This window comes from Panicum virgatum, chromosome 5N, assembly GCF_016808335.1.
Source record: "Panicum virgatum strain AP13 chromosome 5N, P.virgatum_v5, whole genome shotgun sequence".
Lineage (NCBI taxonomy): Eukaryota > Viridiplantae > Streptophyta > Magnoliopsida > Poales > Poaceae > Panicum > Panicum virgatum.
In genome coordinates this window covers 4,072,823-4,209,807 of record NC_053149.1, presented here as the reverse complement: position 1 = coordinate 4,209,807, position 136,985 = coordinate 4,072,823, and the positions used below count along the sequence as shown (strand labels likewise).

Below are 136,985 nucleotides of genomic sequence, written 5' to 3'. Positions count from 1 at the left end.
GTACAAATTATGTTGTTATATAGATATATTGTAAATATAAGTTTGTATATAATGTTTGTTGAATAACTTTTTATAATAATTTCTACTCACATATTGTATATTATAAGTTGTGTCATATATAATTTTTTATTTGAATGATGAAAGAGAACGAGGACTGCAATATCCATATAGTGCTCTGAGTGGACTGTGCGTGGGAGGACTTGTCTGCGCTGCTGCGCGAGGGGGGAACAGCTAATTTACAGTCAACCGCACGGAGGGGTTCCGTGCGGTCTATCTCCCGGTCGTTTTCCGATTTTGGAAAAAAAATTATAAGAGAAATTTTGGAGAGAGAAATTTTTTTGACGAAAAATTTTGGAGACCAAAAAAAATTTCAAGCAAAAAAAATGAGAGCAGAAAAAAAATTCAAGAAAAAAAATTGGAGAGCAGAAAAAATTCAAGAAATTTTTTTTGTATCATTAAAAAAAATTCATCCGAAAAAATCAAAGAAATTCAAAAAAAAATGTTGAAAAATTTTTTAAACAAAAAAAACTGAATCTGCGCCTCCCGCCGACCCACCGACGGCGCCGGGGGCGAGCGCCGGCCCTACCGCGCCTCCGGCCGCCGGACCCGCCGCGCCTCCCGCTTCCGGCCGCCAGCCCCGCCGTCGGTCCCGCCGCGCCTCCGGCTGCCGGCCCCGCCGCTCCTACAGCCTCCCGCCGCCCCGCCCAGGGGCGCCGCTCCGCCGCAGATCCGGCGCCGCCGCACCGCCTCCCCGCCGGCTTGCGGAGCCGCCGCACCACTCCGCCGCCGCAGCCCCGCCCGGGCGTGCCGCACCGCCGCGGATCCAGCGCAGATCTGCCGGTCGTCGACCGCCGGAGGGAGGCAGGAGGTGCAGCTCGCGAGAGGCGGAGGGAGGCCGCGCGCGGGGGCGCGCGGAGGGGGAGGGAGCCCGCGGCCGGGGGAGAAATGAAGAGGAGAAGGAGCGAGTCGACCGAGGAAAAGGGGAAGGAGCCGGGGGGGAAGAACGTGTGGGTCCCACGCACGTGGGTGAAAAAATCGACCGCGAGTTTCCCACCGTCCGGTCACCCGTAGATTCATCATCGCGGTGCGAGGGGCTGAGGGGCGAGGGTGAGGTCGTATGGGCCGGAAAGTAATAAAAAAAGGAAGAAAGGTGGGATTCGGACTTCGGACCACTGAAAGGCTGTCTGATCGATTGCCGGGAGGCGTCCTAGCGAGCGCGCACTAATTAGACCCCCCCTCCGATCTCACCAAACTACAATATTAGTTGTAGTTGGTGCAGTTTCCTTTGAAGGAGGTTGAAAGTGATCAGGTGCTCTAGCCTAAGAGGGGGAGGGGGTGAATTAGGCACTAATAAAAACTTAGACCTATGGCTCCAACTAGTTTGCACAAAGCTTAAACTAAAACACGCTATCTAGATGTGCAACTAGGTTGTTCTAGTGTGAAACCCCTATCCCAAAAGAGTTTAGCAACCTATAGCCTTTCCTATCAAGAAACTATTCTATGAAAGTAAAGACACATAAATTGCTAGTATGAAATGCGGAAGCTTAAAGAGAGGGACAGGAGATAGCAAACTCTTGACGCGGGTGTTTATCCCGTGGTTCGGTTAGCCACAAAGGCACACCTACATCCACGTTGTTGTAGCACTCACTAAGAGTATTGCTACTCGGCCACCAAGTCTCTTCCGTGAACACAATCACGGTCACCTTGGTCCCCGGGTTCCACTAAGGAGGTTCTCCACAAAGGATGGGGGTCTCCACGTCCCCCGCACAAAGTGTCATCGCCGCTCCACACCAAGTCGGAGGGTAGATGACGTTGCCGGCGAGCTTCACGCTCCAAGGTGCCGGCGCACCAAGCTCTTGTTTTGGTTCACTAGAGAACCACAGCACAAAGGCTCAAGGCCTTGCAATCACACTCACTAAGAACTAATCTAGCACTCACACTTTACAAAGCTAGTGCTATAAGCTAAGGATATGATCTATGAGCTCTTGTATGGCTTGGAGATGTTTTTGGATGTGTATGAGGTGTCTTGGGACTCCAGCAAGCTTCAAATGGCCGGGGTGAGGCGTATATAGAGGCCACCAAGTCTTGTAGCCGTTGCTCCAACGGTTAGCTGAAAATCTGCGTACCACCGGAAGAACCGATGCCTCTTGGCGGGGTAGCGTCGGTTCATCCGGTCACTCATAACACGAAGTAGCCGTTGGACTCCTGTCGGCTAACGCAGAGACCACCGGTTGAACCGATACTTTGCACCGATGCCTCACCGGTTCAACCGGTGCTGAAGGAATCTTCTCCTGGACGCTGACGTCATTACACCGGTGGTATGCACCGATGCCCCGTCGGTTGAACCGGTGCTGAAGAAACTTCTCCTGGGCACTTGACATCGTCTCTGGTACAAAGAACGGCCAATGCACCGTTGCCCTTTCTTGGACCATCGGTTCAACCGGTGCCTGTAGGCTGACTTGGCTTCGATTTCCTCCTGCACCAAACATCGTAGCGTCGGTTCTTCCGACAAGCGTCGGATGCACCGGTGCCCTTGGCGTCGGTTCTTCCGGTGCTCCTGATCCGAAGAGCTTTCGGGCCTTGCTACGCCTATTTTCTCTTTCTCTTTGTCATCACTTGAACCTAAAAGCCTGAGAATGATCATCTTAACAATCATATTAGTCCAAGTGTTGTGTTGTCATTCGATCACCAAAATCACTCGAAATGGCATAAATGGTGCCATGTTCGTTACAGAGGTATAGCCAGACCACGGACACATGCACTCTGTTCGGCAGATCCAGCAGCCTCCGGTCCAACAGTATTTTTCTTTCACACCATTTTAGCACTAGTTTTCAGCCAACAATATTTTTCTCTCACACTACTCCAGCCACCAGCTTCAGCTCCAGCCCAGCGAACAGAGTGATGGATGATGAGAAGTTGTCTCTAGCCCATTCACTTTGAGCCTCCAATCGAGCTTAAATTCAAACATTCAAAACTCATTGTTTGAATTACAAGATGTTGACATCAAGATTTTGCAAGTATATTAATTATTTATGGAAAGACCATAAAGGAGAAGGAAGCCTTGTTTGAATATCCGCTTTAAGCAGTTATTAATCTGTCGAGGCCTTCTCCAGTAATTCTTTCAGTGCATGGGCCACGCAATCTTCTCATGTGGTAAGATTCACTTTTGCTAGACCCTAAAAGCAATAAACTATAACTTTATAGCCATAAAATAAATTTCATCAATGATTTTTTTCTCCTCTCTCCTCAAATCGTTTTCCTTCCAGCTCTCTAATTTTAGCTCTTTAATTATATCTTGGTATTTGTAATATCCACCCCATGTTTTTCATGCAGTATATTAAACTTTGTTTAACACGGAGGGAGCTACCCCGCGTCGGTCCGTGTCGCCCCCGCGACGGGCGACCCGGGTGGACAACCCCGCCCCCTCGCCGCCGCCCCCTTCCCCACCTCCCTTCGTCGCGCCGCCGCCGGAGCGAGCCGCCGGAAGACTGCGCAGCCGGCGAGGACGGCGGCGGCGGGGCAGCCCTTCCCCTCCCATTCGCCTAGTGGGTGCGGCCACTGCAGGTGTTGAAGGAGGCCGCCGTCGGGCGAGCGGTGGCGGCGCCGGCGGCTCCAGCGAGGCCAGATCCGGGACCCCCGCAGCCGGATCCGGTGCCCACAGTGCCGGATTCGATGCGTGGGTGGCCGCCAGCGAAGGCGTGGGTGGCGACGGCTCCGGCAAGCCAGCGTGGCCGGTGGGAGCGCGTGGAGTCCGGCCGGGGCTGGGGCTATGCTGGGCGTGGGGGCGACCACTGGGAGGTGCAGCGCAGCTTGGGCGTGAGCGCGTGGCGGCCCTAGGGGGCTCTGCAGCAGTGCGGGCGCGGCGCCGGCCAGACGGTGGAGGAGCAGGTCGTGGCAGTGCTTGACCCTGGTGGTTCTGACCGCGCGCGGCCGTCGCAGGACAGGCACAGGCGAAAGCCATGTCGGCTCTGCCGGCAAGACGACGGCGACGCCCTCGGGCGCCGTTTACCTTCTTGGAGGCATTGTCACGGTGTCTTCCCACTCCGGCCAGCTGCGGGGGTGCGTCGGAAACGCCGTGGCGGCGTGGCCGGCGGCAGTTTGCTTCGGTAATTGCCAGCAATGCCATGGTGGCTTGGCTGGCAGTAACCAAGCAAGGGTGCCAGTGGCGCCATGGTGGCGCGGCTGGAGGCTCATGGCTGCTTGTGCTGCTGGTCGTTGAGCTTGGCTGGAGGCGATGGCCACGAATGGAGAGCTCGTGTCGATGTCCCAATCCGACTGGGCGGTGGTAGCCTAACGCAGCGTTGGGGCATTGGTTGTGGTGGCTCGTGTCGATGTCCCAATCCGACCGGCCAGAGTTTGGCGGAGGCTCGGGTCGATGTCCCAATCCGACCCGGCGGAAGGCTCGTGTCGATGTCCCAATCCGACCGGCCATCTTTGAGTGAGTCCCGGTTGATGTCCCGATCCAACCGGCTGTTGTTTAGTTGTAGTTGTGGTTTATCTCTAAACAGGATCAATTCTCTTCTTCTTATTAATGAACGCCGAACCGTAAGGTTCAGGATCTTTCGAAAAAAAATATTAAACTTTGTTTTCTTTTGTAGTATACATCTCTGCTGGGCTGGCTGTGGTTGATGGCTTGTGCTGACTTGGTGTGAGATAAAAATGTTGCTGGCTGGTTGGCTGACAAGCCAGGCGAATAGAGTCATAAGATCCAGCTTCTTGATATTTCCCCAATCCAATTTCAGAATACATAACAGCTTATCAATTCTGCACAGCCATGTAATCTATATACTACCTACAGGCTACAGAAGGTATCTCTTGAAGAGAAAAATCAAGAAGGAAGACTAAAATTGGGACGGACTAAAATATGCCCCGTCCCCTCCCTCTCTCTCCATCTTGACTGCTTAAGCCACGGATGGGGAGTAAAAGCAGCATGCACTGGCGATAAATATTCGTACAGTCACCGTACACCAATGTAAATCAATTTCCATGCTGCCACTTCTCTGAATAGTCCATATTTGTCGGCGCAGGGGAGAAGACCAATACATGACCTTTTGTGACATGAAAGTTAATTCGTAATTTTTAACAACGTAAAAAGGTTAGAGAATACCAATCTTGCCGGAATGACCGACCGAGCGCGCCTGGCAATCCGGGCCCAAAAGCGAAACCGGTTCCAACGGTCAAATTCTCCTCCACTCCATACAACTAGTACCCCCAGCCAGGCCTGGGCCTCACACGGGCAAAAGAAACCAAAACCCCCAAAGGCCCAAACGGTCATCCCTTCTCCTCTCTGCGCTCTCCCGATTCGAATTCAATGGCCAAAGGCAGCGGCGGCTCGCCGGCGCCCCCTCGGGGCCAGGTCTACCTTCCCGAGTGGCGCCGCCTGTACGACCGCCTGCTGAAGATGCTGCGCGAGGAGCACGCGCTGGCTGAGGAGCTCGCCATCGAGCGCGCGCACCTCGCCGCCGAGCTCGAGCTCCAGCGCATCGGCCGCCGCGGGCGCGAGGAGATCTTCCAGGCCCGCATCCAGCAGGTAGGAGGGGACCGCCCCTGGGGTTCTTCTTCCTCGTCCGCTCTCCGAAGCCGCTGACGCTTGCTAGGGTTTTCGCTTTCTTTCTCTCTTTACAGATCTGGAGGGAGGAGGAGCTCAGGAAGAGGGTCGAGAAGGCCGAGAGGGAGGTGCTCATCGGGGGCAAGGATCTGGAGAGTCGCTGCTACCAGAAGCTCGTAGGTAAGGAGAGGTTCGTTGCTGCATTGTCAAGATTACTTTTTGATGGTACCGGTGGAACATGCCTCGTCGTATCCACTGGCACCGACTTTGGGGGTTCCAGACTTCCAGATCCTGCTTGCTCAAAGTTGACGCCTTTCTGTGTGTGGTTGCACTCCCAAGAATCCATGATACTGCCAACTTCATTCATCTGCTTTCCATGACCATTCGCCATCACCTACCCTTCTTGAACCTGCTTCTGTTGCTATGAGAATGCGAACGCTTGACATTTTTTTTTTCTGTGCATGTATTGTGCCTTAGCACTGCGTTGTTATCACACTTTCATAGGTTATATCTTTGTTCAGTATTACTGGTTTAGTGTTTTTCGAAGATTACCCCTGCATTATGGTGGAAGTGTTGCACCTTGTATGTGAATCACATCTCCATGTTGGAGTCTGAAATTCCACTTGTTGCTGAACATTACGCCTGCTGTATTATCTTACTTGTGGATCTTAAAGCTGCATAGATGACCATAAAACAGCCTATTTATCAAGAACCTTGAACGCTTGTTATTTTGCCCACCTAAATGGGCTTTACAATTGTGCTGATTCAGTTAGATTTGCACGGCATTTTTCACATTGTTTGAAAGGTTTGCAGAACAAGAGTTTATATTTGATGACATCAGACATACTACGTTTTGCTTTCCATCTCAAATAACACTTAGTCCATCTCCTTTTTTTTTTTCAAAACCACTCACTCCTAGTGAAGGTGATGGCATTTGTATTCTGTGTTAAATAAATGCATATAAATTTTGGAAAGGAGTTCATTGTCTACTGCTGATATTGTTCCTTGTGTGCTCAAACCAGAAATCACAGATAGTGACGCAGAGGAATTCAGAAGTGCTATTGCTGCTTTGACAGCTGAAAATTCTGAACTAAAGGTGATTACTGAAACATGAGTTGGCTGTATGCATGAGTTGACTGCACCATTGTGGATGTCATAACTCACATGTAGTATAGTTTGTGCATCTCACTGATCTTTTATCTCTCTGCTCTTCTTTCCTACATCAGGCAAAACTGAAGGAGGTTGAAAGTCAGGCACAGCTTAATGAGAACAGTGCGGATCATCAGCAAAGTGGAAAAGGTCTGCGGCTAGAGATACGGAAACTGAAGCAAGCTTACAAGACTCTGAGCTCAGAGAAGGACAAGCAAATTTCAGCATTAAATGCAGAAAAAGATTTTGTGTGGAACCAGTTGAAGACCATGGAGCGGGATTATATGGTGACCATTAAGATCAAGAACATAGAGGCCAAGCAAGCTACTGATGCAGCACAAAAGCTTCTGAAGAATGTAGATGAACTGCAAGTGGCAGCCCAAAAGAAGGATGATGAAATCGACAGACTCCAAGCAGAGGTGACCAGTGCCAAAGAGAAGATGTTGCTTCTTGAGGATGAGCTAAAACAAATGCATTCCTTGGTCAAGGGCAAAGATGTTGAAATCAGTAAAAATAAAGATCATCAATCTGAGAGCAGTCGAAAGTCGAAGAAGGATATTAACAAGACAAACAGAAAATCTAAGTCAGAAGACCCTGTTTCAAAGGAAAAATTAAGAACTTCACAGGTCACGCCAGACAGGATAGAAGTGAAGACTTCCAGAACTCGTACATCTGAGACTAGTCAAAAGCGCAAGCGTGGCTCTTCCTTATCATGTGTAAGTATTCCATTTAAGCATTTACATGTATACACTAGGCTCATATTTGGTATTGATATATCATAGTAAACGGACAATGTTGGTAACCCAGATCTCTTTTGTTAATGTGCCTCGAGAAATATATTACATTGCTTGTACTGACCTATAATTTATCTAAAAGATTATTAGTATGCTTTATGCATGAGTTGTGTAATGCATGCGTTGTACCTTGCTGTAAATATAAAATAGGGAATAAAATGAGGAATTAGTTTGGTTTCAATGATCCCTAGAACATATATTTCCATCAGAAGTGGGATTTGTGAAAGTGCTAAAATGGAAATTGGAATAGGAGTATGCATTTGCTGACCAATTTATCACCATGTTATAAAATTATAGCCTGCAAATAGTAAATACATACCTCTTGTTGCTCTTAACTTGTAATCTCCTAATTCTTGGCAGGCTAAAGAATAAGGTTGATGGAATTTAGATGATTATTGAGTGAGTTGTAAGTGTTGGATACAGTTAATAAGAACCTAGCAGGATACTTTTCTTCATTCTTGATTATCAGCTTGAACTACTTATTACCTCATACTGCTGGTCCAGTTGTATTTGCAGAAACCAACATATCAGCTGAGTAAAAATATAAACACCCCCCCCCCCCCCCCCCAAAAAATTAGGGTGTCAGGTGTCCCCTATAATCTCTCTACATTTATACTCCTAATGTCCTAATTCTTGGTAGGCCGCATAAGTTGCGTCCTGCTGTAAATATGGACAAACAATAAAGTTGATGATATTTAGGTGAGCACTATATGACTCATAGATGCTCACAAAGGATCATCACACATACACTAAGGGTACTAGAAGTATGGATATGTTAGAACATGTTAATTACATTTCATCACATTTAGTGGCTAGTTTGGTAGTTAATATGCACAGACAGTACCCCATAATAATGGCGAGCGGATATTCCATTTATCCACCAATGCCAATGCCCTAACTATTGGTGCACTGCATGAATCATTCGTTGAACAAACTGATGGAAACTATGTTTATTATTCTTTTAGTTTTGATCATTACTGCAGACCAATTCATTACTGTACTACCGAACCTCTTTTTTTTATTAACTCTTTATTGCTGCTGATATAAATTCGCTGATATTTGTTGGTACCAACAATTAAGAAGAAACTTTTTCTTTGACTTGACAAAAAAAATTGCAAGCTTCTGATAAACAAGGTGCCATTACAATGTCCTAATTCTTGGTAGTCCGCATGAGATAAAAAAAGGTGCCATTCTCGTGATTTGTAATATGCAATGTCCTAATTCTTGGTAGTCCGCATGAGTTGCGTCCTGCTGTAAATATGGACAAACAATATATTTGATGGAATTTAGATGAGCATTATGTGAGTCTTGTATGCTCATAAAGGACCATTACACACACACTTGGGTATTAGAAGCAGGGATATGGAGTTTAGCCATTTAGGTGAGCCTCTTTTTCTTAACATAATGGCCAAGAGCCCTTATTGCTGCTGATACTATTTGCTGCTATTTTTGACCAACAATTAAGAAGGAACATTTTCTGTGATTTGCTATAAAAGAACAAAAGCTTCTGACAAAAAGATGTTTCATTCTCGTGAGATTTGTAATATCCAATGTCCTAAATCTTGGTAGATGCTCATCACACTGTTAGTCGTAGATATATTTGATGGAATTTTAGGTGAGCATTATGTGAGTCGTAGATGCTCATCACGGTGTTAGCACCATCACACATACACTTGGGACTAGAAGTTAGGATATGGTAGAACTTGTGTGATGCGTTTTATCACCTAAAGTTTGGTAGATTGTGTGCATAGGAAATGGGCAAGCAGATATTCATATTCTACTGTTATTTCCTACAAATTTCGGTGACCTGCAGTAGCTGCATATATGGGTAGAAAACATATTGGTCATTACTAGGTGTAGTTTTGTCTTGGTTCTGAATTCTTGTGGAAGGAACTGTCAAATAGTCAGCTGGTAGTTTTCTGATTTATAATGTTGTGAACTGAACCAGTGTTAGTACTCCCTCCATTCTCTTTTGATAGTCCCATTTCCAAAACTGAAATATTCACAAATGATAGTCCTATTTGCTATTGATAAGGACCATGGCAATAAATAGCACCAGTAACGAGGAGTTTCTAGCAAAGACATTGGGGGGCTAGCAAAAAGTCTTGTGACATTAACTAGATGATAAGTAAGGTTGCTTTTCCTTGGTCATTGTGTCAAGGTGAAATAGGACTATCAATAGAGAATGGAGGGAGTATTTGAGATCTGTCATGACATGTGCAATCCCTTGCAAAGAACTATTTTGCATTTTCTTAAATTGTCAATATACTCTTGATGGACCTTGTACTTTGGTCTTTTATATGCTTTTGATTTCCTCTGTTCATGTAGCCCTGATTTCAGGTGCTCAAATTGTGGCACATTTGAGCACTGCCTTTCTCATAAATTCCTTTCTTATAAGGTATTGGTGCTGAGAGTATTTTGTCACCACATGCAGGGTTCCCGGCGATGCTCCACTAGGCCGCCACAAGTTAAAGCTGCCGTGTCCCCTATGCTCCTCCCGCCCAGCTTCACAGTTCCTAGACTGAAGACCCCAACCCCTCCCAAACTTGATGTGTTTACACCCCTGCTGCCATAATCTGATGTGCTGACATTTGCAATTGCTGATACACACCCTGCTCTGATAGTATTTAGGTGAGGCTAAGCTTATCCATTGCTTCTCGTGGGCCTGGCTATGTTGTGAGGCAGCATGATATGGATGATGGACCGTGTTGTAACATATTTCTTCTCTCGTCTCCTTGTTGGGGGTGCTGTGCTAATGGTGGGTTTCATTGTTGTTTATGTAAGCTTATCACTTGCTGTTCGCCTGATGGCTTTAACTTGAAGCCATAATTATTGGATGATCAGCGGTGTTTGTAATGTAGTTCTGATCCATCTTATGATTGTATTTCCAATGAATGGATGATCGATTATGTTATTTGTGCCAATGCATGATGATATGTGTTATAGCCCCTGCTGGTAGGACATAAAAATCAGATTGGTCTTGGTTGGTTCCTGACAGCTTATAGAGCTGCTCCATGTTAGTACCACCATTAGCGTTTTTTTAAAATACCATTAGCCTTTGAGTTAATTCCTTGAATGTCATTGAAATTTTAGTCAATCTCTTGAGTGCCACTGAATGGCATTGAAGGGATTTTTTTGTGTCTATGACATGTGTAGCATTCAAGGGATTGGCTAAAATTTTAATGGCATTGAGGGAATTAGCTCTTAGCCTTTTGTTCTACTGTACTCCGGCTGTGAATGGACGCTGACCAGTGGCTCCTTGAGGTAATAGTGGCACGAGTTTATCATAAGTCTGTTAAAATCGTAGTTTTATCGCTTTTGAACATGGATTGACGCTCCAGCTGCCGTATGTTTCCACCGGCTAAGGTTTGCAAGAGTTGATGCGAGAATCGAAGTGGAATTCACCTTTACCATTTATATTTTTGTATGACACGATATCGTGACATATACATGTGTACTGACTACAAACATATTAACAAACAGCCATCTGCCATTCTGCCCTCCCCTACAATACTACAACCTCCCCGCATCAACAAAATCTGCCTTCAGCCTGTAGAATTTTCTTCGCATACCAGGCGCAAAACTTGTGGTTGCAAAACTCAGCCCAAGCAGTCTTCACTTTCATGAGCTGTGGTTGTTACTTGTCAGGCCATGGCCATCCAAGATCTGCCCATGCTAAACATTTAGTGAGATCCGCGTCTTGATGGGCTTCAGCTTTACCCCCATGCTCTCGGGAGACAGAAGTTCGGGCGATATGCAGAACGGGTTCAGTGTACTCCGGGGGCTAGTGTCCTGCTGTGGAGGTCTGTAAAGCCCGTATCCCATAAGGAAGTATTCCATCGGAATGAGCATCGCATGGGGCTGCTCTTCGGTCACTAGTGAACCACAAGCCTGAACCTGCATAATTTTCACCACAAAAGACTTCTCAGCATCCACTTTACTCCTCTTGTAGAGCACTGAACTTGTAACGTCAAATTGTTGAACTGTATGTTACCTCGACTAGAGCGCAGTATCTCTGGTCTAGTTTTGTGGTCATGTGGACTGCGTCGGCATGGAATTGTGAGTTTTCTCCCACAAAAATTAGCGTCCGGCACTGAAGCTTCATCAGTGATTCTGTTAAGTCATGCCGCCTGATGAACAGGGTAGTTTAATTTAGTTCAGCGAGATCCCATTTCTTTGTCTGCTCAGGTCATGCACAGCAAAAATATATTCCAGTTACCTGTTAATTGCTTGAAGGAACCGCCAGACATTAGCTCCCTGCCTTTCTTCAAGTAACTGCACAAATACATTAAAATGGTTTCAGATTATGTCCAAATATTAGATGTAATGGTCATCTCATTTTAACAAAACTAGAGAAATAAAGGATATAGTAACTAACACTTCTGCAGGCTTGGACAATATCTGATTCAGGATCTTGCCTGTTGCCACGAACTTCCTGCACAAAGCATCAGAAAGCAGCACTGAGTGAATCTGCATAATTACATGTATGGACAGAACGGGGGAAAAGAAAGCTGATGGGGGACCAAAAGTACCATGCTGAAATAACGCTGAAGCAAGCTTTCCTTGACTAAGCCACGTGTTCCATAATAATAAAGCAAGTTTAATAATACCTGGTACATGAGATTCTGGTGTTAATACTCTAAATACTGCACATAGGAATGAATAATTGACAGGACAAGGCATTATAAATAACTGAAACAAAGGTGTCGGTTATAACCTTATTATACAACCACTCGCTCCATGAAGGGGCTTTGCATAGAGGTGAAACCAACATGAGGCCAAGAACCCTCTCCCGATACTTTGTCTGTTATAGTGTACACAAACATTCTTAGCAAGCACTCAGCAGGAAGACAATCCAAAACCTAGTCATCTTATGGTCACACTTACCGCAAAGAGAGTGAGAACATAGGCACCAGCGGTGACACCCAAGCACATTACAGCACCTAAACTGCACGGGCAAACCGAGATTATAACATCAGGAGGCCACCCTCTAGGAAGCACCAACGTAACAAGACACAATTCAGCAAATGCAATGATAAAATACCTAAAAAAATCAAGGACATCGGCAACCTGGTCTGCAAGGTCATCGACAGATGGCACGGGCACATCAGATGAAATCGGAGCGGCTCCTAACTGCAGTACTTAACATGCACCATTAAGAAACAACCATGTAAGAACCTGAGCTAACATGCGAAGAATGGTAAGTGGTTGGCCGTGCAAATCAATCAATGCAGCATAAAACCATCATAACTGACCTCGTGTCCTTGAGGGGTGATGTGGTAGACACAGAAATTGTGAAGCAACAGCGACGCAGCCTCTGGACAGAAAAACAATCCTTGGAAGCAAGACATGTCTACCAAACAGGAACAATTTCCCCAAATGTGAGCTGTTTATCTATGGCAAAGCTTGATATCTTTACCAAGAAATATAAGACGATAAAGGCACTCACGGTTCAAGGCTACATCTGGATAAGTTATGAGCGCGGGCTTGTCTTCGTCTCCATATACAGAAACCGAAAGAGGGCCATGTCTCGTTCTTACTCGATGTTCCTGAGGAGAGCACAAGGCACAGGCACACATTGAGTACCATCAGAATTCAGAACCCCACGGAGAAACAGTATATTCAGACATACTCCGAATTGCCATATTAATAGATTCCATTTCCTGATTGATCAAACAATTCTTCCCTAGCTACTGATTATTCCCATTTCCCAAACTGCACACGGGATCATTGCCGCATATGCAGGGTAGGAGTTGGTTGCATTAGCAATAAACAATTCAAGTCCCTGCCACCTAAGTCCTTGCTGAACCTGCCCTTGAGCAACATTACAACCATACGCGGTTGGGGGGTTCTGTTCTCTCGACGACTGTGGCACCCACATCATAGCACAGATTGCAAGGTGCAAGCAGTAGACATAAGAACAATCTCACACACGTACAGGCATACCCCCCATTCACAAGCATTGCAGCTAATGGAGGACGGGGGGAAAAGGGGAGCGTAAATTTCCAAGAGCAAACAACCCCCTACCAAACCACCCGCAAGAGCTACTAGCCGAGAAGGAGCAAGCACGAACCCCACGGCGACGAATCAAACCCTCCCCACACGAATGCGCGCAGCCCAAACGAGGGGAGGAACCCAGAGAAGCGGAAGGAACCCGAGCACGGACCTTGCCGCCGAAGAAGATCCGCTCGACGTCGATCGACACCGAGCCGCTGGAGTCCCCCATGGCGCGCCCGCCTCCCTTAACCCTCCTCTAGAAGCTCCTCCTCCACCTGCTGCGCCACCAACCTCCCCCGCTTCCGAGCCTCTCCCCCTCCCTCCTGTCTCTCTCTCCCCTCCGCTGGCTTGGCTCGGCTTGGCTGGCTTCCCCCTAAATCCTTCGCGTATATTTCGTGCGCGCATATATACGCGGAGGCGGCCGCCCAGAATAAGCTCCCCCCACCGACGGCGCGGGTCAGCTCACCGCGGCCGGTGACCCAACGGCGCCAGAGACGAAAAAAATAAACTGGAGCGGCTGGAGGGACCCACACGTTTGTTCCCCCGCCCCGTTTTGGGGAGCCCACCTGTCATTGACCCAAACGCGCTGCTCGTTTGACTAGCCTGTGGGCCCTGGCGTTCCGCTTCGTTCGGCGGGGGCTGACAGCTAGGACGGGCGGGCGCGGGGTCGCTTGCTAGGGGCACACCGCGTTGTCCTCGTGAAAGGTATTCTACTGTTACTCCCCGGATAGATAGTTGGGAGGGTGGTTTGTTTTGGGTTAGAGGAGAGCTGTTTGGGCTTGTTTAAAATGTGTATTTGATGGTTCTGAATGCGTTCCAAAATTAGTACCGACACTGGGCTTTCAAAACCACCATTATGAAAAATGTGGGCTCATATCTTTTTCTATTTTAAGGCATTCTTTAGAGTTTAGAAATGGTTGCAATAAACATGATACAACTAATAATTCCATAACATTAGTAGTCTGAACCACATTTGGAAAAAAAACAAAATAACATTTGTTTGTCATGGTGCTAGGCATTTTATTAAAAACTGCAAGAACGGATATGCATCGACATATTTGAGAATCATATAAAAGTATACATAATGCATTCAAAGAATCAAAGTATTCCTTTTTATACAATAATCAAACTATCAAAGCATTATATAGTATTCCCGGCTGTTTCAAAAATTAGAAAGTCATCGAAGACACAGGGTGCGCCTATAGTGCGGACGGCTACGAGTTCCTGGCCGCCAGCTCAGAGACCCGGTGCCACGACCGCCGCTCGGTCCAGCTGTCCCAGGCCCACGTTTCAGCCTGCGAAAGATGAGGGCGGGTAGGTCCCACTCCCGGAGTCGTGGGCGCCCGACGCGCGTCGTGGGCTCCTCTTCATTGGGCGCGCCCTGGTGTGGGTCCCGGCGTCAGCGGCGGCAGTAAATGAGCCCCATGCTTGGCCTCATGACCCGTGACAGAATTGATGCCGTGGTCGCGAGGATCAACTGGTTGTGAACTTGTGATCCGAAGGCTTTTTTTTTTACTTTCACCATCTCACTGAGATGTAGAGTATTCGTAGTACCCAGTGGCGGATCTAGAAGCTAAAGATTGGGGGGGCTCATCTTCTCTTTCTTTCTCCTCTTCTTTCTTTTTCTCTTCTTTTTCCTCCTCCTTTTTTTCTCCTCCCTTTCAACTATGGCTGGAAATTGTAGAGGGGGCTTGGGGGGCTCCCATGGACTTCATGGAGTTTATAGGTGGCCAACCGGGCCGCACGGCACGAGCACGACCCGAGCACGGCCGGCACGGGCACGGGGAGGCACGGCACGCCGGAGCACGGCGGCGCCGCCGTGCCGTGCCGCGTAGTGCCGCCGTGCCGACATCCCGGCCCGGGCACGGCCCTACGAGGGCGCCGGCGTGCCGGGCCGTGCTCCTAGGCACGGCAGCACGGCAGGCCCGAGCGGCGGCGGCCGGGGCGGACCATGGCGGGGAAGACCGGCGCAGCCGCACAGGCGACGGGTGGGGGCGGCGGCGGCCCTTGGCGGCGGCGGCGAGGTGGGCGAGGACGAGCTACGGCTGGCCGGCGACGCGACGCGGCAGAGGCAGGGGACGCCGCCACCGAGGTCGCACGCCGGCTGCGCTCCGGCCCTCGTGGCGGCCGCCGCAGCCAAGGCGAGGAGGCCGAGCAGAGCAGCAGCGCGAAGGCGAGGCTGCGGAGGGGGCGACGGCGGCGTCCGGGGGCGAGGTCCGAGGTCGCGGACGGAGGCGAGATCCGAGCACGCCGGAGGCGAGGTCCGAGCTCGCGGACGGGAGGAAGGGAGCGGCGCTGCGGCGGCCGAGGGGGAGCGACGGGCCGCCCCGTGCTGATGCCTTAGCCGGGCCGGGCCCGTGCTAGTGCCACGGGCCGGGATTCCGGCCCAGGCACGGCCCGGCGCCTGGCACGGGCACGGCACGGGCCCGCGAGGCCGCGAGCCGGGCCGTGTTTGGGCCGTGCTTTTCTCGGGCCGTGCCCGTGCCGGCCCAACGGGCTCGGCCCAGTTGGCCACCTATAATGGAGTTAGGGGGGCTGGAGCCCCCTCAGCCCCCCGTGCATCCGCCACTGGTAGTACCTACAGAGTATTGTATTTTTTCCCTTTTGGTACATGTTGGTGTATTTTGATTTTTTTGTTCAAATAATCCCGGTGTTTTTCCTGGAGCGTAGCCAGGGAACACGGTCGTACTGTGGGATTAAAGTTAAACTGAAACAAAATGTAATTATTGCAGCTAGCGTTGACTTTGATTGTTGGGGGAAATCACAACCATCGAAGCTAAGCGAAGGTGAATAATGGTGGCCCTGGTCGGTCGGGTTGACTATGAAGCTTAGCTTGCAACCCGAAGCAAACGTCTCGCCTACTGCTTGTTGTGTGGCTGCTGGTGCTACCTGACGAGATTAGTGCGATCACACACTGCACACATGCACACATGCATGCTCCAAAGCGACGCTAGATTCCTCAAGCCGTCTACGCAAGACTCTTTGCAGCGAAGGTGAATGGTGACCCTGCATGGAGCCTGCTGCTCAATGTGAACCGTGCATTATGTTTTTTTTTCATTATTGACACGTAGGAGTAGGGGGTGAGAAAGCTAGAGAGAAGATCTCGGCCGTGTTTGGATGTGGAGGGGTAAATTTGCCCCAAGGCAAATGTTTTATTCCAACTATTTCCCCCCAATAATTTTACCCCATAAAGATGTTTGGATTAGGGGCAAATATGGTTGGAGAATAGCATTTAATTGGTCATTTTACCCCCATTTGACACCTAAAGAGGGGTAAAGGAAAAAGAAGGGGTAAAACATTTACCTCAACAAGTTTTACCTCATGTTTGGATGTTTGAGGTAAAAAGTAGATACTTTTACCCCTTTTACCTCTCCATCCAAACAGAGCCCTCATCACCTGGCGTGCCCTACGCATGATCAGGTGTGAAGTGCAATTAATTAGTGGGCGTGTAGGCCATAAATGCGATGCACGTGAAGGCAAGCAAACTCCCTCCCCCGCTCGTGGATCTCACCCCACATGCACTTGCATTGTTGTTATTATACAGTCGTCGTCATGCACGCTCCAGTGACGTATACATACACATGCATGTGAGTCGATCGAGGAATACTATGCTGCAGGGATATGCGAGTGTAACAACGTCTAAGCTCTTGCCTTCAAAATTCCAAAACTTTTAAAATTTCATGTCACATCAAATCTTTGAACACATGCATGAAGTATTAAATGTAGATAAATAAAATAACTAATTACACAATTTGTTTGTAATTTGCGAGACAAATCTTTTAAGCCTAATTAACCCATGATCGGATAATAATTACCAAATACAAACGAAAGTGCTATAGTATGTTGCACCCAAAACTTTATGCATCTAAACAAGGGCTAAGATGGGAACATATGTACATCCTCCCTCTATCTCGAAATATGCTTATTTTCAAAAATTGTTGTACGTCATTGGAATAATAAATCTAGAGGTGCAAATGGGATATCCTTAGATGCACCACCAACCCTTATTAGTTCAATTATTTGTAACTAGCAAGGTGGCCTGCGCTAATAGCGCGGGTAGCTAGTATTTTTTAACAATATTTTTTAGTTTGCCAAAGAGATGTATTCAGCATTTTATTTATCTTTGGTTCACTCTCCTAGAGTAGTACCTGCAGCTTTCCATGTATAGGTATTCATATCAATCATCAATTTTGAAGTTGCTATGTTTATGTATAGGTATTAAATATTTATCTATGTTGATAAATATTTAATTTATCAATTTTAGCTCAGGTAAAAAAATCATTGTTTTCTTCCTTCTGCCTGAGCTCGACCCGACCACCAGACCGGATTAGTCGGCTCGAGCTCAACCCGCACATGGTCAGGTCGGGTCAATCGGGGTACAACCTTATTTTCATGTATAATTTTCAGATTGGGTTAGGTTTGGTCATATTTTTTCGGGAGCTTCGGCTCAAAATATTTGCTCATGCCCAATGTAGCAGGTCGAAAATTTTGACCCGAGCCCAACCTATACATCGGTTAGATTGGGTTAGTCGAGTCGGGTGGCCCATGGTCAGGTCTAGCATGAACATTATGGTCACATATATACCTGTTGGGATAGGATCTGACCTCATCCGAGTACACGCACCCAGCTCACACACATGGACTGTTCATGGGTGTGTTTTTCTCTGGGGCCCGCCAATACAAGGCTCTTTTAATTTTGAATCTAGTTATTTACTAATCATATTCGATATTGTCTTTTTGAGCTATTTGCTGATCGTATTCAACATAAACTCTTTGATCATGTCCCATGTTTCTTAATTTTTAAACCCCAAAATTAGTTACTTAATTCCAAAATTAGCTAGTTATTTGATATAAACTCTTGAGTTATTTAAGACCGTTAGATCTTCATAAAATCCGACGGTGCGAATCCTTTTCTTTTTTAGATTAACGTGGGAATTTCTAGACCCTCTCGGCGAACGTGGTGGCTTCTTTTAGCTTCTTCTAACACTCCCTTATTAATATAATAGATATTTCTCTAAAATAGAAAATTATTTTAGAGAAGTAGTATAAATATATATTTGAACTAAATAGAGTTACAGGTACACTTAAGGGTCTTCTCCTCTTAATGAAAAATGTGCTCGGACACGGTCGCGAAAAAAAGGTACATTTAAGGGTCACACATTTGCACCTCTAAATAAATCTATATGAGAAAAAATCAACCGACAAATCGGTCCCGTGTCTCCGTCCACGTCCGTCGGCAGGTCATTATTATTATGACGGAATCGACCGCTACTGTCTACTACTAGCAGTCATTAGCTTCATTTTTTTTGAAAGAAGCATTAGCTTCATTAAACCCCCAGTGTTCAGCTGGTCTTTGAGAGAAGCGTGCAGGAGCACTACGACTCGATCGCATTGCCCTGACGACAGGCAGTTTAGTTGAGCTTGTTCCTGCGCCTGGACCTGGTCAACCGGGGCCCGGGGGCGTACGTGTCCTTTGCCCAACTTGTTGTAGCTACGCTACGAAACGCCCCTGCGAATGGGCGCGCGCACGGCACGTCGGTGTGGACCGGGCACGCGTGCAGCATCGCCTGACGGTGGTTGACCTGCAGCGCGTAATAACCTGCCGGCAGGCAGCCAGCTTCTTGCCGTCATTATATTAATCTGGAGTAGTGGTTCCTCTTCTTTCTTTACTCCGACCCAAGCAAGAGTAGTGATCGAGCTGGCGTCCGAAGCATCTGATGCTACTGCGTAGCAGGCGCATTATTGAAACAGGTAAGCAGGGTCGCCGTCTTTTTCCATGGATTGTTTTGTTTCGTTTGTGTTGTTGTATACTTGTCACAGGGCTAGTGGCGATAACTGTCTGTATTCGCCCATTTTAAAACTGATGATAATGATAGATGGAGCCGTCACACAGACAATTCAAGACCCAACAAGAGCAAGGCCAGTGGGCCCCATCATTTTCATCACTTTGAGCTAGCACCCTTTGCTTTTTTTTTCTCTGATCACAACAAGGCCATGTTTGGTTAGAGTGCAGAAAATTTTTGATGAGAGAGAAATGAAGTTTTGACCACTAATTAGTGGTATTAAATAAAGTCTAATTATAAAATTACCTCCACAACTGCGGTACTGTAGCAGTTGCTCTAGCTAATGAGGCCTTTGACCATACGATTAGAGGATGATTGAGCGCGGTTACTGTAGCATCACTGTAGCCAATCATGATGAAACTTGGCTCATTAGATTCGTCTCGAAAAATTACACCCATTCCTAAAAAAGTATTGCAAATAAACTTCGTTTAATACTTCATGCATGCATTCGTCTTTTTGTGCAAAAATTTTCGTGGTTTTAACCAAACATGGCCCAAACTACGCGAAGCTAAATAGAATACCACCCAACTTCCTGCTCAGCTGACCAAGACCAATTACTGCACGTGGCAGAACCCACTTTCTTTTAAAAAAAAATCTCCCAGACTGTCGGTGGCGGCAGTTCGATCGGCGTCTCGCTCACCATAACGCACGCATGACGCCGGACCTCGACCGCGACGGGTGGTTGCTGTGCTGGTTGGTAGCCTAGGGTCGGGGAAGTACGTGTCACTTCAAGGCAGTAGTACTAGCTAGCAGTAGCAGGCATGGCCGGCCGATTGGCGTTGGTGCGCATCAATCATCGATCGATCGGCCAGGACCCATGCCGTTGCGGACATGCAGCGCAGCAGCCAGCAGGCGAGGGAAAGTGAATCCCTGTGTGCCTGCAGGGCAGATTGCCTGTCCGTTCTTCGCCACCAGCAGTAGCGCGGTGTGCCCGTCTTCAGATCCGTACCAATCATGCCTGCCTCACTGAACATGCTATGATGACTCGGCACGAACTGGGCAGTACTGTGCTGTGGATGCTGCCGGCGGTGCGCCGTGGCGCTCGCGCCACCTACTCCGGCCTCCGGCGGCCTCGCCGGACACGGCACGCCCCTCTGACGGGGCAGCCATTTATTCAGAGATTGAGCTCCATCGGTCATCGCCGCCTGGTTCCAGCTGTAGGGTTCCAGGGACTTGCTCTTTCAGACCTGACAGCAACAACAAAAAAAAACATTATTCTGATTCTGATTATCGAAAGCAAAAGCGAAGTTCACCCTGCTACTGGTTACAGGACGAAGAAAATGCAGTTATGAACATGTCAACGGGTACAAAAATACCCGGACATGATCTACCTTTTCCGTAATTTTATTTTATTTGCAGAGGTTCATTTAGACACGGTGTGCCAGGAAATAAAGATACGACCGGCCGGCCACCCGGATAGACGAATGAATCGTTACCCGGACATGATTTGAAAACCTGGCGCTGGAGATACACACCGATTAAACCTGCCGGGCGTTGCAACACACAGGCATCCACGTTGCGTTCTCGCCGCCTGGCCCTGGCCACATGATTGCACGGCACATGGAGGACGATCGATCCTGAGATTTCGCAATGGAATCCAGGATCCCTGGCATGATTACCTCCAACACTCAAACAATCCAAGGTAATTAAGGGGTGTTTTAGTAAATTATCTAAGGGGGTAAGTGAACTGAAGTGCTATTATAATTCTAGGTTGGGTCGACAAAAACAGACGAAATCATCTCGCCGAATTGTTAGAAATGGAAGGAGATGATTCAAGGCGTGCTTAGCATAGGCATGTATTGTCGTTTAGGGCGAGCCCAACCTACAGTGTGATCTACAGATGATGTCTATGCTACCACATCAATAAGACATCATCTTTAGAAACTACATTTCTACAACTTATGATGTCTTAGCGTGGGTCTCTAATATCAGTCTCAGTGGGGAGTGTCATGTCATAGTTACCAAGATTGGGAACTTGGTAATTAACTGTATATGCCGTAGGAGTGTCATTGTGATGACAGAAACTCTATCTCCACATAAATAACTCTGCTATATATATCTGCAAAATTGATAATGTGATGACATCACATAACACTCCTATGACACTCCCATTGAGATCGGTCTAATAAATTTATTCTCTCTCCTCTCCACATATCATATTTATTTTCCATCTACCATAAGACACTCCCTTTTACCAATGCAATAGTATCTAGTATTTTGGACTTCATGTTGAAACAGAGCCTTGCATGGTTTTTTTCCCTCTCTCTTTCCTCTCTTATTTATTATAATGTTACGAAAGCTTAAAGTTGTATGTGGTAAGTCATGAACACCATCATAATGGAGGTGTTGGAATGCCCTGATGAGCCAGCTTCCCCGAAAGCAGCCGGTCGGCGCCTCCAGCAGTGGTAGTACTGGGCCTCCCGCGGCATTATTGTTGTTGATTCCGATCGATCTTCGTCAAGATTCAAGAACAAAACAGCACGTTAACTCAGAACCGTACCGGCCCATCAAGTCCATATATAGGTCGATCGGTGACGCATCGAGATCAATCGCGACAGAACAGCTAGGCTACTACGCTCGCTCTACAGCGCGCCTCAGGTCGTCGTTGGCGCCTCTGTTCATATTCATCATCTCGTTTTCAGACGATGACACTGTATGTGCGCGCGCTAGTAGGATCCGCTGCGACGGAGATGCGTGGCAACTTTTTACATGCATCCATCGACCATCATGCACACAATACATTAAGATTGATGGGTATAGGCCGGGTAAGGTAGCTACGTGCGTGGCTACGTCGTCGGCTCGTCCTCGTGAATGGGCCGGATTTAATTTCTGTCTTCTTCCTGTCCGGCCGGCCGGCGATCTGATAACGATGGATCCCTCCACCGACACTCCGGCAGCAGCAGCTTACGCATCAACCATGAATGACCCATGCGACGATCAATGCATGGTCGTCATCAACACACTAGCCCGTCGTCGTAGCCCGCCCCATGCCATGCGCACCTAGCTCCATGCATGCATGCTGCTAGCTAAGCCAGTCCGCTGCCAATGTGCCACGATCCATGGCACCTCTCGACTCTCGTGGTACACGACGGCAGAGCAACAGGTATTGGTAGGTACGACGCTGTTTCCATGTCCTGGTCGATGGATGGTGCATGCGTGCTTCTAACGCTGATGACCGCGCGCGCTGAACACAGGCGCGGCAAGAGCGTACAGCCTGCAGGAACTGGACAGGGACATGCCACCGGCTGATGATTCAGGTTGGTAGGTTGGGTATTTAGCATGTGTGTGTCTCGTTTGTTTCAGAAAAGTAAAAAAAAACTAGTGCATTGAGATTTTGTCTTCTCTCTCTGGGCACTAGTTTGTTGTTCTGGCCATGTGTTCTAGATAGCCCGTCCTGCTCGGTTTGGGAATCGGTTTGGGCTTGGGGCATTTCGACAGGATTATTGGGCTTAGCACAGCTGGGATATACTGCTGATCTGGACCTATTTGCTCCATTCTTTAGACTTTGTTCCGAACATTTGTTCTTAGAAAAAGTCATATTTATCTTCTTGGGCTGTGGGCTGAGTTTACGTTTCGATTCTAAACTCGAAAACCGGGTATTTGGCTCTTAAGACTTGCGATACTAGACAAATGATCTCCTTGACTGATTTTTCTTAGTGGTTTTTCTCTTTTTATTTTATGCTTATCTTGGATAAATATTTGAGAACTTATACTAAATCACAAAAATTATAAAATATAAAGTCCAATTTTGTTGGACTTCATATGGGTAGATCTATGCGGTGAACACATGATATTAGTTTAGTAAAAAAAGTGTTGTATTTTAGATATATACTTTTTTGTAATTAATTCATATGTACATTAATCTCATTAATCACACCACTAAAAAGTTGGTGGCATGCGACAAAAGGGGACCAGGTTAAATAACAATTCATACTCCACGCTGAGAACAACAGAAATTGACAAGCATCCGAAGAGATTTTATTTGAGCATGTATGGAACTCCATGAAGTGTAGTCTTTATTTCAAGCTATAAGGCCAGTCTCAGTGGGAGTGTCATCGACACAGTTATCAAGACTGGAAATTTGAGAACTGTGCCAGTAGAGTGTCATGGTCCTCTCTCCTCATACTATTGGTACATGTTAGCAAATTTAATGTCCATGACACTCCCACTGAAATTAGCCTAACCGCAGTGTTCAACAGCTCTGGCCTATCGTGGTAAGTACCTCCCCCTCCCCCCCCCCCTCTCTCTCTCGTGGTTGGAGAAGGCTTCAGATATAGAGTTCAGCCCCACAATATCCGGCCAATATGAGGAACAGCATCTCCATCTTCGTGCTCTTGTTTACTATGCTTGTGGGGTTTGTAGCATTTCCTACACAATGTAAGTATACAATATTATTATTGTTTCTTTCGTCTTATCAATGCAATGTACGTATCCCTAACAAGGCTAGGGCTATCTCCCATCCAGGTAGGACTGTAGGACGGTAGTCGGTAGGAGTATTCTCTTGAGTCAGATTGAGATGTCTATGACTCATGTTGTTCTTTAAATTTAATTTTAGGAGGAGTTTGTTGTAGTACCATTGATAATTCACTTTGTCCGTATTTCCAGGGAAAAATAGATATATAGTAAATTGGGTTTTTCTACTTATTTAAATTTAATGTGTTATTGATAAAGATAAGTAATACATATCTCAGGCCGCCTTCTAGTAGTGGATGCTGATCAGAGTTCTGTTGCTACGGCTATAAGCCTATAAATTCAACAAAGGTCAACTTGATTTTTTGCACCCAGACGCGGTGCAATTACTTCAATACTGATTACGATGTTTGCTACTGTTGCCCGGCCAATATCCGCAGAGAGAACTGCTACTCAAAGGTAGAAGAATGCAGAGCCCACTGCACCTCTTGCAAACCCCAATGCCCATTGGGGTAGCTACCTAGCTAGCTACCGTGTAACATTTGTGATAATGAAATAAAGGTCCACCATTGGACATGCTGAGGACGAGTGAAATAGTGTTGTGTCCCATGTATATGGTGTGGCCTTTGCCCTTTGCTATACGTTACTCATTTTGCTTTCAGAAAATAACTCATTGATTTGTCCTCTGATCCATCAAAAAAAAATTTCTTTCGCTTGTATTGTTTCTACATCATCTTTTTGCATTGATTTCTTACTCGCGACTGTAGCTAGATTGATCAAAGAAAGTGTTCGACAAAAATCATCCAGCGCCATTGGTGATGCCGCTTTTAGGCAAAGGGGACCATATTTCCTTGATACCTAGCCTGGGGACTTTCTTAGAAGAAAATTTTCTCTCAAGCATGGGTTATTCTATTGTCTAGCTGATGTCACTGCTGCTAATCAAGGGGGGATAATAAGTTGTGACTCATTGAAATTCCTCCCTCTTAATACGACCTATTAGCATAAGCCCCCTCGCTCTGTCGTCTCTCACGACGGAACCGGTTCCGACTATGTTTGTCTCTTTATTATTGTATCTTTCGAAATCAAACACACAATCACCTAAATCATCACCATTTCGATAGCAGTAACATTACACCGGGCATCTCAAACTCACATCAGGCAAACATATTCATTCAGATCTCCTACAAATCGAAATACTTATACGTGGGCACAACCATTTGAAGAAAGCAAATAAATAATTTCTATTGCAGGTCTAGCTGAAACTCATGGGCGTCTTGACCAAACAAAACAAGCTGTTAACCCTCTGAATTTCTGAACTTATTCCAGGATTGCTGAACCTCAATTCTTGTTACCAGTTACTGTATGCAGCACCTAATTCACAAAAAGACTGAGCAAACAGAAGCCATTCAATCACACCGAGATATAACCAAACATATGCCCGGATTTGATATGTCTTGTAGCAAATAAAATAAATGATCACATATCTGCATCGTGTAACATAAATCCAAATGACAATATCCGTCATCAATTCCTCAAGTGCAAGGTCAATCATTCAGGTCACAATCCCATGAGGCCATGACCTACTACTAATTAATTTATGAAATGGTAACTGAACCAAGTCAGTGTGTGCAATGGAGGGAGGAGATGGGAGAAATTTGGTTGGTAGGTTGGGTATTTAGCATGTGTGATGCGTGTGTGTCTCTATTGTTTCATAAAAGTAAAAAAAAAAACTAGTGCATTGAGATTTTGTCTTCACTAGCTAGTTTGTTGTTCTGGCCCGTGTTCTAGATAGCCCCCGATCTGCTCGGTTTGGGCTTGGGGCATTTTGACAGGACTATTGGGCTTAGCACAGCTGGTATAGATTGCTGGTCTGGACCTATTTGCTCCATTCTTTAGGCTTCGTTCCGAATCATTTGTTCTTAGAAAAAGTCATATTTATCTCCTTGGACTATCACTATGGGAAACTCTCAGTTTGCCGTGTGCCTGGCTCTTTGCCGTGAGCAACATCACGGGCACACGGCAAACACAATATATACCGAGTGCGACGAAAAAACACACGGCAAAATATTTTTTTACCGAGTGCCTAACTGTTGGCACACGGCAAAGATCAATTTTGCCGTGACCTCTCTGTGACACACGGCAAATCTGATTTCTTTTTTCCTCCTTTGGCTCCTAAACTTTTCTTCTCTCCTCATACTATATTTGGTACTATGTGTCACAATATCGTACATTTGTAGGTCTTTTTGCTATATTTTGTTAATTTATTTCCCTTACATGAATTTTTTAGAATAAGTCAAATTTGCATTGCAAGTGCTTCGGATACTAGAATTTCATAAAAGGAAAAATGGTATTCTTGTTGTTGAGTCCATTTTGAGGCCGTGGACATAAAATGAAAGGGAATTTCCAACATCTCTAACACGAAACATGAGCACCAACGTGTCGCCGAATTGTAGTTAAATTATATAAAAACCAAACGAAGTCTGAAAACCATGAAATTTGTCATGACATCAAGATATCATATGTAGATGTTGTGGAAAAAAAATGAGAATGTTTCGCACAAGTTATCACATACGCTGCTTACAGAATGAAGAAGTTTCATAGAATTAAAGAAGGATTGTTTCAGATTTCGAGTCAAAGTGACGATCAAACTATTGTTTGACATCAAAACTTTTTATTAATTTTAGTTTGGTTCATGTGAAATTTTAGTAATTTCAAAAAACATTTAAAGTATATTGTAAAAATATATATGCAAATAGTATATTTTCAAATAAGTTATTTAATTTGAAATTATAAATTTTAAAACTTCCAAATGACTTTGGATGTAAATAAGTTCTATACCAAAGTTGTAGAGCTCGACGAGATCTACAACTTTGTAGTTTACAACTTTTTCATCTGAACTCATTTTCCTGTATTAAAATGCATCAAAAGACAGTTAAAGAAACACGCCACATCATCAATCCAAAACTTTAAAATGGAGCTCCCCCATTGGTCCAAAGAATATGAGCCGGATTCCTATCCCAAGTCAAAGCCGCCGGCTCCTCCTCCTCTTTCTGTCATTTCTCTCATTCTCTCTCTCTCTCACTCTCTTGGCCTCCTCGTGACCTCGATGACGGCGGATCGAGCGGCGGCGCCAGGCCCAGGCCGGCCAGAGTTCCTCCTCGGCCCTTTCCCTCCACCTCCCTCTCGCGGTTTCTCTCCTCCCCCCTCCGCTCACCCCTCACCGGAATAGATCGACCGGTGAGGAGGGGCGGCAGGGCGAGGAGCGGCAACCGCGGCCAGTAGCGCCGGCGCCCCGACCTCGGCAACGGGCTCCTCCGCGCGCTGGCGACACGGCCACAGCTCCGCCATCGAGGTCCTACGGCGGCGCGGCACGGTGGCCCTGCCCCTCATCCGGTGGCGCGGCATGGCGCGGGGCCCTGCCCCTCCTCCGGTGACATCGCACGGCGTGGGAGCCCCACCCCTCCGCCATCTCCGGGTGACGGCGCGACGGCAGATCTGGTGCAGGAGCTCCGGCGTGGCGGCGGCGGTCAAGGGGAGGGCTGGCGGCGGTGGCGGCGGCGGTAACGTGGCGGCGGCGGCGGTAAGGAGGGGCTGGTGGCGGCGGCGTGGTGGTGGTGGTGGCGGCGGCGGCGGTAAGCAGGGGCTGGTGGCGGCGGCGGCGGCGGTCAGGATGGGCTGGTGGCGGCGGCGGCGTGGTGGTGGTGCCACGGTGGTGACGTGGTGGTGCCGGCTCGGTGCTTTTTTTTAGTTTTTTGAAAATCTTTGCCGAGTGTCGAGTACTGCACACAGCAAAGTGATTGCCGTGTGCCCCGAAACCTACCTCACGGCAAAGTTGCTCTTTGCCGGCCGATCTATGCCGTGAGCACTTCGCCGTGTGTTACACACGGCAAAAAATTTGGCACACGGCAAATGCCCTGTGTCCCGTAGTGTATGAGCCGAGTTCGTTTCCATCCTGAACTCGAAAACCGGTTATTTTGGCACTTCAGACTTGCAATACTGGACAAATGATCTCCTCGACTGGTTTTCTTAGTGGTTTTCCTCTTTTTTATTTTATGTTTATTTAGGATAAATATTTGAGAAATTATAGTAAGTCACAAAAATTTATAAAATGTAAAGTTCAATTTTGTTGGACTTCACATGAGTAGATCTATACGGTGAACACATGATATTAGTTTAGTAAAAAAATTGTTGTACTTTAGATATATATTTTTCTATAATTAATCCATATCTACATTTTTCTTGGTCCAATTACCATGAAATTTTTATGGTGGTCTAATCATTAAATTATTGATCTGTGATAAAAATTTTATGCTCATTGAATCATGTATACATGTGTTATAGATTCATGACTTTAATTCCAAAATATATCAGACTCTTCGGTTGCTCAAGCATACATGATACAATAAACATGAAATTTTTACTACAAATCAATAATATAACTATTGACCCACCATAAAAATTTCATTATAATTGGACTACGAGAAATGTAGATATGAATTAATTACATAAAAATATATATCTAAAAAATAATTTTTACTAAATTATATCATTTATATGTTTATTGCATAGATCTACTCATATGGAGTCCAATAAAAGTATTTTTCTATATTATGTTTTTTTTGTGGTTTATTGTGATTTTTAAAGATTCATCCAAAATAAACATAAAAGAAAAGAAGGAAAATTATTAAGAGAAACCAGGTAAGTAGGTTATATGTTCAATATCGCGAGTCCGAGGAGTCAAAATATCTGGTTTTTTAGTCCAGGATGGAAATGTAAACTCGGCCTATATTCTAGAGAGATAAATAAGATTTTTGATCTTTGTTCTTCTACCAATCTCAGTTCAATTCTTGGATGCAACTTGTAAGTTCCTTTGAGTTCAGAAGCTACATGCTTCGAACCGTACAAATAGACTGGAGCTCAGCTCGACCGGCGGACCCAGGGCCCGGCGACCCTGGGCATGTGCCTTGATCACATCGCAACGGCAAAAGTCCGTGGATAGGAAGAGAATTGTCGTGCGTTGACCACCACCAGAGAGGCAAGGCAAATAGCCTGTGCGTGGGTGTAGACTTGGCCCGGGCTCCTCTCGATTCCTGGGTCCGCCACAGTGTCCCATCTTATCTTCTTTGGTTTTTCCGGTTTCCATTTAAAGTTTCAGGGAGTTTCGATGTGAAAAGCCCACGAAGGAAGGAAGAAACGGCCAGACAATTTCCAACACGGATGACATATATTTTGTAATGTAAAGATAAAAATATTAAAAATCTAAGGCACACCGGCTTTGTCACGGCCCGGAAGGCCCACAAATCCCTTGATAATTAGGGGGCTGTAAGGCCCAATAATGATCTTTTGAGTTAGCGTGGTCTCTTCCTACATGCTATGTAGTATGTACAGTCCTGGTTGAACCCTAGCATCTTACATATTGTTTGTGGATGATCATGGGTATGAGCATCTCGAGCAGTCCCTTAATTCTCAATCCAACTACTATATTGAAAGAATAAATAAAAAACTAGTGTTCCAGCAGTCTCTGAAAACCTTTCATTTTCTCAATAATTATTGGGACATCCCAACAATTCAACTCACCTCTCCCTAAATAAAAGGAGTTGTGCCTCTCCCAGTAACATAGTTAGATTGGAAGAAGGTTATTGGGAGACTGCAAAAGCAAGTCCCTCAATAATCCTAAAACTGCTATTTGGATTTCTCCCAATACCAGTTATTAGAAAAAAATTATTGGGAAACTGCTAGAGATGTTCTATCCTTTTACACTTCCCATAAAAAAGACAATCTTCCATAAAAAAAGACACTCTTTTTACCAGAACTTCGACCAACTAGACACTTAGGTTATTTGATGTGGTCATACTCTCTCCATCCTGAAATGAAAAAGCATTTTGCTTTCTCTTAAGCCAAACTAATCTAAGTTTGACAAAAATTATAGAGAACAATATTACTATCTAACACATCAAATAAGTAAAATATAAAAATATATTTTATATTAATAGATCTAATTATTTTAATTTGAAATTCAAAATATTTTCATTTTTCTTTAAATTTGATCAAATTTAAAATATTTTAACTTAGAACAAATTAAAATGACTTATATTTCAGGATAACGAGGGAGTACCTCTTTCTTTCCAAGATCCAATTTTAAATTTGCACGGATGTTCATCAGCCAGTACAAGTTTGACTTGCATGGGGAGCCGCCGCCGCCGCCGGCGGTCGTTTGCCAAAAATAAAAATAAAAAGGAAAGGAAAGAGAGAAAAGAAACCTCTCTCATCGGCGGCGGCAAACCAAAACAGGAGGAGAGCGGCGGGCGATTCAGCCCACGGTATCTGTCCACGCCGGATAGCCGGAATACAGGAGATGAGGTCACGGGGTTGATTTCCTCTTCCTTGTGCTGCTGATCGAGCTTGCAGCTCCCCATCCCCAGTCGTCGTCAGAGAGATCGATGTGACCTGGATGACATAAACTTGCAGGGGATTATTGTTTGCGGTCGAGCGTGGAGAGTCAGCGGCGCCAAATGTCAACCCATAAACTTCCAGCCGGAAGGCATACACAGTCGTCGCGCGCCATTCCTATATACAGGCCTAGGTGAAAACGACGGCCCGGTTTTATCTGAGGGTTGACTTGCCAAGATGGCCATCGGGTCTTGCCTGCGTCGTCATCTGCCCCATGTCAACTGTTGCATCTCCTGCCGAGCCATTCGCCGCGGGCATTTTGTAAGCACGCACGGCACGCGCTTGCTTGCTTTGCTTCCATGGAAGTCAAGAGATCCTTCTGGGAGATGCTGCGTGGTTGCGTCGTCGTTCATCAGCTCCTCTGGTCTGGTCTGGTCTGCTCTGACCGGTTCCACCGCGTCGATCACCTAGTATATATGTGGAATGGGCTATTGAGCTTTGGTGAGTTCATTAGGTTTTGGGAAGCTTTCAGATCTTTTCCGGACTCGTTAAATAATCAAGGTCATTCTAGCTCGCCGCTGGTTGAATTCTTCAATGCTCGATCGGCCACTATAGTTGGCCATCCGGCCTGCGGCCCGTGGGCAGGCCCACGACCCGATTTTTTGGCCCGGCATGAGATTAAACGGGTCCGAGCCAGGCTGGCGCGGGTGTCGTGCCGTGTCTGGACCGCTCCATCGGCATGTGGGCCGGTCCGGCCTGGCATGATTAACCGTCGGCTCGATAGAGGCACGCCGGCCGGCTCGAGCACGAAAGGCTTGCTAAGGCCCATGAGCTCGATTAACTTTGTGTATATGTATATTTGAATATGTATGTGTGAATAATAATATTTGAATTTGAGAATGTGTTAAGATTTCAAAAATTCTTTTGTCAAATTTGAAATTTTGAGGTAATTCTATATTAAATAAAGGGTTAAATAGCTACATAGGCTCACGGGCCGGACCGTCCCGCGAAGCCCATATAGGACATCGGGGCGGCCCGACTCAGATAATAACAAGTCTTTGGACCGTGCCTGGACCGAGACCTCGGCACATGGGTTGGTCCGGTCCGGCACGAATAAATATTTGAGTAAACCGGCCGGCCGGGTCTAATCGTGCCAGACTGAGTCGGATCCCGAGGGGAGGTCGGGGGGGCGGGGGGGGGGGGGGGAGGTGGGGGTGCCTGCGGCCCGTATGGCCAACTATATCGGCCACCAATAGGAATCCTTGGGGCTTGAACTACGTGCCGAAACTTTCCATGACAATGCTGGAGACTTGCCAGGCAGTGATTCGTAACCTTTTTTTAAAAAAAACGAGATTCGTAACCTTCTAGACTCTAGAGTTGATTGCAAGTTAGCTTCCTTTGCAAATGCGAGGTCGTAGCTCCCAGCTTAAGAAACTGTGGCGTATATATACATGCATGATGGAGAAGCTCTCACCAATAGGTCAAACTTGCATAGTTGCATTGATTTCTTTAAGGATAACTAGCTTGACAAACACGGGCATGGATGACACAAGAACTGATCAGGTAGTGTTCACCAGTTTTCAAGTGGCAAGTTGCATTGCATTGGCTCCCAGATGCGTCGTCTGTTGCATTGCCTGCCCATACCATACCCCTGGAGCAATGCAAGCTAGCTAGCTGCACCCCAATCAAATAACTGAACAAGACGGATCATAGGATCGATACCCTCCGCAAAAATAAACAAAAATTTGGGTGGCAACTTGCGCGAAAACCACGTGCCGTCACGTCCGAACAGCGTACTGCCACAAACGGAGGAAGTGATTGCGGATCCTTTTCGGCAGACGCCAAGATCCTTTTTTTTTTAAAAAAAGAAAATTAAAAGCCAAGATCCTTTTTCGAAGGTACCCCCGGGCCCTGGCTCGTTCGTACAGAGCCAGAAAAGTACGTAGAGTGCTCCGGTTCTCGCCGCGGAGCGAGCACATATGCCGGCGGCGCTCGTCCACGTCGTTCTCGTCATTGGGCGCGTGCCATGCCGTCGCAGCTTGCAAGTGGCAGGTTCCTACGCAGCGCAGAGTGGCACTTGAAAGCTCAGCCCCCTGCCGCTCCGGAAGAGCCAAGCGTTCGGCCCGCCGGCCGGGCTGGCACCGGCGGCGGCAGCTAGCGGCCGGGGACCAGTCCGTCGATCGGTCCCGGCGGCATCCCCGCGCGCGCGCGAACAGCAGCCGTGCCGAATTTGCTGAGGCGCTAGCGCAATCGCCCCCGGCGTGCTCGGCCGGCTGACGCGGCGCGACCTGCCGGGGGAGCCGCCAACCTGGCGCGCACGCAGGTGCCGGCGCGCGCGGGGGCTCTGGCGATGCGCTGCCAGCCAATCGGCGCCGGCTCCCCGACCCCGGAGGGCGCCGGGGGAATATTTGGTGCCACCGTGTGCCTGGACCGGGGGATCTCACGGTTCCCCTGCCGCTCTCTCGTCCAGCTCGGAGCTTTTCGGAGCGTTTCCTGTCTGTCTCGCTCCTCGGCTGCCTGACAAGCTAGAAGCTACGTGCCCACCGGCACCGCCGCGCGCGCTGCTGCACGGTGCACACACGACATCTCGGGACAATACGCCGGTGAGTTTTATTTATGTTCAATAAAAATATGCCGGTGAATGATAGATCATTTTCAGCGAAGTGCTCTCACAGCTGACTATAAATGGCAAGCGATATGACTATAAAATGTAAAATTATCCGTCAAAGTTTGAGAAAAAAAAAGGAACCAGCTCCTCTGCAGGGCAGTAACTGCAGAGGGACTCGGTCACTGACACATGAAACGGGGCTCACGCATTAGTGTTGAAATCACCTCTACAGCTACTGCAAAGGATCTCAGTTCGAAAAAAAAGAGTAATAACATCATATATTTAATACCAGAGGTAGTTCGACATTTGAGGTGGTTAATTTTTTTTGGGTGAAAGATGGAATTACTAGATTTAATTTGAGAGATGTGAACTCGATTTGGGTTAGGATACCAACATCCCTTACCTACCCTCCTCCCTTCCTCTATCTATGTGTTGAGGAGGCAGGTGTAAGGTGGTGGAACTGCAGCAACAAGGTAGCTAGATGCCGACGGTAGAACCCTTGCTGCTTCACTTTATCGCCGTCACATTTCGGTGTGATTTTATCGACCATGCCATACTCAAATTCCATATCTCCAGATTTCTCGTGGTATATTGCAAGTTTGCAGGTAGCCAGCTGGTGAAAATATCTTCCAGGTGTACCACTCGCCAGGCACAAGAATTGACTGTTGTGCATCGCCACAAGTTACATCAAGGAGATGAGCTCAGCTAAATAAAATTTGTTATCCTGGATATGTGTTGGGAATGCTGAGTTTAAGGTCGACCGTAACATATCCCTTCCAGCGGTCGATTTTTTTTCCATCCATGTGCGCGGGGCCCACAGGGCTTTATCCTCCGCGCTTCTCCTCTCCTTTCCACTGCACACGTTCTTCCCCCCTCCCTCCATCTGGATCTCGTCTGCTCCATGGCGCCCCTTCCTTCCCTTTTTCTTTCTGCTCCATGCTTCCGCCAATCCCGCTCACCGGGAACGAGGAGGACCAGAGGGCGTCACACCGCCCTCGCTCTCCCCGTCGAGCTGCCGGCCGGTCGCGCCCCCTCCCCCGCGCCCGTCCCCTCGGTCTCCGCCGCGCTCGACGACCTCGCCGCAAGGGAAAGCATCCCGGCGCGGACCACGAGAGACGCGGTACGCACGGCCGTCCTCCCGGCACGGATCCAGCACGCGGCGCGAGCGGCGGGTCCGGCGGCGGCGGGGCGCGGCGCGCCGGCAGGGGCGACGGCGCTCGCCACCAGCGCCGCCCCTGGACCAGATCTAGTTTTTTTTGGTTCTTTGCATACAAATTTTTTTTGTTTCTTCCATTTGATAAATTTCTCTCTGTCAAAATTTTTCTCGCAATTTTTTTTATCTCACCAATTTGTTTCTTGAAATTTTTTATACCGCCAATTTTTCACTTGAAAATTTATTTTGACTCATAAAAAAATGTCTGAATTTATTTTTCTCAGAAAACGACAAAAAAATTTCTATAAATGAAAAAAAAGCAACGGTCGGAAAGTCAACCGTACGGGAGCCGTAAACTATCAATACCCATATGTGTTCCCTCATATAGTTGGTTGACGAAGCTTACCGACTTAAGGAAGGGTTGACACTTCCAACTTATTTTCCTTTTTTTAATCATCGCGTCCGTTAGTCAGGACCTGCAATGTTTCTTCTTCTCTCTTTTACTTACTCAATTGTTTTATAAAAAAATATTGCACTACAACTACATCCAATAAAACCATTTATAAATACATGAGTCAAGCGCTAACCTTCCAAAACGAGTGATAAATGAGTAAAGCCGTTATCGAAGATACAAATTGAAGAGCCATCGAAGCAAATGTTTTTTTTCCAGTGGTTAGGTTACCACAATTGAGATATGAGAGAGTAAAAGTCTAAAAGAAGCAAATATGTACCGAAGGTATGTTAAAGATGAGAAGCTTTCCGCGTGAGCTAAGATGAATTCTTACACATCTATATATCCCTTCATTTGAGAGACAATTATTGTTACAAAATTGATGTTACCATCAATCGAAGATTTTGTAAGAAAGAATTGAGACTAACCCGGCCCCTTTGATCATTTACTCTGTGATATTATTACTCAAGTAATTTACCCCTGAAAAATTTACTTGTTGAGTTCTCTAATTGTGTTCTTGCTGCGTTGACATCGTTCTTTCCTTGTTCCGCCTGTCCATGAATCGGCTCATCCTTGCGAGTGCAACATCCAGCGTGTCCAAGCTCATGTTGGCGAAGCACACCCTGAACCACCCGGGCTCCGAGCAGTGGCACGACGAGCCCGGCGAGATGTTGAGCTTCACCTCGCGCAGCATCCGGTCCCACAGCCTCAGCTCGCCGGCGACGGTCGGCTCGGCGAGCAGCCGCCGCATGTCCATCCACACGAACAGCCCGGCATTGCCGCGCAGGCACGGCACGCCGGCGCGGGCCAGCCCGGCGACGATGTGGTCGTGGCGCGCCCGGAGGCGCTCGCGGTTGGTGCGGATGTAGGCGGCGGCGAACGCGCCGTCGGAGAGCATGGCGGCGAGCGTCTTCTGCGTCTGCGACGACACGAGCGTGAAGCTGGACATGCGCCGCGCGGTGGTGACCACGGCGTCGTTGTACGAGTACACCACGCCGACGCGGAACCCCGGGAGGCCCAGGTCCTTGGACAGGCTGTAGACGATGTGCACGCGCCCCGCGACGGCGGCGCCGTCGCCGCGGCGCGCGCGGGCCTCGACGAGCTCCGCCACGCTGACGAGGTCCGGCGCCGCGAAGACGGAGCCCGAGTAGATCTCGTCGGAGATGAGGTGGATGTTCTTGCGGGACACGAAGTCGAGCACGTCCTCGAGGACCGATCGCTTCACGGTGGTGCCGAGCGGGTTGGACGGGTTGGTGAGCAGGACGGCGCGGACGCGCATCCCGGCGGCCTCGGCCTCCTCGTACGCCGCCTGGAGCGCGGCGACGGTGACCTGGAACCCGTTCGCGCTGTCGCAGTGGACCGGCACGATGTTCACCCCCGTCCTCCACCGCAAGTCCCTATCGAAGCTGCAGATCAAGCAGAGCCGCCATGTCAATTCAGTTGTCAGAGCAAGAACACACTCTGCTCGCTCGTAAGTGTAGAGCACTGTGCCAGTGTAACAGTAACACTGTGCATGCATGCAGGCCAGCATGCTAGATGCTTGCTTACCCAGGGTAGTAAGGGGTCGGGATGAGCAGCGCGTCCCCCGGGTTGGCCAGGATGAAGGTGAGCAGCTCGTTGGCCGCCGTCGCGCCGGCGGTGAGCACGATGCGGTCGGGGTCAAAGCTCGCCTTGCCGCCCCTTATCTTCTCCATGAAGCTCGCCATTGCCTGCAAGCAAATGACGCCGTCAGTACGTTGCACTTGCCCACATAGAATCAACGACGCTGACGGGCGAGAAGAGCAGAGCCCATAGGGGGTTCTCGCGCGTGATCACGCCACGCACCTTCCTGAAGGCCTTGAGGCCGTGGTAGTCCTGGAACAGAGCGTTGTCCCTGAAGCTGGCGACACCCGAGCCGGCGGCGGCGCCGCCCCAGCCCGCCGCCTCCTGGTGGTCCCTGAGGTACCCCTCCAGGAGGTCGAACGAGACCTGGTTCTCGGCGAGGCCCATCTGTATGACGCCACCCGGGTTGGAGGCGGCGTCGTAGGGGTTCTCGTCATAGGCTTTCCACCCGGCGAAGTACGGGGAGTCCTCGCCGTGGAGGCCGGAGGTGGCCACCTTCGACAGGATAGGTGACGACGCCTCGTGGCCGGCATCGAGCAACAGCTTGCCACCCATGGCCTTTGCTTGCGAGCACCTGCCTCGCACGGCACAGCAGATTGCAAGTGCAAGAAGACACTAGCTCTTTGGTCGATGTGAATTCTCAGTGTGGTGTCAGTTCAAGAACTGAGCAGACAGGGCAGGAGAGGGCTGGGCAAGCTGTGCTGTACTGATCCGGCCAAGTGTGAGGGGGGTATATATAGAGCTGTACCCAGTTGAATTGAAGTTTACACACTCGTACGAAGCCACCAAAAAAAATGTCAAAAAGATGCAGGGGAGGGAGGCTTCGTTCAGAGCAGAGGCGAGGCGACCAGGCTGTCAGCTAGAAATCAAACGATAAAATAAAGCAGGGAGCTTTAGCCCGAGCTGAACCTACTCGAGCTCGCCAATTCCCGGTCAATGATTGAGCCGTGTCTCCCTACCCTTCCTCCTCCCCGTCCAATGAGTGTGAGCTCGAGCTGCGTTAGGGAAGGGAGTCACACCGATCCTGCTACGGAATATGCACGGCGGAGTCCAGCTGTTCCCCGGCGTGATCCCGCGGCGAGAGGAGCAGCTTCTGCTGTCGCCTTTCGCAGGCGCAGCAGCAGCGGCTAGACGGTCGTGCGGACAGATGGGCGGCGCCTCATCTCGTAGCCAGGCCATTTCTTTAGTCCCGGGCGCGATTCGGAGCTCATGGCCCTGTGCACGCCGCCGCCGTCGTTGCTGGTGGTTCGGCGCCAGCGAGATCCCCAGGGGAATATTTGCCCGGTCTCTCGGGGCATGTCAGCCAAAGGGGGGAGAGCTGAGCAGGCCAGCTGAGCCGAGCTTCACAGCTCGACATGTCCGGGAACTCTCTCACAGGATGGCGTTTTCTTCTCCGCCATTGGCCAGTCCATGCGTTTGAAACGATCTCTCGGCTCTCGCTCTGTCCCTGTTACCAGCTCGAGTTTCATTGACGACCCCGTGTCCGGCCGGCACTCCAGCCCGAATCATGAAAGCTCTGCTGTCTGATAAAGTGGTCCTCAGTCTCGCGTGTCAGTGATGATGTTCGTCAGGGAGCGGTGTGTGCGTGCGAGATACCTGGTGACAGCCAGCGGGTCATGGACTCGCTCGCCGGCATTTGATTAAGACAATGGATCGGAGCAGCTGCTTGACGTGTTTGACCTCGAAAGGCCAGCGATTAAACAAGAGCGATGAGCCCCTCCAACCATGGACGACTTGTCCAGCTCTAGCTGCCCCCACCCCAAATCTGAACGCCGATAAAAGAATGGCGCGTCCCTTTTCAGATGCCAGCCAGCCATCTCGAGGATTAAGAACGTAACGCCACCACCATGACGGCTTACCAGCCATTTGATTACACACCTCATGATCCACGAAGGGACTATGATACCGAGGTCGTCGGATACGCGGCGTCTTATATAGGACGTATTTTTATTTACACCGGCGTGTAGCTATCTTCACCATCAGTATACCATCATGTGTATATCTATATACTCGTTTATCATTTTGAGTATGCTTATATTCTAAGATACTTCAAAGAGATATATACAAAAAATTTCAAATGCATATCTATTTTTTAAATATATTATGTTATCCATTCACGTGCCATTCTACATGCTAGGAGTAGCTACACCCAATTAATTACTAAATATTTTTTTCAGAAATAACTACTGCACGCGATTATTGAACTCCATTTTACTGAATGTGATTCAGTAATGCGACAACTCAGTTTAGTAATTTTTGTCAGTTCGGTCGGTAATTTGACTGCTGGGTGTAGAATAAACGCTACACCTAAGGTATTGCTTTGCTTGATTGATTGTTTCCGAGTGCCATTTAGGATCCTTGCTTAAACTGGAGTTAGCAGTAGCGACAAAACAAGTGAGGCTTTTAAGGTTTGCAAAACTACGTGCACGACGATTGTTTTGGTTTTCGCGAGATTTCCGGTGTGCTACTAAGAGGTACTAAACCTGATTAAAACGATTGTTGGATGACAACTTGGGATCCTGCTTTATTTGTTGGCAATGAATCCGGTTTTGCGACGAGGTGGCGCCGGGAGAAGCTCTGTCGAGGTATGATACCCAGCTTTGCTTACGTTGCGTAGGCGCCAGAGATGCAGGAAACCGTAGCCGCTGGAATTGGCACAGCTCGACCGTGTGTGGTTTTGCCAATCAGCTTTCCGAAAAGCAATGGGAAAACCACGGAGCTCGTTCGACGGTTTTGGGGACGCACGCGATTTTAAATTCCACGTCGCTTGCTTGAAAATTGTCTGGCAGCGAACGATAAGGAATCAGCGCTAATCCCTAGTACATCAGCAACATCAGCGTCACGGCCGTTGAAGCACCAAAAGGGCACATTTTGACCAGGAATGGTTGCTCCTGCATTTGAAACCAACATGATTGATGTGGGCTACTGTATTACGGACGCCATATATCCACCGACAGCTAGAAAGAGCCAAATGGTGTGCCATATCACCGGTTGGACTGGAGTGTTATGGTTTCTAAGGAAGAAATAAATAGAAACAAATTCATGTTGCTGTTCAAAAACTGCATCATGCATGCATCGGTCTTTCATTAAACCAAAAACTAAAGTGCCAATGTAAAATTACCAACCCCAACGAGTGTGATTGTGTGAAAACAAGCTTGGCCTCCTTTTCGAGTCCTTAATTGGGCTAACGTGGTCTTGAATCTTTGTTTTCTTGGAGGAGATCAACGTAACGTCGCGTTAATATTGGGCAGATACTCCGTATTATTATTATTATTATTATTATTATTATTATTATTATTATTATTATTATTATTATTATGTGTGTTTGTCTTGTTTTAGGTTCTCTTTTCTTTTTCAGCTAGCTTGCTAGCTTCTTTGTAATCTCTTCAACACCTGTACATTGTTGTCCACTATGTGCAATAAAGCTCAGGCACACTAAGGGAGGGGTGCCGTAGTTTCTTCAATTTTTTTTTGTGTTTGTTTCGGATCAAACATCAACGTGGATTTGTGAGGATCACACATTAGCTCTTCATGAATTGGTCTTTAATTAGACCAAACTAAACATGTCAGTGCATAATTAGCAACGAAATGAGTCTGAAATCAAGGCAGCCGCTATGCTGAATCTATCAGCTAATTAACTAAACCTAATCATGGTCTCCAACCTTTGTTTATCTGAAGGTAGATCGAGTGCGGCCTTTTGGCAGATATTTTGGCTTTGTGATGAGGACGTGGATTTGCCTGGGATCAGACATCGATTCTCCGGTTATTCCTGCAGAACCCGTCTCCTGCCTCAGAATTGGAATCAAATCAAGCATGCCATACCCGTTAGGTGAGCTACGGTCCGATCGAGTTGTTGAGGCCCGGACCCGGATGATGATGATGATGATCCAACTGTGCGCATGCAGAATCAAATCCTGATCAAAAAGCTCTTGGTGTCATATGCAATCTCATCGGCTTCATATTTTACGGGATTTGAAAGATAGGTTAGGTGCTGGTAAAGTCGCAGACAATGTTTAAGCAGAACATCGCCAATGCGTTGCGCTCCGGTGTCACCAAAGAGATTGGCACGGGGATGTAAAGAGATCTGCTAGCAGCTGCAACAACCGAAGAGGAGCATCAACTTGTTCACGCACTGAGGATTTTTACCAAAAGGTAAGCAGCAGGTATCTGTGGTAGATTGGTAGTAGTTGACTGTTGGTGATAGGAGCCATCCGGGTAGATTGTGCAAACTTCTGACGTACTCTCTCTCTCTCTCGTAAAAACTTGGTCTTTAATTTTCGTTCTGTCCGGTCAAACTTGTATAACTTGTTTGGTGAAAAACTTGTACAATTTTAACCAAATCATTTTGAAAAATGCATCTGTATTACAACTTCATGTCGAATGTCTTGTTACCACTTTTACTTGCTTTTGTAAATATTAATATATTTTTGTACAAATTTGACCAAAGCTAAATAGTTTGGGAGAAAACTTTATTCCTTGGTTGATGCATCCTTGGAGAGAGCGAGAAAAAAGGATCATTTGGTAGGATTTCTTCCTAAAATGGGTTTACTAGTGGAAGAAGAAAACCGAATTTACCCGATTTCAAGTTAATTTTAGTCTATGTTTGCGGAACTGTTTCACATCATATTATCTTGCTTTGCGCGGTGTAAGCCCCCCCCCCCCCCAACATGCCCTACCTCAAAACTTAAATTTCAGATGATGTTTGGATTCATGTGTTAATACTCAAAAAATACTAAAGTTTAGCACTAGTCCATCCAAACAGAACTGCTAGTGAGTAGGGGTGGCAATTGGACCCGTGGATGCGAGTACCCGCGGATTTCAGACCCGGTGGATGCGGGTGCGGGTTTCAAATTCAACCTGCGGGTGCGGGTTTAGAATTTCACCCTCGGATGAACCTGCACCCGCACCATACATAAATTCTGGCACAGATAACCTTTAGGCCCAGCCCATTTATCCAACACATATATAGCTGGTTGTAACCCTAGCTCCCAGTCCAATCTCCCATTCCCCTGACCCCCACCCATCTCAGCCGCCAGGCAGGTAGGCAGCCCGCACGGGCGCACCGCGCACGGCCGCAGCCGCACCCCGCAGCCGCTGGCCTGCTGCTTGCAGCCGCCCGCCGCCCCGCCCCCTCCCCATCCCGGCTCTTGGTCCTGGCGGCCGGCCGCCGGTGGTCCAGGCGGCGCTCTCGGCAGGCGCAGAGGCGCCAAGGCTCCAGGAGGCAAGCGCCCAGGCGGCACCGCGGCACTCTGCACTAGGCCGGCACCCAGGAGGTCAGGCGGCCCTCGGCAGGCGCGCAGGCAGCAGACAGCAAGAAGGTGGTGCCTTCCGCCCTCACCAGAGACCCTCCCCCTCCCTCGCCACTTCGGTCAGGTATAGTCTTAGGTGGTAGTGGTGGTTAACTGATTATTAACTTGATTGATTAATTCAGATAGTCTTATGTACTGATTTAGTTCATCTATTTGATCTAGTATGTCTACTCAAGGAACTAATGGTAGTGGAGTGCAAGGATCTAAACGTCCTCGTCGATCTGGGAGTAGACCACCGACTCCATCTTCAGGTGGCGGAAATGGTGCTGCATCAGAGGAAACAACAACACAAGGTACTAATACTACTGATGTGGTAGAAATAGAAGATGATGGTGATGGAAAAGTTGGGAATAAGAAGAAGAAATCTAAGATTTGGGATGAATTTACTGAAAAAACAGTAGGAGGAAAACCTAAAGCTGAATGCGATTGGTGCCGCAAATTGCTTTCAGCTGAGACAAGGAATGGCACAAGTCACTTGCATGGTCATCTAAAAATTTGTGAATCAAGAAACATTAAGAAAAGCCTAAAACAGTCTACTTTGAGTTATTTGCAAAAACTGATGGTGCCACAAATTGTATGATTTGGTGTTGGAATACCAAGGTTCTATGGAAGGTGTTGGCACAACAGATGGTGTTGGCACTTCTAGCAATAACAGTAGCAGTAGTACTGTGGGAAGTGGGGATAAAACAGTAGTTGACATATTTGATAGATATTTGTCTTCCCAACCAATAGTCTCAACTAATTATGTGTGCACATAATTGGATTTGTACTTGGAGGAGCCATTGTGGCCAAGAACAACAGATCTAGACATTATTCATTGGTGACAGTATGCAGGGATGAAATATCCTACTTTGCGAAAGATTGCTCAAGATATCTTGGCTATTTCTGTAACAACAGTTGCTTCAGAATCAGTTTTTAGCACTAGTGGGAGAATTATAAGCCCGAGTCGCAGCAGACTTGCTCCAAAAATGGTGGAAGCATTAATGTGTATGCAAGCTTGGTCATGTGCTGAAATGCTAGGTATATATGCTGGTCTTTGCTTTACATTTATGGTAGCATTATTTTCTCTCATACATGATAACACTAACTTGTTAATTTTGTTTGATTTAGGGCCTGAGTCTCCTGTTATGAATGCATTGCTGACATGTCTTGATGAAGAAGAAGAAGAAATGGTACTGCCACTTTACCTCTTCTAATTTGTTCATCCTTCTTCTTGCTTTGTTTAATTTCTCTACTATTTTTCCTATTAGGATGCACCTGAGTCGGACATTATTGATTGATGCTTGCCCATGGGAGCAATCTGATGTGGTGGTGCTGCATGCTGACCTGCTGGGAGTGTTGTCATGGTGCTGCTAAATTACTTGTGAACTTGAAATAAAATGACTGTACTAGTTATCCCTATGTGGCTATGTTGATTGTTCAATGTATTGTAACACTTAATTGTTGATTTGTGGTGCTACTACTATGCTGAATTGTGATTTGTGACCTTGAACTTATGGATTTATTGTTAGTTTCATCTTATTACTATGCTGAATTGTGATTCTTATTATAGCTGTTGTCAAATCCGCGGATGCCTGAAACCCGACGGGTGCAGGTGCAGAAATGCACCCGCGGGTCTGCCTGCGGACGGATTTTGCCCAGCCCTACGGGTTTGCCTGCGGGTAGGTTTTTACCAAACCCGCACCCGCATCCGCGGGTGCCATCCCTACTAGTGAGGTGGGGTAAATCTTAGCTAAGATTAAAAAATGAATTTTAGCAAATGTATGAGTGCTAATATAATATGTGCTAAAGTTTACGGCCTCACACCACCGGCTGCCATTTGGGAAATGGAGGGGTTGACGAGCGAGCTGCATGTGGGCGAAAAGGAGGTTGCAAAGAGGAAACATACTTTTTTTTGACTGACTTACCTGATTTAAAGTTAATTTTAGTCTCTGTGTTGCGGAACTGTTTCGCTTTTCACGGTGCAAGCCCCCAAACATGCCCCTACCTCGAAACTTAAAATTAAGAGGGTGTTTGAATTCAAGTGCTAATGCCTAAAAGTTCTAAAATTTAAAACTAGTCTATCTAAATAGAAGTGCTAATAGGGTGTGCTAGATCTTAGCCAAGACTTAAAAACTCTAGCAAACGTACTCCCTCCGTATTAGTAAAGGAAATTGTTTTGGACAAAATTTGGGTCAAACACTGGAAATATAAATCATCAATAACTTTTAAGTTGTTTGTCGGTGCCCTGACCCGGCGGTCAGGACCCAACCAGTGATGATGCTGCGTGTTCCTCGTCCCAGATGTTGATGCAAGAGGCAATACAGTAACACACGGGTTTATCCTGGTTCCGGCCGTGGGGCCGTACGTCGAGTAAAGGGGTGTGCGAGAGCACTGTACTATCTTGCACCGGAGGTGCCTGTAGTAGGGGGTACAGGTGAGGCGAGAGAGGGAGGGAATCTCTCAAGTCTCTGCTAGAGAAGGAGTTGATTGAGGCGAGTGCCAATATCGGGTTTCAGAGGAGCGTGTGTGCTCTGCTAGTAGTACGAAACGTTGTGTCCTACCGAATGGGCCGATCGCGACCCCCTTAAAGGAAATCCGCCTCCTCCTTTTATAGGCACAAGGAGGGACGGTGTACATGCGCAGGGGATCATGGAAGTCGTCGTCTTTTCCCCGAATCGCGGGGGTGCAGTGGTCAAGCACTGTGGGAAGTACACTGTGGAGCATGGCGTCGGGCGTGGTAGTTGTCCAGGGCATCGTCCTCGGCCTTGCGGAGATCGCGCCGGCGTCCTGACAGCCCCAGCAGGCGGCGTGGTCATCGCTGTAGGGTGTACCGTCTTCCAGGTGTGGCGTGGCGGCGTTCCGTGGGCCCTGCAGGCCAGAGTTTTTCATATATATGTGCGCCAGCGGTAATGGGGCACGTGGCGGTGCCGGGCCCCCCTGGGTGGAGTGCTAGCGCGTGCGCTAAGGGGGGTCCGGGAGTCACGTGGAGGTCCTGGACCCCTCGAGGGGGGAGGTCCGTCCCTCCGGCTGCTAGTGCTGAGCATCCCTCCTGGGGGGACACATGGCGACGCCGGATCCCTTCCCGAGCAGGGGACGGGTCCGGGGCCGTTGGTGTGGTGAAGTGGAGTTCGGATAGCAGGAGTTGGTAGAATAGTAACAGGAGCTGTGCTGAGCACGTCTCGTACCGCGTCGTAGGTTCCCACAGTGTTGCCACAGCGTCCGGGATGGCGGAGCAGTGACCGGAGTTGGCGAACGGGACTCCGGTCACAGCCAATGTGGGGAATGGCGGCCTAACGCCGTCTGACCTGGGCGCTGTGGATGAGTGGTTGACATTTAATGCCTCCGTATGACGGGCGGGTGAGCGGAAGGGCCGTTTGTCCTTTTCGTCGAGGGGTGGCCTCGAGCGAGACGGAGATCACCCCGCAGGTCCGAGGGGGGTGCGGATGGGCCGCGTGCTGGGCTTCTTTGAGTCCTTTCCTTTCTTCTAGATTGGAAGGAGGTCGTAGGCCTTCGTGGGCTTAGTTGCCTAATATGTGTTTGCGTTTTTAGGGTGATTTTAGTACCCCGAGTAGGGTGCCCCTAATCGTGGTCCCCGACATTGTTGAGTTTACAAATGTGAAAATTATGTGAGTAGATTTCTTGAAAAAATACTTTCATAAAAATTTATATATATCACTTTTCTATAAATATTTTTTTAAAAAATAAGAGATTAAAGTTGTGTTTTGAAAATCGCGTCGCTGTCCTAAACGACTTTCTTTATCAATACGGAGGGAGCATGAGTACTCATATAATATGGAGTACATGCTAAAGTTTAGCCACCAACTTTAATGCAGAAGCAAACCTCAAACCATCACCGTCTGCCCGTTTGGGAAACGGAGGGGTTGACAAGGGAGCCGCATGTGCGCGAAAAGGAGCCGGCAAAGACGAAACATCCTTTTTCTCATCGCGATCATCCAGCAACACAAAGTATAGATAGCTCCAGCCTCCGGCAAGATGGACGATGATGTCCTTAATCAAACGCAGCACTCAGTCGCCGTCCGTCTAAACTCTGTCGTGCCCTTTTCACTCGCAGCCGCAGGGTCACGGCGTTCTTGCCGACACGCTCGCCACCAAAAGTCGCGACCCGTTTTTTTTCTTCAACAAAACTTAACGCCCGCAAAAGCGACCGTGCGTGGCGGGGGAGTAGGCAGCGGCCGACCGCGGCGCGACTTGCAGCGCATCGCTGGTCGATGGAGGTCGACCTGACCGCGGAGGTCAGGGGAGCTGGGGACCCTCGCGATCTCCTCGCACGCGCCGCGCCCGCTCGATTGGCCGGCCGGCGTCAATCCTCGCGGCGGTGGAGATGACCGGCCGGCTCAGGTGATGAGCCTCAGTGGTGCCAGCCGGCCAGCCGGGAGGCCGCGGCGCCGGGACAGCGACCGGCCGGTGCGCGCGCGGGCAATGCGTGCAGGCGTCGTCCGCTATTGGTTCGCTGCTCTGGCCTCTGGTGGCGGTGACTACGGACTGAGACAAGAGGAATTTTACTGAGCTCAGCTAGGAGAGTTGGCTGACTAATGACATCCACTAGGCATCTCTAAACAATCGTCTGAGAGCAAGACTAATAATTTAGTCTGTTGCTGGCTGCAAGGAACTTTGCATCTCATCTCTTAGCCTATTTGTATAGTAGTTTAGCTTCCCATAATTAATACATAGCACACTTGTCTATCTCACAACATATCTTGGTTCTTGTGTCGAAACTGGCTGTAAACTAACAGTCCACTTCTCCTCTCCTCTTCTCTCTTCTCCACCTCATCATTTAGTCTGTTTATAGTCCACCATAATACTTAATACTTACTCTGATCACATCAGCGGCTTACGCGCCCGACAAGTCGGCCGCGAGGAGGAGATGTTACAGATGTATGGGGCCGGACCCGGAGCCTTTTGTTGCAGCCCAGAGATAACTAGAAGCCCAGTAAGCAAAGCCCAAGAATTAGCTAACGATCGTCCTGTTGGGTTTTTGTTATGCTTGGCAAGTGAATGGAGGCCCAGAAATGGACCAGTGAAAAGAAGCCCGTGCAAGTTTTTTTTAGCACAAGAAGCCCGTGCAAGTGCAACCCCTGTTTTCCGGTCTCCAACTGCTCACAGGTTCTAGTAGCTAGCAGTCTGGAAAAAAATTGGGTGTGGACCGTCCGCACGCAGCCTCCCGTGCGGACCCGCTCCCGATGATGAACGATGGGCCGCAGATTTAATCCGACGCTTGTGACCTTGAGGCTCCTTGGAGACCTGCAGGCTCATTCTGCGGACGCACGCCTGCTGGCTCGGCTCGCGGCTGCGTGCTTCCCAGCTTTGGCTCGCGTGTCCATCAGCTTTGGCTCGCATATCCATCGGATAAAGAACGCACACTTCGCCGGGAGCCCTAACATTTGGCAGCCGCCGCCAGCAAGGGCGTTTTCATCTTTGATCGCAGCAAGCAAGGGCAGCCGCTAGGCACCATGGCAGGAGAAGCTGATCCAGACATCCGAACCACTGCAGCCGGCATGCAAGTAGGAGGACAGGTGAAACAAAGCGATTTTCGATTGTCACCAATGGTGTCGTTTGTGCCTGCCCTAGCAAACGGCAAGGAGCAAACAACACAGGTAGGATGCATCATTCTTTTAACATTATAGTGTTTGACAGACATCTCTCGTTGATTATGTGTTATGTACCCTTCACTGATTTGTGTCCATATGCTAGTCCACAAAATTCCAGTGAGGACAACAACACGATTGTGCATGAAGCAATATCAGACAAAGCACAAGATGAGGTAACCAAATTGAAAAAATTCACATTAAGAATTCAGAGTTACGTAAATTTAATTTATATCACATTGTACAATAGGTGGTTCATGAAATTGGCCAAGATTTGATCATTCCTGAAGTTGGTATGGCTTTTGATTCAGAGGAGAAAGCTTGCGAGATGTACAACACCTATGCCGGTAAGGTTGGGTTCAGTATTAGAAAGAGTCATTCAAAGCTCCGAGAAGACAAAACTGTATATCAGAAATATATAGTTTGCAGTAATGAAGGATATCGACGAAACAAGTCATCACAGAAAGACATTATAAGGACAGGTTGTGAGGCTCGTGTTCAGTTCAGTGTTAGCAAAGAGGGAATTTGGATAGTGCAGAAGGTTGTACTTGATCACAATCATTATCTTGCTAGTCCAAATAAGTTGCACAAGCTGAAGTCCCAGCGGCGTGTTACAGAAGCAGACATGATGCTAATTAGCCAGATAAGGGAAGCCGGGATGAAGCCAGCCCAAGTATATGAGTTCATGAAGGAGTTTTATGGAGGAGCTAACAAAGTCTCATTATCAAGCGTTGACTGTTCTGTTTAGGTCCATGAACTTCGAAAATATATTTTTAGGTCCACGATTTATTCAAGTGTGTCACTTGAGGTCCAAAACACCTCTGACCATCGTTGACTGCCTACGTGGACCGCCACATCAGATCCAACGTGGCCACAAGTCGCCACGCGTGCCTCCACCCCCTGCGCCTCCTTCTCTGCAGCAGCCGCCAACCCCCCTTGCCTGCAGCGCCGCCGGCTCAGGGCGAGCCGGCCGCCGCTGGCCGCACGTCGTTGCCCGCCGGCGCAACCACCGTCAGGCCGCCGTTCCTCACCCGCCCGGCCGGGGCAGCTCGCGGCGCCCTTGCCTTGCCTGCGCGGGCCCTGCGAGCACGCCTCTGGGCCGCCGCCGCCGCCACGCAGTCGCTTGGCCGCCGCTCCTGGTGCCCCTGTGCGCGCCCTCGTGGCCGCCCGCGCGGTCGCCGGCTGCTCGGCATGAGCTCCGGTCCCGGCTGCCCTTCACCGCCGTCCACCGCACGGTCCATCGGCCACAGCACCTCCATGGCAGCTCTCCGTCGACACTTGACGCCCGTGCACCTGCAATCCAAAGACCAAGCGACCGATCACATCGCACGGTTGACAATTCACTCGTCACAAGCAAAAATAGATTACTCAACCTTCCTCGTCCCGACGGTCGACGGGGCACGACGGGACGGCCGCCTGCTCTGCTGCTTCGGTCACTAGCCCGCCCATCCCGTCAGGCCGTCGAGTCGGTGTCGGAGGGGCGGAGCTCGAGTTCCCGACGGCGATGCCTCGCATCACGCTGACTAGCGACAGGCTGACTAGTGACGGCGCATCAGACGGGCGCCGGCTGGCGCTCCGGTGTCCGGCCTGCCGCCCACGGCGGGGCTCCGCACCATGCCATAGCCCCCCGTCATCACCGGCGGTCAAGTCGCTGGTGGGCTAGCTAACCGTTACCGACTGAGCATCCCACGGCGCACACGCAACGCGTGACGCACGAGGAAGTGCGCACCGACGCGACGCCCGGCCCGGGTCCGAGTTTAGCACGCAGTTGGCCCAACCGTTGTAGGTCTGCACTTGCTACTAGCGAGTTGGGTTAGCTGGTGTCAGACTGGCAGCAAGCCGCTTGCCGGATAACCCCCATCCCGGCGCCGGAGAGCCATCGTCTACGACGGCGAGGCTTGCTAGATCGCCACCGAACCACCCAGGCATCCAGCCATCCCCTTACAACTCGTGTTGGAACTTGGAAGGGTCTCGGTCAATTCAAACCGATGTGGTGAGCCGTGAGCCTGCTCAGCCTGCCGTGCAAGTGCAACTTCCTCCGAACTCGGGCCGTTTTTACGCTTGACCAAGCCGAAGCTCAGCCGGCGCAAGCTCAGCCAAAGGATGATGGACCGATGCAGTCCGATCGGCGATCGCCCTGCCCTGCAGAGGCAGCGTGCCTTCACCAACTCCCTGCCGCTCTGCTGCACGCGCACTGCCCGGCCTGCTGGGCGCCGGTGCAGGCTTGGCCTCCTCTGCCGGCGGCACGGGAGGAGCGGGGTGGACTGGCCGGACAGGCGCAGAGCCGCGTGGAGACAAAACTAGCCTGCCATGCCCTGCCCCTGCCCCTGCCCCTGCCCCTGCCCGGCACGAACTCCTCCTCCTCCCTCTCTCTCTCCAGTCTCCACCTCACGCCTGCCACCGCCATGTCACGCACGCTTCTGTGCACCGCGCCGTGGCGCGGGCCGGCCAGGGCCAGGGCCAGGGCCATCCCGTCCCGACACAGCCGCTGCTCGCCGCCGCAGCGTCACACGCCTCTCGCTACTTGTACAACCACGGCATGCCCGGGCCAGTCTAGCCGTCTAGGGGTGCCGGCTGGGCGATGGCACAGGACCCCTCAACTTCCAGGAGCTCTTTTTCTTCTATGCTATAGTCTAGTTCCGCATGCCACGGTACAGCAACAGGCCTTCCACACACAAGCTGTGCTCGCGCAACAGGCCACCAATTAGTCAAAACCAAACTCCAGACGCCACCGCATGGGATTTTGGCCGTCGATCCATTCTATTCATCTCCCGCTAGACCTGGGCAGCGGGGTCATGCGGAGGGACACAAGCGAGGCATCAAGTATTCGATTGAGGAGTGAGCGACGTCATACGCTAGCTAGTGGTAATCTTGATTTAGCAATTTTCTATTCTCATGAGTTTAGTTTTTTTTAATTATATTCTCTTCATCTTTTAACATATCTCATATTTTAAGATCGAAATTATATCATCTATTATACTAGTCTAACCGGCCTCACTTTAAAAACAGGTTTATACGACCCGGACTAAACCATCTGGGATGCAGGGCCGCCTCGCATGCTCAGCTGCAAAGCGAGCCCAGCCGCCCAGGCCAACTTTGAGTCTGTTCTTTCTTAGGCCTCGCTTGTTTTTTTCAGTTTAAGTCATAAGTTTCGTCACTTCGCATGTTTAAACACCAACTAGGAGTACTAAATATAAATTATTACAAAATCAAACATCAGTGGCGAATCTAGGATGTAAAGTTAGGGGGCTCATTTTCCTTTCTTCTTCCTCCCTTATCTCTTTTTTTCTTCTTCTTCCTCCTCCTTTCATTCTTCCTCTCCTTCTTTCATGGTTGAAAATTGTTGGGGGAGCACGGCTCCATGGGACACATGGGAGTAGGGCTGGAGCCCCTAGCACCCCCTGGATCCGCCCTTGCGAAGATTGGAGGGAGGATAAATATCGCGATGATGAACATCAGGGATAGGGTGGGGCAGTGCTTCGTGCCTGTCATCAAGCCGGCGAGGTGGAACGCTGCGCCAACCGTGCTCACTATCAGCGCGAGCAGCCTCACTATCAGATGGGGCGCTTATGCCGGTGCCGCCTCGCCGTTGCGGAGACTAAAGAAATTCAGGTCCAACCTAGAGGCAGATGCAGAAATTGGAGGTAGAGGCGGAAGCAGAAATTTGAGGTAGGAGACTCATCTCCCTTCTCCTTCCTCGAGGCCCTCTTTTTCCTTTTCATTCTTTTTTTTCTCTTCCTCTCTCTCCTTCCTCCCTCAAAATTTCATGATGTTATTGTGGTAGGGGGGCTTGAGCCCCCAGCCCCATGCTTGCTCCGCCGCTGGCCCAACCCAAGGGCTAAAAAAATGCCGAGCACGGAACAGTGATTGGAGGGAGGATAAATATCGCGACGATGAACATCACGGACAAGCTGGGGAGGACGTCGCCGCTTGTCAGTATCCCGGCGAGGTGGAATGCTGCACCGACCGTGCTCACTATCAGCGTGGATAGCCTTACTATCAGAGGGGGCGCCAATGCTGGTGTCGCCTCGCCGCCGTGGAGACAAACGAACTTCAGGCCCAACCCAAGTCGGTTGCAGAAATTGGAGATAGGTAGCTCATCTCCCTTCTCCTTCCTGAAGGCCCTCCTTTTGTTTTTCATCTTTTTTTTTTGTCTTCCGCTCCCTCCTTCCTCCCTCTAATTTTCATGGAGTTCTTGGGGGTAGGGGGGCTTAAGCCCCCCAACCTCCACGCGGGCTCCACCAATGGCCCAACCCAAGGGCTCCAAAAAAACATTAGGAAGGCTGAAATGCTGAGCACGGTGATTGTGGAGATTCCTAGAATATCCATGGCTCGCGATTGGTAGTGCATGGACCGGTTGCGAGTTAGGTTTGGAGATTTGGCACGCAGGCAGATTGGAGATATTGATCCCTCACGTGTAATTTCCGTCCAGTGCTAACTTCTTTTTAAACAGATTTTCAGAGCGATGACCTGACTCGCGTCATCACTGTCCATGGAGATACCTAAGGTCCTGTTTGTTTGTGCCATAATTCTAGAAAACGCAACTTTAACCATTAATTAGAGGTATTAAATATAGGCCGTTTACAAAATCAACTACAGAACCCTTGCGCTAGGACCTCTAACGAATCTAATGAAACCTTTGACCGCATAATTAGAAGATGGTTACTGCAGCATCACTGTAGCCAATCATCGATTAATTACCGTCATTAGATTCCTCACGAAAAGTTAGACCCATCTATGAAGATATTTTGTAAATAGATTTCATTTAGTACTCCATGAATGCAAAATTCCCTTCTAAAATTAGATTTTGTAGAACCATCCAAACGGGGCTTAAAACAAAACTTTGAGACCAACTCTCGATCCCTTCACCAGCAAGCAGCATCCTCCATCGGTAGCCAGCCCACAGGACGATAAGACCCGTGCGAGATCGACTGACCGACCTGACTGACACGACGGCGGCGGCGATGCTGATGCGGACCACCACCGGGAGCAACCGGGGGAGGACGACGACGGCGACCTCCCTCCACTGGCCCTGAGGTGATCGCGCAACAACTAGTACGTACAAGGCCAGCCAAGAAATCAAAACGATCGGCGTGCCGCGCAGCTTCGTTCTCGTTCACGCACCAGCGCCAGGACCTGCTGCCTGATAGGTTGGTCACTTGGACAGCGGCTCTTCGGTCTAGCCGGAGTGGTGTGATAGCTACTAGCTACGCTACCGTGTGAGACCATTGCTTCTTTCTCCATACATGCGCTTGTGCAGACAAAAAAAGTTCACTCGAAGAACACAGTCGTCTCACGGTTGTTGGGTCCGTGAGCATGTCCGTCTGGTGAAGCTGAACAGCACCGTTCAGATCAGAACAGGGGACGCGCGCGCCGGGGATCACATCGGTCGCGTTGCGAGAACTCGGACAGGCATGGCAACGTCGGTCCAGCTGCAGGTGCGGCGAAAGAACCCTTACCTTTGTCCTATCTACGACCCGCCGAGAGATGCCCCTGTTTGCTGCTCAGAACAAAAGAGGGGGGGAGAGAGAGGGAATCAAACAGGCACCAGTGGTACTGTCTGAAACAGTGCCCAGGCCGCCGTGCGTCGTCGCTCTGCCGCTGCAAGCTGCAGGAACCCCCACCCCAACCCCAGGCCCCAGCAACCGAATCGCTCTGCAGATGCCACTTGCCACCGCACTGCTGCTCCTCTCTCTTTGACCGAGGACACACCGATCTCTCGCAAGCCCAAGCGCCAAGCCCCAACGGGGAAGCCGCGCCGCCAAGCTGGCTGCACCTGCACTGTACTGTCCACTGCCACTGGACACTGGGCAAGCTCTCCCGGTGGTGGCCACCGGCAGCAACGGCCAGGCAACCCGCAACCCCATCAGGAGACAAAGCTGCGGCCTTTGCCCCGGCCGCCGGCTTGTCCGTTTCCCCGGAATAGAAGCCCCGACTCGAACGGAAACCATTTAGGTTGTGTTTAGATTCCAAATTTTCTAAATTTTTCATCACATCGAAATCACATCGAAACATTAAATATAGCAAATGACTCATGCATGGAGTACTAAATATAGTTAAATAAAAAAACTAATTGCATAGTTTTGATGTACGTTACGAGACGAATTTTTTAAGCCTAGTTAAGTTATGGTAGGATAATATTTACCACAAACAAACGAAAAGTGCTACAGTGTCCGATCTTTTCCAGGGATCTATACACAGCCTCAAACCTTCCCTCCTCTGCCACCAGCTGCCACTGGCATGTCCCCACGCCGGCCGCTCCGAGCTTCTTGTACATCTTGTCCTGCTCCCCCGCAAGACCGCCAGGCGCCACCAACTGCTAGGTTAGTACTCCTCCGTCCCTTGTTTTCTTCCTCCCCCGTCTTCCTCCACTACAAATTGCCTCGCCGCCTACTCTCCTTTCCTAGTCGCCAGCGGCCAGCCACTTCCTCGCACCACTACAATCTGCTGCTTTGGCTAGCTAGGACAGGCAGACAGGCGCGCGGGAGGGTTCTTGGGGGGCGAGAGTGGATGGTTCGCTGCGCTGCTGACATGGAGGCCGGTCATCAGGCGGCGGAGGGAGGCGCGCTGGCGGTCGTGCCGGCGGCCGGCGGGAGGGGTGGCGGCGCGGGAGGAGGGAGGGAGCCGGCGGGCCTGCCGTGCCCGCGCTGCGAGTCCGTCGACACCAAGTTCTGCTACTACAACAACTACAACCTCTCGCAGCCGCGCCACTTCTGCCGGGCCTGCCGCCGCTACTGGACGCGCGGGGGCGCGCTCCGCAACATCCCCGTCGGCGGCGGCACGCGCAAGGCCACCCCGGCGGCGACCCGCCGCAAGCGCCCCGCCAGCACGCCGCCCGCGCCCGCGCCCCCGGCGGCAGCGGCGGCGGGTGTGGCGGTGCCGCCGCTCACGGTGTCGGGGCCCCACGGCGCGTTGCTGCGGCAGTACGGCCTGCCGTTCCCCGCGCCGGCCACGGCGTCGCCGATGGCCGCCGTGGACCCCGACCGCCGGCTGCTCGACCTCGGCGGCAGCTTCAGCTCGCTGATCGCGGCTGCGTCCGGGCCAGACGTCGTCGGCGGCCACTTCTCCGCCGGGTTCCTGGTGGGCGGCCTCCCGCCGGCCCTCGTTCACCCGCCTGGTGGTGGTGCCGCTGCTGGTACTCTTCCACCACCGCCGCCGCAGCCGCAGCCGCAGCCGGTGTCCCAGGCGCTGGCGGTGCCCGAGGGCCTCTTCTGGAGCATGGGGTGGCCGGACCTGTCCATCTAGGAGCTCCACCTCTTCGCCGGCGGCGCGCGCAGTGCAACGTCGTCGATCGGTGCCACGACGGATCAATGACTACTGCTCGATCGTCTCTAATCTAGCCTTCTCTTTTAGCTGTTTCGTCGTTAACAGTAGACTGTAGTGCTGCATCCAGGTTATCTTTTTTGGGAGAGCCAAGTTTTTAGGGATCAGGAAAGCGAGCTGTTTGTTCTTTTGGAGGTGGTTCAGGAAGATCTGCATGCTTGTTTGCTTGCATGAGGACCTGCAATGCTTGTCGAATCGATGCTGCCAGCATCTTACATGAGAGGATTGTTTTTTTTGGAACCAATGAGCTTGTGGCAGTGCTTGTTCTGCAGTTCTAGTATGATTTCCCTTCTTGTTTGTCAGTTCTTTTTGTGCAAACACATCCTTTGTGATTCGTGATTTTCTTGGCAGTTTCATACGGATGCCGGATTCGTTTTCTTCATCAGGAACACAATCTATTAGCTGTTGGTACGTGCGCACTGAATCTGAACAGGGAAAGCTCCATCCCTTTTGGTTCCGTTGCACCTGTTTGGCTTTTTCTTGTTTTCCCCTTCCTTCCCCGAGTGCGAAGTGTCCGATGACAAGGTCCATGAGAAGAATCTGTTTTCCGACAGAAGATACACTCTAACGAAGAATTGAAGACACATGGAAATTGACATTTCGGGAAACCGACTCGATTTCTTGGTTCGAAAGCAAAGAAAAAAGTCGACTGAGTTGTTCGCTTTCAGAGTTTCAGCGAAAGATAAAAAGGTTATCTGAAAAATCACACAAAGAGGGTTCTGGGCTTTTACAAATCTTAAGGCTATAGGCCTGGTTTCTTCGTTTTTGGGCCAAGCCAGATTGGTAACCCTTCGATCAAGCCCAACAGAACTCTCGCTCGTGGGACCTTTTTCATTTTTATATTTAAAAAAAACAAAATTTCAAAAATATATGTCGAATAGGAAAATTTTCAAAAATGGGTGCCTGTCGGGCGACAGGGTGACTGTCGCCCACTGGATGGGCGACATGTCCTAAATGTAAAAAAAATTTACATTTAGGTCCTGGCGCCTAGGGAGCATTAAACAGTGAACTTGTAAAATCGATATAAAATCGTAGAAAAATCGAAAAAATACAAACTCAACTGTTCTGGATTCTATGAAACAAGATCTACGACTTTTGTTAAATAAAGTTTTTCATTTGATCAATGTATCTAAATCAAGAAAAAAAGTTTTTGTACCTAGAAAAATCTGAAATAATTCATTAGGTCTAGTTGTGCTTATCTAAAATTTACCAAACTTTTTTTATAGCTCTTAGGAAATAAAATAATGATACTGTTAAAGTTATGGCTTCTAATACTCAGTATAGCAGCATGGATAAATAACCCATTTAAACTAGACATATTGTAAGATCTAATTTAAAAACTTATTCTAGAAATGTTTTCTGGGCCTACCAATTTTTTACAAATCTATTCTCACCATATGCAACACTCTGGCCAAAGATGACATGCATACAAAGGATGGATCTTGAGATTTAAATAAAAGTGCATTAAACTAGTATTTAAAATAGAGCAAGATACATTGATCAAATGAAAAACTTTATATAACAAAAGTTGTAGATCTTGTTTCATAGAATCCAGAACAGTTGAGTTTGTATTTTTTTTATTTTTCTACGATGTTATATCGATTTTACAAGTTTACTGTTTAATGTGCCCTGGGCGCCAGGACCTAAATGTAATTTTTTTTACATTTAGGTCCTGTCGCCCATCCAGTGGGCGACAGGCACCCTGTCGGGCGACATGCACCCATTTTTGAAAATTTCACTATTCGGCATATATTTTTGAAATTTTGTTTTTTAAAATATAAAAATGAAAAAAGCCCTCGCTCGTGCGTTTCCGGCCCATATGGGATAGCGTGTGGTCAGAAGCCGTTGGCGCGCGCCGCCGCGCCGGCAGTCGTCGGCTGCCGTCCTCCCCCATCCGTGCCGTGTGCTCTCGGCCGGCACTAGTGCCATCCACCGGGACGCCGGTGCACTACAGCAACACCACCGGGCGTGGCCTAAACCATCTGCAGACTGCCGCCCTCACTGCAGCGGCCGGCGGTCTACTGATCGATCGACTGCAAGCTCGATCTCGGCGGGACGAGCGGCATGACTGGCGTTCAAGGACATGGACGCTGATCTGGGCCGCGCATCCTCGATCGGACGACTGCTAGGGACCAGGGGCGGACGGAATCTCAAACACCGTCCACCCCGTGGGATCGCCAGGCCGCCGTCCGCCTCCGCGGCTCGCCCGAGCGCCGGCGCGTCCCGCCGGCCCACGCCTCCCATATGTCCTTGCTCCTGGAGACCTTGCCGCCGCCGACGCCGCCGCACCCGGCACCCGTGCAGTGACATTACCTCCCCTTTTATCCCCGCCGCCCGCAGCGGCACGGCACGCAACCACGCACGCACGCGCACCGCCACCGAGCTCCCGTGCGACGGCGCCGCGAGCGATCAAAGTGGTGGATGCGGCAAGCACACCAGCACCTGCATAGCTGCGCTGCCTTGTTCACGTTGGCTGTCCCAGGAGCTTGGTGCATGGCGTTCGTGGCCGGAATCGTTGACGTCAACTCTAGCTCCGATCCGGCCGGTTTCTGAATTACCGTTCGCTCAAACGCAACATTCCACGGATTCAGAGTCGTTTCTGAAGACCCCGCACTGAACGATTCGGCGACATGAATTCCGAAATTCAGAGTTCGCTGCACAGGCCATCGGAGTCAGCTGCGACGGGACGAGGTTTATGTAGGTCCTCAACGACGAGGAGACGACTTTTGCTGATTCTACTAGGGCGTTAGAGTGAAGACCATAGTCACAAAGTTCGCGGATCCATCGGGTCGAAGAACGGGATCGAGAGTCGAGGGTTGATACTTTATAGCATCTTCTATTATTATTTCATTATTTGACCAACCAACGGAGTCTGCACGTTCGCTCTCAAGGTCTAGAAATTCTCACGTTAATCGAAAAAATAGAAAAATAAAAATTACCCACCACTGCCATTACGATAAAAATTAGCCTAAAATACCTCTTGCCTAATTAAAAATCACCCACCAATGCCATTATAAAAAATTAAATATAAAATACCATTTAGCTATGTATAAGTTACAAACATATACTATTATTTTATTATTTGGCCAACAAACCGAGCCCCTACGTTCGCTCTCAAGGTCTAAAAAATTTCACGTTAATCTGAGAAAATAGAAAAAAAAAATTACCCACTACTATTATGATAAAAATTAGTCTTACCCACCACTGTCATTACGATAAAAATTAGCCTAAAATAGTTGTGTGACTGATTAAAAATCACCCACCAATGTCATTATGAAAATTAAATATAAAATATCATTTAACTATGTATCAATTACAAACATATACTATTAATAAAAACTAAAGCTAACAACAATCAACCAAAATAAAAAGAAAATAAGGATAATTATATGCATAATATTATTAAAGCTAAAAACAAATCAAATTGTTATTATAGGTAGATCATATTTGAATTGTTTTAACCAATAATATGACATAATTTACGATAATGAATAGAGTAATGTATGGTAACAAATAGTATAATCTTTAAAAAATAATAAAGATACAATGATATGCAAATTTTTGAATTTTTAATACTAACCGCACAAATGTGCGGGCCATACGCCTAGTTATCACTACTACAAAACATAGATTTTGTAACATACTCTTGTAACACATTCATCAATGTGTTACAAAAAGTTTCATAGGAACACAAATTTATGTGTTACAAATGAAGGTTGTAACACATAGAGCTTGTTTCCTAAAAATGTGTTACAGATAATTGTTTTAGTAACACAAGTTTTATGTGACATCTAAAATGTTACAAAATGGTAGTATGTTGTAACACATAACTGAAACACATAAATATGTCATAAAACTCGATCAGGTTGGTAGATGAAACCCGCCGACCCCTGCTTCTCTGTAAAAGGCATTGTAAACAGATGGGCAGTCTCAATCGATGACCTATGAATTGTAAACATGAACTATCACCACCCAATAAAGCTACTGTACCTACCATTACAGTAATGTAGGGATGACCAAAATAAACCTTTGGTGTGCGTCTTGTTGCTAGCTAGGGGATTTACCCGAATTTCCTTATTAATATGCAAAAGAGATAAAATAGTAGACTCTCTAAATTAGATTAAAATAGCAGGTAATCTCTAAATTTGATTATTTACCGAGATTAAATCTATTGCGGTGAGACTTCGTAAATTTTGGGGGTATTTATTCTTAGAGAAAACTATTTCCTTGGCCCAAAAAATAGTTGTGCTTAGTTTCTTGGTCCTTTTTCTCTTGAACTTGGCTATTTAGCCCCAAAACGAGTTAGTAATGTACTAATACAAATATCTGCTTTTCAGTACCTCAAATAGCATGTTAGTGATTTTTGCTAGATCCAGCATGCTTAGATATGACTTCATTTAATTTTTTACTATTTTACCATGTTCCTATGATTTTCTATTATTTAAAAACAAAAAATAGATTTATAACTGTCTAGGAATTATTTTACTAGGGGGAATACCAAAAATTCATGAAAATTTCTTTATGTTATTGTTTTTCTGGTTAAAAACCTAACCTAATGGGTTTGAATACAATTAGACTGTAGACCTAACTGAAAGTGATGGAAGGGCCAAGAAACTAAATGAAAACTTATTTTGTAGGTCAAATAGCTAAGTTCGAGGGAAAAAGGGTCAGGAAACTAAGCATAATTTCTTTTTCTCTCTTATTCTTAAGGTTACCAGTAAGGATAAGTAGTCCTAGTGTAGTTAGAAAGGTCAGTACGATTCTTTCTTTGTGATCTTTTATTTTTGTTCCTTAGGAATTAGTAAATGATGTTGACATTATCTTAAATTGCTAAAAATAAAAAAAATGATAGAAGTGCGGTAGAATGTATTCGTTGCTCCAACTAATCATACTTGTTAATTGAAAGGATTACTCCCATATATGTTTAGTTGTAATTTTTAATTTTGACAATATCAATTATGATTAAAGTTGTTCGGATAATCAATTGGTATTAATTTTTTTCAATAGCATTCACGTTGTGAGCAGTACACATCTCAATCATTTTTACCACGTATCTTTTGTTGATTGAGTAATATAATATTAATAATAACACAGTATAACATGATCACCCATATAGCAACTATAGCTGCCAACGGAATATCGAGGAGGCGTGGCACGTAGGTATGAGGAACGTGGTACATGGGGATGTGGATTCATAATTTTAAGTTTCCGATTCGTAAGGAGTATACTTCTTTGGAATGTTTAGCACGAAGAATGTTTAGCAAAGATGGGATCATGATCCAAAAATAGTTGGGATGATGTACCCACAACGTAGCTATGGCAATAGTGTTCAACTTAGCTGTTTTTCTTTTCTTCGATTAAACTTGGCTGATGTATACGCGTCCAAAGTTTTCATTTTCCCATGATTTTTAGGATTTTATTCTCATTATTTCACACTGGGCCTCCAGTGGTCCAGCCCATTTACGTTAGGTGCAGGTGGCTAGGAGCTTTGCTTAGTGCTCGTTCAGACGGAAAAAAATTCTGTGCAGCCGGGCTGCAAACTGTGCCCGGTGCAGCCCCTCTCTCGATTAGAGACACGTGTCCATCTATGTGATCCGGCACTCATGGGCCCCGGCTGTCAAGCGTTTTTCTAGGAAGGCGATGCTCGGCTCCTCTGTGCCCGTACTCGGCTCGGCAGCCGCATGCTGCCCTCGCAGCTGCTCTCCCAAACTCATTTGTTCTCTACATCTGCTGCCTTGCTTCGCCGCCTCTGACGGCCAGGCCAACAGCCCAGCACCCAGAGGAGCTTCGCGCTCATTGCTACGGCGACGAGCGGCGCGCCGCTGTGAGGTCGAATAGACTACGGCAACGGCGGCTGTGAGCGGAGCTCCGCGCTCACCCACCCTGATGAGAAACTCCGTGTCCACTACCATCGTAACCTTGATGTTGTTGGTCGACCTTTATTTCGAGTTGGAGTTGATTAGTAGGTTGCCTGATTCACTTCTTGTTTAATAATGTGCATGCGAGATTAATTGAGATTTGAGATGCGAGATTGCTCCGATCCACGAGCTCCGTGTACACAAGGAGCAGAGACAGCCGCAAGCCCGCAACTGATGATGCTCACGTGCGGTGTGCACCCACCTCGTGGACCGTGGCGTCGATGAACATTAAAAAATACTCATCAAACCAACCTATACTTGATGGACTCCTCTTGTCCTCCACTCCACTCGCCGCCTCCTCTCCCCCAGCCTCCGCTGCCATCGCCCAACGCCCCAACTCGTCCCATGATGAACCTCTGCGGCAATGGGCAATGGGACGACGGCAACCCGTCATGAATCGGGACATCAAACCCGGTCGTCCCCAACCCTCGATTCAGGACGGCGTTCCGAGGTCACAGATCGAGGTCTCGACCCCGAATTCTGTGACTATGGTGATGACTGGAACTAGTTCAGACTCGTGTAATCCGTTCCGTTCATGGATCCGGGGCGGGCATCCACCAGGTACCGTGAGTTAATTATTATGGATCTGTGTTACATGCCGATCGAACAGAGTGGTCTTGCTGCACTTACCGGACTGGCGGACTTTCTTGCCTTGCCTGCCTTGCACCCCTTTCAACCTATGGTTTAGCACGCACTATATCTATTTTCTGTGAGATTTGGTGGAAGCGTTGAATCTCCGTAGAGGCCGCTGTGCGTGTTAATATAGGATGGGAATAGCCCCCACCGTGGCTTACAAGATGCACCCGTGTAACAACCTGGCCGAGATCTAGGATTACAATAAGATATCCTACAACTAATCTACTAACAGCACACGGTTTGTTACACGGGACAAGAACTGAATACACACACCATCTAACACTCCCCCTCAATCACACCTTTTGAAGGTTGAGATTGTTCCTAAAAACTTCAAGCTGTCGAACTGGAAGTGCTTTTGTAAAACCATCCGCGACTTGATCATCTGTAGAGACAAATCTGATCTGAAGAAGCCCTTGAGCTACTCGTTCTCTGACGAAGTGAAAATCTACCTCAATATGCTTTGTTCTAGCATGAAACACTGGATTTGCCGACAAGTATGTAGCACCAATATTATCACACCATAGACGAGCAGAAGTAGGAGCTCTTACCCCAAGTTCTTGCAACAAAGTATGTACCCACATAATTTCAGCAGTAGCATTGGCCATTGACTTATACTCTGCTTCAGTACTAGACCTTGAAACTGTGGCTTGTTTTCGAGCTGTCCATGAAATAAGATTAGAACCCAAGAAAACAGCAAAGCCACCTGTTGAACGTCTGTCATCCAAACAACCAGCCCAGTCTGCATCTGAGAAGGCGCTCACAAGAGTAGAGACTTCTATGTATTCGAAGACCAATACCAGATGTAAACTTTAGATATCGCAAAATTCTTTTGACAGCTGTCCAATGTACAGTGGTTGGCATATGCAAGAACTGACATACCTTGTTCACTGAAAAAGATATATCTGGGCGTGTAAGAGTTAAATACTGAAGAGCTTCTACAATGCTTCTATATCTTGTTGCATCAGTTGGCCCCAATTGTTCTCCTTCATATGCTGACAATTTTTCAGAGGCCGACAATGGTGTATTCACTGGTTTACAGTCCACCATTCCAACCTTCTTTAGCAGATCAGAGGTATATTTTCCTTGAGACAGAACAATACCTTGCTGTATTCTTTTTACCTCAATGCCCAAGAAATAATGAAGATCACCAAGGTCCTTCAATGCAAACTCAGACTGCAGTTTCCGTAGAAGCGCTGCAGTTGCTTCCTGTGACGAACTTGCCACTATAATATCATCAACATATATTAACAAGAACATAGTAACCCCTCCATTGCGAAAATAGAAGAGTGAAACATCAGCTTTGGATGGCTTAAACCCCAAACTTTGTAGTTTTGTGCTCAGTCGGGAATACCAAGCACGAGGAGCTTGTTTTAATCCGTATAGTGCTTTATCTAACTTACACACATAGTGTGGATGTTTCTTACTTTCATACCCAGGTGGCTGCCTCATGAACACTTCTTCTTCAAGAATACCATGAAGAAACGCGTTCTGTACATCTAGCTGGCGAAGACTCCAGTTATTAGATACTGCAATGGAGAGTACAAGTCTGATAGTAGCTGCCTTCACTACAGGACTAAATGTATCCTGGTAGTCAATGCCATATCTTTATTTAAAACCTTTTGCAACTAACCTGGCCTTGTACCTGTCAATAGTGCCATCTGGTTTACGCTTAATTTTGTAAACCCACTTACAGTCAATTATATTTCTGCCTGCTTGTGAGGGAACAAGATGCCAAGTCTTGTTCTTGAGGAGAGCATCATATTCTTGATCCATAGTACGCCTCCAATTTTTATTTTCAAGTGCTGCATCAAGAGAACTAGGCTCAGAATTTTCTGTTAATAGCCCATACCTGACCATGCCATCTGTATAAGTCTTCGGCTTGCGGATCCCACTTTGTGCGCGAGCTTTTGGTCGTGTTTCTCCCCTGGATCCACAGACACCACAGGAGGAGCCACAGGGGCCGCGCGGGTCGGCGAGGCGGGAGCATGCGAAGCCGTGTCATGTGCTGGTTCGGTGGCGGGGTCGTTAGCCGCAGCAGCAGAGGGCGATTCGCCTGGGCTGGACAGCACGGAGTCGGAGGGCGATTCGCCTGGCGCAGGTGCTGCAGCTGCAGGCAAATCCTCTTCGGGATTGAGAACGTGCTCCCCCTGCGTATCACCACCACCAGAAAAACCTTCCGAAACCAGATTTTCAGGAGAAAAAGCATCAGTAGTTACATGTAAATTATTTGAACTATTAGCCACATCAGTACTAGATATTGTTGTACCCCTAACAAGCATAAGAAGACTAAGTAAATCAGGTGGAAGGAGGCTTATTTCTTTACGAAGAATTGCACCGGCATTGTTATGAAGCTCAGAGAAAGGGAAAACTTCTTCATCAAAGACAACATCTTGAGAGATGTAAACGCGTCCGGTAGAGATATCAAGGCATTTGAATCCTTTGTGAAGATTGATGTATCCAAGAAATGCACAGCGTTTGGATCGAAAGGCTAACTTTCTGGAATTATAGGGACGCAAATTCGGCCAGCATGCACACCCGTAAACTTTCAGCATAGAGTAGTCGGGTTTCTCATGGAATAGACGCTCAAGAGGTGTTTGAAAATCAATCACCTTGGTGGGAGTGCGATTAATAAGATATGTAGCGGCAAGGAAAGCTTCATCCCAAAATTTAAGAGGCATGGATGCATGAGATAATAGAGATAAGCCAACTTCAACAATGTGTCGATGCTTACATTCTGCTGCTCCATTCTGCTGGTGAGCATGAGGGCAAGACACTAAATGAGTGATGCTGACCCTCTGGAAGAAAGAATTGAGGTTCTCATATTCTCCTCCCCAATCCGTTTGCATAGCAACAATTTTTCTATTAAACAGGCGCTCAACAAGATTTTGGAAGTCATTAAAGCATTGAAAAACATCAGACTTATGCTTGAGCAAGTAGATCCAGGTAAACTTGCTATAATCATCAATAAAGCTCACATAAAATTTATTTCGCCCAACCGAAGTAGAAGCAGGTCCCCATACATAAGAAAATATTAAATCTAAGGGAAATTTAGAGGTGCTGGATGACTTGGGGTAGGGAAGCTGGTGACTCTTAGCTTGCTGACAAGCGTTACAAATGGAGTGTTGATGAACCTCCCTAGCACAAGGCAGCTTATTTTCACTAATGACACGCTGAACTATGGGAAAAGCAGGGTGACCCAGCCGACTGTGCCATCTCGTGGTAGAGGCTTTGACGGCACTGAAGGCGTCTTTGCTTGGCTTCGGTAGGGGGTAGAGACCAAATCTACATTTGCCTTCCAAAAGAGTTCTCCTCGTTGCCTGATCCTTGATAAAGAATGAATCAGGATGAAATTCAAGAAAAGCATTATTGTCTTTGGCAAGACAATGAACGGAAACAAGATTTTTCTTGGCTTGTGGAACGTGAAGAACATTATTTAGATGCAAATTGTGAGTAGGGGTACGAACAATAGCATGACCGATATGGTTAATGTTCATACCTGATCCGCTAGCAGTGCGGATTTGATCTGTTCCAGTGTACTTGTCGTGGGTGGAAAGCTTCTCAAGCTCGCCCATCACGTGATCAGTGGCACCCGTATCGGTATACCAATTCGTGTCGATGCCGTAGGAGTTGGTGGCAGCATTGACATTCCTTTCATCAGGGACATAGTCTTGGTCGAAGCGATGCCAACAGTTGACCGCACTGTGTCCCTCCTTGAGGCAGACTTGACACCTGCCATTGTACCTTTGCTTTTGTCCACCATTGCCGTTGCCACGACCCCGGCCTCCAGTGCCGGAGCCACGGCCACGGCCACCATTGCGGCCACCACGGCCGCCTCCTCTGGTGAAGCCTCCTCGTCCTCGCGAGGCTGAGTTGACAGAGGTCTGAGATCCACCGCCACCACATTGCATCTCCAACCGGGCTTCGAAGCTGGTGATCTGGGTGACCAGCTCGGTGTAGGAGATCGGCTCGATCCTAGTGAGGACAGCCGAGACAAGAGGATTATAATCCTCCTGATCCAGTCCCGTCAAGATGTATGACGTGAACTCGTCGTCACCGAGAGGTCTCCCGGCGTCCTTCATCTCATCAGCATAGGACTTCATCTTGGCAAGGTACTACGAGGCAGTGGAGTTCCCCTTCTTTGTCGTGGCGAGCGTGATGCGGGTGTTCACCGAACGCACTCGGCTTTGGGAGGAATAGATCTCCTCCACAGCTGCCCATAATTCGGCAGCTGTTTTTGCCATGGCAACTTGCGCCATGACGTCTCTGGTCATGTTGCTGAGCAGATAGCTCAGCACCTGCTGATCGCGGGCCACCCATGAGGCATACTCTGGGTTGGCCTCCTTGACGGTCTTGTTGCCGTGCTTGACGTCGATCTCCTTCGATGGTGCCGTAGTAGACCCATCAAGGAACCCCTCCAGCAGGGCACCTCGAATGGCCGGCAGCACCTGGGGCTTCCATAGACCAAGATTATTCTTGGATAGCTTCTCGGTGACGGGAAGAACAAATGGTGAGGCAATGGCCTGACCAAGGGAAGAGTTGGAGGTCACCATTCTAGATGCAATCTAGAGGCAGTTGGCTCTTGGTACCATGTGAGATTTGGTGGAAGCGTTGAACCTCTGTAGAGGCCGCTGTGCGTGTTAATATAGGATGGGAATAGCCCCCACTGTGGCTTACAAGATGCACCCGTGTAACAACCTGGCCGAGATCTAGGATTACAACAAGATATCCTACAACTAATCTACTAACAGCACACGGTTTGTTACACGGGATAAGAACTGAATACACACACACCATCTAACATTTTCTTCACAACCATCCTCCTATCTGACATATTGATTTTTCTTGTTCGACAATGTGAGCAGGTGTTTCAATGAAAGCCCTTGTAACACCCGATTGTTAAAAACTGGGCTTAACTGATTAATTAGTGACCTGAGTTAATCCGTCGCAAATCAAGTCGAAAGCTCTACCCAAACTCAGTTTCATTTTCTGGAGTCTGGGGAAACCGGAACCACCGGAATTTGTAACCGGAACTTCCGGAAATATCCGGATACTCCGGGTATTAAACCGGAAACTCCGGATTAACCCGGATACTCCGGGTATTCTCCCGGATACTCCGGACCCAAAGTGCTATATCACGTGTCCTGGGTATGGTGACGGTTCCCAAACGTTATTACTCCGTTTTCACTCCTTCTCACTCTCTCCACGAGCTCTTCCTCTCTCCTTAGCCCTAAACTCCAAATCCTTCCCTCCCAATCAATTTCCAAGGCCAAAGAAGCTCCAATCGACGTGGGGAATCATCTTCTCCAGGTATTCCACCTTGGGGTGGTTTCATTTTCGAGTTTTTCTTGCAAGGGAAGCTTCCTCAAGGTACCCAAGCTAGGGCTAAGTGGTTTGATCGTTTTAGGATGTGTTAAGCAATTTCCTTTGGGTTAATCATCTTCTTATGAATCACTCTACTAGGGTCTAGGAGGGTTTCGATTTTTGTGGGTTGGTTCCGCTAGAAATCAGAGTTTCAGTTTGGGGCGAAAGTTGTGCCAAACCCGGATACTCCGTGTATTATCCCGGATACTCCGGAAATGTCATCTCGGAAACTCCGGGTTTAGGCCCGGAGACTCCGGATTTGGGAATCCGGATGCTCCGGATATTAATCCGGATATTCCGGGTTATGTAGAGTTATGGACGTTGGGTTATTCGGTTAGTAGTAATTATGATAGGTTGGGGTTAATTTCAAAGTTTCAAATTATTTTTGCATACATTCTCATATCATATGCATACGTGTAGCAGCCGCGGTCGAGGGAGCCGTGTACGAGGTGGTTGCGGAGCCACAGGAGGCGCAGGGGCAAGCCCCGCAGGAGGAGGTTCGCGGGGAGTCGGCCCAAGGCCCAACTCACCCTAGTGCTGAGCAGCAGACGCAAGGCAAGCCCTGGTGCACATCCTTTTATTTCAAATTATGACACCTATATTTATGTTTCTGTTACTTGTGCATTAGGTTTAGGATTTGTTTGGAACCCTAGTTGCATGATCCCTAGGTTTCCTCGAGTTATACTAGTATATAGAAGACGTTAGAAATGCTATGCTTAATAGAACTCGGTAGAAGTCGAGTGATTTTCGGGTCACTCGCGAGATATAGGGCATTTAGTTAATTTAAATTTATGGAATGTTGAATTAGATAAGAAAGGAAAAGAATTTGGAGACCGGGCGGGGAAAGGTTAGCCCCCTCTGTGTCGATTAAGGACCGTTCGTTGTCTGGCCCTGTGATCGAGATTGAATTGTACTAACCGCATGCCGGGAGTAGGAGGTAGTCGAAACCGGTAAGCCTAGTACTGCCTCGCTTCGAAAGTACAGAACTGCATCACCACCCCGTAGGGCGAGTTGAGTAGTCGCGGGGAAACGGGATGCATATGTTTACTTTTGGTGGTCTCACATTGAGCTCGGCTGACTATATGAAGGTGGGTGGTTCTGTAGTTCGAGGTGGGGAGGGGAAGGGTTGGCGCGTGTGGTCCGACGAGGCTCTTACGTGCCGTGTTGGTTAGGTCCACCTTGCAAGATTAAATTGGATCGATTCGCCGTCAGTCGCTCTCGGATATGAACACCTTGATCTCAGCACCGCATCGTAGTAATGCTATATGGAATTGTAAGTGATGTTTGGAAATGACTATCACGAATTATTATCCCATGTTTGTCATGATTTGCTTAGCAGGTGCAAATGTTAGTTAATGAGTTTTGAATATTAAATTGGAGCTAAAAGTGGAAAAATAAGGACTTATTTAGAAGCTATTTATGCAAATTAACCACCGGCCAGAAAGCTTTGCATGTCTAGATATGTGGGCTAAGTTATACCCACTGGTCGGATAAGCCTTGCTGAGTGTTAGTATACTCAGGGTTTGTTGCCACAATTATTATTTCAGGACACCCGGACATCGATTTCTGCCCCTGCTGCGTTAAATTCATCCGCAGAGATGCAGATGGGTGGGAAGTGGTGGAGAGAGACCCTTAGGCTAGGGCTTTGTCGTGTGTATACTCGAGAGCAGAGTTTTCAGTCTTTCTGTTTGGCGCAGACCGGTCTGACCGGTCATGGTTAGTCAAGGCTTTTAAAGGCTAGTGTAGTTGAAGGATCTAGTCTATTTGAATTTCAGTACATCGGATGTAACGTTTGTAAATTATGCAACTTTTGTAAATTATTGTGTATATTTGAACTCGGGTTGTAAAACCTAATGTTTCGTACACCTATAGTGTATGTATTTTTAAGTATCATGTTGTGCTTGTACCATCTGCGCCCTCCTTCGCGAGGGACTACCGGTGTTGTTTCGATCGGGCCGTTAAGCTAATGCGCCCGATGTGTTCAAATGACGGCCATTAAACTTAATTAGAGTTTTAATTTGGCGGTTCCGTCACAGCCCTTTTCATGTAATGTAGTGTTAGGTGACAAAAAACTTGGTCTCAACAATATCGCACTGTAGTGTTTTGTTATCCAGAGCTACTGGTTACAACTAAGCGCTAGCTAGTAATTACCCCCCCCCCCCCCCCCACCTCTCCCTGGAAAACATATGAACAAAAAGAAAGCATGATATAATGAATGAATGAGACAAGTGAGGGTGGAGCCTGGAGGACATACATTGTACGTTGTGCGAGTAACAAATTAAAATGCATGTGCATAGTACACATCATACCTTCAAGGCCCTGCACATTGAGGACATGCATTGCAACAGTAATTGAAAAAAAACGCATGAAGCCCACAAACACACACAACAAGGCCACAATGCATGCTTGAAGTAAGAAAAAAAATGAATGATGAAGGCTGCCCAGCGTGCGAAGGACATGCAAATTGGGCCAGTAATAGAAAGAATGCTTGGACTGCATATATTTAACCGGCCGGCATTATCGTTGCCACACCAACGTTCCTCGACCTTGCATACTCGCCCCTCCGATTATTCAAGCCTCGCTCGCACTTGCCCACCCGCCATCTCCATGGCCGACGATGAGGAGATACACTTTGACAGGATCACCGAGGATTGAGCTAGCCCGCTACAGTGCTATCGTGATGCTTCGGAGTCCACAAGTACGTGCGAGTTTACGGTGTGGCAGTGTGCCTTAGTTGTGAGAGTCGGGTGATCGACGGTGGCGTGGCTGCTCTTAGTTTGTGGGGGGTGTTGCGCGCGGCTGGTGTGTTTGTCGTACGTGATGTTGAGTTGTTGGCGTTAACGTTACTAGATGTGTCGGAAGTTGTTTTCAATTCACATCATTCGCAGTGCGGACTTCACAAAACTCCTTCCTTCAGTGTTACAAGCGTTAGCTTGCATTGGTGAATGACACATGGATGAATGCATATGGTGCTGCTAGAAAGGAGAAGACTTTGTCGTGGCCTCGTGGGTGAAGACAGTCGACCTCCACACTGACATGACTGTGGTGTGCTTGCACCTTATTGTGTGCGTGTTAAGTGCATGACAGACGTACGTAATCGAAACTGCTGTGCCGTCGTTCGAGCTTCGAGCTCATTCGATCGGCATGTTTTTTTCCGTCCCTCTCGGGGTGGGGGCATGTAACGTGAGCTAGTACTGGCTCCTAAGTGCTAAATAATCATCGCAGAAACCCCGCGGCCTCCACTGCTGCCCACGGCACACAGAACGCGTTGCTGCGAATTTTTTTAAATAAATTTTAAGGTTAAATTTGAAAGTAGAATTCACTACTATAAAACTGGATTGACCGAGACACTTTGAAAAAACCTCAAAGGCGGGCATATATTCAACCGCCTCGGTCAATGCCTGCGATTAACCGAGATGGTTACCAAAAACTACCTCACAAAATCGATTAACTAAGACAGACACTTTAAAATAACCGTCTCGATTAACTAAATTAACCGAGGCGGTTGTTCTAAATCAAACGCCTCAGTAAATTGATTATCTGAGACGATCACGTTATAAGGCCCGCCTCGGAAAAACAAACCTAGCCCGTTGGCCCAAAAGACCCGTGAGGAACTAGAGTACTCTATCCTGCTTGTGATGAGTGAATTGTCAACCGTGCGGTGTGATCGTGCGCTTGGTCTTTGGATTGCAGGTACACGGGCGTCGAGTGTCGACGGGGAGCTGCCGTGGAGTTGCTGTGGCCGATGGACCGTGCGGTGGACGGCGGTGAAGGGCAGCCGGGTCCGGAGCTCGGACCGGGCGGCAGCTGTGGCGTCCACTTCTGGATCGAGGGCGCAAGCGGCGACGGAAGGCGAGTTTCTTGGTTTGCGCCACAAAACCAAGGAGGCGGACGGCGGTTGAAGACGCCAAGTCGTGGAGGTACGGGCGTCGGTCTCGGGACTGACGGAGGCGACGGGCGTCGACGACGTCTAGGGCCTCGCGGCGAGCGAGGAGGTGACGGGCGTCGGGCGGCGTCTAGGGCCGTCAGAAGGCCGAGGCGGGAACGGCGTCTAGGGCCACGGCGCGGAGGCGGGAATCTTCCCGCGCGTGAGGTTTTGGCGGTTTTCTCAAAACCGGCCACCTACCCGGGTTTCGCGGACCCTCCAAAACCGCATACTGGATCTTCATCAAGACGGCGGCATCGCGGAGAAGACTTCGTTTCGAAGAAAGAACCTCGGCCGTCGGATGAGATCGTGTACAGGGGGTGCTGCAGGCCAACCGGTCTGACCGGTCCCTGGCACCGGTCTGACCGGTCCAGCGTACCGGTCTGACCGGTCCCGCGGGTATAAATACCCCTTCACTTGTGTTAGGTTAAGAGCGGCTTTTGTAACTCGTCCGTGAATTGTTCTCTCTCCCAGGCCGCCGCCCCTGTGTTCGTCTCCCTCTGTTCTTCTCTTTAGAATAGATTTGGTTGATAGATTTGTGAAACCTTGTGTGGAATTGATTGGGAAAGGAGGCCCTAACCTCCTAGTGCCCTCTGGGCTTTTTGAATCAGTTCCATCTCCTCGTTTTGTGCCCTTGTGTGATGGTTTTCGATTTCATTTTTGGTGCACTTGATTGCGAGGAGGCTACGAGTTCTTTGCTGTGATTCCCGTGCTTCTGACTCTGTCCTAAACCCTCTGGAATCACGAGCTTTTTTAATTGAAGTTCTTGAGTGTTTGAGAAAACCCCAATCCCTTTTGATCTCCCTCATAATTCTCACGATTCGTTGATCTTTAGGACAAGATCTTTTAGGGATATGTTCACGGGGTAGGGGCGAAGCAATCCCCCAAGTTTCATCGATTTTCGTGGTCGTTTGGTCGAGATTCACCGTTTGAATCTAAGTTTTCGGGGGTTTTCTGGGTGCCACCGGTCAGACCGGTCCAGCGCACCGGTCAGACCGGTCCAGGCAGATCAGTTCTGCAGTTTTCCAGATCCGCTTCCGATTTGCTTCGTGGTTTCGCTCGCTCGTTCGAAGCCTTTTGTTTTGGTTTAGCTTTTCCATAGCTATTCCAAACTTTGGCCAGAACGCTTGAGGGCTTGGGTGGTTTTAGGGATATAGGCCGACGGTTTGAATTTCGGAAGAAATTTTGATCGGCTCCCATTCACCCCACTTTGGTCGCCGGCTTCGGTCCTTCAATTGGTATCAGAGCTTGGTTGAGGTTTTCAGTACCTTAACCTGTTCGAAAACCACTCGGCGACCATGGCGAGTCTTGGTAAGATCTCGGTATTTTCCGACGAGGATTATGTCTACTGGAAGGTTCGCATGAGAGCATTCCTGCAGAGCATGGGAGCCGATGTCTGGGAGATTACCACGAACCAGCTTTACGAGGTGCTGGCTGTTCGGACCACGCCTCTTCAGGTGACCAAGCACGAGGCTAACGCCAAGGCTGTCAATGCCTTGTTCGCTGGCGTTTCTCGTGCAGAGTTCTCACCCGTCCAGGGTTTTCAGGAAGCCCACAAGATTTGGACGTGCCTTGAGAACTACCACGACGGTACACCTCAGGTGAAGGCCAGACTGTTCGAGACTCACCGGCGTGAGTACGAGAACTTCACACAGGAGCCGGGTGAGAGCATTGACCTGATGTTTAGTCGTTTTCAGTCGATTGTGAACAAGGTCAATGCGAACAGATCTGCTGGTGCCCTTGAGTACACAGAGTATGAGAAGGCTCTCAAGTTGCTCTACGCACTTGACCGCTCTGTGTGGGATCTCAAGGTGAACACGATCATTGAGTCTGCAGGCTATGAGACTCTGACCGTAAACGAGCTTTTCAGCAAGCTCAAGGCCACGGAGGTGGATAACCAGACACGAGCCAAGCTCAATGGTGCCCCTCCTTCCAAGAGCGTCGCTCTTGTGACTGGCCCAGGTGGATCGAGCTCTAACGCTAACTCTGCTCTTGGCTTTTCTGTTGCCTCTTTGCCTTCTGTTTCAGATGAGCAGCTGGAGACGCTGGGCGACGACGACTTGTGCCTTCTCATCAGCAAGTTCCAGCGTGTCTACCACAACAGGCAGAGGAAGAAGAACCCCGGGTGCTACAACTGCGGCGATCTGAACCACTTCATCGCTGATTACCCCAAGAAGTCCGGCGGTGGCCAGAACAACTCCTTCGACTACTACCGCCACCGCGACCGCGACGAGGGAGGCTCCAACAAGGAGCGTTGGCGCCACAAGCACCGCAGTCGTGACCGGGGAGGACGCTTCGACAAGGAGTCGCTCATGAAGCGCTTCCAGTACAAGGCCAAGAAGCGGGAGAAGGCCTTCCCGGCGCAGCTCAGCGACCTCGACAAGAGCTCCGACACCGACCGCTCTTCTTCACTGACCTCCGACGACGACGACAAGAAGAAGAAGAAGCGGGACAAGGAAGCCACCGGCTTCATCGGCCTTTGCTTGGCGGCCGGTCGGCGCAAGAGCTTTTGCACCATGGCAGGCGAAGCCGATGGTGCTCATGCGTCTTCAGGTGGACATGCTACACCGACGCACTCGACTCTTTTCCTGGATCCGAGAGCAATTCAGAGGTAAACTCCACGATCGACCTACTTGATACAGAGTTAGGGAGTTGTACGCCGCTCTCGACAACCAGAAGAGGCTGCTTAAGGAAGCAGCTAGAGAGCGTAGAAAGCTTAGGGCTGAGCTGGCTTGTGCTAGGGAGAAATCTTGTGAGGATGAGTGCGCTGGCTGCATATCTCACATGAATGATCTTGTTGCTCTCCGTGCCAAGCATGATGAGAACGTCGCGAACTTAGATGTTGCTAAGACTTCGCTTTCTGACGTGTCTCACGAGCTAGCCAAGGCCAAGCATGAGCTTGAACTTGTCAAGGACGCTCCCATTGTTAGTGATGTGCTTGAATGCGATGAGTGTCCTATCTTCAAGTCTGATCTAGCTTCTTTGCAGTCCAAGTTTGCTACTGTTGTTTGTGAACTAGAGGAGCTTAGATCTAGGCCTGCTTTGCTTGGCGCTTGTAAGCTTTGTCCCACGCTTAGGTTGGAGCTAGAGGAGAAGAACGCTTTGATCAAGTCTTTTGGAAAGACTAAGGTCGCAGAGTCTAGCCCACCTATTGACTGCTCTGTTTGCCCTGGTTTGATATCTGATTTGGATAATCTTGCGGTAGAGAAAGCCAACCTGGAGAATGAGAATACCTATCTTAGGGCGATTCTGAGTTGGGTTTCTAGTAGTGAGCCGCAGTTGGGCATGATGATTAAGCAGTTCAAGCGTGGTGATGGGTTTGGGGTCGGTTACACATACACGAAGTCAGACTTTGACAGATTGTATGGTAAGATTGGCAAGGCTGCTGGAAACACTGCTAGCACGAGCACGCAGCCTTCGCTTATTGACCCCGCGGATGGTGTGCTTAAAGAACCACCGAAAGCACCTCCGCAGAAGCAGGTTTGGGTTCCCAAGCCCAATGAGCTGAGGAAATCCCTCGACACGCTCCCTGCTGCCACAGCCCAGGTTGCCCAGAAGAAGAGGGCTACTCCTCCCCGTCCGCAGGCTAGGCCTCCACCTCCCAAGCGTGAGGTGAGGTACCACTGCGAGTTCTGTGACAAGGAAGGTCACCTGGAGGAGTTTTGCTTCAGGAGGAAGCGGGCAGTGAGGAGAGAGCAAGAGAGACGGAATGCGAATATGTACTCTGCTCGGGTGCATGGTCCTTCTCGGCGTGGTGGCAGGCAAGATGCTAGGGCGCGCCGTGTAGGTGGAGGTCAGGGAGACGGTGGTGGTTACCGTGCTCCAACGAGTGGTCGCTTTATCGGCCGTGCTCCTGGTCATTTTCAGTACGATTATGGGCCACGGGACCTGTGGCAGAACCGCCTAAATTATCCCGGCTCAAGTGCGCAGGCCATCACCATAAAGGCAACATTCGCTTAAACGCACTTCAAACGGAACAATTTTTGGTCTGTCGGGTAACGTCCCGATACAACCACCGATTCTCGGATCGAACAAGCATACCCCGCACGAAGGCGAGTCCAGAGATGTTACAACCACAATTTTTTACAACACAGGCATAGTAATGATTACAAACCAGTTAAAAACATTATTACAAGGCCAACTTAAAAAAAACAGTTATACAAGTTATGATTATAAGTTCAGAGTCTAAACAACGGAAGATGAGACACGATGACTACAACACGTCGCAAAAGTATACCAAGCTAGCCCAAGCATGGTATTACTCGTCACAGTCATTGCCGGCCGAAAACGTATCCCATTCTACGGACCAGCCAGGAGGCAATGTGCAAGGATAGGTCAAGCTAGCGATCTGATCCTCAAAAGTCATACCTGAAAAAGGGTTTTCAAAAGCAAGGCTGAGTATTCTAATACTCAGCAAGACTTAACCGACAACGGGTATAAGTAGCCCACCTTAGCTAGACTATGCAAGGCTTTGTAAGGCTCTGGTTTTCCTTTGCTGAAAAGCAATAAAGAGTAGGTCCTTACTTTCAAGTTTTAGCTTCAAGATTCTAGTTGATTAACCATTCTATGTAAGCATCTACTATCCAATCATGGTGGAAGTTCTAAGCAAACATCAAGATTAATAAGAATATTGTTGCTCTTATTACTCTGTGTGGCAGATCAATTAAGCAGTCTCATTTCATCGTGAGAGGCGGACGATTCTGAATCGAAATTCAACCTTGCAAGGCAACCTAACACACACGTCTGGAACACCGTCGGGTCATTCCCAAACAACCGTTGACCTTTCTTTCCGGCTTGTGGATAGTGTCACTCTCCCCGACTACAGGGCTCCAAGGCCGAACCTTGTCCCTTGAAGTCGTAGTGTTGCGCAACATAAAAATAAAACCTATCCCTACTGAGAGAGTGAAAGGTATATCCACTCCCCGGTCCAATCGGCTACTAGGCTTGCCGCGTACCATATTTACGGCATGTGGCTAGTACTTTCAAAAACTTAACCGGCACTACCACACACCACGACCTTAGCAGGTTCATCAACACAGACGGGGTCTCACATAAGGTCATGATATCGAATACAACCCCGTCCGTCGTCCTTATATTGATAACAGAAAGTAAACAGGCAATTCCTATAAAGCTCGCGAGTGACAGGCAATCACTCGACTTTTACCGGTCCTATAAGCTTAGCAATTATTCGAACTCAAGTCTAGTGTTCAGTACATAGGTTCCTAGGATCATGCATCTAGGGTTTCAATTCAAATCCTAAGAACTGTAAATGCACAAGTAAGTAATAACAGTAAATGATAATAATTTGAAATATAGGTTATGTCCGGGGCTTGCCTTCTCGGTAGTTGCTAACTATTTCAGCCCTAGGCTCTTCCGAACTTTGGTCCGGGGCTTCAGTTAGTTCCGCAGTGTTTACTTGAGCTTCGAGATCACCTCCGTCAGATTCCGGGATCAGCTCGTACGTCCCGTCCGATAAGGCAGTCGTGTCTATATGCAATGCAAGAACAACATTATAAACAAACATGGGCAATCGTTTATAGAGTAGTTAAATAACAAATTTAACTACACAAGGCATCATGATCAACAGCACAAAAGAAGTTAACTAACTTCATAAAATGAGTGGTGGTGATTTCCTATACGATTAAATCATGGTTTGTAAATAAAACAACAACTCAGAGTACAAATAGTAATAAAATCTACCAAAATTACACTAAACATAACATGAACAAAGTAATCTACCCTACAAAAATCATATCAAGACATGTAACCATTTAATCACAATAAATCATTTATGCAGGCAACACCTAGTACAAGCTTGAATTATACAGATCAAAATAGATCAAAACAGAAGCTCAAAATTTAACAGGAGATCTACACAGGGATGATCTATCTACTGTGAATTTTTCAAGATTTTATCTACACCGAAATAACTCTGAGAAAATAAATAAAACAGACAACAGATTAGCAAGATTTATTTTTAGCCCCTGATATAGCTATGAAATAAGGCTCAAACTTCCTGGACAAGCTAATATACTCCAGGAGAACACTCAGGAATATTTTCATGATTTATTAAGAACAGAAACTATTTACCATGATTAAAGTCTACTAAACAAAGATTAAATCAAATAAATAGCTACAACAAAGAACTGATCATGAAATTTTTATAGCAAAGCTAGTGTAACAAGAGTAAACTACCACCAAAATTTCAGAGCAATATCAGCTTTCAAGTATCACATAAGAAAAAGATTAAAGAACTTGTATTTATACACCTAGTAACACAAAACAAAATATACAGCAAAAACTTGCAACTAAAGCCTAACATATTATGGTTCTACTGCATAGAGCTCTTCAATAGGATTCCAAAACATCAAGATTTGCTAATTTACGAATTTTCTACGAATTGATATTGAATTTCAAAGATCACTGAAAAACATTGCAAACCAGTCCCTAAGGCACTATTGCAATGAGTCACTGACATCGCAGATAACCCCCTGGGCTTTCTCAAATTCAAGCACACGGTCTTTGGGTCGGGTCAGAGAGGGGAGGCGAGGTTTGACCGGCCGTTTCCCGGCGAGGGGCTCACCGGCGGCGAGAGTGGAGGGGTGCGTGAGCTTCACGGGTGCAAGGCGCACCTCTGGGTGGCCTAGGGTCGCGGGGAGAGGCTCGGAAGCGGCGGCTCGGCGGAGCAGGGCGGGTTGGCGGCGGAGGCGAGCGACGGCGAGGGTGCTCCGGTGAGGTTCGGGCGAGGGGAAATGGTCTGGGAGTTGCGCGAGGGTGAGGCGCGGCTAATGGTGGGGGATGTAGGGGTGGAGCGGGCTTGCAGTGGCGGCTCCGCGGCGGGGTGGAGCTCGCCGGGGTTCAAGCGGGGCGGCGGCAGTGTTCTGCGGTGTGGGAGCGAGGAGAGAGCAAGAGAGCGAGGGGAATGGGTCTCTGGGGTTCCTCTATTGCTCGGGCGCTCGCTAGAAGAGAGCGGCGGGCTCTGCAGGGGGCGCTCCACGGCGACGTCGCGGTGGCGGCCGTCGGGGAGGTTCTGGGCGCGGCGGGGCGCGTGGCACGGGAAGGAGAGGGCCAGCGCGAGGCAACAGGAGGGGGAGGAGGTCGTCCGCGACGCGTGGGCGCCAGCGCACGGCGGAGTAATGGCCGGGAAAGCCGGGAAGGCGTCGGCGGGCGGCGCTGTCGGTGGCCGGCGGCGAGAAGCAGAGCAGGGGGGTGGAGGTGGAAGAAAAGGGTCGTTTTGCAATTACCAAAAGTTCCAGGGACCCCACTGTAAAACAGCGATAACTTTTAAACCAAAGCTCAAATGGAAAAGTGCCCAACATGAAAGTTGTTCAATTTTTCAAAAGCTACAACTTTGATGTTGTGCAAAAATTTATTTGACCAAAGAATAGAGAGCTAAATTTGAAAACACAAGAGGGATTTTAAATTCTAGGAATTTTGTCTTTTTCAATGCAAAATCACTTCAAATGTAGACTTACAAGCAAAAATGACTACCATGCATTAAATGCACTGAAATTTTGCACAAACACCCTCCACTAAAACTATAATTACACAACCTATTCAACACAACTGCAAAAAGGACCTTGCATAAAATCATAATTACACATATAACCTTTCATAATTACAAAAAGATCCTTTTTACGCATTTCAAGCACAAGATGCATAGCAACAAACACAATTACTGTGCAGACACCTATTTAATTACTGTGTAAACACCCGGGGTGTTACAGCCTTCCCCCCTAAAAGGAATCTCGTCCCGAGATTACAGGAAGAAAAGGGTGCAAAGAATTGGTACCTGGATTGGTTCTAAGAAAGTCGGGAAAGTTTCTTTGGAGAAAATTTTCAGTTTCCCAAGTAGCTTCTTCTACAGTATGCTGATTCCACTGGATTTTGTACATTTTAACTTTCTCCCTTCTAGTACTTCTTTCTTTTGTGTCAAGAATCTTGATTGGATACTCCGTATAAGATAGATCGGATTCAATTTCGATATCTTGTGGTTCAAGGATTTCAGTAGGTACCCTGGTGCACTTCCGAAGTTGTGAAACATGGAAGACATCATGAACGGCGGCCAACTGAGATGGAAGACGGAGTCGGTAGGCAACGGGTCCACAAGTTTCGATAATTTCAAATGGTCCGATATATCGGGGTGCTAATTTCCCTTTTAAACCAAAGCGTTGAACACCTTTAGTAGGAGATACTCGCAAATATACAAAGTCTCCTACCTCGAATTGTAAAGGATCTCTTCTTTTGTCTGCATAACTTTTCTGTCTTGATTGGGCTGCTTTAAGATTAACCTGGATAACTCTGACTTGCTCCTCTGCCTCAGAGACTAAATCCGGCCCAAAAATTTTGTGTTCCCCAGCTTGTGACCAATTCAACGGAGTTCGACACCTTCGACCGTATAATGCTTCAAATGGTGCCATTTGCAAGCTGGATTGATAACTGTTATTGTATGAAAACTCCGCCAGTGCTAGGCACTTAACCCAATTCTTGCCATATTGAATAACACATGCCCTCAACATGTCTTCAAGGATTTGATTGATTCGCTCAGTTTGCCCATCTGTTTGTGGATGATAAGCTGAACTATGAATCAGTTTTGTTCCAAGGGATTCTTGCATTTGCTCCCAGAAACGTGCTATAAACTGAGGCCCACGATCAGAAATAATCGTCTTTGGAATTCCATGTAAACGAACAATCTGATCGAGATAAATCTCTGCGTACCTCTTGGCAGAATAAGTGGCGTGTACAGGAATAAAATGAGCGGTCTTGGTGAGTCTATCAACGATTACCCAAACAGAATCATGCTTATGAGGAGTAGTGGGTAAACCAACGATAAAATCCATACTGATGTCCTCCCATTTCCAGGATGGAATAGATAAAGGTTGGAGAGTACCAGCTACTTTCAAGTGACTAGCTTTAACTCTTTGACAAACATCACATTCAGAAACATATCTGGCGATCTCTCTTTTCATTCGAGTCCACCAGAAATTTTGTTTGAGATCATGGTACATCTTGGTACCACCGGGATGAATCGAAAACTTCGAAAGATGTGCTTCATCAAGGATTTGCTTTCTAAGCTGATGATCCTTAGGTACCATCAGTCGGGATTCGAACCATAGAACTCCTCTATGATCCACTCGGAAACATTTATACTTTGCTTCTCCTAGTGATAACTTTTCCTTGATGATCTTGATACACTCATCATGTAATTGCCCCATGATGATGCTATCATGCAGTGTAGGCTCAAGGGATATATGGTTCACACTTCCTTGAGGTACCATCTCCAGGTTCAACTTCATCATTTCCTGGCATAGAGTTTCATTGAATGGTTCTACAGATAGACAATGGCATTGTGACTTGCGGCTGAGTGCATCCGCAACCACATTAGCCTTTCCTGGATGATAGTGCACTTCTAGATCATAATCCTTTATCAACTCCAGCCAGCGTCTCTGTCTCATGTTGAGATCAGCTTGAGTGAAGATATATTTGAGACTCTTATGGTCAGTGTAAACATTACAGTGAGTTCCCATAAGATGATGTCTCCACATCTTAAGAGCGTGAATGACAGCAGCTAACTCTAGATCATGGGTTGGATAATTCTTCTCATGATCCCGGAGAGCTCTTGATGCATAAGAAATAACCCGGTTGTCCTGCATAAGCACACAACCAAGTCCCGTACCCGAAGCATCACAATAGACATCAAAAGGTTTGGTACTGTCCGGTGTAGACAATACTGGAGCGGTAGTTAATCTTGCTTTGAGAGTTTGGAAAGCTTCTTCACACTTATCATTCCAAACAAACTTCACTCCCTTCTTCAATAACTCCGTCATAGGCTTGGCTATTCTGGAGAAATCAGTAATGAACCGACGATAATATCCAGCTAAACCAAGAAAACTACGAATTTGATGAACTGAATTAGGAGATTCGCAATCCATCACTTCTTGTACTTTAGTTGGATCAACAGATATACCATCACTGGAGATAGTGTGACCTAAGAATCTCACACTGTCCAACCAAAATTCACACTTGGAGAATTTGGCATAAAGATGATGATCTCGTAATCGTTGAAGAACGATACGCAAATGTTCAGCATGATCTTCTTCATTCTTGGAGTAGATCAAAATATCGTCAATGAAAACCACGACGAATTTATCCAGCTCCGGCATGAAGACTGAATTCATCAAGTACATAAAATATGCTGGGGCATTGGTAAGGCCAAAAGACATAACCAGATATTCATATAGTCCATATCTGGTAGAGAAAGCAGTCTTTGGAATATCACAAGGCTTGATCTTTATTTGATGGTAGCCAGAACGAAGATCAATCTTAGAGAAAACCTTAGCTCCAGCTAACCGATCAAACAGAATATCAATGCGGGGAAGAGGATACTTGTTTTTAATAGTGACCGCATTGAGTGGTCGATAATCAACACATAGCCTCAAACTATTGTCTTTCTTCTTCACAAATAGGGCCGGACATCCCCAGGGTGAAGAACTGGGACGTATAAAGCCCTTGTCAAGAAGGTCTTGGAGTTGGACTTTCAATTCTGCTAACTCATTTGGAGGCATTCGGTACGACCTCTTAGAAATAGGGGCTGTACCGGGTTGAAGCTCAATAATAAACTCAATATCTCTATCAGGGGGCATTCCAGGCAAATCATCTGGAAATACATCCGCATACTCCCACACAATAGGGATATCTTCAAATTTAATTTCTTTTGTGGCATAAGCACAAGAGTTAAGGCACTCTCATTGTGGCAGATAGAGTATGGTGGCTCCTTGATGTGGTGAATCTATCTCGATAGCTCGGGAAGAGATATCTAACAGTACTTTATGTTTAGTCATCCAATCCATACCCAGAATAACATCCATGCCTTCTAAATTCATTAAGATCAAATCCGTCTTGATCAATTTACTACCCAGCTTAATTGGCACATATCTAGTGATTTGATTGGAAGCGATCTTCCCACCAGGGGTTGTTATCATAAAAGACCCCTTAGTATGACAAAAATCCAATCCTAAGCTTGCTCCAAATTTGGCACTTATAAAACTATGCGTTGCACCAGAATCAAATAATATGACTGCAGGTTTATTGTGGATAGAGAAAGTACCCGTCATAACTGGTGCTCCTGCTGGAAGGTCTGCAAGAGTAGTGAAGTTAACTCGCCCTTGTCGGACTTGCACCATTTGCCTCTTGCCCTTGCCCTTGTTATTGTTGTTGTTGTTCTGATTAGAGTTTTGCCCTGGATTATTCCTTCTGGGTTGTGGACAATTCTTGGCAAAATGAGAAGCACTGCCGCAGTTGAAACATCGATTATTACTATTCCCACTATTGAACTGTGGGGCATTCGGCCTTGGGCTAAACTGCTGCTGTTGCTGTTGCTGAGGCACTGGAGGTCTGAATCCTCCTTGTTGCTGAGGCGGCCTAAAGACAAACCTACCCACTGGGGCATTTCTTTGTGGAGGCCTAGGTGGAGTATTTTGCACCAGGCGATACCTCGGTGGCTGGGCACTCGAGGGTCCCGTTGGTGCCTTCCGCTTTTTCTCAGCACGATGTGCAGCAATACAATCTTCCTGTGTAATGGCCATATTCACCAGCTCATTATAGGTATTGGGCTGAACCAAGTTTAAACGTTCCTTGAGCTTAGTATTGAGGCCACGACGGAAACGATCACGTTTCTTGGCATCAGTATCAGCATGGTGGCCCGCATACTGGCACAGATGATTGAAGGTCTGTGCATATTGTAGAATAGTGCGGGTTCCCTGATCTAGAGCCAAGAATTCATTCAACTTTCTTTCAATTAGTCCATCCGGAATATGATGTGATCTGAAGGCTGTTCTGAATTCCTCCCAAGATATGATATGTTCAGCAGGCTGCATTGCACAATAATTATCCCACCATATACGTGCAGGACCACGCAGCTGTTGGGTGGCAAAGGGGGCCTTATTTGCATCAACACACGGTACTGCTAACAAAGCAAACTTGGAATTGATTGTACGGAGCCAAGCATCGGCATCCAATGGGTCATCAGCTTTGCTGAAAAGCGGAGGTTGGGTACCAAAGAATTCCTGGTAACCCGCTGGTTGTGCCTCCCGTCCTCCATACTGTTGGCGTGGCTGATTTTGTTGCCCTTGGACTAGCTAGCGAAGCAACTCTGTTTGCATGGCCATTAACTCGGCCAGATTTGATGGGGGTGGCGGTGGTTGCTGAGATCCACTGCCAGTTTCACAACCAAAGCCATCAGGCGTTCCGCGTGTATGACCAACCATCTGTAATCATGGAAGACATCCATTAGATACATATTTCTCGCTTCCAAAATCAATGGTACATGCAATGATCATACATTTGGATAAAACAAAATCAGCAAAAATGTAACTAGATGCGGTGTAGCACAATATGCACAATACATAACTGTGCAACCCACCAAACTCAGAACAGGCCAGCTGTTAGATAGCTTCATGCTCCATCGTATTGATACTCAATGCTAAGAGCAAAGGGTAAAGAAAATAATCTAGCAATTCACTCTTCAGCGCCAAGTGCTATGTTGCTAAACAACAGAGATCATAGAAGGGGTTGGACTAAAATTTAGTCTCTCAAATTCAACAAGCTAACATTTGATGGGCACATATGCCACAAAAATTTGCAACATCTTGTATTCATCAAACGGCGTGAAAATGCACAAATGCAGAGATTTGCTAAGTAGAAAGATTATGATTTCCAAACTGGTAGTCGCTACTTATATTACATCCAAAGCAGCATTTTTCTTACAACCTAATATTACTCACCCTTACCACATATAATACAACAAGTGGTACTCCTACCTAGGGCTATCTTACAACACCTCTTTCCTATGTACAAGCTACAACAAGAGAAAACACGAACTATTTAGGACTAGTCTAACGAGCCTAGAAGTCGTCGAGGTTGCCCACAGAAGAGGCACTGCCGGAAGAAGAGTCATCCGGCTGAGGGTTAGGCTCAGCAAGTGCGTGCTCTGAATCTAAGTCAGATACTCCCTCAATCTCCTCTGGGTCCTCCTCCGCTACTGCAGGCTCAGCTGGGGCATCGAGTTGCTCCTGGAGCATACCAACATGTGCTAAAGCATCAGCCCAATCTACTTGAAGCTCATTCACCTGCCCCTGAAGAAAACCAATAACTATGTTGCGCTGCTCTATCTCAGCACCATGCTCCATAGCCTGATGCTCAAACTGTGCAATGGCCAGATCCCTCCCAGCTACGGCATCCTGAAGTCCCTGAATCTGAGTATCCCTCAAACGAAGGCCTCGCTGAAAACTCTGGGCCAAGTCTATCACCTGGTCCATGTGTCGCTGCTGGAGTATCTGGTAGTGCGACTGAGCATTCATATATCTGACTACTGCCTCGATAGTCTCATCCGCTACATCTCCAATCAAGTGCCCAAAGTGTGTGACCCTGAACAGCCACTCTGCATTTCCAGCACTGACTGCTGGGAACAAACCAATAGGATATGCTGCTACCTCCTCGGGATGGTGCTCACAAAAAGTGGTGATAGCGTTGAGAGCTGCTTTCTCAAACGCATCCACAAGACGGTACCCAATCACCTCGATCTCAATCGGTGGCCACTCCAGGGTGGGGTGCTGAGGAATGGTCATCTTAACTCTGTTCTTCTTAATTCCATCCTCCGAAAACTGGTGTCCCGTGTACTGGGGTGGATCTGGGTAGTGGAAGATACGAAGTGAATCCCAAAGAATCCTCGGAAAACCCTCCCAGTACAGACAGTCGGTATGAGCATTTCCCTCCTCATCCCAAAAGATCTGGGAACAAGTCGCCATCTGAATCAAAAAGGATTCAAATGTGAGTAATGCAATTATCTCAAGACTTCTCAAATAAAGCTTTAAGAAGACTGCGGTAAAACAAATGTGATTCTAATTCACAAGATGATATGATTCCAACTCAAAGAATAATAAACCACAATTGGTACTGGTTCATCATTTGAGATTCTAAGGAATGAAAAGATCCTTATAACAACAAGATGGGGCTTAGGAGGAAGGCATGACTCGAAACCATATTTTTCATCCAAGGAAACCTATGCATTTTACAAGTATGCTTCTAAAATCAGAGTTTCACTCACTCATGGTTTAAGCACACTAACACTTATCTTATAAGGATTCATACTAGAAATTCCTTAACAAGCTCATGTAGCAACTGCAAATATTATGAACCAATCAAACATCAACCAAATATGTATGCACGTCCTGACCGTCCTCACAAAATAAACAATTGCCAACTAAAGTTGGGCTTACGTGGTTAGCACGGTGGTATACATAAATACGGCTCTCCCTATATAGCTAGTCGATACATTCTAACCGTTCTTATCTTATCGAATCGTGGTTAGTGTACCTGCATAAGATTGACAGAACATATACATATATATATCCAATGAACCTTTCATGCCAGTACTCATGAAAGCGTTCCCAAACATTACCGCTCACTATAGAAGCGGCAGCCATACAATTTCCGCCATATGGCCAACGTTAACATACGCTACTCAGGGGCGTATTCACAAGTTCCTTTACTCCCAATATAGTCGACCGAGATCGATATATTGGCAGCAGCTCAAGTAGGCCACTGCTTGAGCACAGCGTTCGGTTCGCATCACCGACGGGAAGGTCAGACTCCCTCAGCTGACTGAGCACACTTTACTTCCAATCTAGTCAACTAATAGTCGGTATATTGGAAGCACCTCAAGTAAGCCACTGCTTGAGGGCAGCGTTCGGCTCGCATCACCGACGGGAAGGTCAGACTCCCTCAGCTGACTGAGGATCCTTACCATCTTACCTCAACGTAGGTGCGTCGTTACAAGAATTAAGAGTTGCTTGTGAGTATGGTTTGATAAAATGTAAAGTGCTGGAAGTCAGATAACATAAACCATACAGAAATAACCACCTAGTAATTCCCATAAATTCCCTAGGACTTTACGTTCTAAGCACAACCCTTAACGAATCCAACGTAGCTTTTCGAAATACCCTGTTGTTCCAATTTTATACGGAAAGCGATTTTTAAGGTTCCAACACCTCTGGTATACGCTTGTAGCTCTGATGCCAGCTGTGGTAGAACCGCCTAAATTATCCCGGCTCAAGTGCGCAGGCCATCACCATAAAGGCAACATTCGCTTAAACGCACTTCAAACGGAACAATTTTTGGTCTGTCGGGTAACGTCCCGATACAACCACCGATTCTCGGATCGAACAAGCATACCCCGCACGAAGGCGAGTCCAGAGATGTTACAACCACAATTTTTTACAACACAGGCATAGTAATGATTACAAACCAGTTAAAAACATTATTACAAGGCCAACTTAAAAAAAACAGTTATACAAGTTATGATTATAAGTTCAGAGTCTAAACAGCGGAAGATGAGACACGATGACTACAACACGTCGCAAAAGTATACCAAGCTAGCCCAAGCATGGTATTACTCGTCACAGTCATTGCCGGCCGAAGACGTATCCCATTCTACGGACCAGCCAGGAGGCAATGTGCAAGGATAGGTCAAGCTAGCGATCTGATCCTCAAAAGTCATACCTGAAAAAGGGTTTTCAAAAGCAAGGCTGAGTATTCTAATACTCAGCAAGACTTAACCGACAACGGGTATAAGTAGCCCACCTTAGCTAGACTATGCAAGGCTTTGTAAGGCTCTGGTTTTCCTTTGCTGAAAAGCAATAAAGAGTAGGTCCTTACTTTCAAGTTTTAGCTTCAAGATTCTAGTTGATTAACCATTCTATGTAAGCATCTACTATCCAATCATGGTGGAAGTTCTAAGCAAACATCAAGATTAATAAGAATATTGTTGCTCTTATTACTCTGTGTGGCAGATCAATTAAGCAGTCTCATTTCATCGTGAGAGGCGGACGATTCTGAATCGAAATTCAACCTTGCAAGGACAACCTAACACACACGTCTGGAACACCGTCGGGTCATTCCCAAACAACCGTTGACCTTTCTTTCCGGCTTGTGGATAGTGTCACTCTCCCCGACTACAGGGCTCCAAGGCCGAACCTTGTCCCTTGAAGTCGTAGTGTTGCGCAACATAAAAATAAAACCTATCCCTACTGAGAGAGTGAAAGGTATATCCACTCCCCGGTCCAATCGGCTACTAGGCTTGCCGCGTACCATATTTACGGCATGTGGCTAGTACTTTCAAAAACTTAACCGGCACTACCACACACCGCGACCTTAGCAGGTTCATCAACACAGACATGGTCTCACATAAGGTCATGATATCGAACACAACCTCGTCCGTCGTCCTTATATTGATAACAGAAAGTAAACAGGCAATTTCTATAAAGCTCGCGAGTGACAGGCAATCACTCGACTTTTACCGGTCCTATAAGCTTAGCAATTATTCGAACTCAAGTCTAGTGTTCAGTACATAGGTTCCTAGGATCATGCATCTAGGGTTTCAATTCAAATCCTAAGAACTGTAAATGCACAAGTAAGTAATAACAGTAAATGATAATAATTTGAAATATAGGTTATGTCCGGGGCTTGCCTTCTCGGTAGTTGCTAACTATTTCAGCCCTAGGCTCTTCCGAACTTTGGTCCGGGGCTTCAGTTAGTTCCGCAGTGTTTACTTGAGCTTCGAGATCACCTCCGTCAGATTCCGGGATCAGCTCGTACGTCCCGTCCGATAAGGCAGTCGTGTCTATATGCAATGCAAGAACAACATTATAAACAAACATGGGCAATCGTTTATAGAGTAGTTAAATAACAAATTTAACTACACAAGGCATCATGATCAACAGCACAAAAGAAGTTAACTAACTTCATAAAATGAGTGGTGGTGATTTCCTATACGATTAAATCATGGTTTGTAAATAAAACAACAACTCAGAGTACAAATAGTAATAAAATCTACCAAAATTACACTAAACATAACATGAACAAAGTAATCTACCCTACAAAAATCATATCAAGACATGTAACCATTTAATCACAATAAATCATTTATGCAGGCAACACCTAGTACAAGCTTGAATTATACAGATCAAAATAGATCAAAACAGAAGCTCAAAATTTAACAGGATTTTATCTACACCGCAATAACTCTGAGAAAATAAATAAAACAGACAACAGATTAGCAAGATTTATTTTTAGCCCCTGATCTAGCCATGAACTAAGGCTCAAACTTCCTGGACAAGCTAATATACTCCAGAAGAACACTCAGGAATATTTTCACGATTTATTAAGAACATAAACTATTTACCATGATTAAAGTCTACTAAACAAAGATTAAATAAAATAAATAGCTAAAACAAAGAACTGATCATGAAATTTTTATAGAAAAGCTAGTGTAACAAGAGTAAACTACCACAAAAATTTCAGAGCAATATCAGCTTTCAAGTATCACATAAGAAAAAGATTAAAGAACTAGTATTTATACACCTAGTAACACAAAACAAAATCTACAGCAAAAACTTGCAACTAAAGCCTAACATATTATGGTTCTAATGCATAGAGCTCTTCAAGAGGATTCCAAAACATCAAGATTTGCTAATTTACGAATTTTCTACGAATTGATATTGAATTTCAAAGATCACTGAAAAACATTGCAAACCAGTCCCTAAGGCACTATTGCAATGAGTCACTGACATCGCAGATAACCCCCTGGGCTTTCTCAAATTCAAGCACGCGGTCCTTGGGTCGGGTCAGAGAGGGGAGGCTGAGGTTTGACCGGCCGTTTCCCGGCGAGGGGCTCACCGGCGGCGAGAGTGGAGGGGTGCGTGAGCTTCACGGGTGCAAGGCGCACCTCTGGGTGGCCTAGGGTCGCGGGGAGAGGCTCGGAAGCGGCGGCTCGGCGGAGCAGGGCGGGTTGGCGGCGGAGGCGAGCGACGGCGAGGGTGCTCCGGTGAGGTTCGGGCGAGGGGAAACGGTCTGGGAGTTGCGCGAGGGTGAGGCGCGGCTAATGGTGGGGGATGTAGGGGTGGAGCGGGCTTGCAGTGGCGGCTCCGCGGCGGGGTGGAGCTCGCCGGGGTTCAAGCGGGGCGGCGGCGGTGTTCTGCGGTGTGGGAGCGAGGAGAGAGCAAGAGAGCGAGGGGAATGGGTCTCTGGGGTTCCTCTATTGCTCGGGCGCTCGCTAGAAGAGAGCGGCGGGCTCTGCAGGGGGCGCTCCACGGCGACGTCGCGGTGGCGGCCGTCGGGGAGGTTCTGGGCGCGGCGGGGTGCGTGGCACGGGAAGGAGAGGGCCAGCGCGAGGCAACAGGAGGGGGAGGAGGTCGTCCGCGACGCGTGGGCGCCAGCGCACGGCGGAGTAATGGCCGGGAAAGCCGGGAAGGCGTCGGCGGGCGGCGCTGTCGGTGGCCGGCGGCGAGAAGCAGAGCAGGGGGGTGGAGGTGGAAGAAAAGGGTCGTTTTGCAATTACCAAAAGTTCCAGAGACCCCACTGTAAAACAGCGATAACTTTTAAACCAAAGCTCAAATGGAAAAGTGCCCAACATGAAAGTTGTTCAATTTTTCAAGAGCTACAACTTTGATGTTGTGCAAAAATTTATTTGACCAAAGGATAGAGAGCTAAATTTGAAAACACAAGAGGGATTTTAAATTCTAGGAATTTTGTCTTTTTCAATGCAAAATCACTTCAAATGTAGACTTACAAGCAAAAATGACTACCATGCATTAAATGCACTGAAATTTTGCACAAACACCCTCCACTAAAACTATAATTACACAACCTATTCAACACAACTGCAAAAAGGACCTTGCATAAAATCATAATTACACATATAACCTTTCATAATTACAAAAAGATCCTTTTTACGCATTTCAAGCACAAGATGCATAGCAACAAACACAATTACTGTGCAGACACCTATTTAATTACTGTGTAAACATGCGGGGTGTTACAGGACCGAGGCTTTGGAGGAGGTTTTGAGGCTCCACGCTTTCCTCGCGGTAGTGTTCGTCAGTCACGCGGTAGACGGGACGGGGGATACGCTTTGTCTGATTTTGCTAACCCTTCTGTAGAGCAAATGGCTCGACACTGGTTTGCTTCTCACTTTGCTAACCCCAGTGTTGAGACATTTGCTCACCCTTTGTCTCACTACTGATGTGCAGGTCGGAGGCTTGGAGAACAGGTGGATCATGGACTCCGGTTGTTCGCGCCAAATGACCGGAAATGACAAATGGTTCTCCAGCCTCACCCCGATGCGCTCAAAGGAGTACATTGTGTTCGGGGATAATGGAAGAGGAAAGGTACGTGGACTTGGCGCTGTTCGAGTTTCTGATCGCTTTACCCTGAGAGAAGTTGCTTTGGTTTCGAATCTTGGTTTTAATTTGCTCTCTGTCTCGCAACTTCTTGATGAGGGGTTTGAGGTTCGCTTCAAGGAGGGCTGTTCGCGTGTTTTGGATTCCAGGGGAGATTTGGTTTGCCGGATTACACCTCGCGATCGGGTTTTCTTGGTTGACTTCTCTAGAACTCCTTTTGGCCCTTCTCATTGCTTGATGGCTGGTCCTTCTTCTGATTTGTGGAAGTGGCATAGGAGACTAGGACATTTGAGCTTCGATTTGTTGTCGAGACTGAGCTCACTTGGCCTGATCCGAGGATTGCCCAAATTGAAGTTTGAAAAGGACCTTGTTTGCCATCCGTGTCGCCACAGGAAGATGATTGCCGCTTCACATCCACCTGTTAATCAGGTGATGACCGCTCACCTTGAAGAGCTGTTACACATGGACACAGTTGGTCCTTCTAGGGTGATGTCTGTTGGTGGGAAGTGGTACGTGCTTGTGATTGTGGACGACTTTTCTCGCTATTTTTGGGTCTTTTTCATGAGAACCAAGGATGAGGCTTCCGAGTGTGTTCGAGACTTGATCTTGAGGTTGAAAAACGAGTTACCCCAGGCCATGAGAGCGATCCGCAGTGACAATGGCACAAAATTAAAAAACGCTCGTTTTGACACCTTTTGCAGTGATCAAGGGCTTGAACACCAGTATTCTTCTCCCTACACTCCACAGCAGAATGGAGTTGTAGAGCGGAAGAATCGGACGCTGGTTGAGATGGCGAGGACGATGCTCGATGAGCATAGGACTCCTCGCAAATACTGGGCTGAGGCGGTTAACACCGCTTGTTACGTGTCCAACCGCATTTTCCTGCGTGCTTTCATGCACAAGACTTCTTATGAGTTGTGGTTTGGACGCCAGCCCCGTGTTGATCATCTCAGAGTTTTCGGTTGCCGGTGCTTTGTGCTGAAAGATGGAAATCTTGATAAGTTTGAGTCTCGCTCGTCTGACGGTATTTTTATCGGTTATGCTTCTCACTCTAGAGCATACCGTGTGCTAATTATTGATACTAACATCGTCAGAGAGACTTGTGAAGTCACTTTCGACGAGACTGCACTGTGCAATTCTTCTGTCTTTGAAGTCGCAGGAGATGATGAGCTCGGCACCTCCATCTTTGAAGATGAGGAGGAAGAAGCTGCAGATGGCGACGCTGAGGCTACCACGCCTGCTGTGGACCCAGCTATCTCTGCCACGAGCTCGGACGATAACGATGGCCCCGATCCGACTACATCTACTTCCCGGGGGCTGTTCGAGGAGGTGACTCAGGCTTCACCAGCTGCACCTGAGGAGACACCATCTTTGGTTGAGGAGGAGGCGACTTCGACACGGGAAGCACCGTGACACATTCAGTGCCGCCACCCACCACAACAGATGTTAGGTGATCTCAACGAGCGAGTCACCAGGTCCAAGGTAACAAGTATCGCTGACTTTGCTCATTCAGCGTTTGTTGCCTCTTTTGAGCCCAAAGATATTGGACACGCTCTTTCTGATACTAATTGGGTCAATGCTATGCATGAGGAACTTGAAAATTTTGAAAGAAACCAAGTTTGGGTTTTAGTCGAGCCTCCACCTACTTGTAATCCCATCGGAACGAAGTGGGTTTTCAAAAACAAGCAGGGTGGGGATGGTTTGGTTGTTCGGAACAAGGCTCCACTTGTTGCCCAGGGGTTTTGCCAAAAAGAGGGTATTGATTTTGAGGAAACCTTTGCTCATATTGCTCATTTGGAGGCTATTCAAATCTTTCTTGCATTTGATGCTTCCAAGAGTTTTAAGGTTTTCCAAATGGATGTTAAATCTACCTTCTTGAATGGTTTTATCGAAGAAGAGGTTTATGTGAAGCAACCCCCTGGTTTCGAAAATTCCAAGTTTCCAAACCGTGTTTATAAACTTCAGAAAGCTCTTTACGGTTTGAAACAGGCACCTAGAGGTTGGTATGATAGATTGAAAACCTTTTTGCTAGCTCAGGGCTTTAAAATGGGATGTGTTGATAAAATTTTGTTCCTCATGCGATCTGGCACTGATTTCCTTTTGGTTCAGATATACGTGGATAATATTATCTTTGGTGGCTTTTCTCACACTCTTGTCTCCAAGTTTTCTGAGCAGATGTCCAGGGAGTTCGAGATGAGCATGATGGGTGAGCTGCAGTTCTTCCTCGGGCTGCAGATCAAGCAAACTCCTCAGGGCACTTTTGTCCATCAAGCCAAGTACACTAGAGACTTGCTGCGGAAGTTCGACATGAGCGACTTGTCTCCTCAGCCGACTCCGATCAGCACATTGACGGCGCTTGATGAGGACTTGGACGGCGAGGCGGTGGATTAGAAGGAGTACAGGAGCATGATCGGCTCTCTCCTGTACCTGACGGCGACGCGACCGGACATCCAGTTCGGCGTCTGCCTCTGCGCGCGGTATCAGGCTTCTCCGCGCACCTCCCACAGGCAGGTGGTGAAACGCATCTTCAGGTATCTGAAATTCGACCCTGAATTTGGTCTTTGGTATTCTGCGGATTCTTCTCTAGTTTTGGTGGGCTTTTCTGATGCCGATTTCGGTGGGTGTCGGTTGGATCGCAAGTCGACATCCGGCACTTGTCAATTTCTCGGTACATCTTTGGTGTCTTGGTCCTCTCGCAAGCAGGCTAGCGTAGCGCTTTCTTCCACAGAAGCTGAGTATGTTGCCGCTGCTAGCTGCTGCTCCCAGATACTTTGGATGAAACAAACCTTTCAGGATTATGGCTTGAGTTTTGCTAGGGTTCCCATCTTTGTAGACAACATGTCAGCCATTAGCATTGCAAAGAACTCTGTCCTACACTCCAGAACCAAACACATAGATATCCGGTTCCACTTCCTACGAGATAACCATGAGAGAGGACACATAGAACTGATCCATGTCCCTTCAGAGAGGCAAACTGCAGATATACTAACCAAACCGCTAGAGCAGGACACTTTTGCTCGCTTGCGAGGGGAGCTTGGGGTTTGTTACCCCTTTTGATCGCTGACTTTTGTTTTGGTTAGCTTTGTAGGTCTTTGTTTTGCTTCTCTTGGTTTTCTAGATTTGGTAGTTGCATTGTGCATATGTATTGTACATATTTGCATTTTGCATTGTCTCACTTGCACTAGCATTCTTGAATACATTGCTATGATCTTCTAGTGCCTGCTAGTGTGAGTTGATAAGCTTGATCATGTATAGCTTGCTCTATTGTGTATATGACATCATCTGAGTTAAGCTATTTTGATTTGAAAATATGAAAACATGATCACCCTGTCTTGGCTACTAGCATGTTAGGGCGTGTTGATGTGCTTTGCTATCTTATTCATGCTAGTGTAGCTTTTTGTTCAGCAATTCATATTTGAAATGATCTAAATCTGATAAAATTGCTTGAACTGTTCTTGAAATGGATTGAAAAGATCCAGGTGGGATTGCTTGTCGCACTGATCGAGCTTTCGGGACGGCTCACTTTGCACTTGTGAGAACCCGGGCAAGGCTGTGCATGACTGAAACGAGTGCTTTAAGCTTTTGATTGTCTTTTGGCATAGGCTTGGCCTCGTTGCTAAGTGAAGCATGACAAGTTTTCAACCCCTGGCATTAAGAATTGATTGCTATAAATTTGATGGAAAAATGAATGTTAACAACATCTTTGGCTGGTTTGGCTCACCTGTATGAGTTTGAGTAGCACTGCTTTCCATTCTCTACTTGTTAGTGCTAGATCATGGGTGATGCTTTTATTTCTCCTAAACTGAACTTGCCTAGCTCTAGACTGATTTGATATACCCTGTTGAGATAGATGCATGTCTTGTTTATGGATGCACACGTGCTTGAGACTAGATGTTGCTCATATCTTTGTATCCCTGAATGCTTTCACTTACACCTCCTGCATTGCATTCTTTGCATAGCATCTGTTCAGGGGGAGTTTCAGCTTCAGGGGGAGCTTTAGGTCTTTTTAGCCTTGATGTGTGCATGTGCCAACAAGGGGGAGAATTTTGGGAGAAGTGATCGAACAAGGGGGAGACTTGTTTGATTTTTGAAAAACTTGTTGTGCACAGGGCTTTGAGAGTGCATCATTTTGGGAGAATTTCATTTTTGAGAGGGAAAAACTTTGCTTGGGGAGTTTCTGCTTTGGTTTTGGCTCCTGGTTTCCTCGTTTTCCCTCTGCTTCCTGCATGACTGCGTCGAGCGTTACCTCTGTCTTTGAGGAGTCATGTTTTGGCTTTTGATCGATTGCGTCGAGCTTTTGCCCTTGTCTTAGGGGATCGATCTTTGCTTGAGTAAGTGATTGTTCTTGCCTTTCTGAGCTTTTCGTCACTTGCTTGAGTTCTTCTCTTTCGTGCTTCTTTGTTCTTCTTTGGTTTCACTTCTCTTGGTTCGTTTGTGGTGTGTTGACAATGCACTCATCAAGGGGGAGATTGAGGAACGAGAGTACTCTATCCTGCTTGTGATGAGTGAATTGTCAACCGTGCGGTGTGATCGTGCGTTTGGTCTTTGGATTGCAGGTACACGAGCGTCGAGTGTCGACGGGGAGCTGCCGTGGAGGTGCTGTGGTCGATGGACCGTGCGGTGGACGGCGGTGAAGGGCAGCCGGGACCGGAGCTCGGACCGGGCGGCAGCTGTGGCGTCCACTCCTGGATCGAGGGCGCAAGCGGCGACGGAAGGCGGGTTTCTTGGTTTGCGCCACAAAACCAAGGAGACGGACGGTGGTTGAAGACGCCAAGTCGTGGAGGCACGGGCGTCGGTCTCGGGACTGACGGAGGCGACGGGCGTCGACGGCGTCTAGGGCCTCGCTGTGGCCGTCAGAAGGCCGAGGCGGGAACGGCATCTAGGGCCACGGCGCGGAGGCGGGAATCTTCCCGCGCGTGAGGTTTTGACGGTTTTCTCAAAACCGGCCACCTACCCGGGTTTCGCGGACCCTCCAAAACCGCGGACTGGATCTTCATCAAGACGGCGGCATCGCGGAGAAGACTTCGTTTCGAAGAAAGAACCTCGGCCGTCGGATGAGATCGTGTACAAGGGGTGCTGCAGGTCAACCGGTCTGACCGATCCCTGGCACCGGTCTGACCGGTCTAACCAACCGGTCTGACCGGTCCAGCGTACCGGTCTGACCGGTCCCGCGGGTATAAATACCCCTTCACTTGTGTTAGGTTAAGAGCGGCTTTTGTAACTCATCCGTGAATTGTTCTCTCTCCCAGGCCGCCGCCCCTGTGTTCGTCTCCCTCTATTCTTCTCTTTAGAATAGATTTGGTTGATAGATTTGTGAAACCTTGTGTGGAATTGATTGGGAAAGGAGGCCCTAACCTCCTAGTGCCCTCTGGGCTTTTTGAATCAGTTCCATCTCCTCGTTTTGTGCCCTTGTGTGATGGTTTTCGATTTCATTTTTGGTGCACTTGATTGCGAGGAGGCTACGAGTTCTTTGCTGTGATTCCCGTGCTTCTGACTCTGTCCTAAACCCTCTGGAATCACGAGCTTTTTTAATTGAAGTTCTTGAGTGTTTGAGAAAACCCCAATCCCTTTTGATCTCCCTCATAATTCTCACGATTCGTTGATCTTTAGGACGAGATCTTTTGGAGATATGTTCACGGGGTAGGGGCGAAGCAATCCCCCAAGTTTCATCGATTTTCGTGGTCATTTGGTCGAGATTCACCGTTTGAATCTAAGTTTTCGGGGGTTTTCTGGGTGCCACCGGTCAGACCGGTCCAGCGCACCGGTCAGACCGGTCCAGGCAGATCTGTTCTGCAGTTTTCCAGATCCGCTTCCGATTTGCTTCGTGGTTTCGCTCGCTCGTTCGAGGCCTTTTGTTTTGGTTTAGCTTTTCCATAGCTATTCCAAACTTTGGCCAGAACGCTTGAGGGATTGAGTGATTTTCGGAATATAAGCCGACAGTTTAAATTTAGGAAGAAATTTTAATCGGCTACGATTCACCCACTCTGGTCGCCGGCTTCCGTCCTTCAACCCGGTTGCGAGCAAACGCGCATGCCTACACACACGCACACAGTCTTAGAGTTTGGAGTCCCGTTTCTCTCCCTCTCCCTCTCCACGACACATAGCTGCCGGCGCTTTGTTGGGTAATATACAATACTGTCAGTCCAATGCCACCTGTGCCGCGTGTTCTCGGCCGGCACCCATGCTATCCACCTGGACGCCGGCGACCTGCAGCAACACCGTACCACCGGCGCGTGGACTATGACATCTGCAGACCTGCACCGCGCGGTCCTGTCTCCGGCTGCCGGCGGCCTACTAATAGACTGCGAGCTCGATCTCGGCTGCCGCCGCCGCCGCCGCCGCCGCACGCCGGCGTGTCACTGCCGAACTAGCTACTACGCGCTTCGTCCCTGACGCCTGACAGATCCACCAGGAACAAGAAACCGCCCGGCGATCTCCGACGCCGCCTGTGCAGAGGAGACACCCATGGCCATGGCTCGATTTGGCGCGTGCCGTTCTGCATTTGAGCGGTGCCCCCGGGGTCGTAGCGCGTGATGATTCGCCGCGACACGAGTCAACCAAAAATAGAGTGGCCTCGCGTCGCTCGAACCAACCGCCAAAGCGGCGGTGCCGTCCTTAGCTGCCGCGGCTGCGTGCAGCCCCGGCCCTCCCTTGTCGTCGCGGCCCCGTCCCCCCAACTCCTCCTCGAGTTGGGGCTCCTCCTGTTCTTCAGGTGAGGTTGACGAGCCAGGGCAGGGATTTGATACTTCACAATCCGTCGATCTTATTTCTGTTATCTGATCCGACTACTAAATTAAAATCGACTGATTGATACGGGTGATCGATGTGCCATGGCGGCAGGGCGCGGTCATGGAGCCCCAGCCCGGCTCACCGGCGTCGCCGCCCTCCCCGGGCACGCCGCCGTCGCCAGGCAATGCCAAGGTGACGACGCCTTACGAGCCAACGGAGGAGGCCACCGAGCTGGAGCCGGGCAGGAAGTCGACCTCGTCGTCATCGTCGTCGTCCTCGTCCGAGTCGTCAGCTGAGAGCCCTCGCCATGTCGACGTTGTCGAGCTCGGCGACACGTTGCTGCCAGCGCCGGAGGACGAGCAAGACGTTGTCCCTTCTTCCACACAGAGCGCCGAGGGCAAACAGGACGGCTCGGATACGGTGGAGGACGAGCAAGCCGATCCTCCCGTAGAGGGCGCCGGGGGTAAACCGGACGCCAGTGCGACGCTGGAGGACGAGCACGCCGCCTTCGAACACAGCGCGGAGGTCAAACCGGACGACCGGGCACTGCCGGAGGACGAAGAGGCCGCCGCTCCCGACGTGGACGGCGCGGAGGTCAAACCGGACGACTGGGCGGCGTGGCCGGAGCCACCGCCCCCGGCCGTCGACTACTCCTCGTCATCGGACGGTAGCGCTGGCGCGGCACCCACGGGGCTGACGGAGGCACGGCAGGTCCAGACGATGGCCAATCTCGATGGCGCCGACGCCGGGGCAGGGCTCAGCGAGTTCGACCCGCAGAGGATCCCGGCGTCCGTGTTCCAGACCAGGGCGTCCATGTCGCAGGCCGAGTGGAGCATGACGTCCAACGAGTCGCTGTTCAGCATCCAGGGCGCCAGCGAGGTCGGAGGGCCCTACGGCAGCAGGTCGCACTTCGACTTCTTCTACGACGAGGCCATGGCGGCCGCGGAGGCGGAGTCCAAGCTGCCGAGCGTCGCGGAGGGGATGGAGTCGGCGGAGATCGCGGCGCCGGGCAGCGCGAGCTCGCACGCCAGCGGCGGGAGCGCCAACGCCAAGAAAGCCACCGTGTTCCGGCGGCTCGAGAGCGGCTCCGGAGGCAGCTCGAGCAACTTCTCCTTCGCCTTCCCGATGTACGCGGCGCCGCGCCACGACCCTTCTCCTCCCTGTCTATATTGCGCCATGGCCGTTCTTGATGAACCGCGTCCTGTTCATCCGCAGACTGGCACCGACGTCGCCGAAGAAGAAGGACCTCGTCGGCAGCGCGCTGTTCCAGCCGCTGAAGAAGCAGTACGACCAGCCACCGCCGGAGCTGGAGCCCCCCGAGTCGGCCTTCGTGGAGATGACGACGGAGGCGGAGCGGCGGCACAACACGGGGTGCTGCTGCTGCGGTTGCTGCTGGTTCGATTGCTCCTGGGCCGCGTGCTGCGGCTGGTGGCGGTGTTGCGGCTCCTGCTCCTGTTCCTGCCCCAGCTTCTGCCGATGCAGCTGGTGCCTCTGCTCCTGACAGAATTGGCGGGAGATCACTCACTTGTTGACCGGATCTTTTGACCCGAGAAGGTTCGCGCCAAAAAAGAGAAGTCTTGCCGCCATGGAACTTTAGATGGTTAGGCATCGTCTCATGAGAGGTAGATCCCATTGGGCAGCTCCTGGCTCCTGCTTGTGTTTTCGGAGGACTATTTGGCAGATGGGTTTGGCATGTGCACATCGGCTGAAACAGAGTATACTACACGGTACAGTGTACAATGCCGAGATGGAACGGAAATTCAAATGCATGATTTTGTTAGCTCACCTGACCAATGACCAATCGATCTCCTTGTTCCATGTACATGAACAAAGAATGAACAGCTACTAAATAAGTACTCCCTCCTTCCACGTTTATAAGGCACACACGCATATCAAGATTCAAACCTTGCTATCTTTGACTAATAATTTGACTATTAATTTTTTTAATTTTATAACATAAATTTTATATGATTGGATTCGTAATCAAATATAATTTATAATGATTATAAGTTTATAACCATAAGTGATATAATATATGATAAATAAATTGTCAAAGTGTTATTTGGAAGACCGTGTCATGTTCCAATATGCCTTATAAATGTGGAAGGAGGGAGTAAGAGCGAAATGAAATGCAAATACAATGTCAAGTAAAAAGTTTAAAAAATTATGGAGAAACAAGAAATATGAGATGGATCAGACTGAGACACAACCATACTTGCATTGTTAATAAATCTTGTACGATGTTTGAGCACAATACATGCCAGAAAACAAACCAGCTCCCAGTTCTGTAAAAGGGGCTGCTATGTTAACAAAAAGTATCAATCACACAGATACTGTAGCTATGCGATTCAAAATAGCCTAGAAGATACAGATTACTTCCATGTTCCCCATTGCCATCTGATCCCTGCAAAGCTTTGCATACAAGTCGACATTGCATGTTGACGGTTAGCATCAGCTGATTCAGCGTGTAAAAGGACAGTCACCTCGCACAGAGGTGCACAGATCTGAAACAATGGTAACAGGGCTAACAGCTGAAACGTACTCTTTGATTGTGGCACATGAATTAGGAGTTTCTTCAGGCAACTTTTAAACCCACTATCTTTGCATAGGACGAGACAACATAGTGTAAGTCCACATAAAAATCTTGGGCCCAGCTTGACCTCACTAAAGCTAGCAAGCATTTTCAGAAGATAATCTGGGTTAACAGCTTCAAAAAGATCATACTCGCTTGCAGACTCAGGTAGCTCAAGCTCCAATGTCTTGATAGCTCGACTGCCAACAAATACTGGAAACAGGCAACTAAGATCCAGTGACTCTATGCGAAGATCTGTCAAGCTCACAACACCATCAACTTGAACAGTTGCACCAAGTTTCTCAATGGCGAGCTTCAGAGTAGACAAGGATGGAGTATCCAAAATGAGCTTATCTGGTCGAACACATTTCAATTCTAGAGAAACCAAGTTTGGCGCAAGGACAACCAAAGACTGTGGGACATTTGATACTTCCCAGCGGCAAGCCTTCAGTTGAAGAAGGTGAATCTTAGGGTCCTTGAGCCCTCCGACTCCTATAAGATTAAGAGTATGAAGGCAAGGGAAGCATTCATTCAATTGGTTGAGGTCTTCATCATCTAGTCTAATGAACTCAAGCGTCAGATGAGTCAGATTTGGCATTTTCTTGAGCCCATCAACAGAAAGCCATGCATTTTTTAGGCCCAACCTGGTGAGATTGAGACCTGCGTAGGAACAGATCACAACATGTGGGATTAACCAGTCAGAGACTTAGAATTAAACAGAGTATGATGGACAGCTTCTTCATAAGCCACATGATAAATCTAGCATATGAAAGCAAATGCCCAAGTGAGCTTATTTGTTTATGAAGTAATAACATCAAGTCTCGAGCTCAACATTCACATAAGCTATGAACCAAACATGGTATCTAATCTTTCTTTCAGAAAATTTAGGATCCGACACTCATTGTTTGTATTTCAGAATTCGCCATACATTCCCTAAGTGATATGTGACACCGCGGACCAACATGTCAATGAAGCGTATACCAAAAAATCATGAATTTTCTCATTTTTTGGTGCCGAGATTACACAACTAAACAAAGTAGCGATAGGGGCAGAAGGTACAGGCATCAGCACAATTGACAGCCGAATATACATCAGAAGGATAGCAAAATATAAGACTATCTGACAGCATAGCGAAAGAACAGCCGCCAGTCAACCAATCTACAAACCAAGGTGCCATATTTGAAAAGCAGGAGAGCAGCTGCGCCTACAATGAGAATAGCAGGATTCACTGGAGTTCTGCAATAGCAGCACTGTCACTGGAACTATTTCATATCGAAGAATAACATGTTTCTGGGGAATACAACCATTACTGTAAATACTTCTATATGTAAAAAAGGTAAACTATTAAAAACAAATCATAAAACCACTATAACCTTTGCTATAGTTATGAACGACTGATCAAATGCTTGTATTGTGTTTACCCGTGATACCAGATAAACTAGGAACAAATCCTATTCGTTCATGTCGTACTTGTATGTTGTATCGTGTTTCATCTAATGTTCCTCCTCACATCAAACATGGCATCACAGACGGCGGAAACAGCAAAGCAATGAATCAAACCGGGAGGGAGGAAGAGAGGGCTCACAGTAGTGGGAGACGAGAGGGAGCGCCTCCGCCTTCCTCCAGCACGCCTGCGGCCAGTAATCGGCGATCTCCACCTCCCGGAGGACGGGCCCCGCGGCGGTGGCCGCCCACGCCGTCACAGCCTCCCCGCTGGTGAGGTGCAGGTCGTCGGCCTCGTCGAATTCCCCCTCCTCCACCCACATCGCGTCATCGGGGAAGCCCTGCCCGTCATCGCGACAGGGAGCGGAGGTGCGCCCCGAGGAGCGACGCCAGTCTCCCAGCGGTCGCGCGGAAAACCGGGGCCCCGTCCCGGCCATCGCCGCCGCGGCGGCGGCGGCGACGCGCGCAGTCGGCGGCACAGAGGCGGGCGCGGGGGCAGAGGTAGGACGCGGCAAGGAGCGCTCGCGAGGCGAGGCGGCAAGCTGCGATGTCCCCGGCGTCCGCGACGTGGCCTAGGACGTCGGTGAGGACCGCCGCTGGGAGGGCGTCAAGGGGGTCGCCGGAGGCGGACATACGGAGATGGCTTCTGTCTGTGGATGTGACCAGCCAGCCAGGGGGGGAGCGGAAACGTCTCTCTGAAGTGACAGGAAGGCCGAAGCCCAGCTCAATTCTACGGGATCCCCCTCCTGGGCCAAGGTCTCAACTCACTCAGCTTCCGCGATGCGTCTGCAGCCCAACAGCCTAACAGCCCAACCACCGATCCATCCTACAAAGCAACACTCAAAATCCTCTAAAAAAAAAGCAACACTCAAAATAACTGGCACCAGCGATATAACCCGAGAAAAAACAAATTGATCACAGCTAACATTTTTCCACATTAAAAAAACATGAACTACATTTCAGCTACATTCACCAGAGGCAGTTTGAACACCAACTCAGAAAGATTTTTTTTTAGATAATGGAAACATGTTCCAGCCTCTACATCTATGAAAGATGTACACAGCCGAACTCAGAAAGATTGGACAAAATAATCAACTTATACAGCCTGCTTCACATGTTGGCAACAATCGATGGCAATTCTTGATATCTTTTCATAAGTTAGCCTTTGTTTTCTATGTATTCCTCATAAAAAGAAAGCACCGTGGCTTTGCGTACTCTTTTTCGGTAGAACGCAAGGTCAGCTCCAACCATTGATGACCATCTAAAGAAAGAGTTAACCTAACCATACACTACGTATGATCCAGGGAGTTCTCTCAAGCAAACCAAGCTTCTTTGGTTCTGCTTCATATATATAAAAAACTGCATACTCATCAAAACTGTTTCAACAAAACATGGCCTTCACACCAGCTGTCCAGTAACTTCCCAATGCTAACTAATACACATCATGTCTTGTACTGTTCTCAACTGCCAGTCCAAAAAGAAGATAGAAGAGTTCCTCGGTCAATTTCAAAATCATGGGAAGTGTCCTCAGTAATGAAAAGTATCAAATAAAGTATCTCACCATGGCATTCATGCAGCACAGCAATTAACAAATGAGTTCTCTCTGTTACAGAACGCATGAACAATTTCTGCACACGGGACAAAATTAAAGTCATTAAATATTAGGACAAAACTGCAAGACAGTAGAAAACCTCCAGTGGGTTTACCTTACTAAAACCTTTTAAAAATCAACGCAGCTCCAATAAGCACACACACTCAATATGAGGAGTATGGGGAAACATATCCACAGGAATTACACTCTTGAGTTCATAGCATCCTCCCAAATCTTTCTCTTCCTGCATTCAAATTATTGAAGCAGTGACTAAGTATCACAAAAGAGCTAAAATATCAAAAGGAATTCAAATAGCTGCAAAGTAGGACAAAACATACCACACCATGACATAGGTAGTCCAAATCCCGTGCACAAGTAGCTGGATTACATGAGACGTACACTATTCGAGGGGCTTTAACTTCTAACAGCCACTTGATTAACTTCATGTGCATCCCTGGCCGATTGGGATCTGCGAAATATATAGTTGTCAGTTGGGTTACAAAATTGACTAGAATTATGACTGATCCAGCATAGCTTCATAAAGTTTGAAATTACATCTCATGTTTATTGATAAGGGCAACACTCATTAGGCTTCATACCAGAGCTGTTGTCACCGGTAAGTAGCTAGTAAAAATACTTAAGTTATGGTGAAATACAAAAAAAAAACTGTTGCTTTCAAACAGATTTTCAGGGAATACCATGACGTGATTATATTTTAGTTCCAAAGAACACTAGCAATATATGAACCAATACGAACCTGAGATGATTATGTCAGGCTTTGGAAATTCCTTCCCGAATGATTCATTGATTTTATTGAGGTCTCCCTTAACGAAAGTTGCATTATTGATACCATTCAACTTCGCATTCTTTCGAGCATCTGCAATGGCTTCAGGGACAACTTCGTATCCATATACATGCTTTGCCCTGAGTCAAGCAGAAGTGTTTACTGAACATGGTTGCCTTAAGATGGTTTATTGTTAATAGCAAAATGGTCTATGTGAACCAAAGAAAGCAATAACCTCTCATAGAGAGTAATAACTATCTAATATACTATGTACACCCAGAAGAAGAAACTACCTCCTGGCAAGGGTCAAACCAATGGTTCCAGTTCCACAAAACAAGTCAAGAACAATTTCAGAGCCATCTCCTTTAAGCCTAGCAGAATCTTCAATCAGCTTGTAAAGAACATCAGCCTGCAGGAAGTCATAGGCGGAAGAATCTTCATTTCACCATTCAAATTTCTGCCATTTACTGGTCTTTCTCAGCTTATCTGCTCATACAGTTCTTTTTTAACTTATGCTGTCCTTAGCTCTTTTCATCCATCTACTTAACTACTGATGAAGGAAACACATGATTGAAGAAGCAGCACTATGGCATGGTGCAGTGGTGACTACATATGTAATAAAACCACAATTCATTATGCAATAAAAAACAAACCTGTTTTGTATTAGTCTGAAAAAAAGAGTTGGCAGATATCTGGAATGTAAGTCCTCTCAACATCTCCGTAATGTTTGGCTTCCCATACAAGGTATATTCTTGTTCACCCACAGACTGTATTGCCAACAGATGTGTTCACATTATTTATGACACTGACCTGAATTAACAGTATAGGAATGTCAATAGGGCAAAACCTGGAAACCAAACTAGGGCCTGTTCGGAAGGGCACTTTTGGGATTTAGCACAAACTTGAACTAAATCCAAAAAATTCCTAGATCAATCCTTCCCTTCCAAGCAGTCATTCTCGGCACAAAAAATAGAACAGTCCTTAAAGAGCTCTACGTTAATTATAACAATTATACGATAATAAGATCAAGTAGCTTAAGAATCTTGTTATCATCACTATAGTATCAGAACAACAAAGCTCATATTACATACCACTTCAGGTATTTTGGTGATATTGTCAACAAGAGGCATCAATAGATCTGGTTTATAACCTGATGTCACAAAATTGACCATGACTTCTGGAGTCCCAGTGCTGATGTTTCTGGAAAAAAAAAACAAAATGGAATCTTTGAAGGTACTCCTCACACAAAATGATTTGCTCAGTGGGCAAAAACGATTCAATGGTAGTTTACATGGAAATACTAACATCTCACTTATTAGCATTACTTGAGCTTTAACAAGAAAAATGCAGACAGAACATCGTCCTAGATAGAAATACCAAAGCCAAAAATACTAACTTGGTTAAACATTTAAATATCAAACTACAGTATCTCGATGAAGATGATAGAAATATGTGTCACATTGTAAAGAACATCTTATGAATTCATATAAAACATTATATTTGCTATAAGGAGTGAGAGTCTTGTGTAAGCATTTCTCGTAGTTAAATTCTAGTGCTTAGAATGTATCACACATAAAACTGGCATAATGGCATCAACAGAATAGAAGATATCAGATACGTGACATTAAGACAATAAATACAATAAATTATATTCAGGTTTCAACATGGAAACTGAGATATACAACACATCACTGGTAGAACATGTGGAAAACACAAGATGGGACGTCATACCTTCCGGTTCTTATCATAAGATGCTTAAGAAACCCAACATGCTTGTGGACATCATAAGGCGTAAGGCCTAGGGCAGGATCCATCCAGGTTTCTTGAACAACTGCAAGAACCTATGGACATTAGCAACTAATTAATTCAGCATCCCATATTGTTAATCAAATAATCAAATGCTATAGCTATTCACCCACCAATCAACACTAGTAAAGTAAGTAACACAATCACCCAAGGTTTCGAACAAACAAATAAAATGTAACACTCCAACTGTTTACACAGACATACATCAATGGACCCTAGTACGGCAGAGAATTGGCAATGCAATGTGGCTTAAACAATCTTGCTTTGAGAGAATCTCTAAGTCACATGTTTCCATGCTCCCAATACATAAAGATTACTTTTTTCCTTTAACGTGAGTAAAAAAAGATTATAAGAATATAACAAGAACAATAGAAGCTATATTTCTGCCTCATCTACAGAATATCTCTTAGTAGTATATTTCTGCCTCATCTACAGAATATATCTTAGTAGATTATCAAATGCAACTGAAATTCTATGATGTAATGTCCTAGATCGAAAACATCAGCATTTTTGGAATGAAGCAAACTCAACGCATTGTATATATGCAATTCATTACCTTATCAGCAGGTTCACTATGCAGAAAACACTTCTCAACATGCAGCACCTTGTCAAAGAACCCGGGTGCATGCAATCCAAGCGCATATCCATCAGCCTCGTTCACTTCCTCGTACACCACCTCCTCCTCCTTCTCCTTCCACTCCCTTTGCATCCATCTCTTCGTCCCAAACGAGAACTCCATCTGGGGAATGGAAACGAAAAACGAAACAAGGTGTTACAATTTGCACCCAAAACCCATCCAAAACCCCGCACCCAAAGCCTCACCTTGTTCCTGTACCGGAATATCTCGTCGCACGGGACGATGGGCTTAAGGATGGCATCGAGCTCCGAGCTCTCCAACAGCTTGGGATCGAACTTGCCGAAGTTGACGAGCAAGTCGCGGACCTGGAGGTGCTTGTGTCGGATCTGCTCGGCGTACGCGAGGGACTGGGTCTTGCAGCCGCCGCAGTCGGCCGCGATGGGGCAGGGTGCCTCGACGGCGTCTTGGTGCGGCTCGAGGGTCCTGAGCTTGGCGGCCTCGGCGAAGGCGCCGCGGCGGAGGCGGCGGACGCGGGCGACGAGGCGCTCGCCGGGTAGCGCGCCGTCGCAGAGCAAGACGAAGGTGGAGCCCGCGACCTTGCAGACGCCCTTGCCCTTGAAGGCGAGCGCCTCGCAGGTGAGCTCGACGGTCTCGCCGCGCCTCGGGTAGTAGCCCTTGCGGGGCGGAGCCGGGGACGGGGGCGGCTGGGACGGCGCGGGGGTAGGCGCCGGCGCTTCCGGGGCCACCGAGGCGGCAGCGAGGAGGCGGCGGCGGGGTTGGAGGGCCACCCCGCGGCGGAGGAGGCCGCCGGTGAGCGGGGAGACGGCGTGGGCGGCCATGCGGGCGGCGGTTGGTGGATGGGCAGTGGACGGCGGAGATGGCGCGGGATAGAAGGCGAGGCGAGAACGGCGGTCGGTTTTTTCCAAGTGGGCCCGCTCGCCCAGTCAACAGGCCCCTCGCGTCTGGCCCATCGCACGGGCCGAGCATACCATCAACCGGCCCAAGTTCCACGCGGCGGCCCAAGGCCCACGCGGCGGCGCGTCCGCCGAGTTACCACTCGCTCGACCCCTAATTTTCAAACGCGCGAACTCGCGTGTGGCCCACCTGTCAGCCCCCACCCACCTCGCACCTCGGCAAACCTGCTCCCACCCGTCTCTCTTCTCTCCCCCTCCTCTCTACTTGTATCCCTCGCCCGCCAAGCCGCGGCCGCAGCAAAGCAGAAACGCAAACCCGCCAGCGCCCATACGCGCCGCCCCATCTCCTCCCTCTCGCCTCCGATCCAGCACCGCCCGCCGCCGGAGCCCTAAAGCTCCGGTACCGGCCGCCCCGTCCCTCCTCCTCGCTCGAGGCCGTCATCGGCGCGGTCGCGCGGGCGCGGCGGCGGCGGCGGCGGAGGGAGTTCGTCTCGGGCGTCCAGGGGCGTCTCCGCGCGCGCGATTCCTTCCAGATCCGAGGCAGGTGAGCTCCGCTTCGGGTTCTACCGCTGGAATTCCGCGGTTGGGTGATCTCTGGGGAGAAGTTTTGGGTGGCGCCGCGGGGTCGATTTCTGCTTTGTGGTTTCCTGCGCGGTTTTGTGGTGGGGGGAATTTGCGGAGGTTCGTTGTTTCTGGGACGAGGGGGGTGGTGAACCCGGGTTCGTAGGAGCCCTCGGTGCTGTAGGCGGGGGTAATCGAGTCAAGCGCGGCGGCTGGCGGCAGAAGCCTCTTCGCTGCTCGCGAGGCCGCACGGCGCCTGGATCGCGGCTGCCTGCGAAGGCGCTCCTCCCGAGTCGGCCTTAGCCGCGCGCCACCGCGGTTGTGCCCAGTTCGACCTCCTCCTCCCCCCGCCCGAAACCAACGCGCCGCCGCGACGCTCATCCCGCCCGCAGCGGGGTTTGCCACCGCTCTTCAAGCCTTCGTGACAAAAAAAAAAAAAAGAAGGCGGCACGTCGACTGTGCTGTGACCCGTCGTTGTCATGCTGCATAAATTAGGACGGAGTTTGATTGGTTTTGTGGGTTTTGTGTAGACTTGGTTTTGGCCTTTCAATTTTGTGGGGAAAGAATATGGAACACTTTGTTTCATTCGAGATATTCTTAAGGCACGGGCTTTGGAAAGTATGGATTTTTCTAATGGAATCCACTCCACTTTTGATGCTTCAATGGTCTGGGATGGGTTGCTTTGATAGTTTCTTATCTTTTCTGGGGTTGATAGGTTGCTTTGGTCTTAGTAGTTAATGGGTTGCGGAATGAGTTTTGTTTTTTAAGAATTCGATCCTTTTCACTGCATCTTAGCTTAGACTAAGCGAGCATTTGAAACTATTGAAGGTGCAGGATATTCATTCCACAACTTATGAATAGCTCTTTTGCTGCCCAATGCTCCATTGATTTCTGCCTTACTGATCTTTCATGTGTTGCTCGCAGCAATATTTCTTGAGTCTGAAGTCAAAGGCCGTTTTTATGGCCCCAGCAAAAGGTTCTCGAACTATTAACACGACCATAATAAAAGGATATGAGGATCAACGGCAGTACGACGATCCACCTAGTTCAAGCAAAGCTAAACAAAAAGTAAGCATACTTATTTGGAAGCTGTATGAAGATTTATGATAGATGACCTGTAGATAGGGATGGGTAATTGTAGCATCATATCCTCTAAATTAGCACTCTGCTGCTGTGTATGATCTATGATGTACTATTCAGTTCTCACTCCATCAAATTATTTTGATTTCGCAGAAGAGGAAAATTTCAGACTTAAATCCCAAATGGAGCAAGGATGAGCTTACACAATTTTACGAAGCCTACCACCGACATGGAAAAGACTGGAAAAAGGTTTAAACTGACCATTCCCCTTAGTTCTTTTTGATTATTTGTAAATATATCTGTCGATGCATTGTGGCTATGTGAATACTGATTGTTGAAATTGCTTATGCAGATCAGCTCAGCGGTACGTGGTAAATCGTCAGACATGGTGCGGTCTCTTTACAGTGTGCATAGGGTGAGTCTGGTCTCTAATTCTTTCCTAAGTGCACCATCTCTGCATCCTCTACTGTTTTACTGAGCTTGCAAAACTTAAGGTGATATTTTGCTACTCGATATATGTATATCACATGTTGCGTAAATAGTGCCTATTTGGAGGTTCATGTTTTAATGCATATCTTTATGCTGAATAAATGTATTTAAGCTACAGTTTGGCTTGAATGTCATGTTTCCTCTATGATCCTTGTAGATTGACATGTTTTTGTTTCTTTTGGTAGACCTTCTTATCTCTTCCTGAACGTCAAGCCACTGCCATTGGATTTATTGCGTTGGTGACTGGCCATCACAATGCTTCAGTAAGCTTGTATTGGATTTACTTGTGTTACTTGTTTGAATTACTGTTTTCTTTTGGATATGTCAAATGGCCACCACTTTCTTCCTTTTGTTATTTGACCAAGTGACCGTTTGTATAGTGCTAAACGCGTTCGATTGAAGATCATCACACCTGATCATTGTTGTTCCAACATATGACAACTAAATAGTCCCGTCATTTTCGTAATTTAAAGCACGCTTAGGCTCATTCTGGTCTCAAAAGCAAATTTTTTACCATTAATTTCTTTCACCATAGTTATATTGTTAAAAGAAATAAAATCATGATCATAGGAAAGTATTTCCAAATATGAATGCAATGATACCATTTTCACTATGCAAAATCAACATACACAGTATTTGATGAATCGTCAGTCGAAAAGACACTAGGGGTGCGGTTGGTTCTACACTATCTTAGCCTCGCCTAGCAAAAGCAAGCATTGGTAGTGCCAAGAAATCTAGCTTCTGGAGGCAAGCTAGCTTGCGGCGGCAAGAAAATGCTCGCTCAGCTAGGCGAGCTAAATTTGCTCTCCGTCAGCGGCAAGCTAGCAGTTGCTGCAAAGAACGTGGCCTTCATGTGCTTCTCCATCTAGGAACCAAACAGTGTTGACCTGCTTGCTAGGGCATTGCTCCTAAAAGCTAGATTTAGGTAGCCTGGCTAAGCAAGGTGCTCGAGAGATCCAAACGCACCCTAACCTTAAATCTTAAATTATGTGTTTGCCCTATAGAAAAAGAAACGGAGGGAGTACATCAAACAGCATTAGACATAGAGCAGCTTCTCTATAGTTGGCACTTATTAGGCTGTTAGGCTCTGAAGCACGATTCGTACAGACTTGTGAATAGTAGAATGTGTTGAAAAGGGAAATACAATATGTGATAACTTAATGCGCAGTTTAACCCAGCTTCTTAATGTTTTTTTCCAGCATAATGCCTTGTTATCTGTTAATTCTCACTGGACTTCAAATTGCTATCTGTGCAATCGAACTTTTCAGCATTGACTCCTAATATACAATCATTAAATTCTGAGCAATGTTTTCAAATCGAGCGACTAATCGCGATTAATCGACCTTATCGGTCCAGCGTGCTCGATTAGGGTCCACGACTCGATCAGGAAGCCTGATCGACCGATCGACCGACTAATCGGCGATTAGAGGCGATTAATCGTCCGACTAGGGGTGTTCTCGATCAGGTTTGTGTAACTGGGCTGGATTGCTTGTGGGCTGGTGAGAAAATGAGAGGCCCAAAGCCCACTAGGGTTAGAACTTAAGAGGCAAGACTGGAGAGGCTCCCAGCCAGGCAGTCACCATTTGCTCTATATTCAGTACTAGACATAGAAAACTAGACACTTTCTTGGCCTGAAATATATATGAGAATATATACTAGTACTTCAGGACTTAACTCCTATACTATATATATATCCTAAATGTCCTGGATGACTAGTGGACGACTAGGGTCGATCAGACCCGACTAATCGACCCTAGTCGACGACTAATCACGATTAGTCGTTTGGTCCACCCATTGTTCGATCAGACGATTAGGCGATTTAAAAACATTGATTCTGAGGCATATAGCAATACAAGTATGTTGCTCAGAAAGTTTTATAATCGCTCTGTTTGTTTGGCTTGTCAGCCAACCAGCCAGTAGTACTGTTCTCTCAGACTAAATCAGCACCAGCCACCAGCTACCAGCCAGTCAGCGGTACTGTTCTCTCATAGCAAATCAGCACCAGCCACCAGCCACAACCAAGCGAACACAGTGAATATTGTAACTTCCAATGAATGAATGATGTGATCTTTTGCCAACATACGTTTTGACCAGAAGTCTTTTGCTGACACATTTTTTTACTGGAAATCTTTTGCTACATTAATGCCCTGAGTTAAATCTTGGAGTCTCAGTGTCCCAAGACCGCATTTATGTGATATAGCATATAGGTATATTGCATTTTAGGTGGCAGCTTTTGCAGGGAAAACAAAATGCCAGTGAATAATATAGATTTTGAAGTGCATCTAAAACTGTCTCACTTTGAAGCTGTAATTATGAATTTATTTTCAGTTCTAGCTTACCACAAGATTTTGAGATGCATATAAAACTCACTGATCTTTGTTTTGTATTTTCTTTTGTTAGGCTGTACGCTACAAACATGGTTTTATCTTACTTAAATTGACATGTTTTAATCGAGTGACTTGTGATGCTTGAAATTGTAGGAAAAATCCACAAGTCATATAGGAGATGATCAAATGATCAGAGCATCTGGGAAGGCAAGGCATCGCGGTGAAGCTACACAGCAGAAAGCAACTGAAAGGCCTGACCTGCATGACCATCATGAAGGAACAATTGCTGGATTTTCATCTTCCTTCAAAAAAAGATACTATGGAGGTGAGTATTGTAACAAATATGTCATGGTCTTTTTCCCTTGATAATCTTTGAGTTTTTCTCATAGTGATTGCCAAATAAGAAGGAAGAAATTGTTAAAGAAAGGCTTAATAATATTTCCACTGTAGAATTTGTTGCCTAAGAAGTTTAAACAACTTTATTGTTTCTTCAGATCTTGTCAGGAATATCCGAAACCATGCTGTTCGAAGGCGTACTCCTCGTATACCGGTCATAGCTCCTGCTGTCAAGAATACCATTGATGAGGCCTCACCTGGTATTGAAAACATCATAAATAGTACCAAGCGAAAATATGAAGCGACAAATAAAGATTTTGCTATTGTTCCAACAAATGAGTGCTCTCCAGACAGAAGTTCCAGAATCACTGAAACAAATGAGGCTGGTCAAGATCATATATTCTTGGACACCAAGGCAACTGGAGACTCAGCGATATGTCAGCAACAGTTGAAGAAAACAAGGATTCAGCAACCTACGCAGCAAGGTCAGACCATTAAAGTTGAGCATGAGACAGTGATGGCATCTGATGATGGGAATAAGCTTGTTGATTCACTCAACCAACATCATATTGAGAGAAACATTATTTCTGAAGGTATTTTTGACAATGTGTTTGTTCTTTTCGCTTTTATTAAGAACATTATACTTAGCATCATTTCTCCAGACTTTATTATCCACTTATTGAACATTCTTTAAGCTCACTTCTCCCACATAATTGATTTGTGGTGCATCTTCTTAGTCAATTTTGTTGAACGGCATCAATTAGTTGTTATTTTGACCTATTAATCCTTGTCAGTAATACTTGGTACTGCTGAGATTGATGCAATTTAAATGTTTTACTAGCGTTTTTGAGGTGAAAATATTTGACTATTTGTTACCTGATATGATTGCAGATGATATGTTGGTCTTAGATGTACTGAATAGTCTGGTGAATGCACCCTCTAAAACGTCCAAACTCGAGATCAAAGTTCCTTCAGGTCAGCTTCTTTTTGACACGTTCATCTTGTTTTTTCACATTATATGTTATCTCAGTCATGTTGGTTGTTTCTTATGAATCTCTCTCCTGTCTACTGATCCAGGATCTCATGGAAAAACTGACTCTGTGTTATCTGATAGAAGGGAGAAAGGTCAACCTACCATTGATCTATCTAAACTAGGGAAGGCAATTGGTAAATCCAGTGCTTCCAAAACTGGGAAGAAAAGGCATAAGAAGCTATTAGATGCAGAGGTAAGGTTTTCTTTTTTGTACTTTCTGCAATGTACTTCCTCCCTTCTGGTTGATTTATTTAGGAAATAAAATTGAATTGGCTCATGTTTGTTCATTTGTCTACATTGAGTCAGTTGTTTCCTTGTCTATGTTATGAGTTTATTTGTTTGACGAATCAGGATGGGATTAATTAACTTGTGCAATTTGGCTTTCATGTATCTGATACTGTCAGTACTCACTTCCATAGTTGTTTTATTTCTTCAATGCTATTTTTTGTTTTTTTTAACTCAAATGTCTCACTTGCATCCCATTGAGTGTATAATGTTATTGGCATGATATTAATTGAAGGTTGCTCCTTATTTGCTTAAAGGTATTAGTTTTGATCACTGTATCCTAGTTTGTAGTGTCCACTCCACTGTTTGCATATGTTTATCATTCGAAATCATTATAAATCGCTCAACATTGATAATTTTAATATTGTCAGATATTTGTATGATACTAATCTTTCTTTTCTTTTTTGTGCCACAGGTGCTTGCTGAAGCACAAAACATTTCTGTTAATAATTTAGTTCTGCCAGAAGCACCAAAGGTTGGTATCACCGATGATTCCTCCTTGTGGTGTACTGACTCTGCAAGAGTGGGAATACCTGAAGCATCTGAAGATATTTCCACTAAAGCCCCCAGTGCAGCAACAGAAATCAAGCCTGAGATTAGAATGTCTAGAAGGACCAGAAGGAAATACCAAATGCAATGCAAAACGAAGCACGTGTCATGCAATGAAGATTCAGATAATTTACAGGTAGTCTATGCCATCATTTATGAATACTCGCATATCTATATTCTAAGTTGAGATATGCCCTACGCTTAGACTTCTCTCCTAACTCTTGACTGTGGTCAGGCAAAGAAATTGCTGCACTGTCTGTCATCTGAATCGCTTCGTAGATGGTGCACGTATGAGTGGTTCTATAGTGCAGTTGATTATCAATGGTTCTCAGACAATGAGTTCGTGCACTACCTAAATCATGCAAAATTAAGTCATCTGTCAAGGTTGACTAGATCAGAGTGGAGCGCAATTCGAAGGTTAGCTTGCATCCCTTGGAGGCTGTAGTATTTGTTTTGCCCTCAGTTCTGTCAGCTTTCTGTTTGTTTCCGCCATACACTGAACAATGTTTTCCCCTGCAGTTCTCTTGGCAAACCCAGGCGATTTTCAGATCATTTTCTGGCTGTGGAAAAGGAAAAACTTGAGGATTATCGAGAGAAAGTAAGGAAAATCTATGCTCAACTCCGTGATGGTTCACGGGATTCTCTACCGGCAGACCTAGCTAGGCCATTTTCAATTGGTCAGGAGGTGATCGTGCGTCATCCAAGTTCTAGAGAACTTTGTGATGGCAAAGTGGTGATGATGGGGCCAGATTGTTACAAGGTCCATTTTGTTAACCCTGACCTTGGTGTTGATATTGTAAAGGTATGTAGTCGCTGTTTCAGTTGCTTTCAACAATTATCAGTATGTTTTTTACATTATCAAGGTAATAAGGCCTTTTTTCATATTAGCTATCAAATCATTAGTTTTCACATATCGCAAAAGAATCAATTTTGCAATTCATTAAGCACGGTGCCAAGTGGTTTTGTCATTTACTTGGAGACTACTAGCGTTTTTTACCCAACAAATAAACTTTACAGAAGCAAATTGTCAACCTTGGTACTTTGGTAGTCATTGCATAGAGCCAAATGCTGATGAAGCAAGAATGATGGTCCCTGCATTCAAATTGCTGTCTTTTATTTGGCATGTGAACATCCATGCATGCTTGCTTTGTGATGCATTTTAGTAGTTATATATACTTGTCGATGTAGTTATTCACAATCTTCTGTGTTCATGTGGTTGAGAATCTCATTTTGATGATCTGATGCTATGTTATATAAAGAGACATAACTGAGCCTATTTATTTTCAGGACACTGATTGTATGCCAGTTAATTGGTTGTATAATCATCCTGACAACATGAGAAGGAGCTGCCTTTCAAATAATGTGTACAGCATCATGGAGGCGGAGCACATTCCTGACCTTGCACCAAGTGAGAACTGGGACCTTGCTGTACATGGAGTTACTGTAACATCGGATAAACAGCTCAAGGTTATTATTCTTTAACATTCTTTTTTGTCAGGATTCATAAATTCTAGAGTAAGGTTTAACATATAATGTTTAATCAGGCTAAGTAACTATATATTAACAGTTCCTACTCAGTCTTTAACTCTTCCACAAAATGCAGTTATCATGACTGTTGTATCTCAGGGCTCATTTTTCCTTGATGCTTCACTTGCAGGTTGAATCTGGTGTAAATGGTGAAAGGCCACCATACTGGAGCACATCCAATGGCCGTCCTACAAAATCTGGAGGTCGCCCAGACGACGATGCTGGTCACGACGATGAGCTAGAGTCATATATACTTGCCTTTGTACAAAAATCGCTATCCCAGGCCAGGCAAATGGTTGATGAAGCCATGAAGGTAGGTTTCAACCTAGCTGACAATTACCTGAAACTTTTGCAACATATTATTCATAATTTCACTGGATATGTTGTTTACATGTTATATAGGCGAACTCTGAAGGTAGTGATGTAAGGGTACGGATGCCAAATCAAGAGACAGATTGTGTGGGCCCACAGTATGAAGCTGCTGTTCGTGGTGCCCAACTTCCTTCCAACTTGATCGCTAACTGCATTGCGACAATTCTTTCTATCAAGGTAAATGTTGACATGTCTTTATCAAAGAGATGTGGCTACAGCTTTTCTGATCTCATTTTAAGTTCCTTCAATGTCGTGCAGCGGCTTAGCGACTCGCGGCATCCATTTGCTAGCATAGCAGGTGTCTTGGAGCATGCTTCCTCAATGCTGCGCCCAAGCTGTCCAGAGAACCTTGCAATCTACAAAGACATAGAGACTTATATCTCTGTCATAGCGAACCAGATACTTGCACTTGTGCCAACAGCGTTGGGCAATTGTGGACCTCCCATGTCACCCATGTAACTGGCCCCAGGACCAGATAGATTTCTGGCTGCCTTTCTTCTTATAGGCCCGGACCCCATGCGGCTGAACATGCTGCTACCTTTGCTATGAGTTCAGAACCCACAAGTTTTGCAGCAATCCTACTGTGACTTGACAATGTCAAAGAGAAGTCCTGTTGAATGGCAGCAAAGCATAGCATATGAAGGAAAGAATTCTGATGTGCTGACTTGAGCTTGGATACAGAGGGTAAGATTGACTGACCAGCCCCACTTGTATATACCTCAATGAATAGGTTATAGGTTGAAATACAGATTCAGGATAGCTGACATCTGACTGTAGAGAATAATGATGTATGTCTGCAGCCGTGATTCTTGAATGTAATGTATGTGACAGAAGGCTATCCTGAATTAAAGAAATCGTGATAGGAAATTTACATATTAAAAAAACGATGTTTCCAATTCTATCTTGGTGTTTGTGTGTGTCTGTGTGAGGAATTTGTCCAACTGAATCTTCATTCAGAGGTGATGCAGATGAATCAGATAACAACTGCTTGGCAGGCAAGTAATTTTCATGAAATACTGAGCTCGCTTACAAAAATGATATGATACAAGTGAAAGGTATCCAGAAGTGGATCCAAACCCTTCTGAAAGAAGGTTGCCAAACGTGCACTCGTCCCTTGTATTTTTCCTCTGCCTGTTTCCTAACTTAAATGGTACAAAGAGAAACAACAATCCTAGCCTGTATTTGTAGTGCTGCAATTTCCTGTTTCTTTACAGTGTAGATGAATTTACATTATGTTAGTACAATGCAATCAGGGAGGAAGGTACATCCCATCACTGCTATAAGATCACCTGCTGGTTATCTTTCGTCGTGCTGCAGGACTGTGAAGTGGAACTCGATCTGCAGCCGCCGGTGTGGCGCGCCGCCGCCAGCGCCCTTCTTCTCGATCTCTAGCTCCTCCCTGAGCGGGATGGCGGCCAAGAACCTCTTGATGAACTCCCTGCAGCACTCCTTCCCGGTGACGACCACCTCCTCCTTGTCCTCGGCTGGCGCCGTCGACAGCATCTCCGACGTGCGGTCGAACCTCAGCATGTAGGCCCTGTCGCAGCCCTCGTGCAGCCGCTCGCCGAGCGTGTCAATGATGTAGTAGCAGTCGCTCTCCACCTTGAGCACGAAGAAGTGGTCGTTCCAGCTCACGATGTACACGTCCGCGAGCCCCGGCTCGCGCTCGCCGCCGCCGCTGATCTCGCGCCAGATGTCGTCAAACGACATGGCGCCGAACAGTGACGCGAAGCTCTCCGGCTGGAAGAAGCCGACGAAGGCCTTGTCGTGCTGCACGGCAATGGGCCGCGTCCGGGCGGCGAGGACGGTCTCCAGGTCGAAGTGCCGGTTCGGGAACTGCGCCATGTGGGCCTCGTCGTCGCAGAGCTTCCGCCACTCCGACGAGCCATCCCGGATCAGGGCGTCAAGCTCCGGCCGCGTGGGCATCGTCGGGTGGTTGGCATGGAGCGCTGCGGCGAGCACCGCAACCAGCGCCGTGCACGCGCTCTCCCCGCCGGCGCTGTCGTCGCGCTGGTCGATGGACGCGAAGAACACCGGCGTCCGGAGCTTCGTCTCCGCGTCCCGGCTCGTGAACTCGCGCGTCTCCCAGCTGCCGGGCGGATCGTCGTCCTACAGAGATTCGTCATCGTTAAACGATCAGCGCTACCATCCAAAGCCATGAAGCCAATGCATCCATGATCAGAAACGTTTCGTTTCATCATGTGTCAGACGGAGCTCACCATGCACTTCATCGGCAGTTCCTGGGAGAGCGACTCGGAGCTCCTCTTGTCAAAGTCCCTGCTCCTCCGCATCCATGGCAGGAACCGGCGCTTCGACATCGAGGCGGGCTCCGGGCTCGCGCCGCCGCTGGTGCTGGCACTGCTGACGCTGATCGTGCTGCTGCTGCTACTGATGCTGCTCACGCTGCTGGTATCAGAGTTCCTCTTGCTCCCGAACACAGCCACCCGGCCCTCCTTCTCAGCCAGGTCAAGCAGCTGCTTCAGATCAAGAACGTCATGGTACGCCGCTGCCTCCAAGCTCTTGCGGTGGTCTCGCATTGCCGGCGGCGGCGGCATGCTCGTTCTCGGTTTCTCCCTGAACGAGACAGCCCTTTCCACGTCGGAGCGTGTGTTCACATCCACGAGCTCCACGTTCACCTGAATCATTAACCACATCGTTGAGGCAACAATAATTCCACAAAACACCTGTCAAATCTATCATCCAAGGCCAAAGCAATTCCACTAAAATTGCAAATGGCCAGCAAGGTAATTGAAAGCGGAGGGTGGGGGGAAAGACAGGAGAAGATCGCGCTTACATAAAGCATGGCATCACTTGCCCATCCATCCTTCCTCAACCTGATGGGGACAACCACCAGCTGCTGGCGCTGCTGCTGCAGTTGCATCTCCCAGCAGCACTCCTCCAGGCTTATCATGGCTGTCCCGATCTCCTCCAGCCTCACCAGGTCCTTGCCCCGGCCATGTTCTTGGAATCCCTGCGTGGCAAAGCAATTCTTAGTGCCAGCCTCGATGGCTACAAGCCTACGCATCCACAGACAGGAGTAGATGCCTTGGTTGCTACTCTGGCTGCGCTGTCTCAAGATTACCCCGAAATGGTAAAGGAATAACATTACTTGTACGTAATAGTACTTGTACTGCCCTTGAAGATTACTGCTTTGGAAGGAGCCCAGATATTCTTTGATTCTAATTTGGTTCTGTTACAGCAAGATAATTAAATTTTTACTTTTAACCAAAAAGGCTATTACAAGGATTGTTATAAAAGGGTTGATAAATTGGAGTGTAACAGAAATGTCCCAGGAAAACGGACGGCCAACACATCATCAACGCCGAAAAGAAATGATTGCGAGAAGAGCACCTCCTGAAAAATGCAACTTTAACGCACATGACAGCGAGGGGTACTGTTCGGACATAACCCTCAAAATTAACACCATGACATAGATCTCACAACCTAAAAAAACTAAGCATAACTGAAGTCAAACTACGCCGACCAATCGGAGCGGCCCACGTGTCCCCAGCCCCTGTTCACATGTTCAAACCACACACACAAAACTTTAGACAAAATGCTCCCCGGCAAAGGTGAATACTTTTTCCCCAGCCGAGCACTAAGCTGTGGATTATGGAGGCATGCTTAGCCCAACATTTGACTTGCCATCCCCAATTGCTGACCAGACCGCTACATGTGGGGAAGAAAAGGCTTTGCATTGACCGGAAGCATTCCACATCGCAGCTGCGGTCACAAGCCTCCAATTCACAAGAAACGGTATCCACACAACTTACCACCAATGCGGCGCCAAAAACATCAACGACAGGGTTGAATAAAAAACGAGCAGGATTTAAGCTAAAAAAAACCCCGAGTATTATAGTTTATGTTTGTAGAAGGTGGATGTGAAATCAGGGCGCGTTAAACAAATCACGCCGTGTTCTTACGGTTTGAATCAGTGCTACCGCTAGCAGAAGATCTAGCAAAGCTTCCGATTTGCTGCGCATGGTGTTTGATCGGAGGAAATCATGAGGAGAAGCGGGGGCGGGCGCTTACATAGAGGACGGAGAAGAAGACGCCGCGGTCCGCGCGGCCGCCGGCGGGGTCGAGGTGGAGGCTGAAGCGGTTGCCGTCGCGGGGCTCCCAGCGCACGGTGCCGGCGGCGGCGACGGGCTCGACGGCGGTGACCCCGCGCGCCCACCGCCCCGTGAGCATGTGCGCGAGCGCGCCCCCGGGCGCGGGCCACTTGACCTTGACGGCGGCGGCGCCGGCCGGCCACGCCGCGGGGAGGCCCTCGAGCCTCGCGGGGCCTACCCTGACGCCGCCCCGCCGCGGCGTCGCGCCGGCGGCGTCCGCGGCCGCGGGCGGCGCCTTCGCCTTGGCCCTCGCGACCACCATCCCGATCCTCCCTCCTCCCTCGCTTTGCTTCGCCGCGCCGGCTGTATCGCTAGGTGTGGGCGCAGCAGGCAGGCGGCTTGTCCTGTTGCGCTTGTCCGGCCTTGGCACCGACGAGGCCGTCGGTCGCCCTGCCCGCTTCCTTCCTTCCCGGGGCGCGCGTCACTGGCTCTGGCTGTACGCTGGCTGTCCGCGTCCCGCTCGCTCGCAGCTGTCCGCTTGCCCGTCCTCGGCCTCGTTAATTTCAACTGCCCCGAGGCGACACGAGAGCGAGGGCCCCTTTAATAGCCGGCCGCAGGGGATCCCCGCGGACGCGCTGGGAGGGGCGCGCGGGCCCCGGGCGTCAGCGACGTAGCCAGCGTGGCCGCGGGGGATTGGATGCGGACGGGTGGGGCCGGACAGCCCACTGGCACCAACCGCCGCGGGCGAGGCGGACCGGACGGCGCGGGGGCGGGCAGGCAGCTGCGCGCCACCACCACCGCCACATGCAGGGAGGGGCCAGGCCCAGCACCGAACGCGGCGGGAACGGGATGGAGGCGCGCTCGGCTCGGCTCGGGTGCACGTTTTTTTTTTCTCCACGCGCATTTATTCGGGAGGGGTGGGGCCAGGTGGTTTCGTTTCTCCGCCGCATTATTTGCTGCCGCTGGCGTTGGTGGCGCGGTTCCATTCGTTGGGATTTTGCTTTTGTTTTGTTTCTGTTTTATAAGGCCAGGTTTAGTTCCCAAAATTCTTTAAGATTTCCCGTCAGATCGAATTTTCGAATACATATATGAAGTATTAAATGTAGTTGAAAAAATAATTAATTACACAGTTTAACTATAAATGAAAAGATGAATCTTTTAAATCTAATTAGTTTATGATTGGAAATTAATTGTCAAATAACAACAAAAATACTACAGTTTTCAAATTCAATAATTTTTCCGAACTAAACGGGGCCTAAGTGTGGGAGTGGGAGGGGTTGGGGAAAAAAAGTTGAGAATCACATGGGATCGCATGCAAATATTCCTGTCTCGTACTTACTACGCGGTGGCCTTCTAGACCTTCTGACTTGTGGGTTCCGTTCGGGTCCGTGTCTGGGCGAATTTGAAGCACGCACGGACGGTCCAGGTCGACCCTTACTCGAGAAAAGGTCACCGTTGGATCGATCAGGGAGTGGGGAAAGTCCACAGCTGAGTGAAACTGTACCTGTGTGCGTAGCGTGGCACTGGCAGGCCGGCGACAAGCTAGCGTGTACGGGCGACCGCGGCCGATGGATGGAGGTGTCGGTCCGGGTACCGGTCGGTTAGCTGGTCGGGGTCCGGGTGGTTGCAGGGCTCCTTCCCGTCGACACGGCGATCCGGTCCTTGCGCGCTGCACCACCACCGTGTACGTCCACGGGGGGCATGGGCTCGCTCGGTCGTGCCGGGCGTCCAGCGGGCCGGTCTGCCTGACCTGGCCGGCCTCGCGCGTCGGCGCGTCGTGGGCCCGGGGCGATCAGGTCAGATCAGTCGCGGTGTCCCGTTGATTATTAGTACTAGTCGCCGTAGTAGGAGGAGCGCAGGTATCGAATTAGTTTACTCGGTTAATCATTGCCTGCTTCGGCGCTAAGCTGTGCGCGTGTGCGGCGGCCGGCGACGGCGTCGGCGTCGGCGTCGGCGTCGGCGTCAGCGGGCACGAAGCTAACCGTCACGGCTCCGATCGCTTTTCCGGCCGCAGCGGGTTCGTCCTCTTCTTTTTTACGATTGTTTTTGCTTTTGATTTTCTGGATGAGTTTCCGTACCGGTGTCGGTTACGTACGTACGTCATGGTCGCCAACCGTACCAGCTGGCACGCCCGTTCGCGCGCTTACTATTAGGCCAGGGAGGAAATGATGAAACATTCCTTTTTGGGAAACGGATTTGTAAAGCGCGGGCAGGAATTAGACGCGTGCACGTACTAGGAATTCTTATGGTCGAGATGAGGAAAATGCCTCGCTCGCTGCACGTTTCAAATGAACAAGAGGAATTCAGCATTATATATTTATGGTATTTTTTTTTGAACGAATAGCACGAGAGTGTGCTTATTTCATTGATAAAGAGGAAGAGAATACAAGCACAAAGGTTATGGTTACAAATGGTAAAATCTCACGGAACAAATGCCGCTAGGGGCCTCGCTCCTGCCGCTATCCAAGCGGCCACCTCCTCCTTAATCTTACCAAGTATCGAGCAGAAGCTAGACTCTCTCCTGTTGAAGATTCTTGCATTACGTTCGTTCCAGATGATCCACATGATGAGTAGCGCAAGGCTGCGAATTCCTTTCTTCGGGATCCCCGGTAAAGTGGTGATATTGGACCACCACTCAAGTGCCGAATTTGCGATTTTCCAATTCGATGGTTTTAGGAGCGGCTCCTGGATCCACAGCGCAATGCCCTCCCATCTCCTCCATGAGGTGCGGCGGCCCTCCCATCTCCTCCCCACGTTTCCCAACTGCCCCTAATCGCACCTCTACTCTCTTCCCCCCGCAGACAAGGACAGGTCATGATGGTGCGTGCGCACGGCCGTGGCCGCCCTGCCCTTGCTCTTCTCTGTCGAGCCGTCCGGAGTCGTGGCGGTGGCGGTTGCACGGAGCAGCGTAGCGACAAGCAGCTGCAGCGGCAGGAGCGCTGCACCGACTGCCGCAGCAGCGTGGCGAACGGCAGCATCGTGGCGTTGCGACAGCAGATGCAGCAATGTGGGGAGCAGAAGCAGCGGCGCGACGTGGCCAGCAGCAGCATCGACGCGGCGTGGCGAGCAGCGACGACAGCAGCGCGGCCTTTTTTTTTGTTTCGTGACGGAGGCAACACCGCCGGGTCTGAAACCGGCGGTGATGGTTTGGACTATCACAGTCGGGTCTGAAACCGGCGGTGATGGCTCCGTCTATCACCAACGAGTTAAATCCAACGCCACCCAAAACCGGCGGTGATAGCCATTTTGAACCGGCGGTGAAGGGGGGCGCTGGAGTAGTGTATGTCATGATCATAGGAGGTATTGATTGTTCGGGTTCCGATTAATTTGTTTAGATGCGATTAGGCTTTCAATTATGATTTCAATGGATGGTTCAAATAGATATTGCTTGCTTTTGAGATAGCAAAGACAGAGATAGAGATTTGGTCGAGATGATCAGATGAATCACGTACGCGTGGTGGAGTGCGCGCGAAGGAAACAGCTGAAAACTTCCCGGCGACATTTGTATTGTCCGATCGATTCGTCGACACGGTGCCCTCCTGGCGCGTACAAGCGCGGATACAACAGGGGGGAAGTATTATAGTATTGCGATCGAGAAAGGAAAGGCAGAGACGAACGAGTTCCAGAACGGCGGCATGCGCGAGACAAGTAGTGGCTGCAAGTTTTGTCGCGCGTGCGCACGCGCCCGCCTGCCTGACGCAGGTAATAACTTGGCAACTTGGAACGGGCATGGCATATGCTTCATCTGGAAGGGCGATCGGATCGATCGCACCCCACCCGGCAGCGGAAGTTTCCGCGGTGAGTTTGCCAGCGGCGCGCGGTCACCGGAGACTTGCCGTGCTTGGCAAACGGGCAGGCACGCACCGTGTCACGCCGCCGCGTACGTACGTGCGCGCACGCGTATACTACATGTGGAGCGCCCAGCCAGGCTCGCCAAGGCAACAAGCAGGCTCTCCTTCCACCCCAAGGCATCTAGAGTACATGCATGGGACGCCACGGCACGCCGCCGTGCCGGTGCTGCGACCGAGTCGCGCGCGCGCGGCGGCTGCGTGGCCTGCGCTGGCGGCCCGGCCGGGCGGTTGCTTCGCCGCCGCGCGGGCGCGTACGGCACGGGTCGCGCGCTGGCTTCGACCGGGCCGGGGATTGCTTCTCTGTGCCTGCTGGCTGCTGCATCTTGTCGTGTCCATCTTGACGACGGTTGACGTGCGATTCATCTCCCAGATTTCGTCCATCGGTCGATCAGGACGGCACACAACCGTAACCGTAACCTGCTGCACGATTTGTAACGACGGCGCGTGACGCAACCGATGCGCGCGCGCGCGCGTGCGTGCCAAAGCCAAGTACCACTACTTTCTTTTCTTTTCTTTTTTGAAAAATACCACTACTTTCGCTTGTCATCGTCGTAATCCTGACCTCACTCGAGAAGACAAGGGAAAAGGAGGGGGAAAGCAGGATGATCGATCCCGGTCGATCCGATGGTGGGTCGGCCTCTGTCAGTGACTCACTACGTCACGGCGGCACGACACGACCCGGCCCCGCACGAGGAACTCGAGCCGCCGATGTCGCCGTCGGCTTTCGGCTTTCCTTGCCTGTGCTTCCAGATGACGCGGCGCGGCTCGTCGTCCCCGTCGCCTCCTCCTCTCGGTCCTCTGGAAGGAAGGGAAAGCTGCCGCCGTGTCACCACCGATGGCGCCGGGCGACGGCGGCAGCCAACGAGCCGCTAGTGGCGGGTGCGTGCGCGTGCCTGACGGGCCTAACGGGCTCCTCACCAGCTCGCCTGCGGTGAAATGTGATGGTGGCTTGCCCATGTGAAATGTGATGCTGGTGGGCCACTCGATGTAACTTGAGAGGCCCCTCCTTACTGCAGTCACATTTTGTCCAGCCCAGCTAAGGAAAAAAAGAGTTTCTTCTGGTTACTATTAATAAAGTAAGAAAGGAATCAACCTAAAAAGAGAGAGAGAGAAAGGAATCAGACGTGCACAATATTTGTTCCGTATATACGCAGCTCTACGTGACTACGTGTGCACGTATCCAATACCATACGCATAGCTCGATCTACGAACAAACACTGTACCGGCAGTAGGTACAGCAGGAGTAGCTGCCGCGTCGGTGGTGTAGCGTCGTGCCAAGTTGCCAACCAAGCAAGGACTTGGTAAAATGAGCCGCACAAAAACAAGTCTGCCATGCGGTCCCGGACGGCGAGATCGCCGCTCAGTCGACTCCGACCACCAGCCGGCCGGCCGCCTCTGATACGACGGCGGCGCAGCTCTAGGCCAGCAGCCAACAGATGACGTACGCAGCTCCGGACGCACCAAGGCAAAGCGGGCCCCAGGCCCAGCTCTCCTCTCGTCCGTTTCCTCCTCCGCTCTCGCCGTCGCCAGCGGCGAGGGAGCCAAGCCAAGCACCTACCGTGAGCGGTGACGGCGACGCGCGCGTCACCGTGTCCGGCTCCTGCACTGAGCAAAGACAGCACTACCGTCTCGAGCTGTCGCACGCGCGCGATCGACCACTACTATACAATACGTGTTATTATCATTTGTCCTGGTTACAATTGGATTCAGAAACTAATCTAAGCATTAATCCAGCAGTTAGGGAATAGAATGATTCTTTAATCCCACTTAGTGGCTTCTACTAGGACAAAAGAGCCAAACCTTTTACTATCAATTGGCACCGCCCAAACTCGAACTAAATTAAAGGATTCTCCCCAGGTTAGTTGAAAAAGGAAGACATCATATTAGAATCACATGTACTGTATAGATATGATGGTAAGGAAGTTGTACGCCAAGTAAAAGAACTTGAATCAGTACAAATTTTTTTAATTCCAAATTCGTATTTCTAGTTGCCACAACCAGGACAATAAGCTTCTGTGAGATACCTTCCTTCCCAAAATCACATGTAACGTGCAAATTCCTCGGGTTACATTGCTCACATGTATGTTTATTATTCATTTTAGTTTTATACATCTTAAATCAAACTTCTTAAGGTCTAAGCTGATAGCTGAACTAAATTTATAGAAAGTCCATGGCTGTCTTTCATATGGAGTGGTTGCTGCTGTAGGACCACCATCGTAGGTGCGCTTGGTCCCGGACGGACGGCGACGGAGGCCCCCGACCGGCTCCGGTGGCGACACGCCGTTTTGAATTTGTACATGTACGCCGCCTAGGCCAGCTAAGGCGAGAGCCAAGCCTACGAACCGATGGAGCCCCAGCTCTCGATCGATTCCCTCCTCCGATCACATCGATCACCTCTCGCCGTCGCCGGCGGCGCGGAGCCAACGTCGACGCAGCCAAGACAGAGCGCGCACGTGGGCCTTTATTAGCTCCTCGACGGCGACGGCGCAGCTCAAGTTGCAGGCACGATGATGTTTCTCGTCCAGACACCTCTTCAAGCCTGTGACTTGTACGCTTGTTGCTTCCACTGTCTGGAATCCTGGATAGAGACTTGCAGAAATTTGAGAAATCGTCGAAAGATATTTCTCAAGGAAATTCATCATCACTACATAAAAAGAACGATTTTTTATATCTATTTAGGCCCTATTGGCCGCCGCCAAGTATTTTTAGAGTACTTAAAAATACCATGCTCTTGGCTTTGGCCATTTAACAGTTTTTCAGGAACTGAGGTAAGCTTCATTGCTGTGCTAAAACGATTAGCGGTGTCCCTATCAATAAAATATGCCAAAGAGCTCATCATCCCAGATTCTGTCTCCCTTTTGTACTACGTTCAAAGATGGTAGGGCCTTCTGCATTGCGCTAAATGACAAAGCCTGTATATTCCTATGTCTTTCTTGGTTAAAAAAACACATGCAATTTCAGATAAATCCTCCTGAATTTAGGTGGCAGTAGCATAGTGTACATTTTTTTTGTGCAACAAAACCTTTTTTAGCAGTTAAATGCCAGCGTACTTATTTGGCAATGTAATGCAGGCACAAGTGCACAGCAAAAATCAGTAGATGATGAACTGAAAGCTAGGTATGTGAACCATTACCTTCTGCACAACTTTGAAACATAACACTGATCTAAACTCATTTCTAGATACTAACAAACTAGATTGCATTATTTAATCAGCGCTCAAGAGTTACAGAATGAGACAGGTACCAATGTACTATCACCGGTGCATGATAGCCAAGTACCCAACACCGTGAAACTTTGCTTGAAGCATGGAAACTTTCAATGGTTTGCCTTTGACAGACAGAAAATTTAGGAGATGTTATGAAACAATGTTTAGTTGAAACATACGCGAATCACTCTGGCTGGACGGAATTGCATCCTTCATCCATGTATTTCTGGTTATGAAGACATTTTTGTGCAGATCCATGAAATAGCTTAGTTCCAACCAAAGAATATCTTAGTTACAAAAAAACTGAAGAAGCTGCTCTTGGATTCATGGGTAAAAGTTCAGACACTAATGCTATTGGCTTTGCACATTTTACCAGTGTTGAACTGTGCACTCATGATGCACACGAGCACCACAACTCGAAATATAGTATATATAAACCTATATGGATTAACATCTTTGTCGTGGTGTGGAAAATCACAGCCGGGTGGCGGAATGCACCCGCCTAATCCTAAGTGTAGTATGTGCTTAGGGGCAGTCAAGGGATGCTCGATCTAGAGGCGTAAGAACACGGAAGCACACAAGGATTTAGAGTGGTTCGAGCTGCCGGAGCGTAATACCTTATGTCCAATGTGTGATGTATTGCCTGAGCTTGTGTGCAAACTGGGGGAGGAGCTATGCCTGTCTTTGCATGTGTGAAAACTTGTGGAACATGTGTTCTAGCGGGTGTGCTCTCCCTTTTATATGTCCAAGGGGAGCACGTACACTGAGCGGGGCCCCGACAGGTGGGCCCGGCGATATATTTGATATTGTACACAGTGGAGCCTTAAATGCTACATATCTGGAGATCTTCATTGTCGACCTCCGTGCGTACCTTCCGACTGAGTATGGTCTTGAGCCGTCCTGTCGGTGTAGGCAGCTATGAACGTAGAGGGTAGGGTGCAGCGCCGTGTTATCCTCTCTGTTCACTGTTGCGGTGTACTGTTACCGAGTTGTCAGAAGTAGGTCATCATGACTTGCCGCCCATGCGTGGCGCTGGGATTTGACCGCACGCCTCGGTAACTCGCGAGCCGCCTTGGTAACCGGCGGGGTTTCCGTGTTGTCTTGTCACGCCTGTGCAGTCTGCCAGAAGCCGTCTCATGCCCTGGTCTAGCAGCGCACGTCTCAACCACCCGCATTTAATGCGGCAGGCGGCTTGGCTTCCGGCAGAAGGCTTGCCTCTATGGGACACGTGGCGGAGCCGGACCCTGGGGTCGGCGGCCGCGCCCACAGGGGTACGTGGTAGCTCCGGACCTCCTCCCGAGTGGGACAGGAGGTCCGGATCCCTTGGCACGTGGCGGCTCCGAACCCCTCCCGAGCGGAGTGCTGAGCCAAGGGCTCATGGGGTTCGGATAGGCACGTGGAGGTCCCGGACCCGACTGTGGGGGTCCGAATCCACAGCAGAAGACCCTGAGCATTTCCATCTCTGAGACACGTGGCGTCACCGGACCTGTCCCTATGTGGTGGAGTAGGTCCGAGGCCGTTGGCCCGGTGAGACGGAATCGGACCGCTGGGGTCCGGCTGCTCAGGCCCTCAAGGCGTAGTTATGGATAACTACGCGTGTATCAGCCTTGACACAGTAGGAGTGGGTACCCTGGTCTGGGTACACCGACAATCTTAATGGTTGGAACGGCCTGCACAGCAAGAAAATGACATCAGTCAAGCATGGATGATCGTGTAAAAAAGTTGTTATTGCTAAATTAGCTCTGCAAGTGCTGCTCGGCTACAACACCTGAAAGGCTGAAAACACAACATTCAGTTAGCATCTGACCATGGGGGCATTTCCTTGAGCAGCTTTGGGGTGTCAATGTCGATGGCCGCTCCGGCTGCTGGGGCACTGGCCGCCGTGCTCTGCGGCGTGGAAAGTTGTTTAGGTGCACAATGGAGCTGCTTAGAGATGCCGTCTCGTTTACTCCGTCGCGCGCGGCTCCTCTTTCTGCGAGCGGCGAGCGGAGGCAGAAGGAGGAAGCGCCGACGGTGGCTCATCGAAAGCAACGGGTCGACCTGAGGAGGGCTGATGCCTCACCATCGCAACATGGTCTACCGCCTCGCTGCAGGAGTCTGGCACTGGCAGCGTCCCTCCCTCACGCTAGCCGTCGAGGTATCTCCAACCGCGACCATGGGCGAATCCAGCGACTCGTCCCCCACACTCCGCCGCGGCCATGCACGGGGAGCCATAGGAACGGGCCCCCATGGCCATCCATGCCATGAGATCGTAATCCAAATAACTAATAAGTGATGTTTTTTTTCTAAAATATTGGATAAACTAGTCATAAAAAGGCTCCCTGGTTTGGATTGCGAATGAATAGCAAGGTCAAGTTGGAGTGAGTCGGATGCAGGCATGCCGCATGTTGCATGCTCTGCCCCCACTCAATCAATGGCACAAGCAAAACTGCAGAAGTGCTTCAGTTTCCTGCTGGTCCCGCTAGGCCGCTACCATTTGTTGCATGCTCATGATGGACGAACAGGAGCCCTCAGCATGGAGCTCCATGGCGTTATCTTCTTCGCTGAGCTGCGCCCGCATCCTCCAGTGTGTTTACTGTTCCCTGACACCCACCAAGGTCGGGGTGGAGTAACATCTCCTGCCAGCACACTTGGAGTCGGAGACCTCATCTATGGTTTGGTTTGAAAAACTTGCCTACACGCAGCTAGTTGTAACTGCTCAGAACATCAACAATGTTTGCACTGTTCAGATTTCTGAGCGTAGATTTTTTTTTGAAACTTATGAGCGTAGAAATTTTGCTGGAAACCTTTTCATCCACTCTGACCAGATTCTGAAGACCATGGCCTTGTTTGGCAATTCTACAAAATTAGCGCGCACGTTTCCCGAAAAGAGAATCTCGCGTGCATGAATTACTAAATGAAGTCTATTTGTAAAATCTTTTTAGAGATGAGTGTAACTTTTCGCGACGAATCTAATGACGGTAATTAATCGATGATTGGCTATAGTGATGCTACCGTAATCATCCTCAAATCGCGCGGTCAAAGGTCTTATTAAATTCTTCAGCGTCACTAGTGCGGGAGTTTTGGAGTTGGTTTTGTAAACTGACTTTATTTGACACCATAATTAGCGGACAAAACATCACTATTCATTAGCACGCTAATATTTTAGCGCGAACCAAACGAGGCCCACTATTGATTAGCACGCTAATATTGTGCACCCAACCTTTCCGTAAACTTCGAATCGTTTCAGGTTATCCAAGCAAAGTTTGCAGAATGAGTGAGATTTGACCCACTATTGAGTGCTGAAAGCAGCACAAATTCATGTGATCTTGATTGTTTAGTGATCTTGGTTATATATCAGATAAACACTCCGTTCGGCAGGCTGGAGCTGGAGACTGGAGCTGGAGTTGTGTGAGAGAAAAACACTGTTGCCTGGCTGGTGGCTGGAGGCTGGAGCTGGAGTTGTGTGAGAGGAAAATACTGTAGAGGCTGGAGGCTGTCCACCAGCCGAACGGGGTGAAAGAGTTTTGGACCCTCTACACTAATCAGGGCAGTATGTCTGCACCTGGCTGAGTACACTCATTGACTGACCTCACAGCAGGCTAATAAAGTGGTCCTGAAATTTGCGGTGAGATTCTGATACGTGGAGGCTGGAGCAGAGCATAATCAATGCACTTAGGCCTTTTACAGTATGGAAATGAGGAATCCAATCACAAGTCATTGCATTGCATTCACAAGTCCACGGCGTACCTGCAAGCAATCATGCCAACACGTATTCAGATGTTGCAGTGCAATTATCAATTTGCAAGATATTTCCCCTGTGCAGTCAGCTGAATAAAACCATCTTGAATTCAGCCAGTTATTAAAAAATTATGTCCTTAAATTATTGTTATAGGTCTAATCACTTGTATAATTTTTCTTTTGCACGTGATGCATAGATCACTACTCGGTCTCTAGGGCCTTTGTTATCTGGGGCAACTATGCTCTTTGACCTTGACTTTCTCTCTTGTCTGTTAGTGGAAACATCAGCAGTTCAAGGAAGTCAAACAAGGCCAACCCTGTGTCCTGTCCGGTTCCAGGCAGAATCTGTCCTGGTCATTTAAGAGCAACTAGACATATAGCCCGCGCATTTGCGCGGCTAGTATTGAAAATCTAAAATTTTGCATGTCGTTGTATCCTTACTTAAAAATTATACTATTTTTTTCTACACATCACCCTGTTCATTATCGTAAATTATGTCTTATTGTTGGTTAAAACAATTCAAATATGATCTACATATAATAACAATTTGATTTGTTGAACTTTAATAATATTATGCATATAATTATTCTTATTTTTCGTTTTATTTTGATTGATTGTTGTTAGCTTTAGTTTTTATTAATAGTATATGTTTGTAACTGATACATAGCTAAATTGTATTTTATATTTAATTTTTTATAATGGCATTGATGGATGATTTTTAATTAGGCACAGGGGTATTTTAGGCTAATTTTTATCATAATGGCAGTGGTGGGTAATTTTTATTTTTCTATTTTTCTTCGATTAATATGGAAATTTATAGGCCTTGAGAGCGAACGTGGAGGCTCTGTTTGTTGGCCAAATAATAAGATAATAGATAAATTTTAGGCTAATTTTTATCATAATGGCAGTGGTGGGTAATTTTTAGTTTTTTATTTTTCTCTGATTAACGTGGGAATTTTTAGACCTTGAGAGCGAACGTGGAGCCTCCGTTTGTTAGCCAAATAGATAGACAGTTTTCTTGGTAAACTGTCATATGCAGGCCTTATGTTATTCCTCAAAGCATGGGAAGTGCACATTATTAACCAGAAAGAATCTGCTACTTTGTCCTTGAACTTGGTAAAAGCCGAGCTTATTACTCACTAAGCTCCAATGAGCATGTGCCCTTTGACCACTGTTAGTTGATCTAAAGTTACTCGGCGGTCTTGCATACCACCAGCTACTTAGCTAGCAGTTCATTAGTAGGATCACCTGTTTCAGTGGACAAACAAAATTTAGTCATCTGGACCTTACATTTTTTGGGTTACTTGTTCAAATGGGTGTTCTTGTGGGTCACTTGTTGGGTTTAGTTTCAGACATTAGTACCTTTGCATTTAGAGAGAGCCCACATCCGTGGCAAGATGGAAAATGGCCAAATCATTGTTTTCATTCAGCACACTGTTTTCAGCTTCCAGTCACAGCATACAATTAATCATGGGAAGCCCAGGGACATGGTAAATTATCCCTTCTTTTCACCAGGAATCAACACTCTGGAAACAACACACTGTTTTCTACTCAAAGAGCTATCTTACAGAGACTCTACCACTGACAAAGTGACAATGACTGCTCCAAGATGGGGCAATCGAACACATTGAACAATCAGACATTCAGACAAGCAACACACGGACAACTCAACAATGCAGCAACGAGCCACTTAAGAATGTGACAAGTCACCTGACGAACACCCTAGTGAGATGTAGGAGTTGGCTTCATCTCTGCATGGAGTTACATGAACACTACTACACCTGAATAGCCTTCAACTCGGTGGTCATGCCTTTCCTATCCTCCGATTGCTTCAGAGCCGTCGATCTCTCGGCACTGCATACCTTCTGCTTCGCCTTGATCGACTCTGTCATGCTCATGTAGTTGGGCCTTGTCCTGACATTGTCCTCAGTTTTCTCAGAAGTGACAAATGTTGAGAATGATATCGGAGTTGACGCAAAACAAGAAGATGATGATGCGGAGCTCTCATCGTTGTGCAATTCAGTGCTCAGAGATGAGATAGACTGGGCTTTGAAGCGCTGATGGTGGGCCTGTGATTGCGATGCTCCTGGTGGCTTCGCGCAGACCCGCTTGCTGACATTGTTCTTGCGCACCTTCACTGAATTCGGTTCAGAGAAATCCCCAAGAACTCCGAATGAATCCTCGCAGTTCTTGGTTGACCGGAGATCTGGTGAACTGGAATTGGTCTGGTTGTGCTCCTCCATCAATCGATTCTCCCATGGCCGTGCAGCCATCCACCTCTCCAGCCAGCTCCAGTTGCCATTGCTCTTGTGAAAATTCTGGTGCTTGAGCAACATACCGGAGTGGTTTAACCGGCCATTACAAGTAAGCTTTGAAGGCTGCAGAACAAGAACAAAAATGTCAAGATTGAAATCCAAAGCACCCCTGCAGATTCATAAGCTAAGTGTTGATAATTCCTACATTGCATTTTGCATCACCCTCAACCTGCTGCGAATACGCGTAGGCGATAGCTCTCTCACGCTTGATCGCGCCCTCCTGCCGCTTCTGCAGCTTCACCCTCACTTCTTCCAGTGTTCCCTGACTGTCACACCATCCTTCCTGAAAAACATACAGCAGCATTTTAGGGACGATTTTTCCAGGAATTTCAGCTCAAATTGCCGCTCATGTTCTGGTTAATCTAGCAAGGGAACGGGATCAGGGGCACAGGTACGATGATGACCTCGGCCTCCCTGAGGATGTCCATCTGGGTGCGGCGCGCCTCGAGCAGCTTCTGCACGGCCTGGCCCTCGGTGGACATGCGCACGCGGCGCGCCCGGATGCGCGCCTGCACCCGCACCAGCGCCTGCATGCATCGCAGCGTCACCGCTGCCTGCTTCCGAACCTGCCGCCCGCGGACGATCGCCTGCAGCCGCACCAGCCCCTTGAGCGCCCGTAGCGCCCGCCGAGCCTTCGCCGATGCACCAGGGCAATAAGACATCAGAAATTCAAGTCTTCTCGCAAGAAAGAAGATGAATTCGAGAGGTGTTGCAGAGATGCAGGTACCAAGAATCCCCGGAACGCAGTCTGGATGCGGATGGCGGCCCACTCTTGCCGGACGGCCATGAAGTCCCTCGCCGGGGCGCGGGCGACCGTGGAGACGGCGGCGGTGAACGGGTCGGTGGGGGCGGCAACCGAGGAGGCGTCGTCGGAGGCCTCAGACGCCGCCGAGCGTTGGCTGCCGCCTCTCGAGCCGCGCCACAGGGAGCCGTGGTCGCCGGAGGAGCTCCGCCACAGCTTCCACTTTCGGCCCTTGCCTCGCAATCCTCCATGGACGGACGGGACTTGCAGCTTGTCCTGGACAGGAGTGTTGCAGATTTGATCAAAACTTCAGAACAAAATTCCTCGTCGGTTATGTTCAAAAAAAATTCCTCGTCGGTGAACCAGATACCAGAACATAGAAAACTCAACTTTGAGACAAGATTTTGAGCTATGATTCTAGGTAATGACTGGAGCTTGCATAAACGCAGGGAGAAAAAAACATTGACTTTGTATTACACCAAAAATATGACTTTGAACTAAACATAGTACCAAACCTTAACAGTTCTGAAGTAGGAAAGCACAGCACACTTGAGGAAAGAAATCAACGTACTAGTACTTGATTATTCAGACGAGTGGTACTTGGCTTTGGAATAGAGACTTAAGAAAAGTTCCGGGGACTTTTTAGTATTTAAAAGTATTAAATAAATATTAATTATAAAACTAATTGTAGAACCCTGGGACTAAACTGCGAGACGAATCTAATGAGGTATCTTAATTCATGATTAGCGAATGATTACTGTAGCATCACTGTAGCAAATTATGAATTAATAAGACTCATTAGATTCGTCTCGCGAAAAAGCACTCAGCTGTCAAAAAACATTTATAAACAGATTTTATTTAATATTATAAAATAGTAAGATTTATTTTGATGTGATAGGGACTTCTGAAAAAAGTTAGGATCCAAACAAAGCCTGAGGGGTGTTTCAGAATTCAGATAAAGCCATTGCCATTCTGGGAGGCAAAAAGGAACAATCTTGATGTTCTGTGTCTACTCCAAAAAGTCTGTGGAACCAAGCCATTACTACACGAACAACATGCTAACCTAGCGACGGATAATTTTATTTGGGGGGAAAAAACCTGCAACAACGAGAGGCGGCAGGCAAGGTGACATCTATCTACGGAAGTTAAATCCAAACCAAACCTTTGCAAGGATGAAACATTCTCAGAGGCAGGAATCATCCTGGAAAAGGATATACCCCCAAAAAAGACGGCTGATAAAAATCGCAACTTCCCCCCACCTAACAAGAGAGCAACCCCCATCCAAAAAAAAAAAACAAGAGAGCAACCAAGAACACCCATTCCCCTCACCTTGCAGTCTTCCTTCTCCGGCTTCTTGAGCCCTATCAGCGACTTGACCCACTTCCCGGACCCTCCCATCTGTTCAGTTCCTCCTCACCAAGAACAGCGGCGGCGGCGGCGGGACGAGGGTTTCTCCCAAGCTGCGGTGGGCGACGGGCACAAGAACACGAAGAGGAGCGGCACCCCACGCGGCGGCAGCCTTTTTTTTTTTTTGAAACGCGGCGGCAGCCTTTGGCAAGACCAAGAGAGAGAGGCAGGTGGCAGTGTGGAGAGCAGCGCGAGACAACGGGCGGCGTGCGCGTGCTTTGGCTTTGCAGTGGGTCGGCAGGAGAGGGAGGCGCCGGGGATTTGAAATCCGAAACGGAGGGAAGCGGTCAAGCCTGCGGAGGAGGAGCGTTGGCCTGCTGCGTATTTGTGCAGAAAGCCAGAGCTGCGCTGACAAAGACAGCCATTACTGCCATTGGTTACTCGCTAATCACTCCCGAGCAAATACAAAAACGATCGAAACGGTTTAGATTTATGGTTTCAAAAAGGCGGCATCGATGCGGTTGGAATTGGAACTTGGGAGCAGCAGCGCGAAAAGGATCCGATGTAAAATTTGTTTTGACCGCTTGTGGCAGTAGTAGCAGCCCAGCAGCATTTCACATTGCATTGGATTCTCTTGTAGTGTGGGCTTTTTAGCTTTGTTTGGTCGCGTTAGAATTTTAGCGTGCTATGAATAGTGATATGAGGGACCGAAACTGGTGACCAGAGGGGGGTGAATGAGAGCCGATCAAAATTTCTTCCGAAATCTGAAACGTCGGCCTATGTCCCAAAATCACCGCAAACCCTCGAACCTAGGTCAGCGAGAATAGCTATGGACAACTATCTCGAAGCAGAAGATCCAGGTCGCAGCGCGGAAGCAAAACGAGTCGAAACGCAGAACTGGACTGCAGAGACCGGTCAGACCGGTCGGGCTGGGAATTCAAACTCCAGACCGGTCAGACCGGTTACTCAGACCGGTCAGACCGGTCGCTCCCAGACAGCCCGCCAACAAAGCTCCAAATGTCAAATCTTGAGTAAATGAAGTCCAAATCTAACCAAACTTGGAGGAAAGCTTCGTAACTACCCCGTGAACATATCCCCAAAAGATCTCACCCAAAAGATTCACGGATCGAGAGAAATCGAGGAAAGATCAAAGATGATTGGGTTTTCTCAAGAACACAAAATCACCAATTCGTGAGAACTCATGATTCCAGGGGTTTGGCACTAGGCTATATGCATAGGAATCGTTCCAAAGAGTTTATCAAACCACGAAATCAAGGGTTGTTCTCCTCCAAACAAAGAACACACTAAAAGAGGAGAATTGAACCCAAAACGCAAGAGAGAAGGGGAGGACGAGATGCTCAGCACACACAAAGTGAATTGCAAACAAATTTCATCCATTAATTCTCAGAGGAATTCACCTATACAACAGATAGAGCCATCCGCCCATCATCCACCCACTAGATTGAAGAGAATAGCTATAATCTAAACTCTCTTTGCGTTGGAGTCCTTGGCCCTAACCTAGAGCAGGGGCAGGGAGAAGGAAAAACACAGAGAAAACAAAAGACTCAAGAGACTCACCCAGCCACGGGCTGGTGAAGGGTATTTATACCCGGCTGCTGCGGCCAGACCGGTCCAGGGGACCGGTCAGACCGGTCGGGTCAGCAGCACCCCGCTGTACAGCCTCGATCGACGGCGGAGCTTCTTTCTTTGACTTGAAGTCTTTGCTGCGATGCCGCCACATCGACGAAGATCCGGTCCGCGGTTTTGAGGGTCCGCGAAACCCGGGTAAGTGGCCGATTTTGAGAAAACCGCCAAAACCTCACGCGCGGGAAGATTCCCGCCTCCACGCCGTGGCCCTAGACGCAGTTCCCGCCTCGGCCTCTTGACGGCCCTAGACGCCGCCCGACGCCCGTCACCTCCTCGCCCGCAGTGAGGCCCTAGACGCCGTCGACGCCCATCGTTTCCGTCAGTCCCGAGACCGACGCCCGTGCCTCCACGACTTACGTCTTCAACCGCCGTCCGCCTCCTTGGTTTTGTGGCGCAAACCAAGAAACCCGCCTCCCGTCGCCGCTTGCGCCCTCGATCCACGAGTGGACGCCACAGCTGCCGCCCGGTCCGAGCTCCGGTCCCGATTGCCCTTCACCGCCGTCCACCGCACGGTCCATCGGTCACAGCACCTCCACGGTAGCTCCCCGGCGACACTCGACGCCCGTGTACCTGCAATCCAAACACCAAGCGTACGATCACACCGCACGGTTGACAATTCACTCATCACAGGCAGGGTAGAGTACTCATATTCCTCAATCTCCCCCTTGATGAGTGCATTGTTAACACACCACAAACGAACCAAGAGAAGTGAAACCAGAGAAGAACAAAGAAGCACGAAAGAGAAGAACTCAAGCAAGGGACGAAAAGCTCAGAAAGTCAAGAACAGTCACTTACTCAAGCAAAGATCGATCCCCTAAGACAAGGGCAAAGGCTCGACGCAATTCATCAAAAGCCAAAACATGACTCCTCAAAGACAGAGGTAACGCTCGACGCAGTCATGCAAGAAGCAGAGGGAAAACGAGGAAAACCAGGAGCCAAGAACAAAGCAGAAACTCCCCAAGCAAAGCTTTTCCCTCTCAAAAGTGCAACTCTCCCAAAATGATGCACTCTCAAAGCCCTGTGCACAACAGGTTTTTCAAAAATCAAACAAGTCTCCCGCTTGTTCGATCACCAAACAAGTCTCCCTCTTGTTCGATCACTTCTCCCAAAATTCTCCCCCTTGTTGGCACATGCACACATCAAGTCGAAAAAGACCTAAAGCTCCCCCTGAAGCTGAAACTCCCCCTGAACAGATGCTATGCAATGAATGCAATGCAGGAAGTGTAAGTGAAAGCATTCAGGGATACAAGGATATGAGCAACATCTAGTCACAAGCACGTGTGCATCCATAAACAGGACCTGCATCTAGCTCAACAGGGTATATCAAATCAGTCTAGAGCTAGGCAAGTTCAGTTTAGGAGAAATAAAAAAAACATCACCCATGATCTAGCACTAACAAGTAGGGAAAGGAAAGCAGTGCTACTCATACTCATACAGGTGAGCCAAACCAGCCAAAGCATGTTGCACACATTCATTTTTCAACCAAATTTATATCAAGCAATTCTTAATGCCAGGGGTTGAAAGCTTGTCATGCTTTACTTAGCAACGAGACCAAGTCTATGCCAAAAGACAATCAGAAGCTTAAAGCACTCGTTTCAGTCATGCACAGTCTTGCCCGGGTTCTCACAAGTGCAAAGTGAGCCGTCTCGAAAGCTCGATCAGTGCGACAAGCAATACCACCAGGATCTTTTCAATCCATTTCAAGAACAGTTCAAGCAATTTTACCAGATTTAGATCATTTCAAGTATGAATTGCTGAACGAAAAGCTACACTTAGCATGAATAAGATAGCAAAGCATATCAACACGCCCTAACATGCTAGTAGCCAAGACAGGGTGATCATGTTTTCAGATTTTCAAATCAAAATAGCTTAACTCAGATGATGTCATATA

General features: G+C 48.0%; 9 protein-coding genes, 2 non-coding genes and 1 pseudogene across 14 annotated transcripts; 6 read left to right on the top strand and 6 right to left on the bottom strand.

Annotated features, from left to right (window-relative positions):
- Window positions 1-5,237: 5,237 nt before the first annotated feature.
- LOC120674245 (TNFAIP3-interacting protein 3-like) lies at window positions 5,238-10,427 on the top strand. Of its 2 annotated transcripts, none has more exons than XM_039955390.1 (5): window positions 5,238-5,530; window positions 5,626-5,728; window positions 6,571-6,644; window positions 6,775-7,413; window positions 9,926-10,427. In XM_039955390.1, the coding sequence occupies exons 1-5, from the start codon at window positions 5,312-5,314 to the stop codon at window positions 10,064-10,066; spliced, it is 1,176 nt and encodes a 391-aa protein (XP_039811324.1). In that variant the 5' UTR covers window positions 5,238-5,311; the 3' UTR covers window positions 10,067-10,427. The 2 variants fall into 2 exon arrangements, with proteins under 2 accessions (XP_039811324.1, XP_039811325.1); XM_039955391.1 differs by lacking the exon at window positions 9,926-10,427 and adding an exon at window positions 7,852-8,055 and having other exon boundaries at window positions 5,239-5,530.
- Window positions 8,133-8,239, top strand: LOC120677112. The gene has a single exon (XR_005676176.1). It is a non-coding gene; the product is annotated as a small nucleolar RNA snoR103 (small nucleolar RNA).
- LOC120677113 lies at window positions 8,724-8,830 on the top strand. The gene has a single exon (XR_005676177.1). It is a non-coding gene; the product is annotated as a small nucleolar RNA snoR103 (small nucleolar RNA).
- A 449-nt stretch (window positions 10,428-10,876) lies between the features above and the next one.
- LOC120674282 (protein NDL1-like) lies at window positions 10,877-13,868 on the bottom strand. The gene is made up of 11 exons (XM_039955438.1): window positions 13,658-13,868; window positions 12,941-13,040; window positions 12,747-12,844; window positions 12,536-12,624; window positions 12,379-12,439; window positions 12,209-12,295; window positions 12,024-12,101; window positions 11,870-11,926; window positions 11,711-11,766; window positions 11,486-11,621; window positions 10,877-11,388 (listed from the first exon to the last, which is right to left on the bottom strand). Exons 1-11 carry the CDS (start codon window positions 13,715-13,717, stop codon window positions 11,167-11,169), a joined length of 1,044 nt encoding a protein of 347 aa, XP_039811372.1. The 5' UTR covers window positions 13,718-13,868; the 3' UTR covers window positions 10,877-11,166.
- Window positions 13,869-34,658: 20,790 nt separating this feature from the next.
- Window positions 34,659-36,636, bottom strand: LOC120675147 (1-aminocyclopropane-1-carboxylate synthase 7-like). Its single transcript, XM_039956230.1, has 3 exons — window positions 36,168-36,636; window positions 35,892-36,052; window positions 34,659-35,749 (listed from the first exon to the last, which is right to left on the bottom strand). Exons 1-3 carry the CDS (start codon window positions 36,498-36,500, stop codon window positions 34,849-34,851), a joined length of 1,395 nt encoding a protein of 464 aa, XP_039812164.1. The 5' UTR covers window positions 36,501-36,636; the 3' UTR covers window positions 34,659-34,848.
- Window positions 36,637-53,105: 16,469 nt separating this feature from the next.
- On the top strand, window positions 53,106-54,483 carry LOC120672100 (dof zinc finger protein 3-like). Its single transcript, XM_039952393.1, has one exon. It carries the CDS (start codon window positions 53,353-53,355, stop codon window positions 54,085-54,087), a length of 735 nt encoding a protein of 244 aa, XP_039808327.1. The 5' UTR covers window positions 53,106-53,352; the 3' UTR covers window positions 54,088-54,483.
- Window positions 54,484-96,089: 41,606 nt separating this feature from the next.
- LOC120672991 (suppressor protein SRP40-like) lies at window positions 96,090-97,807 on the top strand. The gene is made up of 2 exons (XM_039953649.1): window positions 96,090-97,096; window positions 97,185-97,807. Exons 1-2 carry the CDS (start codon window positions 96,090-96,092, stop codon window positions 97,468-97,470), a joined length of 1,293 nt encoding a protein of 430 aa, XP_039809583.1. The 3' UTR covers window positions 97,471-97,807.
- Window positions 97,808-98,168: 361 nt separating this feature from the next.
- On the bottom strand, window positions 98,169-100,671 carry LOC120673437 (F-box/LRR-repeat protein At4g29420-like). The gene is made up of 2 exons (XM_039954263.1): window positions 100,127-100,671; window positions 98,169-99,201 (listed from the first exon to the last, which is right to left on the bottom strand). Exons 1-2 carry the CDS (start codon window positions 100,419-100,421, stop codon window positions 98,342-98,344), a joined length of 1,155 nt encoding a protein of 384 aa, XP_039810197.1. The 5' UTR covers window positions 100,422-100,671; the 3' UTR covers window positions 98,169-98,341.
- A 228-nt stretch (window positions 100,672-100,899) lies between these two features.
- On the bottom strand, window positions 100,900-105,601 carry LOC120673435 (annotated as a pseudogene). Its single transcript, XR_005674652.1, has 11 exons — window positions 104,988-105,601; window positions 104,722-104,904; window positions 104,091-104,200; window positions 103,451-103,559; window positions 103,013-103,169; window positions 102,653-102,768; window positions 102,333-102,499; window positions 101,914-102,044; window positions 101,691-101,819; window positions 101,546-101,612; window positions 100,900-101,448 (listed from the first exon to the last, which is right to left on the bottom strand). The product of XR_005674652.1 is annotated as an uncharacterized RNA methyltransferase BH0687-like (transcript).
- Window positions 105,602-105,946: 345 nt separating this feature from the next.
- Window positions 105,947-115,116, top strand: LOC120672653 (protein ALWAYS EARLY 3-like). Of its 2 annotated transcripts, none has more exons than XM_039953176.1 (16): window positions 105,947-106,200; window positions 107,142-107,285; window positions 107,451-107,546; window positions 107,650-107,712; window positions 107,972-108,049; window positions 110,267-110,438; window positions 110,608-111,042; window positions 111,341-111,424; window positions 111,527-111,675; window positions 112,183-112,452; window positions 112,552-112,733; window positions 112,836-113,118; window positions 113,604-113,783; window positions 113,974-114,156; window positions 114,246-114,392; window positions 114,474-115,116. In XM_039953176.1, exons 2-16 carry the CDS (start codon window positions 107,178-107,180, stop codon window positions 114,672-114,674), a joined length of 2,631 nt encoding a protein of 876 aa, XP_039809110.1. In that variant the 5' UTR covers window positions 105,947-106,200; window positions 107,142-107,177; the 3' UTR covers window positions 114,675-115,116. The 2 variants fall into 2 exon arrangements, with proteins under 2 accessions (XP_039809110.1, XP_039809111.1); XM_039953177.1 differs by having other exon boundaries at window positions 105,947-106,196; window positions 114,474-115,097.
- Window positions 115,117-115,193: 77 nt separating this feature from the next.
- LOC120672654 lies at window positions 115,194-118,844 on the bottom strand. Its single transcript, XM_039953178.1, has 4 exons — window positions 118,248-118,844; window positions 117,010-117,186; window positions 116,435-116,851; window positions 115,194-116,324 (listed from the first exon to the last, which is right to left on the bottom strand). Exons 1-4 carry the CDS (start codon window positions 118,587-118,589, stop codon window positions 115,512-115,514), a joined length of 1,749 nt encoding a protein of 582 aa, XP_039809112.1. The 5' UTR covers window positions 118,590-118,844; the 3' UTR covers window positions 115,194-115,511.
- An 11,663-nt stretch (window positions 118,845-130,507) lies between these two features.
- On the bottom strand, window positions 130,508-133,915 carry LOC120676194 (protein IQ-DOMAIN 1-like). The gene is made up of 6 exons (XM_039957426.1): window positions 133,650-133,915; window positions 133,430-133,619; window positions 132,086-132,376; window positions 131,763-131,990; window positions 131,504-131,641; window positions 130,508-131,421 (listed from the first exon to the last, which is right to left on the bottom strand). Exons 2-6 carry the CDS (start codon window positions 133,496-133,498, stop codon window positions 130,819-130,821), a joined length of 1,329 nt encoding a protein of 442 aa, XP_039813360.1. The 5' UTR covers window positions 133,499-133,619; window positions 133,650-133,915; the 3' UTR covers window positions 130,508-130,818.
- Between the last annotated feature and the right edge of the window lie 3,070 nt (window positions 133,916-136,985).

What these genes read in the sequence shown, in the direction of transcription:
- LOC120675147 (XM_039956230.1), bottom strand. Translation starts at nt 36,500, where the DNA reads ATGGGTGGCAAGCTGTTGCTCGATGCCGGCCACGAGGCGTCGTCACCT. An exon ending in GCCTCAAGGCCTTCAGGAAG is followed by an intron (nt 36,053 to 36,167) that starts GTGCGTGGCGTG and finishes ATTTGCTTGCAG; the next exon opens with GCAATGGCGAGCTTCATGGA. An exon ending in CCGACCCCTTACTACCCTGG is followed by an intron (nt 35,750 to 35,891) that starts GTAAGCAAGCAT and finishes CTTGATCTGCAG; the next exon opens with CTTCGATAGGGACTTGCGGT.
- LOC120673437 (XM_039954263.1), bottom strand. Translation starts at nt 100,421, where the DNA reads ATGGCCGGGACGGGGCCCCGGTTTTCCGCGCGACCGCTGGGAGACTGG. An exon ending in CCCTCTCGTCTCCCACTACT is followed by an intron (nt 99,202 to 100,126) that starts GTGAGCCCTCTC and finishes GTTCCTACGCAG; the next exon opens with GTCTCAATCTCACCAGGTTG.
- LOC120672654 (XM_039953178.1), bottom strand. Translation starts at nt 118,589, where the DNA reads ATGGTGGTCGCGAGGGCCAAGGCGAAGGCGCCGCCCGCGGCCGCGGAC. An exon ending in TCTTCTTCTCCGTCCTCTAT is followed by an intron (nt 117,187 to 118,247) that starts GTAAGCGCCCGC and finishes TTTGCCACGCAG; the next exon opens with GGATTCCAAGAACATGGCCG. An exon ending in AACTGCCGATGAAGTGCATG is followed by an intron (nt 116,325 to 116,434) that starts GTGAGCTCCGTC and finishes GAATCTCTGTAG; the next exon opens with GACGACGATCCGCCCGGCAG.
- LOC120674245 (XM_039955390.1), top strand. Translation starts at nt 5,312, where the DNA reads ATGGCCAAAGGCAGCGGCGGCTCGCCGGCGCCCCCTCGGGGCCAGGTC. An exon ending in TCCAGGCCCGCATCCAGCAG is followed by an intron (nt 5,531 to 5,625) that starts GTAGGAGGGGAC and finishes CTCTCTTTACAG; the next exon opens with ATCTGGAGGGAGGAGGAGCT. An exon ending in CTGAAAATTCTGAACTAAAG is followed by an intron (nt 6,645 to 6,774) that starts GTGATTACTGAA and finishes TTCCTACATCAG; the next exon opens with GCAAAACTGAAGGAGGTTGA.
- LOC120672991 (XM_039953649.1), top strand. Translation starts at nt 96,090, where the DNA reads ATGGAGCCCCAGCCCGGCTCACCGGCGTCGCCGCCCTCCCCGGGCACG. An exon ending in TTCTCCTTCGCCTTCCCGAT is followed by an intron (nt 97,097 to 97,184) that starts GTACGCGGCGCC and finishes GTTCATCCGCAG; the next exon opens with ACTGGCACCGACGTCGCCGA.
- LOC120674282 (XM_039955438.1), bottom strand. Translation starts at nt 13,717, where the DNA reads ATGGGGGACTCCAGCGGCTCGGTGTCGATCGACGTCGAGCGGATCTTC. An exon ending in TCACCCCTCAAGGACACGAG is followed by an intron (nt 12,625 to 12,746) that starts GTCAGTTATGAT and finishes TAAGTACTGCAG; the next exon opens with TTAGGAGCCGCTCCGATTTC. An exon ending in GATGTCCTTGATTTTTTTAG is followed by an intron (nt 12,440 to 12,535) that starts GTATTTTATCAT and finishes TTGCCCGTGCAG; the next exon opens with TTTAGGTGCTGTAATGTGCT.
- LOC120672100 (XM_039952393.1), top strand. Translation starts at nt 53,353, where the DNA reads ATGGTTCGCTGCGCTGCTGACATGGAGGCCGGTCATCAGGCGGCGGAG.
- LOC120672653 (XM_039953176.1), top strand. Translation starts at nt 107,178, where the DNA reads ATGGCCCCAGCAAAAGGTTCTCGAACTATTAACACGACCATAATAAAA. An exon ending in CAAGCAAAGCTAAACAAAAA is followed by an intron (nt 107,286 to 107,450) that starts GTAAGCATACTT and finishes TTGATTTCGCAG; the next exon opens with AAGAGGAAAATTTCAGACTT. An exon ending in ATGGAAAAGACTGGAAAAAG is followed by an intron (nt 107,547 to 107,649) that starts GTTTAAACTGAC and finishes TTGCTTATGCAG; the next exon opens with ATCAGCTCAGCGGTACGTGG.
- LOC120676194 (XM_039957426.1), bottom strand. Translation starts at nt 133,498, where the DNA reads ATGGGAGGGTCCGGGAAGTGGGTCAAGTCGCTGATAGGGCTCAAGAAG. An exon ending in CTGCGTTCCGGGGATTCTTG is followed by an intron (nt 131,991 to 132,085) that starts GTACCTGCATCT and finishes GCATCGGCGAAG; the next exon opens with GCTCGGCGGGCGCTACGGGC. An exon ending in AGGGTGATGCAAAATGCAAT is followed by an intron (nt 131,422 to 131,503) that starts GTAGGAATTATC and finishes CTTGTTCTGCAG; the next exon opens with CCTTCAAAGCTTACTTGTAA.